Raw genomic sequence first — 119,738 nt, 5'->3', positions numbered from 1 at the left:
AACCTAAGAATTTCATGTAGTTTATGACAAAATTCCCTCTTTCTAGCAGTTTTTTTTAATAAGAGTTTGTTATATTTAACCTCAAATATGTAACATCACTGTGTAGGATAACATACTTAGTGCATTTCTTTGTCTGTGAATGACTTCGTGGCAAACAAAAGGGACATATAATAGTTCATTTGAAGCCCTTATAACATATAAAACATGTAATATCTCCCAGTTTGGTGCAATAACACTGCTTAATGATTATTTCTTTATTTTGTCACCTTCATCAAATAAGCCTGACATGATTGTGGCAAATGAGGGGGTTACCGCTTCAGTATGTTTCTGCAGATTCATTTCAGATGTGGGAAGAAAAAATATCAATTCAAGTCATTTTTTTTTTTTTTTTTAAAGTTGATTTTTCATTGTTTTCCACATAGAGCAGTGGGACCCCAAATAATGATGAAGCACAATGAGGGTCAAAAAAGCACAAATGCACAAATGTCATTGTTTTTACCTTCTTAGACACTAAAACCATCCTCAGCCAGATGTCAACCTCGCTTTCAAAAGACTTTAACGATGGACCTCTGGAAAAATAACCTAACCTAAAAAAACAATGACTTCAGTGATATGGACAATTTGTGCGTCATTGGTAGTTTTCTTATGTGTTGGTACATTTTGTCTCAAACAGTGGAAGAGGTAAATTGATGATTAACAGGTCTGTTAATCATCCAGCCATAAGAAACATCTCAAAACAATCATTTGATGCAACACACACACTTCACTGTATCCACCTGAGTCGCTTCATTGCTAAATTGTAAGCTTCTCCGCAAAGGTTCACCTACAGCAGGAGCCTGTACTGTAGCTCAGCGATGTCCAGTGAACAGATTTTTTTTGCTGAATGTGAGAGAATGTGATGCTAATCCTGACTGTTGTGTGTTTCATTCACAGTGATTAGCCTGTAGCCTCTAGGCTCAGGCTGTATGTAGACATGTCCGCAATGAACTTGCTGTTGCAGCAAATTTGAGGCAGCACAGATTGACAGTAACCTATGACGGGCCTCACTCTGAGCTGCGAGAAAGACAAGCCTCCAACAAACTATAAAATGCTCCATATTTGCATCACAGCAAATAATTAAGCGCGCAGTGGCGGTTTATAACGAGTGTAGGAAATCTGATGGTAATGAGAAATATTGTTAGTTATTTGCACAGTGTGAAATTCTGAAGAAGATGATGATCATTGCTTTCAATTCCATGAATTAGACTTTTTAGAGCTAATTAGACTGTTTATGTGTTGCCAGAGGACCTTTTTCCTCAGTGTCTCAAATCTGCACAGAGAAGTCAACTGACAGTGGACTCAGCAGGGGCGGAAAGTAACTAAATACATTTACTCAAGAACAATTTTGAGCCACTTGTACTTTAATTATATATTACCATGTAAGGTAAATTTATACTTCATAACTTTTTGGAGTCAAATATTGCACTTTTTACTCCACTGTATTAAGGTGGCAGGTGTTATTATACACTGCAAACTAAAGACTCTGCACATGCACAGGGGTGTTTTCAGTCAGTCTGGCTGATTTAACCTCTAGTCAGGTGTAATTTAGCTGTTGCATGGTGTCACTAAACGTTATGTACTAATAAGAGCGATAACAAGGCACTATGGGCTGTCTCAGTGACCTTTGTCACGCTGTCAGGGCTCACTGGGGCATGGCTGTATGGAAAGAAGGAACAATTACAGCAACCAGTAAAGCTTTTAATGTGTGCATGGGCGTGGAAGTTTTATTCAAGAGTGGCAGACTTGAATAAATGTGAATCTGTCCTTTAAGGGGCGCGATCATACCCACCGTTTCCACAGGAAGGCACTGTTGCATCAAGGTAAAGTTCCCAGAGATGAAAAACAGGTGCACTTCCTTTGAGGGTCTTTGCTGCTCTGATGGAAAGATTAACTAGGATAGTGCCACCTCAAAAGCACGAGTTAATGATTAATGAATAAAATCCAAAAAAAACAAGCCTTCATCTGCATTAATGAGTGTCAGCCTAAGACATGAAGTGACAAAGTGAAACCTATCGAACAAATTCTTGCTCTGATTTTATGTTGCTGCTGTGGATAAAATGACAAAATGAGTCATGTTTTCATTTTCTAGATTTGTTTTAGTAGATTATTGATTAATCTGTAGCAGACAAAGAGAGAGAATTAAATAATCTTTTAGTGTTGGTAATAAATCTAGACAATAAACCTTGCCCTTGTGGCTGATTTCTTATCAGTATATAGGGTTTAACAGTGCGTGACTTGCATTTTATCTGCTTCTAGGAAATACACCTCCATCAGATAAGGAGGTTGGAGGCTCATCTAAGGCTATTGTTTCCTGTTTCATTGACATTTTTCGCCCCAAAGGGTCATGTTTGTTTAACAGATGACACTTGGAGTAAAGCAGTAGAAAGTGCACATAAGCAAAAAACTTTTTTTTTTTTTGTGCCCAGATTAGGTTTCAGTTCTTCTTTGAATAACAATGATAGTAAGGGCTTGATTCATGTTGAACTTTTCCAAAGTAAGGAACAAAAAGTAAATCATTTCCAAAACATTAAAGATTAAATTAGATAAAGTAATTAAAAACAACCACAACAAATTCTAGTGGCTGAGAAAAAAAGATTAAAATGAGATAGAAATGAGTTTTAAGAAGAGATTTAAAGAAGATTCGAACCGAAAAACCTGTTTTTCTTCCACATTTTGCTCATCGTTTAATGTTTTTAATGTACTTCAAGGTGTAATGTTTGTACGCTGGTCATCCTGCTCTCACTAACAACAGCAGGCTCTTGATTTTGTGCCAAAAGACTTATGTCTTATTATGTCGACAGACTGCACTTATTCACTGACTCAACACGAATCTTGCCAACTGTATGTTGGTATGTGCTGTATGATGTGTCTATTTTGTGACTGATAATGTACCAGATTGTAACAGAGACGTCCCCTTACTGTCTGAAACGTCCTATCTGTAAATGAAAACTCGGATACACCCTCGGTTATGACTCTGCTGTCCAAAGGCCAAGGCAGCGAAGGTTATTGAAACTGTATAACAAAGCACAGCATCCGTCCTTCTCTGAGTTAGTTTGTGTGTGTGGATGGAGCTGAAGCAGCCGAGATGTCAGCTAGGATTTTTGTAGCGTTGCTGGTTGTGTGCTGCACTGTTTCTGCGCAGACAGAGACGGAGAAGGTGGAGGATTTCCTGCAGAATTTTGAAGAGGAGGTCACTCCGCGTATATACAACTACTCACTGGCATCATGGGCCTACAATACCAACATCACAAAGGAGAACTCAGACAAACTGGTAAGCGTTCGGAGACCTTTAAAATACAGATCATGTGCTCACAAAAACAGATGTGATGTGGGTTACTGATTTCCATAACTTGATGTGTCTGTGTCATTCTACCCAGTCAACAGAGGGGCAACTTTGGAGCAGTTTCTACACCACCATGTCAGAACAGTCCCAGGTATTCGACATCAACAAAATCACAGATCCAAAAATCAAATTACAGCTCATCTCCCTGCAAGACAAAGGCTCCGGTGCCCTGCCCGCGGATAAAGCTGCACATGTAAGACTTCTGCTGATGATTGTTTGGATGTCTCTTAAAATAAGCTGTGTTCACATTTGTAAGTTTCATCCTCTGAGCTGTGCAGCTACGGTGGTTTTGAGTTCATTCTGCCACATTAACATTGTGTTCTTGCGTTTGTCTTTTAAACCCACTTGCAGCTGAGTAACGTCTTGAGTCAGATGAGTACAATCTACAGCACAGCGACTGTGTGTCTCATCGACGACCCCCTCAACTGCCAGACTTTGGAGCCAGGTACACTCTGTTAATAAGGGCCAGTTATGGCGACGTGGCTGCCTGCTACTGTTGGCCAGAGTCAGATAAAGCAGTTTATAATTAACTGAGGGGAGGAAATTGTCTTTTATTAAAGTTTTTGAACTGAGGTTATCTAATCCTTTGAGGGAATGATGTTATGAACATAGCTATGAACAAAAAACAGGTTTGAATACCAACATGTTTTCACTGGCAGAAGGTAACTAAATACATTAACTGAAGTACAATTTTGAGGCACTTTACTTGATTTTATGCTACATTATACTTCTACTCCACCACAGTTTAGAATGAGATATTGTACTTTTCACTCCTCTGCATTTATCTGACAACTATGGTTACAAGTTACTTCTCAGATTAAGACTTTACATTAACCACTGTGTGATGATCTTATAAACGCATCTTAGAGTTTTAGTCACCTTTATTGAAACTTTTTGGTGCGTGGCCCCTGACAAAAAACAACAAGAAAACACAATATATTAAAATCAAATAATAAAACCAGTGTCTGTTGGGGCCTGGGTCTACGAGAAAGAGACAGTTCTCTTTAAAACTTCTCAGTTTTTCTTTCTTTTAAATATGTGTTCAAGGCCAAAGAGGTAAAGTGATCTCATTTTCAACAAAACAGCAAAAAATACAGAAAAGTCCCAAAAAAACAAAAAATAAAAACACATTTAAACACTTTTCAAACTTCATATATTGTACTATTATCAGGTACGGCCCATTTTTCTGCAGAATAAATGTATAGATACTTTTACTTTGATACTAAATTCTTTTGTATGATGTTTTTAGAACGTCATGTAGGTACTTTTACACACATCTAGCATACAGTTGTAGAAAGAAGTACTGAGTATTTTTCACAACAATACCACCATCTGAAAATACTCAGTTAGGGGTAAAAGTCCTGCATTCAGAATCTAACTAAGTAAAAGTACAGAGGTATTGGTAGCAAAACATACTTTAAGTAAAAGTACTATTAATTCATAATCGCTCCTTTCATGAGTATATTATCACTGATGTGTGTGTGTGTATATATAAGAGCATTTTAATATCAGATACATTGAAGTGAAGCTCATTTCAACGGTATAAACTCCTCGATGTGTAACATTTTATAAACTACTGATCACATATTTCAAATATAAAATCTTAAAGTAACTACTAACTATAGCTGTGTGATAAATGTGGTGGAGTAAAAAGTACAATATTTCCCTCTGAAATGTGGTGGAATAGAAGTAATCAATTACTCTAACACAGTAAATGTGTGTAGTTACGGTCCACTGCTTTATCACATTTGTTTCAGTGCAAACTTTCTCCTCTCAGTTTGTCTTTTGGCAGATTTGATGAAAAGACTTTTCTCTGAGATGAATGAATGCGCTCTGTTGCTGACTTGCGTGCTCCTCCATTCACAGGCCTGGAAAACATAATGGCCAACAGCCGAAACTACACTGAGCGCCTGCATGTGTGGGAGGGCTGGAGGAGACAGGTGGGGAAGAGGATGAGGCCTCTGTACGAAGACTACGTGAAACTGAAGAACGAAGCTTCCACGCTAAACGGTGATACATCTCAAAGAAAATACACCAGCATTTTAATATGTGAATGACAGAGAAGCTGCAGTATGACCGTGGTGCTGGTGCTTTTGTTGATTCTGTATGAAAACCTATTGTAGCTCAGGTAATTACTGCGCATCCTTATCATCCAGTGGAAATACTAAGACTTAAAGTTTATCAACGAACTGTATGGATGTAAGGTAATACTCTAGATTGTGGATGTGTGAAGATAATGTCTGATAAGACAAACACACAGAGCTGATAGTGTAACCTTAACCCTCTGTGACACACACACACACACACACACTTACAGGTTTTGAAGACTATGGAGCTTACTGGAGATATAACTATGAGACCATAGAGGAAGAGGCTCAGTACAAGTACACCAGAAATCAGCTGATGGAGGACGTTCGTTCTATATACAATGAGGTACAGCTACTTTCCGTCCGTGCCAGTGGATTTTATGTCTCATGTTTCAGAGCGGTCGTAATTGAAGGCAGTAATTTATTGTTTTTCACAGATCCTGCCTTTGTACAAGGAGCTGCATGCCTACGTGAGAGCGAAGCTTATGGAAACCTACAAAGGAGACATTGAACCAGACGGACCTCTGCCAGCCCACCTGCTGGGTACGTTCAGGAGTTTGGTCAGGACTGATAATGAGACCAGGGACGTCATTACAAATGTCAGCCCTGCTCACATCACCGTCCCATTTACTTCATTTCTTTTTCCTTTTCCTTCTGCTGCAACAGAAATTCATTATAGCTGAGAAGCAAACGTCACGTAGTCATCAGGATCATGAGATTCATTGCCATTAAAGATTGAAGATTCTAAGCTTTATTGTCATATACAGACAAACGTACAATGAAATTCTTTGCTCATCCATAGAATATAAATAAAAGTCTAAAAGAGGAAGTTAGAAAACAAGAACACAAGAAGAATGGGGCAACGTAAATCCCTTTGCTAAATATAAAAATAGATATTATTATTATTATTATTATTATTATTATTATTATTATTATTATTATTATTATTTATTGGGAATACTTTATTTATTCGAGAGTAGTTGTTATGAATTATATTTGGCCTTTCTCTATATTGAACTCTTTATATAATATTGCATAGAGTTTTATTACTATTAAGCATTTAAAGATAAAATTTCAAAGCAAAAATGACAATTGTGTAATCAGTAATAAAGTGATTACGTGTAATAAATCAGAGCAGTAAGATTTGACAATTATGTAAGTTTGAAGCCCCAGTCCAGGACCTGTGTTTGGCTCCCTCTGTTGTCCAGGTCTACCACTGCCACTCTGTTGAGTGACAGACTGAGAAGTGAGAGTTCGGTTTATGTGGATCATGTAAATATGCCAAATCACCTTTAAATGGATTGCTACTCTGACTGTAGGAAGAACATGTCAGTGAGTACTTAGTGAACAGAGAGTGAAAAATGTAAATTCATTGAGCTCTTTTTGATCATTCAGGTGACATGTGGGGAAGATTCTGGACCAACCTGTACCCTCTTACAGTCCCCTACTCTAATAAACCCAATATCGATGTCACCAACACTATGGTGGAAGAGGTACATTATGATTTATTTGATTCTGTTATTGTGCTTGTATATTAAACACAATAAATGAAATACAACAAAAATATGCATGCAATGAACTAACAAGACATTTAAACCCACCGTTGGAGCTGAAACCGTTTACAAAAGGTCACCTTGAATTTCAGGGCTGGACTGAACTTCGGCTTTTCAAAGAAGCAGAGAAGTTCTTCATGTCTGTGGGCCTTTACGAAATGTTCCCAAACTTCTGGAATAACTCCATGCTGGTGAAGCCTGACGACGGCCGCGACGTGGTCTGTCACCCCACAGCCTGGGACATGGGAAACAGAGAGGACTTTAGGTAGGATAAATCCACAGTCATCACACACACACACGTCACACACACACATATGGCTCTATCTATGTATGTAGTCGTGCTGACACAAGTCAAGAAAAGAGCAAAATCGAGCCAACTCTCTGATACTGAAGTTGCTGACTCTAAAATAAACTTAGAGATTGATTAAGAGCATAAACCGTATTGTCATTCTTAAAAAGCCTCCACATGTGAGAATATTTATATGGTTTTTTTGTGCTGTGTTGAGAAGAGTAACTTATCTATAGATCAGTACATTAGTGCCATAAATATGCTGGAACAATGATATTGTTCAATCTGAGTCATTCTTTCCTGCTGATAAAGATAACAAAGTCAAATATTAATCCATACGATTGCCCAGCACTCGCTGTTTTGAGTGTTTGCCCAAATGCAAAATATAACTCACTTTACAGAAGTGGTTGGAAGTGAGTCAGTTTGGGTTAAAACGACTGAATAAAACATGCTGTATGGAGAGAGCAGCCAGAACATGCTGATGTTCAATCGAGCAATCCTAGAGAGCATCATTAGATACAGAACTACAGCGTGATTTGACGACCTAACAGTGCAGGTGAAAAGCAGGATTGCCAGCATGTACAAAAACAGCGATGACAATAACAGGAATAAAGCAACATGAGCCCACACAGAGCCTTCATGAAACAAGCAACAAAAATCATTGTGGACTCTCAACATCTCCTTTGCTCTGAATACAAACCTCTGCCACCAGGAAGTGGACTCTGGGGCCAAAGTGCAAATCAAACCGCTTGAAGCTATGATTTGTTCCGGCCTTCATCAAGCCGCCGAGCTTCAATGCTAAATTTTAGTGCGATAGAGCAACGTGCAGTAAATACACAGGCACTGCAGTTCTTAAGAGGGTTTTTATGTGAAGCATTGTGTCATGTATGTTTTTACCAGTTTCCTTAGACAAGAACTTGATTCATTTTATTGAACTTGGGTTTTAGTGTTTGTTACATCTGACTCATCAGAAACATGTTATTGAGCTGACTTTTTTATTGGTACAGTATATCTGATATGGCATCAGGGCACGCCTGGGTCACACATTGTAACTGCTGACAACCACACTTCTCCCGCCATGTCCTCAGGATCAAAATGTGTACCGAGGTCAACATGGACAACTTCCTCACAGTGCACCATGAGATGGGTCACAACCAGTACCAGATGGCCTACCGTAACCTGTCCTACCTCCTGAGGGACGGAGCCAACGAGGGTTTCCACGAGGCTGTCGGAGAAATCATGTCCCTCTCTGCTGCGGTGCCCTCACACCTGCAGAGCCTGGGTCTCCTGCCATCCGACTTCACTGTCGATAACGGTACTATTGTTGTAGATATCCCTGACAATTATCAAACCCAAGAAATATTGATTCTCCAGAACATTAAAACTGCTATAATCAATAGTTTTTTAATTACAACGGATGAAATGACTCTGGCCCTTTTATACCTACTTTTTCAGGTGTCTCACTTGTTTTCCTGGGCTGAATGAAAATCAGTCCAGAAGCTGTTTGCTAACTATGAATAATGCCAGAATAAGAATAATTAATGCACTTTCGCAATTTAGCTACAATAACAGCTAGCACTAGCTAACAGCTATCCATGACCTAACACAAAGACATGAATGAATCAGATTTACGAACCATGAGCTCATTCACACTCTGTCACCCACACAGATAATTCAGCGGCTGAGCAGCAGCTCAGTGTTCCTTGTGCAGTATGTATAGAAATCACAGCAGCTGTTTGTCCTCGTGGCCTTAATGAGACAGAATTTCAGTAGAATTTTAGTGTAACTTTAGCTGCAGTTATCGCGAGGACAGAGGACACAGACCATGGATCTGTTAGCAAAGTCAATTACACTGTGGGTGGAGAATAGTTTCGTCTTGGAGAGACAGATGTGATTGCACATTTTGAACATCTGGCTAGAAAGCATCTCAAACCACCTGCAGAGGCTCAATGGTTTGAGCAATGAAATTTCTTGGATGCATTTACACTTTTTTTTTTTGAGCTCGGATAGCCGTCTGATTCGTGGCTAAAGAGCCAGGTGTTTCCCAAAACAGGGCTAAAAGAAGAGAGAATATTGGACTTTTCATCATGTTGCCAGAGGCTAAACTTCACTGTATTCTGTCTGCCGTCTGCTAGCAAGTAAGTTCAGCACAGTTTTTTGTGTTTTTTTGTCCTACAGATACAAATATCAACTTCCTGCTGAAACAGGCGCTCACCATCGTGGCCACACTGCCGTTCACCTACATGCTGGAGGAATGGAGGTGGCAGGTGTTTGCAGGGACCATCCCCGAGGATGAGTGGATGAAGCGCTGGTGGGAGATGAAGTAAGACCTATATGAAGCATCTGCGAACAATCCAGTCAGCATGCAGACAAGGGTTGTGGTTTTCCATGTTGTGTCACCTCAGCGGCTGCTTCGCTGCAGGACTGTGATCACAGCATCAGTGCTGACTCTCTGTTGTCATGACAGGAGGGAGCTGGTCGGGGTGGTGGAGGCAGTGCCAAGAGATGAGGAGTACTGTGACCCGCCTGCTCTGTTCCATGTATCTGGTGACTATTCCTTCATCAGGTAACACTCGATTTCTCAAAATCAGCTTTGTTAGATTAACATATTTCAGTAAAAGTTGGTGGAAGGTTAAGCCAAGGAACAAGAAACATTGGTTTTGGTGCAGAATCATTTCTTAACTTTTCTGAAAGCATTTTTGGAGGTTTTTGCTATATGTGTGTGTGTGATGCAGGTTCACTTGTTTTGTCAATATTAACTCATTTTGCTCTCTTATTTTCCATTATACTGTTCAATCCCAATGAAATGAACAATCACACAACTAGTACTCAGCTTTAGTGGGTGACTACTAAAACATAGACTCAATAAGTGTTTGTCTGTGTGTGTGTGTGTGTGTGTGTGTGTGTGTGTGTGTGTGTGTGTGTGGTTGTGAATGCAGGTACTTCACAAGAACCATCTACCAGTTCCAGTTTCAAAAAGCGCTCTGCGATTTGAAAAACCATACAGGTCCCTTGTTTTTATGTGACATCACTAACTCTACAGACGCAGGAGGAAGGCTGAGGTAAGAACGTCTTCCCGCTCATCTCTGGAGGCTGTCACTTAATCAAATGCAGTCGTTTGGTTATTCTTGTGATAAACCTTTACATTTTTGATTTGGATAGTCCAACTTTCCATTTTCTCATTTCTGTTTTGCTGTAGGACATCATTTTACACGACTTCGATACACATTCCAAATAGTAATTTATCATCCTGATTAATGTTTTCTGTTAGGAGTATGTTAGAGCTGGGACGGTCCGAGTCCTGGACCAGGGCTTTGGAAGGGATCTCTGGTGACGTTAAGATGAACGCCAAACCCCTGATGGAGTATTTTCAATACCTTCATGACTGGCTGAAGGACGACAACAAGAAACACAAGAGGACGGTCGGCTGGAAGTCAGACATGAAGCCATGTGAGTGTGAAAGTTACTCTTGAAGATTATTACCAGTTAAATCACTTTTCTGACAGGAACATTTCGGCATGTTGGTTAATATGCTCATTTGCTCTCTTGCTTCTTGCTTGTTTACTTTCTTACTGTAGTCAAGCGTCACATCGGGTCACGTCACAACCAAAAAACCCCACAATGTGTCGCTTTTACATTTTGCTTTTTGTACAGATCGAAGAGAAGAGATATAATGTCTTAATGAGCGAGTTTGAGTTGCTGGCGGGTGGAATTTGTTACCTTTGGACAGAACCAGGCCAGCTGTTTCCCCCTGTTTCCAGTCTTGTCGCTAAGCTAAGCTAACCACCTCATGGCTGGAGCTTTAAATTCACTGTGCAGACATTAGAGTTGTGTTGATCTTCTAATTCTTGGTTACAAAAAAAAAAAAAAAAAAAAAGCAAACACGTGTCTGTTCACCTTTGTTTCATGCACAGCAAATTTATAAAGGTTGAGTGTTTTCATGTACTTCCAAATCACCAAAAGCAGTCAATTGAACACTTTTGTACAGGTTTGAAAAGTTGCCCCAGAGGCATTTAAACTCTCTGAGTGGACAAACAACTCTCTGGTCATTACGCAACAACTGGGACTAAAAAAACTTGAATGATGAAACAGTTGCTGTGACACTGAAGTGAAAAAAATCCCTGAAGACATTTTTAAGGAAGAGGAAAAAACACAGACTTATGTCACTGGTGTTTTCATGGCAAATATCTGCATGAACAAACCACACTCATTTCCTAGAAAGTTTTTCCTCTGTACTCCAAGTTTCATGGCTTGAATGACCAGTGTATAAAATTTAGCGCAGTCTATTGCCAGAAATAAGAGAAAATAAGAATCACTGTTACCTAAGAATGAACTCGTTATATCTACACAGTGAGCAGATCCTCTTCCGCAGAGTCCGCCATGTTGCACCACCATTTTTCTGCAGTAGCCCAGAACAGACAAGCCAAACACTGGCTCTGGAGAGCACCTTTCGCACTTTTTGCAAGTTTCGCAGCCACTGTAGGTTCTTCTCAACACTTAAAAAGGGAGGGTGAGCAAGTGTGTTCAGGCGGTAGCAAACGGCAGGCTCAACACGACATGACATAAAATCCGGCTCCTTTCAAGGCCCAAACAAAACGTGCTTTGTAACTGGCCACGTAGTGGCGCTGCTGGTAATGTATTTCACTGTCAGGCAATTGAATTCATGATTTTTTATGTTTTTCACAGATGCAAAACATTCCATCAAAGCCAGACTAAGTTTGAAGGCTTCCATGGGCGATAGCGCTGTGAGTATTAATCATTACCAGAAGTGTTATTACTTCGCATTGCAGTCTGTTTGATACCAAGGCAAATATTAATCAACTAAAATCTGTTTCAGTATGTCTGGAACAAAAACGAGATGTTCCTGTTCAAGGCCAACATTGCGTATGCTTTGAGGCAGTACTACGCCCAAAGGAACCAGGACCTTCCCTTCACGTCAGTATCAACCGCCACGCCACAACTACCACCACACTTTTTGCTTTGTTTTCCTCCGACTGTCTTTTGTCGCCACATTTACTTTAGAGCTTTTCTTCGTTTGCACCTGCAGATCAGAGAACGTTATCTTGTATGACGAGACTGAGAGAGTCTCCTTCAACATCAGTGTCACTCATCCAACATCTCCCGCCATATTTATCCCAAAGAATGAGGTGGACGCTGCCATACGGTGAGACAGCAGCTTCATTCAACACACAGATGTGTTTTGATTACATACAGTATCTTCCAAAGCACTGAGCGCAATATACTTGTTTTGTTTCCTAAACAGCTGTAGTTTCCAAGCTAATTGAATTCATTTTGCAGGATTTTTAGTCACGCCAGCTCAAAAGTTGCCCGTGAAGCTGTTCTGGCAGTCGACTCTTACTCTGTCCTTTATTTAACTTCTAACACGAGGAGTCATGTTCAGTTCCTTCCTAATAAAATTCATATCATCTGTGTGAGCAATAATAAACCATTTCAATACTGATCCCAGGTTATATCGAGGCCGAATCAACGATGCTTTCCAACTGGATGACGGCACGCTGGAGTTTGAGGGGATCCTACCAACACTGGCCCCTCCCGTGGAGCAGCCGGTGGTGGTCTGGCTGGTGGTATATGGGGTGGTCATGGGAATCGTGGTGTTAGCAGGCATCTACCTCATCGTCTCCGGCATCAGAGAACGCAGAAAGTGAGTTAGCTCTCCAGCCCGAGCACATTTCTGCCATATTAGACTAATTACCTGCATGACTATGAGACGTGTCATGTTTTTTGTGTGTTTGTAGGAAATCCACAGCGGCCAACATGGAGAATCCATATGATGAAGACAGTAAAGAAAAAGATAACAAAGCCTTTGAGGACAGTGACGATGAACAAACCGGATTCTGAACGTCATCAGCATAACAGCTAAATGTGTGTATGTGTGACAAGTTTGACTCTTAGTCAGTTGTACAGTGAATACTCTTGTGTAGTTAATTGTAAAAATAGTACACTTAACTGTAAGTATACCAAGTACTTGAAATATACTTCACTTCTCTGAAATTCACTTGACTTTGTTATTTGGAGACATCATTAGGTGTCAGTGTATTAAGTATACTTTCTGTAATAAGATGAACATTTACCTCTTACTTTGTGTATACTTCAGTTATATTAAGTATTTTTGACATATTAATATACCTTAAATAAACTGCAAATAGTTGTTTTATACACAAAATGTAAGCATCATACCTGAAGTTGTACTTTAGGTTAATTCATGTTCTGTTTCAAGTAAGTCTATTTCAAAAAGTATATTTAAATGATCATAACTTAGTGTCTCAGAATAGCACAGTCAGGTGCACCTGTGCAAGTGTAGGCAGTAGTATTTTAAGCTGTACTCTGTATATTTCATTAAAACACACAATACACATTCAGTATGTCAGACATGGCACAGTTAAAGTACACAAATCTTAGTACACGTTTGAGTACAATCAAAACATATTTAGAATGTTTTAATAACACCCGCCAATGTGATTTAATTGTATTAGTTTCAAGCTTTATTAAGTGTCATGCTGCTCAAATTCAGGACAATCAAGAGAACGGGAATTGTATTTGTTTGTATTGTTAATATTTAATATTCTGTGTAATATTTGATGGTCAGACATTTTTGTAACACTGTTTGATACTTTCACTTGTTTTAAAATATCAAATTAAATGTTGCTAATTCATAACAGGGAGACAGATGCATAAGAAAATGGACTAATGCAAAAGAAAGTATTAACTTGTTCATACCAACACACCAGTCATTAAGAACTTCATGCTTACACTCGACCTATGTTTATAGTTTATACCATATGTAATTTTACTCACGTAATCTCTTAATAGTGTACTGTACATTAGAAAGTGTTAAATAAATAAAGTTATTATCACATCACCTTCCTTTATATGCTGTGTTTTTAATAAGACTCACATCTTGAACACAAAATATTAATGTTTGTATGAATGTGTCAATCTGTATGTATCAGATTGAAAGGTCACTTTAAAAACAAAAAAACTGATTACCAACAATGACACCACATATCAAAGCGTGGTCCACACAGACCCACAAAACATTTTTTGAACTATATTTATAGTTGTATGATACATATCTACGCACTTCTGCAATGGCAGAATTTGACGCGGTGACACTGTTTCTGTCAGTGGACCAGGCGGCTCAAACAAACGAGCTCCTCTCATGTTTTTCTTTTGTTTAACATCATCTTCAAGCCCCAAATAAAATTCATGGGAGAATTTTAAACGGACTTGACTGAGAACTGCGAGTACGTCTGAGGAAAGCGATTCTCCATCACTTCTGAATGATGATGAAGAACGACTGCTCTTCCCTGCCTCCATCCAAAGTCCCCATTTCCACCAAGTCTCTGTTGACGATTTGGATGAACCAGCCAAGATGCAGCGCCGACTCAAACTTCCGCTGTTTCGACCGGTCAGACTTCATGTAGAAGACGAAAGAGAGGGCGGTCTCATCGCCCTTGGAGATCTGCTTCAGCCTGTTCTTTTCGCAAGTCTACAACAACAAACGTGTGGAGAGCACAGGTTACATGATTTCTTTGCATTCAAGTATCACAGTCATAATAATCATCTTGTTGAACTGACACATGAACAAATATTCTATTAAGTATTCTGTACATGGTTCCCAGGTAATGAGCTATGGTTGTGGCCCTGGAACACGTTAGCTCTACCTAATTAGCATGCAAAAGATTGTAATGAGATCGGTGCTGAACTCGGTAGATTCATATTTCATTTTCTTTGGGAGTCACAGGATATTAAGGAATGGTGGAAGAGAGAAAGAAATCATGGTTTGGTTAAATTTGAAACAAACCTCCTACTTATCGTCCCATATGTAAACGCTATTCTTACCATGTTGTCAGCACCAGACATACCTGCAGATCATGCATGACTTTTGCTCTACCGCCATCATCAGGTCAAAAACTGAACTTGGCGTATCACCAAATACCTGCTGTGCTTTCTCTTTAGTGCCAATTAGCCCATTTAGCATGCTAACATGCTAAGCTAACGTTCTACTTCTAAACAGCAGCATGCTAGCATTGTCACTCTGAGCATGTTAGCATGCTGAGGTTAGCGTTTTAGAGCAAATCACATTAGAGCAAGCCATTTTATTTATTATTTATCTTTTAAAAATCAGAAGTGCTGCGGCCTACACCTTCAGCCTGTGTCTGTGTCCTCTCTCTCAGTTACAGTTATTACCTCCACTTGCAGGAACACCTTCTCTCCTTCCTTGCAGCACCTGAGGAAGCAGTTGGACCCGGTCAAGTTTAGGACCACTGGCATTCCTCTGAAGATCCTGTCCACAGTGTTCGACTTGTATGAGTAGATGGTGATCTTCTCTGAATGCACAAGAATCAAAAGAAAATTAGTACATAATAACGAGCAGACGAAGAGAGTGTCTGAGATTAAAAAGTCACCTGTGATTACAGCAGTTTGTATGATTAACGTGGTGACTACGTGTATGCTGCCATGGATGACAAACCTGGATTGGGTGAAGCATAGAGGGTCCTTTGGGAACAGAGACCTCTGAGGTATTGGTGAGTGACCACATGTTCAATTGAAACGTTGGACAGCTTCTCCTGCCTGAAAATTCCACTTCCTCGAGGAACTTAAAGTGACACAAGGAACGAAAACCAGGGGGTGATTTCGCATCAGATGGTTTCATTTAAATAACAGGTCAGGTCATTAATTTATTAAAAAAAAAAATCAGATTTATCTTGTGACCCTTAGGAGCGAGCCTGAACCTTACGTTGGAACCACTGAACTAAACTAAACTGAAAATATTTCAACCAACTATAACAATAAATAATAACTGACGAATTGACTATGTGATGAAGATTATTAGCTGTAGGATAACAGAGACTAAAACTCACTCAGTGTCACTGTGCTGGAATCTGCCACCACCACCACATCATTCAAGGTGCATCCTGTCCCATGACACCCCTGACAGGGGCATGCATCCTCGCAGCCCCTCCCTCTCACCACGGAGATGCTGGTTTTCGTCATTGAAACAATGAGCAGATCCCCCCCCTCCCCGTTCTCCTCATTTTCAGCTTCGCAAACATCCTCCTCGTCACCCACATCCTCCTTTCCCTCACCCTCCTGGCCATCCTCCTCATCCTCCCTCTTCATCTCCATGCTGAAACTGAGCACTGTGGACTCCTTGGAGACAGGATGTAAGGTGTCCTCTGGTGGGCAGGACTGATCAGTGTGCCATTTCATCCTGCTGGCCTTATGCAACGTCTGAGGACCAGAAGGAGGGGTAAATATATAGTTTTACAAAGTGTGTTCTTCACCACACATTATGCCGTCTTGTGTAATGTTGACTTCTATCCAGTGCAGTATAACATAAAATACTGTTAGTGTAACATAAACATCAACAGTTAATGTTCACCCAAACTTTTATTTTCATTCAACCTGACGACGAACAGATTAAAAACAGGCGCAGCTCTCAACATGAGGTAAGTTCAAACAACCACACCTGCATATTCAGCCTGGGGAAAGTTTTCTCTGAAAATAATGAGGAATACTTCTATGCAGCAGTGTGTTCTGGAGATGCTGTGAAGCCCATGAACTCACCAGCATTGGATTACCCTCAGCTAACATTTCCGCCACCTCCTCAGGTGTGAGATCCTGCAGGTCTATGTCGTTCACCTGCATCAGTTTGTCTCCTCTCCTGAAGAAACAGAAAACATATGCAGCATATGCTTAAGTAAGGGTTTTTATTGATAACTCATAGCAATAATAATGTTCGAAGTCATATAGAAAAAAACTCTTGTTTGCCATTTGGCTGGTGTATCTCCACCTGCAGTGTAACAGACTCTGGAGTGCTGTAAGACATGTTTTCTTTGGAAAATAAAGAAACTGCTGTTATTTTTCTCTTAAAACTTGTTTCACTTGTTTGAACAAACCGGATTCTGAACGTCATCAGCATAACAGCTAAATGTGTGTATGTGTGACAAGTTTGACTCTTAGTCAGTTGTACAGTGAATACTCTTGTGTAGTTAATTGTAAAAATAGTACACTTAACTGTAAGTATACCAAGTACTTGAAATATACTTCACTTCTCTGAAATTCACTTGACTTTGTTATTTGGAGACATCATTAGGTGTCAGTGTATTAAGTATACTTTCTGTAATAAGATGAACATTTACCTCTTACTTTGTGTATACTTCAGTTATATTAAGTATTTTTGACATATTAATATACCTTAAATAAACTGCAAATAGTTGTTTTATACACAAAATGTAAGCATCATACCTGAAGTTGTACTTTAGGTTAATTCATGTTCTGTTTCAAGTAAGTCTATTTCAAAAAGTATATTTAAATGATCATAACTTAGTGTCTCAGAATAGCACAGTCAGGTGCACCTGTGCAAGTGTAGGCAGTAGTATTTTAAGCTGTACTCTGTATATTTCATTAAAACACACAATACACATTCAGTATGTCAGACATGGCACAGTTAAAGTACACAAATCTTAGTACACGTTTGAGTACAATCAAAACATATTTAGAATGTTTTAATAACACCCGCCAATGTGATTTAATTGTATTAGTTTCAAGCTTTATTAAGTGTCATGCTGCTCAAATTCAGGACAATCAAGAGAACGGGAATTGTATTTGTTTGTATTGTTAATATTTAATATTCTGTGTAATATTTGATGGTCAGACATTTTTGTAACACTGTTTGATACTTTCACTTGTTTTAAAATATCAAATTAAATGTTGCTAATTCATAACAGGGAGACAGATGCATAAGAAAATGGACTAATGCAAAAGAAAGTATTAACTTGTTCATACCAACACACCAGTCATTAAGAACTTCATGCTTACACTCAGCCTTGGAAATATAAAAAAAAATATGAAGTAAATTCCCACAAGCAGAGGTAGTATCTTCACAATCTTTCTTTTTTAATAGTCAAAATCAAAAAATATTAAATTTGCTATCATGTATGAGAGAGAAAAGCAGGAATCACATTTGAGAATCTGAAACCGGCAAATGTTTGGGATTTTTGAATGATAAATAACATTATTGATTGATTATCAAAATAGCAAATCATGCATTACTATTTATGAGTGCTATCATAAAATACAATGGAGAGTGGAAGAATATCGGAGTAGCAGCCATTCTTCAGTTTTGTCCTGCTGGAACCGTCTTAGCTTCCAAATCATGAATTAAAACACTTATTTTTTTTACTCACCTTCGTTTTCTCGTTAATAATCTCTTTTATCTTTTTGTTTGTGCCTTAATTGACAATGATGAAATTCAACAGTTGTTATAAACTTTACTTTTTGCATGTTTTTTTTGCCATGTCATTTGTTTTAATGTCTTTTCTGTGTCCTGTGTTACGTTTTTAATTCCTTTAATTATGTGGTTTTTTACATTTAATTTCACCTGTACTGGGAAGCGCTGCTTGAAAAGTGCTGTACAAATAAAATGTTTCTTCACTGTGTTCTTGTAATAGTATGACACAATAAATGCGAGTGTCTTATACCTGGCAAAGGCTTTTGCTCCACTCGCCTTTTTGTACTTCACCACATTTTTCACTTCATACTGATGCTTTCCTTCATAGATCTGGTGGACGATCAGTACGCCTCCCTCAACCAGAGAATCCTGACATTTAGGAAGAAATGAACAAACTTAATATCAACCAATACACACAATGACATCATTTTAAATGTATCTCACATGTAGAGGTGTTCAGATTTGAGATTTTGTCACCCACCTTCAGATCCATGGTGCCAGCTGTGATCGCTGTTGATAGTGCCAAAGACTGAAGTGGACAGCGGTGACAGCGGCGCTCTCTTTTAAGGCTCTCGCTGTGTTTGAGCTTCTGCTTTGGACGAACAGAAAGGGAAGTGGGAATGGGGGTTCATGGATACAGTCATGAATGGGGAACTGATGTCAGAAGAGGAAGTCAGTGAAGATTAGTAAATCTTAAATAAGAACGGGGACACAGCGTACATCTGATTTGTTAGAAAAGCAGAACTAGAGACAAAGACAAGGCCAGAATTCATCAGTTAAAGCATTTTATGTAGATTTTCTTACATGTGAGCAGCAGAGGTCTGACAGTAACAACACTGTTACTGTCAAAAACAGCATAAAGACACAAATTCCTGAGCAGAGAGAAGAGGAAATGACAGCTGTCCGGTTTACAGTATGTCACATTAAACATGGGAACTACTAGAAGAATCTTACTTCCTCTATCACAGTAAATAACTCTGTAGCAGAGAGTCAACAGTATCATTTTATAGTAAGCATGTGTCTGTAATTGACTGTCTCACGAGAAACGGAAGCCACAACTAACGGTTCTTCACAAACTGTGACGTGTTATTGTATATTATAAAACCACTAATGGTATTTTTATTAAAAGGTAAACACGGTAAAGAATAACTGCTTTTAGAGCTTATGTGTCTGACTTTTTACTTTTACGAGATTGAGGTGATCTGCTGTTTATGAGTCCACCCGTCCAGTATCTAAAAAGCAGGTGTGGTTTTGTACAGGGTTGAGAGTTATCAGGGGATGTGAGCAGATGTATTCAGTGGTTTAGGTGGAAAACCCTGCCTGGGCTTGTTCCTCCACACCAGTGTACACATATGCATAAACAAAAGTCTATAAAGAAGAGTTTGAAAGCATTTGGGGGAAAAAAAAAAAAACAAGAAAGTGGAGCTTGTCATAAGATGTTTTTGGTGGAAAAATCCCCCACTGGACTTTTCTAGTACATAAACAAAGCTATGTTTAGCTCGATTGTTCCTCGTCAGCACACATTGGTCATATCCTTGAGGTCTAATAAACATATTGAGGGCATTTCCCTCCTTGCAGAGAAGATTTTGTTGTAAGATTTGGAATTGTAGCAGTCTTCTTCTTCACGTTGTTGGAGATCAGCAGAATAGCCTGGATCCTTGCGTTCCTGCATAATGTACAAAACAGGGACCGACAGTCTCCCAAAGCTTTGTATGTCATGGACAGATATGACAGCGTTGTGCAGCTTCTCATCCGACTCCTGTAACTGGATGTCTGGATGACGGTGTTTTTATTGGTGTAACAGTATTTCAATCTCAATGAGACTTAAGGAAAAGAAAAGAAAGAAAAGGCGTTCATGTTACAGTCGTTTGTGCGCACATGACTGCAAACTGCAGTGTTTTGATACTGCAATGGGTTGTGTTACTAAATTTATACACACACACACACACTGAAGCTATTTCCAGCCAGCTAAATCTGTAGAAGCTGAGGTGGATTGAGTTACATGAGGGGCTCACACTACTGTCGCAAAACATCGGGTCGACTGGGGCACACTGCTGTAGGTCCAGAGCTGAGATACCGACCACGTTTCACCATCAGCTCGGAGGCCGACGATCCAAACTCAACCAGGTACTGAACATGAGATTCTGCATGATGTGTGTGTGTGTGTGACCGCTGAGGTTTTAACTTCTTCTCCAGAGTTACAGGAACAGCTCATTCACAGTTCAGAAGAAAAATATGATAAAACAAAAGAAATATCTTCATATTTTATAGCGTTTATGGATCGTTGTGGTGTTCCCTGTGGAGTGCCGTCGGTGTGTTTGTGCCTCTCAGTTTGAATTTGAAATGAATGCTGTACTGAACACCAGTAAAGTAAACCACCACCGAGTGAAAGTCACATGCTGCAGTTTAAGGAAGTAACTCTGGGTTCTATGAGGTTTTGAAAGTGCTACAACTCGCCTTCCCACACTTGTTTTCATGTCACATAACCTTTCCTCTGCTGTCTGTGTGGGTGTTTCAGATAGTGATGCTCGATGTGTTAATAATAGGGGGTGGCCCTCATGCTCTGACCCTGGCTAGCTTGCTATCGAACCCTGACCCTGATCCAAACTCCGACCCTGGACACGACTTACCCATCTCCCCCTCCTGCTCGGACCCTCCAAGGCCGCAGCCAAACCTGGAAACATCCAATATGAAACGCTGCAGTGGCAAGAAGAGGAGGCGGCGAACAGCTGGTAAACTACACTCAATGGTTCAGCTTAAGAATTTGTTGAAACTCGCAGGAGCTTTTTATTGGCCAAATTCATTGGGAAAATATTTGGCAGATTATGAAAATAATGGTCAGTTGCAGCCCCATTTGCAAATCAACATCTCATTTAAAATAACCATAATTTAAAGTCACTGTCTCACAGTCATGGTGTTGATTTAGTCAGGCATAATTTAAATTATGATTAAAAAAAAAAAGCCTTACTGAGTCAGTGAAACATTTAATTATTATCTCATATTTTGTGTAATTTTTCTATTAGTTGCTCAAAAATCTAACTTTAAATGGGCTCAAATCATCATTTTGACATCATAATCTAAAAAAACTGAGCACAAAATTTCTGATTCACGAAGAATTTCTTATTATTTGAACTGAAAGTCGTCATTTTGACTACCAAGAATGTATCATATAATGAAACAGATTTAGATGTTGACTTAGTGTTTCATAATGTGGCTTACTCTTTCACTTTGTAGGTTAGTCTTTCCAAACAGTTTGGCCATATTGTTTAATGAATTTCTTTCATTTATTCTATTTGAATCGCTCAACAAATCAGACATTTGGGTGGCGATTCAGAGGTCTGGAACCAGGATATGTCAGTTTGCTTTCAAAATAAAACACTAAATCAATAAATGTTCATCACTGTTATTGTTTGTGAACATAATCAAATAAACCTTTGCTTCCTCTGTGGCCTCGTAATTCACATCATATGTGGTTTGTGATTGGTCTCTGCAGGCGTGACACTGGAGGAGCAACTAGCTAAGTCAACCATATCAGAGAGGGTCGTTTGCCCCCAGCTGAGTCTCCGAGTGGTAGATTCCTATGGAGAGTGGGCCTCGCTGTGGGAGGGCCAGTTCACAGCTCTGAACATCCCTCATCTGCGTTCACACACACTGGTGCACACAGATCCTCTCAACAAGGTACAAACACAAACAAATTCTCCCGAGGTAGAGACGAGGAGGGTGGCTTGGTAGGGTTAACAGAATGAATGTGTATGTTTTCCTTCACAGAAAGCACTGCAAGAGTTTGTTTTAAAATATAATCGTTCTGCGGAGCTTCACAGTCTTCCAGACCAGGTTTATATTCTGGATGAAAATGCATTTTTCAATGACATGAGGCTCGGCAAGAAGGAGAGGAAACGGCTAAACATCACGTCAGCACTCAAGAAGAGTTTATCCTTCAGTCTGCCAGGACCCAAACTAAGTGTGGATTTCTTTAAAGATCAGGTGTGTGTACATGTGTGTGTTCTGCATGGTATGTTACCATGTTAGTCTGCACTTAAATGGCATGAATGTCTTTAAAAACACTGTATTAATTACTCATGTCGTCACAGTATTTCTAAATAAAAGAAACAAAAAGCATGCAACGCTGCATCTCAATAACCATTGTTGTGGTTTGAATTGTGCTTGATGCTTGTTTGGACTCATTTCTTAATTATATTTGAGGTCAAATATTTAAAACTAAAGGACAGAAAACATTACATTACCTCTGAAATTACAAGATTGATGTCTTCAATAGGAATGAAGGGGGAATTGTTGGTTTTGGTCTTCATTTAGATGAAAAATATGGAATAATGCAAACATTATCCTTTAAGCAGCATGTGCGCCTTCATCTGAGCATTGCTGTTACCTGAGTTGTTCAGTTGGTGACTGTGAACACACAGGTGAAAAGATACAACCTGGACAAAGTGCTGGTAAAGGGAACAGTGGAGCACATCACCCCTGTGATTGAGCACGAGGAAGAGATGGAAGAAGGGAAAGACCGGACAAATGTGAGAGACAGTGAGGCCACGAGAGCGCCTGAAAGGAAAAGAGTGAAATATTTTCAAGTCCAACTTCAAGAAGGCATCGTCCTAAAAGCCCGCCAGGTCATTATGGCAACAGGTCCAACCCGTGCCCAGATGGCAAACATCCCTTCATGGGTGGAGAGCATTGGAGAGAGCTACCCAGAGGACCGTTTGCAACACACAGTGCACCTTATGCACCAGCTGCCGACTGCCCGGCAAAAACTTCAAGACGCAGATTGTAGAGAGAGAATGAAAGAGACCTTCCCCGATCGAGGTGAGTCAGATTCCTCCAGCAGGTCACGTAACATCACAGAAACACAGAAAAGCTTTGCAGGGAACCCATGTGTCAGAACCTTCAGAATATACAATAATACTGTGCTTTCACCTGAGATGTGCGTGCTTCTGCGGACTTCAGTGGCTTTTTGATCCTCGCTGCAACACTTTCCTTTACAACCACTGTATGTGTGTCTAGAACTGTGTGTAGTGTGTGAGGCAGGGCAGAGGGTAATGGTAGTTGGTGGAGGTCTGACCAGCGCTCATGTCGTCTCAATTGCCCTGCAGCAGGGTGCCAGCCATGTGACATGGGTGATGAGGAAGCACCTGCAGGTCTAGTGACAGTGTGAAACTGCATGTAGACCAACCATAAAGAATGGATACACCCGTCTGCCTGCGACACATGTGTCAGTCTTCACTGTTTCTTCTGCAGTTAAAACAGTTTGACGTGGGTGATGTGGAGAGCCTGGTGGGTCGTTACTCCCACATGGAGCACGGCATCAAGATGGACGGCCAAGCCTACCTGCGACAGTTCTACAATGAGCGGAGCCTCCACAGACGGCTGGCTATGATTCGCCAGGCAAGGAAAGGAGGGGCCGTCACCCCCGAGGCCTACATCCACCTGCAGCCATTCATCCTGAGTGGACGCGTGGACGTGAAGACATACTGTCAGGTACATGTGCATCACACAGGGTGTAAAGTTGAAGGTAGTGAGTGAGTTAGGATAAAGTCAGATCACGTGAGGTAAGATGATCTCAGGTAACATGTGAGGTTTTTGCCTGATTCTCATGCAACTGTCCAGGTGAGTGAAGCCAGCTGGTGCTACAGGAGCCAGGCCTGGAGTCTTTCCCTCAGCTCTGGGGACCACTGGACGGGAGATATGATCTGGCTCGCCACCGGCTGCAAACTGGATGTCAAACAAGACCCGTTGCTTTCTGAAGTGATGAAGGAGTTCCCCATTCAGGTGGGTTTGACACAGAACAGCCTGCATTAAAATGGCTCAAAGGATGGCGAGATAACAGCAATGTGTTCATTATTCACACCAGCTGTATGCGCTCTATTTTCATGATGCAACAAGAAAATACCGACAGCTTCATGAAATGTGTTTGCTTGTCCCCCCATGAAGGTGATCGATGGTTGGCCGTGCATATCAGAAAGCTTACAGTGGGCAGAGGCGTGCCCGCTCTACCTGATGGGGCAGTACACCGCTCTTCAGGCAGGTGTTCTGTACAGTGTTCTGCTCTCAACAACAAGCGGTACAATTATTTCACCTTTAGCCTCTTTTTCCACACACAGGTTGGGCCTCATGCTGTGAACCTGGCTGGCGGACAGGCCGCCAGCATGCGGATCGCCAAGGACATCATGCGCCGTCAGCAGCAGGACGATGAACTGAGTGGGGAGAAATCTAAAACTGAAGAATATATTCAACAGATGCGAGGCTTATTATGGCTTTAGCCTGAAGAATTCACATGTGTGCGAGCAGTCGTCTGTTCTTTGCTCGTGTGGACTTTAAATAAATGTTGTTGTTGTTGTTGTTGTTGTTGATTTCTAAGCATGAATTACAAGTATGTTAAGAAAAGTATAATGACATGATGGCATCACCTAATCTGTTTTACATCAGTATGACTGACCAGGAAACAAATATTTTACTCCCTTCACAAGAGAGTTCCTCCGTATCTGAATCAAGGGTTTGGACGAGTTTGGATATTATTCATATTATTCAAATCATCTGTGATTCTGCTGCATTGGTGACTTGACTCTTCAGTCACATTTGGATCACTGATTGTCACCTGTGGTGTTTTGTAAAAGCTATCCGTATTTGTCTTTACGCTCGCGTCTTTCCAGCTGACCTGCGATCTCGCGTCATCTGGTGATCTCGCGAACCCAGCCGTCTCTCAAGGTAAATTTCCAGCTGCTTATCTGTGACGCTGTGGAGGCGCCTTCAGCCCCACCTCCCGCCTGACTTCCGGGTTTTAATCCTACCTGAGGCTGTGAAGAGCGCGTCAGGTGCAACAATAAACTGACGGTCACACAAATGTCGCCATAGAACAAGCTGACTTGTATTTCAGGCAGGTGGGTGCCTTTTACAATTATTTTTACAATGTAATTCAGTGTTGGCAGTAATGTTAAAACATCGATGAAAATGCTCATCCAGTACGTTCACTAAATAACACGCCACGCTTCTATTATGCATAATAAAGATCTCATATAACATGCAGCTAATGAGGAAAACGGGAACTAATAACGACCATCAACAGATCTGAGATCTGCTCCAACAAGCATGGGTTCCTTCTCCGGAAAGCGAGGCCATCCAGGACTGATGTGATGTAATTACATTTCAGGGAAAGTTTCTCTGAAATGATTGTAGCTGAAGCTCAAGACCAAACCGTCAGCAGCAGCAGCAGCAGCAGCGCTGAGATCAGCTGACGAGCAGCTGATCCGCTCAGCTGACTGCTCAGCTGACACACGCCCAGCTGATCGCTGCTCTCAGATCGGTTTGGTCTGTTTCAGACGTAGGGGCAAGCTGGCAGCTTGTGGGCCGCCAAATTACCAAGAAAATCATCTTGAAAACCGGAAAAACCCTCTGATTGCGTGACCTTTCCTGTTATTTAGCCATATCATGTTACTTTGCAGTATTTCATGTCGGTGTAGTCCTCTAACAGGTTTTTGTTTACGTCCCTTTCTGATTTTTACACAACACTTTTATACCCAAACAAGTAAAAACACAGATACAGATGTTAAGAAGACTAGAAAGGTACCTTAAGAAATAATTTCCAAAAACTCCAACAAGTTTTATGTAAATGGAAACATCTGAATTGGAAACTCTAATTGTTTGGCCTTTCACCCAGTGCATGTTGGGAAAGGCAGCTGAATCAATAAATTCAGTATTGCTGTTTATGACACACAGTGGAACACAGTATAATTCTGCTCTGCATCACAAACTCAGCTGCAGTAATATCAAACTATATGACATGACGTTTGTTTTACTGGCATTTTCTGTAGCGACGAGTGAAACCTTTCCCAGCGCGATGAATGTGAGGAGGGTGGAAAGGATGGTCCTGAGCGTGGAACAGTCAGAGGGAGTCGGGGCTCGTGTCCGCAGGAGCATCGGTAGACAGGAGGTGAGCTCCTCACCATGTTACCGTGGCTTGATTGTCAGCCCTTTTAACATGTCATTGTAGCTGATGCAAGCCTTTGATGCAACCTTTGTAATGTTTGCTGGCTGTAACGACTACATTTCTGGCTGTAACGACTAAATTTCCCCATTGTGGAATCAATAAAGTCTTATCTTATCTTAAAACTGTACATTCCTTATTTCCAGCTGAGGAACCTGGATCCTTTCCTGATGCTGGATGAGTTTAGAGTAAGCAAGCCGGCAGGTTTTCCAGACCACCCTCACAGAGGATTTGAGACGGTGAGTCTTTGACTATAATTTTAGGAATTTCAAACTAGCAGATATTCAGATAAGCTGTGAAGCTGAAAGGTTTGAGTCTGCAGCCTGTCCGACATGCATACAGTGGCTGTTAAATCAGATCTTTTGTCCTTCTATCAAATGCTCCTCTCCTCTCCAGGACACCATCTTTTATTAGGCTTTGCGTAACAGAGAAAGGAAATGGATAGTGAAAGTACAACACCCTTAACATATCAAAACAATATAACAGTGTTGAACTGATAAAACTCCTTTAACCAAAGAGCTGAAAAAGCAGCAAACATCAGAAGCGGCAGACCAGCAGGGATCACAGAGGGGTGATGTTCAGAGTTTGATCACTAGATGGCGACACCAGGACAGGGTCTAGAAAGCAGCCAAGGCACCAATTTGCCTTCCACAAATGATGATTTCGGTTTATAGATTTCAAAAATCAGAAGCCAGACATGTCAGAGAGATAATATCTGCTTGTGCTCTTCAGTTTGCTTAATGTCACCTTGAGTCCAGAAAGCTAAAGATGAGATGATGACAGCTCACAAGAGAAGAAAGTCCCCTATTTCAAAAGAGAGGAATTGTCCCAGCTTCTGTCGTGTTTTCAGTGAACCACCCTTGTTTTTTTGTTTTTGTCCTTGCAGGCATTTAAAGCTAATGTATTGTGTCTCCACCAAAGAGAGTCTTCCTCTGCCATTGTTATTGACATACTGGCATGTCTTCCGCTTTATGGAAACTGAGAGATCAAACACACATGCAAGAGACCTAAACATGTGATCGCATTGCTGCGGTCGCCTCTTTTACTTACACATATTGAAAGTTAACCTCTGCATTTTTGATTCTCTCGCCATAAGTCAACACAAAGTCTCCTCTCTCATGATGAAGGTCCGCTTCTGAGGCCTTTTTAAACAGTATATAACTATTATCTCCACCTCTTTGACATCGTCTCAGTGTTAACTCATGGATTTAAAACCTTCTTTAGCACAGAACCGTCAGCTTTCATTTTGTCTTATTTCCCACCTTCCTCTCCCTGCATTTTGTCCTTTATTTAGTCTTTATTTCATAGTCGTGTTGAGAATGAGTCATTTCGTTGACAGAGAAGTAACTGATGAAGAGGCTGATCATTTAAATCACTTTTTCTTGTGTAAAAATGTCAAATTTTTGCTGGTTATATCTAAATGTGTTTTTTGTTATTCTAAATTTCAACACATTTGGGTTTAAGACATAATTTTGGGCTTCTGTGTGAGGGGAATGTCCCATCACAGACTCATTGGCTAATTGTTCAGATACATTAGCTGCAGCTAGGAGTTATACTGATCAATATTTTTACTAACAATGAATCCAATGACTGTAAACCTGCAGAGAAATATCACCCAAGTCTTCAGTTTTCTTCATCTCTTCACAGCATTTCGCATCTTTTCTGTTTGATTCCATCTCACACCTCCATTCAGCTGATTTTCCAACAGCAGGAAGTGCTCTGATGAGTGCGACCTCCCAGCTCAAAGCAGCCAGCAGACAAAATTAGCGACTAGCTGAGCAGCATTTAGCTTCTTAAGAGCCAGATATTGGTAAATACGGGACAGAAGCACTACTTCAAAGGAGCACTAATGTCGCTCCATGTTTGCTCAGTGTGTTAATAGGCAGCTGTTTTCTAGCATGTGAGCCATAATGACTTTATAAGGTGATAATATGTCGGTGCTCTTTTTACAGTTTGCTCCGTTTCCCATTATTCTGGCTCCCACTCTTTGAGCCACTTAGTGATACGCTTGTTTTTGAAAATTTCTTCTTTTTTGAGCTTAATGCTGTGCTTTAAATTTACCACAAGTCTGTGACATGTTTTTTAAATTATGGCTGAACTCGGTCTTGCGCTGTTAGCGGTCCCACATGAATGAATGGAAGCAATGCGGCAGGTTGGGCTTGTATCTTGAAAACTGGATTCAAGCATCCCAAATATTGTCCGTCCATTGCCAGAAGTGTATTTGATTTGGCAGATGCAACTTAAATCTCCCAGTGTGGGTTGACAGGACTCGACTTCACTCCCAGCATGCCTTTCAGCAGGTGTGTTTGCCCACAGTCACGTGACTTTTGAAATCACACAGCTGTGGGGACATATCACATGCAGCTCGTTGCAGGGGCCCGAGCTTTCCTCCTTTAGACAGATGTTCTCCTTTGAACCCATGTCCCCACAATCAACACTTCTCTTCCTGTCTAGCCTGACCACAGGGGTGAAACGGGCTCACATGTGCGTTCAGTGTCAAAGTAGCACTTGTTTGAAAGCTCATGGCCTGAGTTTAAGCAACCTGCAACATTATAAGCCTGTTCCTTCACATTTGTTCCAAAATATAACAAATTGTTCACTTGTCTGTATGAGGCAATCATGCACACTTTTGCAGAAGCTGCTTGTACTAAATTTGGATGTCTTTCCTCAAACAGGTAACATATGTTTTAGAGGGGATCTCTGCCCACGAAGACTTCTGTGGCCATTCAGGACAACTGAAACCTGGAGATCTGCAAGTACTGCATAACTGCTTATAGTGTAAATTTTTACAGTTTTCTTTAAAGGAATGGTTCAACATTTTAGGAATGACTTCTTGCCAAGAGGTAGATGAAAATACCACTCTTGTGTTTGTCTCAGGTAGATATGATACCGCAGACAGTTAGCTTAGCTTAGCACAAAGAGTGGAAACAGGGGTAACAGCTAGCACTGATCAGTGTTTGGAGTCATGTGTTACTGTACCTCTGCTACTAAAAATGTAACTAATTTCTTACTCATTACTTTTGTCTTACGTGAAAATAAAACCTCAGTTCGTTCCCCAGATTTTCCGGTTTATGATCTGACATTACCCAACCTAAAGGAGACAGGGCAGGCAATGTGAGTTTGGTTTTTATCACCGTTATTATAATATTCCTAATATAAATTGAAGAAACTTGTGTTAATCACCTATAATATCCAGCATTGTTTGGGTCTCCCACCAAATCCCACTGCCTAACCAAAACAACACAAGTGTAGTTTACAGGTAGGAAGTCGTTGCTGCCCTCTGGTCATTGGGAGTCTTAATAACTGCCATCACTACAGTGACGATTGATTCCATGATGGATAAAAAATGTCTTGTCTCACGTTGTGCCAATGAAGTGCTAAAATGATTTACCTATATGTGCATTAATAAAATAATTGAAGCAGACATTTAAGAGTAATGCGAAAGTTACTCTATATGTTACTCTAATTGCACCATTCACCATTTTACATGTGTTTGTGCACCGAGCTAGCCTGACAGAGCCTGGCTAGCTGTTTCCCCATGTTTTCAACCCTAATGCTAAGCTAAGCTAACCATCTGCTGTCTGTTTCACAGACAGGAGAGCAGGGCATTGATTGTAGAGCTGCTGGCTAGCTGAGGACGGCTAGCTGTTTCCCATCTTCTTGCTAAATTAATCAAACAGCTGTTGAGCGTAGCTTCATATATACGGTACAAGTGTAAGAGTGGTATCCATCTTCCCATCTAATTTTCAACAAGAAAGCTAATAAGTGCATATCCCAAAATGCTGAACTGTTTCTGTAACTTTGCCAGTAACAAATTGCCAAATGGTGATATTTTCCGTTCTCTCAGGTATTAAACGTTATGTAACAGTGTGATCATTGTTGTCTACATGCATCATTCTAATCCTCTAATCGTGATGTGGTAGGTTTCAAGCAAATCATTAACATGAATCAGAAGCATTCAGTCCACTTGTTATTAACGTAAATGAAAGAGCAGAACAAGACTTAAGCCCATTGGCATACAAATCCCCCCAAAACTCATTACATATGCATTAAAATGTTGTGCACTCACACTAATTGGATATCATGCCCTGTGGGTTGTTTCCTGTGTTTTTAAAGTAGGAAAGTTGCATTCACACACACACACACACACACACACACACACACACACACACACACACACACACACACACACACACTGGCTGCTGACTCAGCTTCAATCTGCAACAGATGTTCAGTCAGTTCATCTGAATTTCCTCTAACCCGCCATGTGCACCCTGTGTAGGCTCGGATATCATGTCGGTCCCTTAGGGAGAGCTCAAACACTGTCTCAGATTAAAGCAGAGCTTCATTGAAGGAAGTGAGAAGACAAGCTGAGAGAGAAACTGTTCAAGAATCGTCTCAGTTAATGTTTGACTTCATTCCACATCTCTCTATATACATTTTAGTAAGACAAAAAAAAACCTTCCTACATTTTTTATGTCAGTATTTCCAAATCAAAGAAACAATTATTAGCATTAGTTTATCATCTTTATCTACTAAGACTAGCATCTTATTTCCAAGTTAGACTGCATCTATTATAAGATGTTAAAAATGTGATGAATTTACTTTCAAACATCACACAGATCTGTGCTGACTCTCTTCTCTGGGTTTCTAATTACTAAGCTCTGCATGTTTTAGCATACAATAGATCTCTGGCTGTAAAAACTCACAAATAAAAGAAACCCACACTCACAGAGGAATTGTCAGTGGCTCGCTGAGCTAAAGCTGGAGAGTGGAAATTTACAGCTGGCCTACAGGAGAAGCAGGAGCTGTTAAAGTACACTTTGTTTCATCCAGTGTTTTCAATCATTACCTGAATCCAACTGTGAGGTTGTATTTAAGCCACATCAGCATGCTAACATTTTCACAGTGTCAGCCTAGTGATGTTTAGCAGGTATGACGTTGATCATGTTCACCATTTTAGTTTAGCATGGTAGCATGCTAACAGTGATTACTGAAGGTACTAGAATTCAACCTGAGGGATCCATCCAGCAGAGATGTAAACTCAGGATACATTAAATAGCAACTTTGATATGTTGAACACAATTTTGTGTCCATCTATCTTGTTCATGTCAAGACACTTTAAGTAAAAACTGACCTACTGGTGGCACTAGGCGAAACATCAGGAGATCATCAAAGTTACAAGAACACACCCACTGAAGAACACTTGCTGTGTGTCTGTACAACATTTCATCACAATTCCTCAAAGAGTTATTTCTGCCTGGAAGCGGTGGACCAGCCACATGATCAGCAATGCCGTTTGTAGTGCCACGACACGAGCAGGGCAAATAAAAACCTTCTCACCTCCGGATATTTTCAGCCAGTGGTACAAATCTGTGAACACTCTCAGCGTACAACTCCAGCTCCAAAGAACTTGGGGGTGTTCCTGAGCCTGTGCAGTAATATCCTTTGTACAATCATGTGATCATACCCAATCAGGATACTATCACCTGTTACCAGTGAACCTGTTTACCAGTGCAATATTCCAAACAGGTGTTTTTGGAGCATTTGACAACTTTTCCAATCTTTCATATATTTGAATATATATATGTCTCCTTGTGCACCAGTGGATGACTGCAGGGAAGGGGGTGGTCCATGCTGAGATGCCTGTGTCAGAGGAGCCAGTGGTGGGCTTACAGCTGTGGGTGAACCTGCCAAGACGAGACAAGATGGTGGAACCAGCGTACCAGGAGCTGAAAGGCTCAGACATCCCCAAACGCAGCCAGGGAGGAGTTACAGTCGCTGTGATATCTGGAGAGGCTTTAGGAGCAAAGGTGTGTTTGCTTGTGTGTGAAAGTATCTTAGTGATTCAGGCTGGTGATGTCACTGCAGCATCTGAAAGCAAACATGATGTTTACTTTCCCGGTAGCTGTTGATCTCATGGTGATTGCTCATTTGCCGGAGGCTCGAGGCAAACAGGAAAAACAGACAAACAATGACATAAACATGCATGCATTTCTGTGTGTGTCTGTTTGTGTGTGTGGGGGGAGTGTAAAAGGTTACTGTAGGGCATGAGACACAGCGAGTCATGGTCTGGCATTAAAACTGCTCAGTTTAATGCAGGTCATTGAACTCCTTCTCTAAAACGCAAACATCCATTTCTCTTCATATATTGTATTCATACTGTGTATCATAGGAGCAGATTGGTTTACATTTTACCACCATTGTATGCTCAAACTACTTCAGATATTTCCTACAGCAGGAAGACACTCTTAACTGCCGTTTACAGTAGATGAAGATCTCTTGTATGTATTTATTGTATTTTAACAGGTGACACACTTTCCCAGTGTGCAGTAAGCTCTGTGCAGTGAATGTCTCACTCACAGTAAAAAATGCAGAGTGAAAAGTGTTAGTTAAGACCCACCAATGAAATACTCAGACTTTGTTTCTCTGAAAAATCATGTAATTACTCGTAGGGTGTCCTGCCGAACAACAAGATTACTGCGACAAAGCAATGCAGCTTTAGCTTACTGTTCAGAGCCCATTTTCAGGGAGCACAAGTGCAGATGGCTCTGAAGTTGTAAACAAATGAGCATGATAGTCACTGGCGCCAGTATGCCAAAGTTTGCATGACTGTGTTTTCCGTTTTCTACAAAATATGTAAAACTCGTGTTTGTGTGTGTGTGTGTGTGTGTGTTAGAGAAGTAAGCAGATTTTCTGACTGTCCTTTTTTCCGTTCAGTCTAAGGTCTTCACGAGGACACCGACTTTGTACCTAGACTTCAGGCTGCAGACAGGGGCCCTGCATGTGCAGCCCGTCCCCTCAGGTGGGAGAATAACACTGGTAAATAAAGTGTAGTCTGTCTGTAAATGGTCCAGTGTTCTTGTAAACCAGTGGTGAGTGGCTGTTGCTTGAAACTTCAATCAAAACGCCCCTTTAGGGTTCAAAAATAGTTGCAGAATGGGGGATGGTCCCTGATCAGGGTTAGGGTTAGGAACAGCTGGACGTCCTTTCCGGGCGTTCTAGACGAGCCTATTCAGCTATTCTGCTAAGGTTTATGCAAAAATTGTGCATTCAGCAGCTTTATGCAGCCCAAAAATGATAATAATGATGATTTTCTAAGCATAAAAATAATAACTCGGTGTTGACTTTAGGTCTCACATGAGATGCAAACTCTCTTGGATGTTTGATCCATCCTTCCACCACATCCTCCTCCCTGGCAAACCATGTGCGATCAAAGACAGCTTAGATAAAGACTTTTGGGTCTTACAAACACTGCAGGCTTATAACAATGAGACAGGAAGATAATTTACATGTAGAGATACAAATCTGCTCATGGAGTGGACAGCCACAATGTGGATGTCTGATCACAACCACATACACTCAAAAAAAAATGTCATGCAAAAAACAAAACCAAAGACACATGAATTTTCTTTTTTTCATGGCAATAATACGACCAGTATTTCCTGTTTTGTGAAAGAGGGTCTGCTGGGAACATTACCGGACGTGGAAACAGCATCACACTCTGGCCGCCTGCCTCATAACCAGTTTTTGAAGTCCGACTGTAACCATCGCCACAGTCCAACCAGTGTTTGATGGTGAATTTCAGTTTGGTTTACAAGCGTTGTTATGTACCAAAACACAGTGTGTATCCATGAGGACTGAAGGCATTTCCAACATTTGCAGTGCTGTTTTTTTTTTTTTTTTTTTGAGACCTGCATGTTTTCTTGCTAACAGTTTTCTTCCTCCGTGCCTTTGTTGTCATATTAATGAGTTTCTTTCCACGCTACTTGGAGATCAGTGGATTAGTGTGAAACATTGCTCCATAGTGATACTAGTGGTCAAAATCACCATAAGGTCCCTTTAAAGTTCCTCTCCAGGCATTGATAAAACCCCTAAAAACTCATCTCTGTTCATCAAAATTACATATTTAGAGCTTTAACATTATCCAAGCGCATTTGTCCTTGCAGCTCATCCATGACATGTCAACTGCTACATGTGTTGCATTCAGGGTCCACTTATATCAGTGTGCCAGTCTACTATTTTACACTATTCTCTTTTATCACTGAAAAAAAGTAATGGCTTTTTGGTATTTATAAATTGGCCCCCAGGCTGGATCAAATGGTTTCACGGGTTGTGCACGGTTTAGAGGTCTAACAGACTCCATTCAGATCTGGATCAGTACACACAAGGTTCACACTAGGTTTTTGATCAAAGACTCCACTGTTACTGTGTATGACAAATGCAGATAAAATGTTAGCGGCAGACATTTACAGTTCCAACAGAAACACTTCAGGGCTCATAAAGCTTGTGAAACTTGGTGGAGGACACGACAGCTCAGCATTTTTACGGTAACAGAGAGCGAGAGAGTGAGCGACATGGAGAGAGAGAGCTTTACAACACAGGTAACAGGAGAAACTACACACAGTATGTAAATGTTGTTTTTATTGCAGGTTCACCAGCTTTATCACAAATGCACTTACAGATAATATTTCTGTGTTTGACAGGATGGACTGCATTCATCTACACGCTGTCAGGATCCATTCATGTCGGTGAGTTTTGTCGGGTTAATGATCTCTTAAAAGAGGCGCCCACTGCACATTGTTTTTATCTGAACTTTGCACCAAGAGATTATGAATACGTGCAGAACACGACCTGTCTCATGTTGTCCAGCACTTCAGATTCACATAAAGAGAAGAGGAAATCACTAATAGCTAAGGTGATGCGAACATTCTTTAGCTGCATACGTGCACTCTTTTCACTGCATTTAATCACTCTCTCACTTCCCTCTCTGTCTACGTTACGAACACTTGTGATCTCAGTCCAGTTGCGACTTCCCTTCCAGATTCAGCCAAAACCACCACATGTTCCACTCTGAACCTTGTTGGATTCATACTGACTCTCACCTATGACCTCTTCAGACCAGTCCAGGTCAATGTAAAATTTACCTTCGCTGGAAAACTGACTGTGCTACTGTCTATAAAGTACGACCATCTCAGAGTTTACCCACATATTCAAACTACGCCCTGTTTGTATCAGTGTGGCTGTTTGACAGGTTATGAAATACAGCATTTCCTGCATATTGGTCGACTTTGTGTGATCAGGGAATTCCCCTCGCATGAGAACAAACTCTTTGAGACGGTGGACTCATTTTCAGAGGCTTGCTTGGTTTGTTGAAACCTGTTGTTTTCAGTCAGAATTCCCCTTTTATTATTCTTTCATAAAATTTCATTCTGATTTGATTACTTTCCATCGTTACACTGCAGGATCTCTCAGACTGCTTGTAATTGCTGGCAGATGTTTTGATGACACGAGAGGATGAAAATGGCTGCTAAGATTAAAGACGTTATTTGAATCCGAAGTCTCCGACTCTACATGTAGTCTGGCCAAATCAGGACCAGCTGGCTATGATGAATGCATCGACCACAAGTGGAAGTGTCTGGCTTTCTCAGCGTTTGGTGTCAGCGCTGTGGAAGGAAGTGTTGCAGCGTGCAGACAGAGTGTTAAACCAGGTCAAAGTGTCTGAAACACACAGGTGCCTTTATTTCTGTTGAACTTTCAGTGAAATGATTCGTGAAGCAAATTAAATTATTACTGCTAATTCGCACGTCCGCTCAAAAGGAGCAAGTAAGCTAGCTTTTGATGAAAAATGTGTTGCTAATATCAATGTCTGAAGAGGTGATTTTCTCTAAGACTTAGCCCTTTTTTGAGGAGTTTTCCCCCAGTCAGAAGCTCCTGCTCTCAGAGGATTCATAGATTCCCATTTTCAGAAAGAGCTGCGAGACCGCAAACTTCAATCAATCATCTTAAGTAACGTGTTTATTCTGTGGTTTGTTTCCTAACATAACATAACAGCCCCATTTTGTCAGAAGTGTCATAGCTCGATGTGCCATGTCACTGTCTGAAGAATTAACAGTTATAATGTGCCGTAATTATGAGGCAGGGTACGTTTGACTTGTTTTCAGCATGTTTCTGAAAATAATGGGAGTGGTGGGTTTGCACTGTCTGCATTTGAATTGATGCCACTCTGAGGAGAAGATAAAAAGGCGAGGAATTCAAATCTTGGTATTGTCACATTAAATTGTATTACAGTCCCGTCAAAATGTAAGCAATGCAGAAATGTGAGGCTGAGGGTGGATCCAGTCCGTTGAAATCATTTTGAAGTAGGTTCAGATTTCAGATGAAATTGGAAAAAGCCAAAAAGTGTTTAAAATGAAGAGTTCCAGCGTGACTTAACGACGAAACTGCCGACTTTTCTTGTTCTCCAGGCCCGGATCAGGAGCAGCAGAAGGTAGAGCCCCATCACACTGTGGTGTTTGGAGACGGAGACTGTGTCAAAGTTCAGAACAAGGTGAGCGACTGAAGTCCTCCGCTGTGCTTCCCATTGGAAGCAGAAGGTATTTCACATTGTTTGTTTGATGGCTTACCGACTAAATCCTCTTTGTCCTAAGGCCACAGTGAGCTTCCTAAATTGTTTCCTGTTGGTGGTAACATGTTGTGCCCCCCCTCCCCTCGTCTTGTCCCTTCACACTTCTGCAGCCTGTCATTTTTAATCTGCCTGGTTTTCTTTTGCATCTCTGCACTTCCTTTGGTATACCGAAGCTAAATCCTTCAGAATCATACAACAGGATGGACTTCAGGATAAATAGATGGACATTTTCTTTTGGGCTTGGACTCTGGGTTTTACCCTTTTTTGTGCTATGAGTAAAATTGAGTGACTCTGTTAGTGGTTGTCTTGTTGTAAGGAGTTCAATCAAACAGGGATTTTTCCTTCTCAGATAGTTTAATATGAGTGTTTTTAGGGGGCATAAAGGTGAAAAAATTTAGAATAACTACTTAATCTCGATTTTCTTTCTTTAATCACCTTGTAACCCCACAGATTTATTCTGGGATCTACTGGCGAAGTCAGAAACCGCTGATTTAAAAGATGTCAAATGAAAGGCTGATGAAAGATGATGCACACATCTTATTTCCTCCTCAGGACTCCGAAGCTTCCCATTTTGTGCTGATCGCTGGAGAACCAATCAAAGAGCCTGTGGTACAACATGGTACGTCATTTGTGCGATTCTCGACATGCTGGCGACAAGTCACTGAACAAAGGAGTGCTTTGTGTGTACCTGTCATGTAATACTTCCCTATGCTGTGTGTGTGCCCTTCAGGTCCATTTGTAATGACCACAGAGGAGGAGATCAGACAGGCGATCAGGGACTACCAGTGTGGCAGAAACGGCTTTGAAAGGGCCGTAAACTGGAGGTCCAAGATCAGAGACTCTTTCTGAGCACCACGTGTCGCACTGAAAAACTTTGCTTTGTGTGTTTGCTCCTATTTATTTGTTTTGTGACAATTGTGTAAAAATGGTGATGTTTGAAAAGGCAGGTATTTACCTGTGTGCATTTCTGAAGCGTTTAGTGCTTTCCAGCATCCGTTTGAACTCGCTGCTTGTTTCACGTGCTTCGTGTGGGAGTGGACGACAGGCTCCATTGTTAGCAGTGTAGTAGTTCACCCTGTCTTCCTTGTAAAATATAGATTTTTAGGGAAAATGTGCCGCTAACTGCTCTCCACTCCCCTTGTTAAATTTAAGCTTTATTACATTTTCCTTCTGCTGTTTAAAACGTAGCAGAGCTGTTACAAAATTTTGAGAGCGGGTTGGTTTCACACGCTGTTATGAAGATGATTTAACATTATTTAATTAAGTCGAAGAATGACGGTTTTCCACATGTTTTGATGTTTTACCCGAGAATTTGCTAAAGGAACATTACCAGCTGCTGTAATATAAAAAATGTTGAGGAAAAAAAAAAGTTTTTGCATGTTTCATAATTTTTATAAGCAGACAACAGAAAAGATGCTCAAGATGCTGTTCCTCATTTGCATACAAATTAGGAATATTGTTCTTCCTGTGTCCTCCATTATGTTATTTCCTGGCAGATTCCATCCTGAGTCAAATGGGCCTGTATGGGTGAGTGGGTGGGGTGTCGGTGGGACAGGGGTGGTGCTGGCATCTTATTTCCCCTCACACGTTACGGAGGTCTGGATCACATTTAAAACACATGTTACTGCTCTTTGGCTGTGTGCGGTTTGGCAGCTCCAGAGGAAAAGACACTGATACGGGATTTAAGAGGCAGGGGATTTGATCACTTGACAAACAGACATTAAAAAGGGAAGACGGGAACACACAAGCAAATAAAAAGGCGAGCTTTGAGGCGGCCGGACCAGCGGCAGTGGGAGTGACATCAGGGTAGACATCCAGACAGACAGCTTCTCATAGCTTTTTCAGACTTAGCCTTCGTCTTAGAGGAAGGAATTGTGCGGCTACTCTTGCACCTCAGGGGCTTTTTACATGGACTAACCACAGTTGGATCTGGATGACTGAAGACTGATGCAGGGAAAGATTAACATACAGATTTTGTAACCACTGACATTAGCAGTTAAGGGAAGCCCGAAGTCAGCAGCCAGTCAGGAGGTGGTTTTGAAAAGATTTTGAACCCTGAGGAATTTGTTATAATAGTCTAGCTACAGCCCCCTGGAACATCTCACAGGCCTTCAACCCATTTGGACAAAGGGGAGTGTGCTGATAAGAAGTTTAAAGGGAATCTTGACTTCTTTTCTGTTTTTTTTTGTTTTTTTTAAGTAATTTTCAGCTCCTAGTAGCCTCATTATTGAGCTGGACACCTCAGGTTCTGCATCAAAGCCTCTGCAGTAAGAGGTGCATGCTTTAAAGCCTCTTTAGCCTCCTCCATTTGGCTCGTGGGTGTCTGGGTTGCTGTGACAGGTTACGTGTGGCTCACACACACACACGCACACACTCTCCGCTGTGCAGCTGAGAGATCAACAGTCTGGGCTGCACATACCTGCGCTTAGAGGACTGAGTGTGTGTGGTCTGAGGGACTCAGCTGCTCTGGGAAACTGAGTCAGTGCTTTCTGCCAGCAGCGAAAGGAGACAAGCCCATACTACTGAGCACTCCTCAGAGAGAGCAGAGCAGAGCCGAGGGATGATGATGAAGATGAAACGGACTCTGTGCAGAATCTCCTGCTTGGTGACTCTGGTGGTGGAGCTGAGCTGGATCAACATGGGCCACAGCATGCACAGAGATGGAGGAAGTAGGGTAAGTGTGGCGTAAAGCTTTAAGTGTATGTAAAACGTATCAAAGCGGTCTTGCAAATGCTTTTTGCAGCTGATGTATAAGAGACTTTGCTCCCCTCTGTGCTAAAAAAAAAAAAACCTAAAACGTATTATCCAGCATCCAACCAGAGAGCAGAAATTAAAGCGCTACATGGCTCTTATATTCTTGATGCATTCAGGGCTTGATTTCATTTGTTTTTGCAGTGTTTTGTCGCTTCTTTTCACTCATTATCTCATAAACCAGTAGCTGCCAGTGCAGCACACTCACATGTGTTCACCGTCCTCTGTGCACTGAAAAAGGAATTGACAGCAATGTGTGTGCTTGCAAGTGGTAAAAAGCGGAAATGCACTTCGACATTGGATCTGCATCAGGGGGATTACTGAACCATTGAACTCTTATACTTCAATAGATTTCCTTTCTCTTCCTCTCATTCATCTCCATTATTTCTGTCTCTCCCCACTTTCTCTCGCTATAACCCCTGCACGCCTCCATCCTTATATCCCTCACTCAGGCGCTCTCGCTCTCTGTTTCTCATTAGTGGGTCTATCCCCTGGTAGAAATTGCAAAGGGGAAACCTCCCTATTTTCTGTTGTTTCTCTGATTTAAGTGGAAGCGGTTAGCCAGCCAACCTGCCCCACCCTCTGTTCCACAACACACTGAACACATCAGAGCACATCAGAGGGCTCAGATCATTACAGTTGTCCAAAGGAAATAAAGCAAACATTGTGCAGACAAGTGCAATATTCCATGACTGTCTTCTCTGATGTGCCTCCATCCCAGCTGTAGAGCTACCATCCGGTATCAGGCTTTGGCTTTCCCACCTCAAGAATGAGCCTGAGAAGTCCTGAATTTGAACTCCTCTCCTGCTCACATCCTTGGCTTTTCAACGTCTATTAAAATTTCAGCAAGATGAAACTAAAACAAAACAGTACAAATCATTCACGCAGGACATCATGTTAGATTTAGTGCATGAGATTACTCTGCATTCCATCACATGTCCAAACCATACAAATCTAATCGTTCCATTTTGCTCTGGTTTATGTCTTCATGGGAACTTGCCCATCTGGGGTAGCACAACAGGTGGTTTTCTGATTTTCTCCCACTCCTGAATCACAGTGCTTCTCTCTATACAGAGGTGGCAAGGATCATTTTATACTTTAAACAGTCTGCATGTGCATACATACGGCACATGTGCTTTAAAGTGCACGACACTGCAGCCTTCTCTCAACATGCATGGTGGTGGTTTGGTTTTCAGATGTCTTGGGTATAAACCTGGCTGCATGTCATCCCTCTAGCGTATAGAAATGCATGCTCTTTGACAGCAGGGTCATGGGACGTCAGAATGAGCAGGGTTCAGGGAGGTATATGACAGACCCGAGCGGACACACAAATCCGCGGCTGCAGCTGTTGATAATCACACTCTGACTAATGGGCGAGACATGAGGCCAAGTGCTCCAAGTCACTCCACACGACAGCAACTGTCATGTCAACTCAGCTTCAGTGTAAAGCACGTGGTAGCAGCAAATAATACGCATAATGTAGCTGCACATGCATTTCACTTTCATTTCAGTTTTTTATTATATTTTGCTTGTTTTTGCTTGAATGTTTTCTAATAAGACTCTACAGCTGCATTAGAAGCTCTGTGAGTTTTGAGCTAAATGCAAACATCAGAATGCTAACACACTACTGATGCTACTAAGTACATTTACCCTCTTCTATTTTAGTTTGTGAAATTTATCCACAACATGGTTCCTTCAAAAATTCCCCAGTGCAACAAAAATATTACTGCTGTGCGACTACAGCTGTCACTACGAAAGTTAGTCATCGAAATTGATCCTTTGTCCTTGTCGACAATCCATCCAATGGTTATCGAGGCATTTCACTCTAAACCAGACTTGTTAACCTCATGCTTGCATGAGAGTTGAAGTCAGGAGATCACCAAAGTCATTCAACAACATGCCCATCCAATAGCTGTTGAGAGAGTTCACTCTGAGCCACATGTGTCCGCCTAATGTTGGTGCTACAGTTAAAGTCAGGATCACCAAAGTCAGTAGAAGTAATCTTTTCAGGATCTTGAATATCTGTAATAATTTGCAAGTCAGTCCATTGAATATTCTCCAAAATATTCTCTCTGAACTACAAATGTTAACCTCATGTTGCCACTAGAGAAAAATTCATCAGCAAAGTCTGGAGCATTCATCCGCTGAGGACCACGAATGTCTGAACTACATGTCATGACAATCCATCTAGTTTTTAAGATATTTCCCCGGGCAAAAAATAAATAAATAAAAAAAAAAAACTTAAATGATACTTTTTGAAGAACGTACTCAGTACACTTTGTGCTATTTTTGTCATCTTCAAGTATACTTAAGTGAACTCAAGTAGTCCTTTGTTACCACTTGAGTAATACTTGAGTATACTTGGCGTGTAAATATTTGCTAAATTGGCACAACTTTTTCCAAACTTTAAGTGTACTGAAGTACACCATTGAATTCATAACACACTTGCAGTACAATTGTATTATATCACTTAAAATGAAGTGTAAAAGTGTACTTGCAATGACTTTTTTTAATACTTAAATTATATTTCTTTATATTTCTAATAGGCTAAATGATACTACTTTTTGTCCAGGGTCAGTGTGGATCAAAGCGGTGGACAGTCAGACATGACCATCCTCAGAGCTGTGCATGAGCATATTTTTCAGTACAGTGATCTTAATGTGAAACATTACATGATGCTTGACTGTGGTGCCTGCAGGTGATGAAGCTGTGGGAAGAGCAGAGGGAGAGGAAGGTGCGCTCAGCCTCCAGCCTGGATGAGCTGCTGAGGCTTGCAAACTTTCCTGACTGGAAGTTGTGGAAGTGTCGCCTGAGACTGCAGCAGCCAGAGACCCTCTCATCTCCACCCTCAGTGGGCTCGCACCGCTCTACACGCTACGCTGCCGAATCCTACAGCCTGGAGATACTCAAAGGTTGGATTAACGACATGTTAGGTGCAGGTCTGTGCATGTGTGTCGATGTGGTTACAAACATTGTGTGTCTCCCATTTAGCCATAGATGAAGAGTGGCAGCGGACTCAGTGCATGCCAAGGGAAACGTGTGTCGACGTGGCCAAGGAGCTCGGCACCGACCCCTCAATTTTCTTCAAACCGCCTTGTGTGTCCGTCCACAGGTTGGTTCAACATGAAAACAGAGCTTTAACATCATCAAACTTCATGCTGTGGCATCCAACTGGTATCTCATTTCAGAAAGGGAGTCATCATGTTTCCAGAAATGTCAAGCTATTCCTTTTTCTTCTGTATGTGTATCCACATAGATTAAATTTACCTTTGACCCAATATGATTTGAAATTTGCTCTACATTTTTGTTTTTTTTTGCCATGTGCATCACTTTACCCAGATGTGACTTTGTTTTCCCACTGACAGGTGCAGTGGCTGCTGCAATCAAGAGGGCCTCACCTGCAGAAACACAACTACTGTATATGTGAATAAAACTGTGAGCATCTTAGATAATCTCCTTTTGACCCTTTTTGACCTTTTCTGACCCATTTAGCCTTTTTTTCTGAGGATTTGAGTATTGAAACCACTGCACTAGTTTTCACTGTGTTTTTATGTGTGTGTGTGTGTGTGTGTCGGTGTATCTCAGGTCCTGAGTGTCATTCCATTCAAGTCTGTACCCGAACCAGTCCTGATAAAAGTAGCTAATCATACAGAGTGCAGTTGCATGGAGCCCGCTATAATACGACGTAATGCTCAGCCAAGGAGCAGTGGGTGAGTCCAGAAGCTCAGTCCTCAAGCTTATTTCTCAAATCATTTTTTTTTTTTTTTTGTTACTGTTCTAATCCATGTGGTTCATTGGCAGTTGTTCTCCGATGGGACAGCTGTCAGAGGCAGAGGACTCCAGGAGGCTTTGTGCCAGTGGGCTGATTTGGGATTGTTCAAGTGACAGATGCATACCTTACCCTTCCAGCGCACCAGGTGTGTGTGTGTGTGTGAGTGTGTGTGAGTGTGTGCACAAACATATATAAAGGCCTTTGGGATGTGTGCAACAGCTTTTAAAAACAGTGGACAGAGCATCATTGTTTCAGTTTTATATAAACAACTGTACTTAAAACATGTGGTCCAGGAAGTCAACATAGTGACACTTTGGCAGTGATGGAGTGTAAATACATTTTAGTACATTTACTCTAGTGCTGTACTTGTACTTCCACTCCACTCCAGGGAGAAATATTGTACTTTTTACTCCACTATATATTCTTGATAGCTATCATTACTAGTTGCATTCATGAAGATGTCATTTTCATTTAAAATGACTATGCCGTGTAAACATATGTGTGTGTGTGTGTGTGTGTGTGTGTGTGTGTGTGTGTGTGCGTGCGTGCGTGTGTGTGTGTGTGTGTGTGTGTGTGTATGTGTGTGTGTGTGTGTGTGTGTGATTATCACTGGTCATTTTTCATCCAAATTGGCCAAATATTTCATGGTTTCAGCTTCTCAGATGTGACATTTTAGTTCTTTCCCTTGCCATGAATCACAATAACCTCAATAATTTTGAGGTTTGGACTGTTGATCAGACACAACAAGCAGGGGCGGGGCTTGCGGACAGGCAAGCCAGGCAGTTGCTTGGAGCCCCCAGCCACTAGGGGGACCCCAGCCACTTATTTACAACAACGATTATTGATAGGCCTGGGCTTTCAGGGACCTCTGTTGGTCCCTGGACCTCACTTTGAGAACCACTAATCTATTTTTTCAGTATTCATCTCAAATGTCCCGGAAAACGTACATTTATGTGTGCCAAAACCAAATTTTTGCAGCATGCACAGGTGGGTTGGGGGCCCCAGGGATTTCTTGCTTGGAGTCCCAAGAGACCCGAGCATTGCCACTGACAACAAGACATCTGAAGGTGTCACTTTGAGCTCTGGATAACTGTGACCACATTTCTTACTTTTCTTGCGTTTTATAAACCAAACAATCAATGAATTAACCAAGAAATAATCAGCAGATTAATCCACAATGAAATTAATCTGCAGCTGTTTAAAGTCTGATAGATTGACTCAAGTGATGTCACTCAAGTCAGAATCGGGTGGGGCTGTACACTTGTAGACTAAGTTTGAAAATGAAAACTTTTTACTGATGCATTACAGTGAACTGAAGATACAGTAAGTTCATTATCAAAGTATGTCCAAACTGCTGTACTGTATGTTATCATATGGAGATTCAGATCACAAGATGTCTTTTCTTCTACTTATACTGTCTTTGAGACTTAAATGCACCATTATTACCTCCTGCTTAGACTTTCCTCTCAGTTCATGGATGCCCGACTGTGAGATAGACGTGGAGCGCTGTGATTGTCTTCCTCTACCTGCGCCGACTCTCCAGCCAACACCGATCCATCGCTGCCAACTCAACTCCTCCATCTGTGCCCATAAGCGTCAACATTTCGATCAAGCCTCCTGCAGGTAGGCCAGTATGGAAGCCCATAGGGGACTTTATTACAATGACTTGCTAACTTGAAATGAAGATGCAATTCCACAATAGCATAATAATTTTCCATTTGGGTTTGTGTTAATTGGATCAAAATGAAAATGAAAATGGCTGTTCAATGACCATTAAAGTGAAAATGGAAAAGCTGTTTGATTTTAAAGTGGACAATTTTCATTTTGTCCATTTTAGAGGAGGAGGTTTGAAATGAAATGTCAAACAACTTTTCCATTTTCACTTTAATATGGTCACTGAACATCCAGGAGTATATGAAATTGCTAACTGGATTGTTGCATTTTGATTTTGATTTTGACCCAAATAAGACCCACATAAATGGAAAATTGGCAAGGATGGAGTGAGGTTCACCGCATTGTGAACACATGATTGCATGAAGGATACGAAATGGACTCAGGAACACTTTTTGAACCTGTTGCTGGTAAACACAGTTTGTTTGCAGATGAATACATTTTGTTTTATTTTCAATTTCACACAGTGTCCCAACTTCTTTGGAGTCGGGGTTGTATTTGTATTTCCAGCAGCTTCTGAGACATGCACGATGAACTCAATAAAATAAAGTGGTCAGTTTGTCCTGGATGAAGGCTGCCTGAGTGGTTCTGCTCTCTCCTGTGTGTGAATTCATGCATATTTTATACTCATAATGATCCTTCTTTTATTCGCAGTTGCAAATGGCCCAAGTAGACGTCCAGTGGGGAAATAAATCACGACAACCTGCTCGCCAAAGATGTTTGGAGGCAGAGAAAGAAGGCTCATAATTTATTTACAGTCCTATTTATGCTGATCACTTTAACTAATTAAGATATTAACTCACATGACCATGTTAATTGATTTTTTTAACATGCTTACATTATGTTTCAATCAATGTTTAAAGTTTATGTTTATGATTTGTACATTTGTTCTTTGTGCACTGAATATGTAGTTTATATTAAAAGATTATTTTTATAATTTTAAGCTGCCTCGAATTTGTGAGTTACTGCTGAACCTCTGATGGACATTTCACTGTAGTTATTCAAAATTATTGAGTACAGAAATCATCTGTATGCTGAGCTTTCCTTGAGAGGGTGGGGCTGCTGAATTCTGTCACAATACTCAAAAAGGTAAGTCTTGTTATCTCGGAAAGAGTTTTATAACCTCATAATCTCGTTCCTTGATTTAATCTTCATTTAGAGTTTATAAAAATCATTAATTTCGTCATATTTTATTGTTCAGCAGAAATGAATCACAGGGCACTTAATGTGGTTTTAATGTGACTCTGCTCCCAAAGAAAAATATCATTTACTGTCAAAGTAAAAGACATTTCTACAGGATTTAATATTCAACTACTTAACAGGACACAAAATCATCAGTGGTGCAGCCAGTTTGTTTTAAAAGTCACATGATTAGTGAAATGGAGATCAGCTGAGATTTGCCAAGGAGTGTCAGGTTGCTCACAGTATAAATACACCTGAATCTGGAGGGCTTGCGAGGGCAGAGGGTCACATAAATGCACCAATACACAGAGAAAAATCTAGAGGAAAACCTCCAGGCTACAAGAAACCCACAACTTAAGGCAAGATTTGTTTTCCAGCAAAGGAATGAGCCCAAGTATCGAGACGAAGTGAGACAGGAATGTTTTAAAAACAACAGCATCATTGTCCTTGAGCGGCTGCTGAGTCCAGGTCTCTGAGAATATGTGGCCGGACTTGAAGTTCACTCATGATCCTCATGCAACCTGACAAAGCCTCGAGCAGCTTTACAGAGAGAACAGGGGAAAATTGCAGCGTCCTGATGTGCAAAGCTTACAGATCTATTCGCAGACTCAAGGCTGTAATATCGTCTAAGTACTGACTTGAAAACTGCTGCAAACTAGTACTTTCTACTTGTCATTAATTTCAATTACTTCATAGAGATCTGTCTTCACTTTGACACTGCTGTGCTTTCTTCCTGTTGATCAGTAACAAAAAGCCACATTAAAGCCACTTTGACTCAATGTTGTAAAATAATAAAACATACTTTTACATATTTTTTTATAGATATTGTACAAGCAGCCGTTTTGCTGACATGAGACTTGCTACCGTGGTGGTCATTGAGTATCTGGTATTTTTTTGTTTTGTTTTGTTTTGTTTACCAGGTGGTGGAAGAGAAGGTTCAAACCTATTCCTCCATGTTTTGTATTTGATATATGTGAAGTATTTGAGTTTCCTGGTGAAAGCCCATCTCCTCTAATAACACTTAGAGACCGGCAGCAGAACAATGCAGCTTTTTTTGGAAGACAGAGTGGACTGTAAACACAGCCTCTCATAAAACAGGTGCAGCATTAGGAAATGTGCTTCACTTCTGTTGTTGCTTGGTGAAAGCATTGATTTTCAATCTGCCATTTCAGTTTTTTTCCACAGTAGTGCTGCTGATTAACAGAATGCACACATTAAAGGGTAAAGTATATGTCCTCCCTCCTTTCTGCTGGCCTCAGAATGGATGTTGCACCATCATAAAATGACAAGCTATCATAGTTTAGTTCGTAAAGGTGTTTGTGACTGAGGTGAGTGCTCCCGTGGGAGCTCGCTCTCATAGAAACATTAACACCCTTCCTTTGGGAGCCATTCCGGTTGTTACCAAGGTCAGAATAAAAAGTGTCAGTGGCTCAGATGTGGGCAGACATCACAGGCAGAACTGCTGCTACCTTTCAGTCCTCACATGGGATCAAGCTTTTAAATCCTCAGCTGATCCTGTCCCAGTGGTAACAGAACAAAAATGGATTTTTGCCATTAGTATTTGAGAACTGCATATTCCAGATTATATGATGATACGAAATACTAACAGGCCTGACGTTACAGTTATGTTATGGAGTTTTGTCTCCCCCTTCCTGCACTTTCTGTGTACTCCTGTTTTCTCACTGCTCCTCACTCAACCTCATTACAAAAAACAGTTTATTTACACTGCTGCCAAAAGAAAAAAGATGTATATCCACTCCTGCATCTACATTAAAATCTCTGTTTTATGTGTTAAACTCATGTAGTGAAAAAACAGCTGTTCATTAAAACTGTCAAAGTAAACCGACTTACTGCTGAAGAAAACACACTGACAAAGTGACACTGAATTAGCACCGATCATGTGATCAAGTCACAAACCCACAGCATTTTCGGACCATGATAGAAGCAAAGACAATTTATTGTAGACATTTGAGGACATGGAGAACTGATAATATTAAAGAGTAACTTAACACCACTTAGAAATCTTCCTGGACGCCTATACTATTACAATTCTGTTTGTGCACAGATTAAACAAACGAGATATGATATGTGACTTAGCAACAGAAGAACCTGTAAAATTTACTGTTTAAAACTTTTGTAATTTACACATAAATGACGTTTAAAAACCACTAAACCCAACAGCCCTTTTCTGCTGGAATAGCACGACCAAGCTGCTCTCAAACTAATTATTTGCAGGCATTTACATGCAGCTGTCGCTTATTGTACACTGAAAACCCATTTAATTACCATTGCATAATAGCAAAGGCTATGATTGCATGCACCTGACCGCCATCGTCAGGCAAACTGTCACAAAGACACTGGATGCCATCAGGTTCTCTTCAAAGTCTCCACGGTGCACAAATGGCCAAAAATAGCCACATCACTCAGTTTTTGCTGCCAGGAACACGCAATTGCAAATTATAGGACATCAAATTACATCAAATTTTCTGCAATTTTAGCCCTATGCAGCACAATAGGAAAGGAAAGGAAAATGATGCTTCTTTGTGAAACAGTTTTCTTTATGGAAGTCAGAAAACACATTAAAGAAAGTGCTAGAAAAGACTAATAACACTGACTATAAAAGCAAACACTTCACTTAACAGCAGCAACAAACCCATGAAGGTCAGCAGATTACAAGACTGTCGAAAAGATGACTAACATGTGGTCCTTAATTGAACTATCTCATCTTTGCCACTATTAGTATTACAGAGTACAACATTTTCTTATACTGCATAATAAAAAAAGAAGTCAAGGTACCTCAAAAAAAAAAAAAAAAAAACCTCAAACAGTCTATCCTGTTTATTTCTCGGTCTTTATGGAGGGTAGTAAGCAGCAGTTTGAACATACTCACATTCAAACTAAACTGAAATAAAGGTTGTTTGGCTGATTTAACATGACTAAGTGAGAAATGGATCTGGAAAAACTGGAAATTATGGAGATCTGAAACACGCAGCTTCAAGAAAAAGCAGAAATAAGACTCACTTTGTTATTGTTGTGTTCGGCGATAAGTGATGCTGTAAAGACGGCCCCATGACACCTATTGTGAACTCTGTCTAAATTTCCCATAAAGCCACTTTGGCGTCAGCTGTGGAATAAACACGATGGCATTTCAGTCCCCTGATGTCCTTTGATGGTTCTGACACCTTGCATTAGGTTGCTTCTGCTCAGCAAACACGTACATATATCAGTGACCTTTAGAGTTACTTTGTGAGGGCTGGAAGTGCTTTTGCTTTTAATTTCTCTCTTCCTGTTCAGACAGTCAGATAAGACTGAAATATCTAATGGAGAACCGACATCACATCTTATCCAGTAGACTTCAATAAGAGTGAATCCCTCCTTCCTGTTTCCTACCATTTTAACAAGTTCTTCAAAGCTGAGAGATGATTTTTGTCATTTATATTCTAATGTTATCCCTCCTCCCTCACAGGCAAATAAACAAAAACTTGAAGAGGACAGATTTTGTGTGTGTGTGTGTGTGTGTGTGTGTGTGTGTGTGTGTGTGTGTGTGTGTGTGCGTGTGTGTGACATGAAACAAAGACAAATGAAAATGAACAAACCGATGCAGGGCTATGAAGAACATTTAATCTGTACATTGTTTTATGATTCATAGACCAGTATGCAACTTACATAAGTGTGATGTAAAAAACTTGAAACACTCTGAGACTGGACTTTCCAGAGAAGTAAAAGATTTGAAAATGAAGTTCAATTAAAATTTTTAATTTTAAGTCTTTTTAACTGGATAATTTAACATTTTTTAACATAAAAACACACTTAACACAAATTATTATTTAAAGCAAAGCAGTTTTATATATATCCTAGTTTTTTAAACATGTCTAGAGGGAAACTTCAAAAGATTAATGACCTTGAGTGATTCCAGAAATCACCATTCCTGATGTCATTTTTGGCCTTTGTCATCCTGCAGGTTCACATATAAAAGGCGGCCATGCAGAATTATTAAAGCACAACCTGTGCAGGAAAAAAATCCTCCTGAATTCCTGCAGGAAGCCAAGAAATCTCACAGGACCTAAAAAGGAAATGTGCGGAATTAGAGGACGGGTGAGTCATGCTAGAGAAAGATTATTATTATTATTATTATTATTATTAGTAGTAGTAGTAGTAGTAGTAGTAGTAGTAGTAGCATTACACATTTCTTCTAAATGTCCATTCTGTCAAGTCAATCAGCAACAGGTGGCATTCGTGCTCTGTAGAGCACAAGAGGAAGAGGAGGGGAGATGGAGGGGTGAACAACATTGACAATCTTTCTCCAGGATGACTCACATTTAATCTTCCTGCAGGATTTATGCAGAATTCACGCTGAATTCCTTTGAAATTACTGCAGATCTCTTCCATAGTCATGCAGAAGCCTTCAGGACTTTTTAAGGACTGTGAAGCTTTTATTAGTCTTGATTCGTGTGTCTTTCATTCCTTAAATCCAAAAGATCATACCTCATCCTTATTTACATTCCAGACTTCCCACAGAATGAGCCTGACCGTAAAGATGACACGTTAAGTAGATGGTTGAGACCATGCAGGATAGAAATTTGGCAAGGCGCTACACACCACAATTAAACAAACAGTATCCAGACTGAATTATACAGCCACTCAACACAACCTGAGCATGATCCTCTCCCTCTGTGAAGCACCAAATTAGGACATTGCAGTTTGATGTAGTGACTTTAAATCTAGCATGTGAGAGTGCAGAATAATCATGTCGAGTGGTCGCGTATGCACAGTCAACAGGACTAACACTCTTAACAGAGCCAAAGAACAAAAGCGCTCTTGAGCCTCCACTTTAACTTTTCAATAAAATGACAAAGTGATATAGTTCACAGTAGTTTGAATACCGTTTTCAGCGATGTTATATTATATTTCTTCTATTGGAAAAAAAAAATGTGTGGTATAATGCGCTTAAGCTAAACACTGACTTAGTGTCTGTTTAATTTCCATGAAACTGAATGTAAATCGCATTAACACACAAGACCACAAAAAATCTGAACACACACATTGCAAATGTGTTTTCTAAGACATGCATTTCCAATGACAATCCATTTTTCACACTGTGCACAACACAGCTCAATAAACATTCTGCAACCCGAGGACAACTAACATTTAAAATACACCTTTGAAGGTTATCACCACAGCATCAGACATTTAAAAACATTACACGCATACAGCAACAGGGTGCAGCAGAATATTATACATCAATATTCATCAGAATCTCCACTGATATAAACAGATACCACATATTAAAGCACATGGCAACTTTTATCTTTTAGCAACATCAAAGCAAAAGCATTTACACTTATCATTTTTAAAAGGTTATTTGACTGGTGACCTGCTTTATTCTGCCATTTCTGAAGACTAATACTGGTTTCTATCAAAATGTCTTCTGTCTATTCACTATATTGAAGATGATTAGTCTAAGTTGTCCTGAGGAGTACATCTCAGCCTGAGAAAACAGCTGAATGATGTCTTCTGGGGCTCTGAATATCCCTGATGATGTCTCCAGGTTTATCTCAGCATTAGTGTGGAGACAACATTCATAACAGCCTGCGAGAAACTGGAGGTGTGGAGATTGAACGATGCGCTCATTCAGGTACAGAGGATATAGCCAAGAGATCCTGTCGTGTTGCATTATGGGAATTGTCTCCCCCTGTCTTCTAGTAGTTTTATCTACAGTATATACTGTTAATTTCCAAGTATAGGTACTTCGTAAAAGAAAAATAATGATGCATGCGTTGCACTGCTAATTAGCAAGATTTCACATGCTAATATGCTAAACTAGGACACTAGTATTGCCAATATTAGCATTTAGCTTAAGTGCAGCCTCACAGAGACACTATGGGTGTCGGCTCTTCATAAATATCCGCTCATGGCAACTAAAGCATGATTAATTTATGGCTGTTAGGCTCAGTGAAGGTTAGAGAAAGAGCGTGGTCTGTGGTCTAAGCGCGTTTTAACACACTTCAGTGACTTCAAGCACGTGACATGACTGGTTGTTGACATTTAATCGAATTCATCATCTCTCTCTAACCTTAACCTTTTGCTGCCACAGTCTACACGCGTGCGGCATTCAGGATGCAGCTTATCAAAGTCATGCCTTCAGACAACCATGTGGTATAAAAACACTACATCAAATTCACAGGAAACCATGTTGCCTGTGAACATAACCAGTCACCAACAAGATGTAATGTATTTCATAGGAGGCAGGGTTAGAAAATGTAGGATCCAATGTCTTTAGAGTTGCAAAACAGTCAAAGTTACTATAGTTATACATGGGCCTTGGTTGACTTGATCCTGATCACTCTTCTATTGCATTAATATCTCTTTCTCAAGTCCCAAAACTGAATGGAAGTGGACTACTTAAATGCTGGAGTACACCTTTGATTGCAATAATTCAACTATTCATCTTCATGTAAGGATCCTGTTCATTTGCATTATGTCGGGATGTAGTTAGCAAGACCACTGACTTAAGAGCAAAAAATGGTTGCTTTGAGATTTCTTTTTAAATAATGCTGCCACAACCAAGCAGTAAGCTTGTAGAAAAACAAGTGACATATTTCAAAAGGTATTTGACAAACTGCTACGACTACAAATTAAATAAGACTACTATACTGGTACATCACCAAAAGAGCAATGGGTTGAATGAGCATGTCTCAATTTAAGTGAAAGCATTACCAACTTGTTGTATTATGAGGGGAACTGAGGTGAAACATGTGGAAAGCACAGGTGAACACATGAACATGCTGTACAACTTTCTCTCTCTTTTTTTCTCTCTCTCTCTCTCTCACACACACACACAACCACACTTCCCTTACGCACAATCCCCCTGACAGAGCCGTCTGCCATTGAACATGCTCAGACTCGCCATGGAGTTAAAGTGTGCTGCGGACAGAGGGCACATGTGTGTTATAATGTGTCGGGCTCAGTGGGGTACGCTTGAAGATCATACGACAGCAACAGCAAAGCTCCTGGTTGAACTGCTTCTGGAAGGTCTTGCTCAGCAGGTAAAGGGCAAAGGGGTTGAGGCAGGAGTTAGTGAAGGCCAGGATACGAGCTACCACGCTGCACACAAAGTGAGCCAGGGACGTGTCCACCTGGCGGGGCCAAAGACAGGGTGGAGGGTTGAGAGAAAATGGTTCAGACAAAATGGAGGGAAATAGAGGCATTCGTTTACTGTAAGCAAGTACAAATACATCATTCGAATATGAATGTGTAAGTAATATTTGTCTGGATGCTTTATTTTAATCTGAACTGCCTCGTATTGCATGCACAAACTTCTATTTTTCCCAGTGAGCTGTCTCATTTTTATCAAACCCTCCAGATCAACCTTAAATGCATTTAGACCTTTTCACATACACAACCTCCAGTTTCTAAAGAAAGTGCCCGCTATATGGCCCAGTGAGTCTCCACTGACCATTAACACTTACGCAGCCAATAAATAAGTACTTAATTTAGCAACTTGGTTAAAATATACATGAGGAATGCATGACAGTAGAAAGCAATTAAAAACAGTAAATTAAGCTGCATTGATGATTTCTGAAAGCTATAAAGCTGAATACAGATACAAATACACTTATTTATGTGACATAAACTAATACAAATACATAGAGTAACTGTGAGTTACACTTCCAGTATACAGTACAAACAGATGTTAGAAATAAAGTTTTTTTTGTCTACCTGGGAGTAGTGATAGGAGCGGTATAAGTAGATGATGTGATTGGGCAGCCAGCAAACTGCAAAGAGACCAACGAACACCAGCACGGTCTTCGCCAAGCGCTTTCTCGATTCAACCTGTTGAACGACAGAGCAAAAATGTTAAATAACATGAAGTAAAATTAATGCTTAATTGTATTCCTGTCGGCGATGGAGGAAGTATTCAGAGATTTTACTGAAGTAGTAATAAAACAATGTGAAAGTAATTTATCACAAAGTCCTACATTCAAAATTCTACCCAAGTAAAAGCAAAATGTGCTGAAAGTACCAAAAGTAAAAGTGCTCATCGTGAAGCAGAATGACCCATTTCAGTGTTAGTTTTTTTTATATATTACACATTGTACACTTAGACATGGATTTTAATACATTTATACATGATTATTGGATTATCATTACTGATGCATTACTTTATAAACTGCATTTGTATGTTGTTATTAACTACAGTCCTGCAGTAAATGTTCTTATTGGCTTTCCACCACCGATTTGTGCAATATTGTAGCTACCGTTAAAGTCATTCATTCATTCATTCATCTTCTTTACCCGCACATCCCATTTCGGGGTTGCGGGGGGCTGGAGCCTATCCCAGCTAGCAATGGGCGAGAGGCGGGGTACACCCTGAACCAGTCGCCAGCCGATCGCAGACCATTAAAGTCACTGCGGTTATATCATCTGTAATTTTTCTGCGACTTGGTGGATTTAATCTTGTGGAATTCCATCTTAAATTTTGTAAAACTATGAAGAGATAGAGGGCATCTAATGGGCAGCTTCTAGTATTTTAAGACTATAATATAAGACTATATAACAACACTGGCCTGTTGTCTTGCGTGCATGTTGCCCTCCACAGGCAGGTTGGAGGCGCTCCTCATCAGGCTGTGGGCGATGAAGCTGTAGTACATGGATATGACCAGCAGGGGAATGACGTAGAAAATGAGGAAGGAGGCCATGGAGTGGATCTTAGGGTGCAGTTCCCCCGCATTGGGATAAGGGGCGCAGGTGACGAAGCTCTCATTGGTGGAGGTGACGTTGAAGGTGTCGAGGTCTGAGAAGACGGCCTCGGGGATCGCCAGGACCAGAGACAAGACCCAGATGAGCGCCGCCCGCAGGACAATGCTGGTAGTGGTGCTTGGTGTTTGGATGTCAAGGGGCTTCACGATGGCCCTATACCTGAGATAGATAGATAGATAGATAGATAGATAGATAGATAGATAGATAGATAAACATTAAGAAATAAATATTTATTTGTCCTGTACATGATGTGTCTTACTATGACCTTACCGTAAAGAGTGGTCCCCCTTTAACACTTTGTGCCCTTTAAAATGAAGTTGTAACTTATTTCATCACTTGCTCAACAGTTAAATCTGCAATAACTTATTTTTTTGGCCACATATTATATTTTCAGTTGATATGGTTAACTTCCTCATAAACATTTCCCATGGAGCAACATCAATGTTAATTCTGAGATGTCTCTGGCACCGAGTGAATGTAAGTTTAATATTCACTCTAATTTCAGTTCTGTTTTTGGTTCCTGGCCCCGGGAAAGCACCCTGCTCTTTAATGTTCCACTGTGTTTACTGGCTGCTTGCTGCTGGCCTGTGTACATCTTTTTAAAAACAGAGCAGTGACACAGAACCAAAACAGTAGACAGTATTAATGAAGAAGATTAATATTACATTTTGAATAAGAAGATATGCTGTCAAATGGTCCATTGGAGGGGTCGTCCTGCATCAAGCAAGTGTAAAGCAAGAGGAGAATGAACACCAGCCTTATACAGTTTCCCAATCAGCTGTCATCAGTTGTTCTTGATAATGTCTTAAATTGATCTGTTAGGCATTAGGGGTAAAAGCATCGGCACTGTCGACCTTGAGGAAGTAATATAGAAAATGAGAGGAAATGAAAGCCCATCTTAAAGATAACACCAACCTGCGTGGTGTTGTGAATATCTGAAGGGAGTAACGATTATTAAACCTGGTTTAAACCTGCTGAAACAAACAGGCAGCTCATACAGAAGGCAGTACTTTTGTACTTCGCCCACTTCACCTCCACAGTCTATTTAATTTCATCTTGTTTTAATTCGTCCTCCATTTATTCCATGAATCCATGTCTAAGGCATTAAACTATTGAAAAGCACAGAGTGAAAAATGCATGTCAGCAGCCTTGATTGTCACTCAGATCTATGCAAACCATAACCGCACAGTCTTGATGAAGCTGATTAGCTCAGTTTTTACTCCAATAAATATTAACATACCAATGGTTTTATTCTGAATTTTACCTTTGATTGCTGGTTGTGTAGTTAAACGAGGCCTATTTTGTCTGGCTCCTATCTGAAATGACCTACCCAAAATAAATAGAGTATATCTTCACAACTACGAGGACTGTATGAATAATCTTGGTCTCAAAAGAAAGCTAAGATCTGTCAGATTACTGCAGAAGTGTCAGAATCAAATATGTGTTACTGTGTTAGAGTAAATTTATCTTGAACACGGTTGAAATTTTCAGTTTTATCTCCGCCTAAAAAAAAATAAAAAAATAGTGAAAACCACCTTTAAATCATGGGATAGTAGCCAAATTCAGCTGGGAATTAGTAAAGTAATATCTGATGAGTAACTGCAGTTTTCCAGATGTTTTAACACAGGTATGTCCGGGCGCTCATCTGGGTGCATCTGAGCAGAGTACCAGTACCAGTATCTCGTCCAGGCATATGGAGAAACTCCTGTGTTGAAAACCCTTTTTCAGCCTTTTATCTGCTTGTTATTGTTCCTGTCTCTCATAAAATGACCAAATGCAAGTTAAAACGGCTCAGCAGTTTCCTCTGTGTGCATGAGAAGGAGCGATGAAACTAACTTACACTGGTCAATATCTCAGCAACCCAGTGTTCAATTTTGATGATCGACACCTCTATCGAGCAGTCAAACTAACACAGAGTCACAGGAGGAGACATCAGCAGCATTTTTTCTTGCTAGAATATAACTTTTGACCACAAAACAGCAAAGGTAAGACATACTTCATGATTTAGCAAAGTTTTTTGCTGCTGCTCTTTGGCTGCTGGCTCGCTGAGTTTTCGTTGCACAGTGAGGAGGCGGACATCTTTGTGATCATATCAGACTCTCTGCTTTCATATGATACCAGGTTTGTGTGGTTTGCGGGACGTGGTGAGCTCAGCAGACGCTCTAAAGTGCACATATGCTATTTCCGTGTTTTCGTTTCATGCCCATATAATTTATTAGGGTATGAATTATGTTTCGTTTTGGTGGCAATGCCTGGTAGAGGCTTTTAGCTGAGTTTCTCCCTGTCATTCTGGTATGCTACAAGTTAGGATTGGTGCTTCCTAGCGTGAGCATCGATCATCTGAACTGTTAACTTTTGGAACTACGCTGCTTTGGGGGGACGTAAAGAGGAAGTTGATTGTTGTCACGGATCCTGTGAGTGATGCTGTGAACCTGCAGGCGGAGCTCCATTTCTTTAAACCTGTATTTGTTGACTTTTTGGGAAAAAAGTCTGCCAAACTGGTATGAGGCTTTTTTTCTATTTTTATTCAAGAGCGTGGTCTTTCAATTGCAGAAGCAGAACAAATGTAAGTTCAAGCAGGGGCTATTTGAGAAGAAGAAAGCATTACAAAATCTGAATGTGAAATCAGTGAGTCATGCTCGTGATCAAAGGTAGGAAAAAAGGTCCATGCGACTGACAGAAATTGTCGAAGATAATGATGCTGTGATCCATGTGATATTTCTGTGAAGCACCAAAAGAACAAGCCCCATCAAATGTCTAAGAATTTGTCTGAGTTGGTTTGTTGCATACATGTGGTTGCAGTTGACGATGCATTCAAGAGTCAAAAAGCAAAACCCTTGATTTGGGCTTGTTAGGAGGGGTTATTTCAGTTAATTGGGAAGTTAATTACATATGTTGAAATAAATGGAAGAAGGTTCTTTAAGTTGTTATCAGGATTGACTTATTTGTGTGTTTGGCTTGTTGTTTCCAACATCGGGCTGTATTACTGTGTATTTCTAGTTATTTATTTCCAGTAAGACATGTTTGACTGTGATTAAATATAGATTTACTTTCTTTCTTTTCTTTTATTCTTTATTTGGATCCACATTAACTTTTACAAAGTGGTTGCTTGGGGCCCACTTAAAAAATGGTCTCGTTTCCATGCACTTTACGACAACACTGACCCATCTTCCTTTTATAGTGGGAGTGGGTAAAATAAAAGCCAAGAAACAGCTTTTTCAGAAAAACTTGGTGCATTTTAATGTGAGTTTTAACAGGCGGGCAGAATGAGTTTACATAAAGACATTTAAAGTATAAAATGCCTGGAATATTCATTAATTACATTATGCCATAATCCCACAAGTCAATGGTAAAATGATGCAGTCTACAATACACATTTCCACAAAAACAAATGATTCAGCTGTGTTTGAGGAATAGGCAGCAGCAAGCCAAGCCATCTTCAGCACCAGTCTGAAGCTTCAGGAGAGGTCCTGCTCAGCCTGCTGCCAAATGACAAAGCAGAATGAAGACACTGAATGAAACTAGAATTAAAATTAGTAAGTGAGGTGAATGTTGGGCGCATGTGTAACACTGACAGAGACACAGGTTTAATGAAGCGTGAAATGTCAGTCAAGACTCATTAACACTCACCTCTCCGGCAGCCATTTCATATCTGGAGCATCACCTCTCACCCACGTCGAGCACCTTCCTGTCACTGCAGCACGTAATTAAAATGATTGATCGCCAATAATGCACAGAGAAGCTTGCCCAGCTGAGTAAACTTCGACCGCAGAGCCCTGTGGGTCATTTGTTCAATGGTGACTCCCATTATTTCACAATGTGGAGAGATGTCTGACACAAAGATATTGCAAAGATGCTGTACATCCAAATATTGCACAGATGCCCTACACCAGTACAAAATAGGCGCTTGTGGTTTATTCATAGTTCAAAATTTCAACTTTAAAATGAGCCCCCTCTGTAACCTCAGCACTCTGCATGGCATAGTGTTATTTTATTTTATTTTATTTTTAAATAATGCAAACCAAAAGTCGGGGAATGCAGTCAGGCTGAAGCTGTGCTATTTTAAATGCAAATCACATTTCTTTGCATTTTGCATTGTCAGGAGAAAGTTTAGTATTGCCCAACATCACATGCCTCAAAGAGCTGTGCATGTAATTACAGCAGCAATGAGCAACATTAGTAAAACACACAAAAACTATGGAAGTGTATCATACAGTACATGAGCAGGCGCACACAGACTGAGTTTACGTTGGATAGCCGTAGTTTAGTATTTAGAGCAGCATTTTAGAGCTTGCCTCTCAGATTTGGGTAGGAAGACGACTCCAAAGAAGACGGACTCGGTAAGAGAAGGCCTGACCACCGACTGATGCTAAGTTTATTTTCGGAACAGTCAGGAGACCAGCGCTGTAAGATCATAGATATGAGGAGAGACCAGAGGTGATAAGAAGGATGGTGCAAGTCTGTGCAATTCTTTATAAGTTGAAAGTTGAATCTTGAAGTCAGATCTAACATGTATAGGCAGCCAATGTAATGAAATAAGAACAGTTGAATATGATCTTTATTGTAAGCCACCCTGGCATTACAAATTTGTCATCTATAGCTTTGGGACCTGACAATAAATATGATGGAAATGCACACATTATTCAGAGAGCTGAATACTGCAATTACCATACCATAACATTAGCATGAATGACCATGGTTATCTGCTGACATGACAACAACAACCGAGCAAACACACCAGGAAATATGTTTGTACTTGGTGAGATTTAGATGAAAAGGATAAATATATTTCCCAAAATGTCAAAATTTTCCTTTAAACAGCTTCTGCGGGAGGAAACAGTCTCAAATGTGATCACAGTGTGTTCACAGATTACAGGCGGCCTTCTGTGACGTGTTTGCAGGTTGTGCTGCAAACCTGAAGCATAATGCAACTAAGTAGTTTTCTCATAAGAATATTGGCAATAGTACTTTTTATGGCATTTAGTATTTTTATATTCTGTACATAATGTAGAAATACATAGTTGTTTTTCTTTTCTGTATCCTGTACACTTTTTTATCTTGATCCTTTTATGCCACTGTGTTTGCTTTTTGTAATATTTGCTGGCTGGAATAAATGAATTTCCCCAGTGTGGGATCACACATCTTATCTTATCTTATCTTATCTTATCTTATCTTTATGCAAGATGAATTGAATAATCTTGAAGCTCAACGAAGATGCCATCAATGTAATGGGACTCCAGGAATGCCTGTGAATTAAACATTAGCCTTGTCATTATGATGATGATTATTATACAAAGCTCGAGGGATGATCCTGTTCTCCACATTATTCTCATTACCTGCGCTCAAAAGGTCATGTGACGCAGGTTAGTCAGGAGTCCGTGCTACTTTAGGCGAGAAAAAAATAAACCAAGTGGCACAAAGATGGGAGATGAAAGAGGAAGAACCAACACATGCACGCTTGGACATTCACTCACGCACGCTCACATCACACACACTTGCGACTAAAACATAATTTTCCCGCAAGGATTTCTTGTCCTTTTAGATAGATGATCCAGAGTCTTTTCTATTAGATTTTAAAGGGATACTTATCACATTTATATTAAAGCATCCTGAAACATCTCATAAACACATTTTAAGTTTTCCTCTGGCAGCCGAGGCTGTAAAACATTTTGATATGAAGCGTGTCCTCCTGACTGTGACAGTGATTTTCGTCTGCCACCCAAAAAGTCATCTGAAATTGCCATCAAAAGTTTGAAATCCTTCGCTGACATCAATTAACTGACAGCTGATTCTGAAGCACCTGACTGCCTTTGTCTCTGCGCACGTGTCAACAGCCTCCACCGCTCTCTCGTGCGTAACGGGTCTTCTGATCAATACACAATAAAATATTTACCCTCCATTCTAATGATTAAACATCAGTTGTGTACATATATTTTAATTAGGACAAAAACAACATGAGATTTGGATCATTTGGCTGCCACACAGGTCCTTTGTGAATTGATAGTGAGTGATAGCCCAGTGACTATAAGGTCAGTAAGAAGACCAGAACAACAGAAACTGGAGCCTACCTGTCAGCAGAGAGAGCTGTGAGAGTGAACACAGACACCCCAACCGAAGTGAGTTGAATGAAGGGGATGACTTTACAGCCCACTCTCCCGAACAGCCACTCCTCTGACAGGAAGCGGCTGGCGTCCACCGGGGCGCTGGTCAGCAGCAGTAAAACGTCCCCCAGCGCGAGACTCGACATGAAGAGATTCGGCACATTGCGGATGGATTTGGCTGAGCAAAACGTCTTGATGAGCGTGATGTTGCCGATCAGCCCCAACACGCTGATTACACCGTAAACAGAAGCGATGGCCACCCCTGTTGTGAACCACATCGTCCGTGCAGAGCTTTGGGCAGCAGTGACGCTGCGCGACGCGTTTGGTTACAGATGCTCCATCTCTCCCACCGTTAAACCAACTGACTACCTACGAGATATTCTTTTTTTTTTTTTTTAAATACAAGTTCAAACTCAGAGAAATACGGACAGATCCTTTGAGTTTACAGACAGAAGGCAAAACTAGAGTGCTGTCAATTTTGTTTCCAACTTTAGGGTTGCGTTCAGGTCTTCCTCAGTTTGAGCGGGCTGCCACCCAGTGCGCTCAACGTGCGCCAATAAAGAGCAGTCAGTGAGTGTGTCAGTGAGAGATAAAGAGTAAAATGATTACAAATATGATAGAAAAGGCTCAATCTGATCGTTACATTGTTTAAAGGGGGATACAACTCACCGTAGAAAGAAAAAAAAATCCTTAGTCTGTTGTGTTTGTCATTGTCCCGTTTCTCTTTACTGATTTTGGATCAGTATTTTTAAAAAAAGTCATAAAGAGTGGTACATATGCTAACATACAAACTGCATTTGACGATCAAATATCATGGGGTGTGAATACAGAGATGGTCGTGAAGCATAGGAGCAGGTCCGCCTCTGAAACTTAATTGCAGTGCAGTTGGTTTTTTAATCCATTTAGTAATCTGCAATGAAGTCTTTTCACCTTTTACTGCAAGATTCACAGCAATGTCTCTGAAAGACAAGCCGCGTAAGAAAGTGCTCTAAAGATCTCTGGAGCCAAAGAGAAACTCGACTTCTTTTGCTTCACTTTCTACCAAACAAGATCTAGAGGAAATTAACGGGCGTCCATCAAATGACACGTCAAGGGAATCAGAGCTTTGTTGTCCTTCACCTGCTTTTGTTTACTCTGCTTTTGTTCAGCATAGCTTCTTTAATATGTCACACTCAGTGTAGGTGAAAGTCCATGTGGTTTTTTAACTGTCTTGTTTTGCTTTGTCCTCCTGTCTGTGTTGTCTGTGTTATTGTGAGCTGCCAGCAGAAATGACCTTGATAGAGACAAATATGTTTTAAATTCAAAATAACTGAACCGAACAGACTTGCTGAGAGTGTATCTTTGCCTCATCCAGTGTGTGCATGCTCACGAAATGATAATGATAATGTGCTGATGTTTAGCAGGTGTAATGTTTGTATTTACCACCTTAGTTTAGCAAGACAGGATGCTAAGATTTTCTAAATAGCACTAGCAGAGGCTGATGGGAATATCATTTGTTTTGCAGGTATTTGTTTTGGACAATTTTGACAAGAAGAAGGCGCTAAATGACGCGTTACGGGATCAGCAAAGTTCTAATAAGTGATCCTGAGGCGACCATGAATGTGTGTTTCATGACAGTCCCTCCAATAGTTAGATAGAGATCTCATTCAGCCTCACGGTGGTGCTAGAGGAAAGTCAAGGGTCAGAGTCATTAGGTTTCATTTTAAGAGCAGATCTTACATCTTTCAAAACTGCATGCTGAGAATCTGAGCTCAGTTCAGATCCAGTCACTTGAAACTGTGTCCAAAAACGGCCGTGATGCATTAATAACCACAGAGTGAGTCATGTTATGCTCCTGTGAGGCCTATGAGATGTGGTGTTTTCGCGGACTGACCGGTCGAATTTACCTGATCTCCTGGTAGCTCCACACCCTGCACTAACCCTGGGGGTACCTGTAGAAAGTCATGTCTCTATGGACCTTCAAGTGCCTCGAGATAATGGAACATCACAGGTACCAGAGATGAAAACGGGCTCGCAGGCCATCAGCAGGCACTCAAGTAGAGAAATGATCCATGAGGGACCCCTCACAGGTGGTACATTGAAATGTTTCTTTAACACAGACGTCACAGATACGAACGCAGAAACAATGATGACCTGTGAACCAGCAGGGTGTAATATGCCACGGAGAAAGAACATCTCTAATCCTTGTTTATCTCTGCGGTTTGTCAAGGGCTGCCAGGCAATTTTGCGTGCTTTAATCGTATGAGATAACAAACGAAAGGTGCTGTGGGGTCCGGAGTCATTATGTGGAGGCGAGATAAGACTGCCAGGAGTGCAAGAGATGAAATTGGTTATAGTGTTAAGCAGAGGAGAAGGAGGACATGAGAACAGGGGGTGAGAAGATGGCCTGGATAAAAAACAAAGTGTATATTCTCATTCACATACATACAAATATGCATACGCCTGCCTATGGGTGGAAAAAGCACAAATGTATGCATACAAACAAATATCCTTGGATTACTTTCATCCCTTATAAAAGGGTTCCTGGCTTTGTGAAAACACAATAAAGGAAATTAATGATTTAAGCAAGGAAAAGGTTACTCTTGTAGCTCAAAATGTCATGTAAATATCAAGCAAAAGATGACGCTCTCACGATGAGCAGGCACTTGCTGCCTAATTTAACAGTGGAAATACACCGTTCAATTATCTTCCGCTGCGGTTCCCTGCCTGTGATGTGCTACTCTACGCCACAAAATGCCAGACTGAAGCTCTTGTGAACTTACACACAGTTACACAAAATGCTGCGGGATGTACAAGAATTGAACAGACAGTTGAGGCAGCAGGTTTGAGCCACTGGAAATCTTCTAAGTGGAGAACAAAAAGGTGGCTGATAGGACAAATCTTCACAGCCTCCAGCCTTGACTAGTTATGATTAAGGCACAGTGTTTCATTTTTCCTTTGCGGCCACCACTCAGTGATGACACACATGCTGAAAGTGTCATTGTGAGACACTTGGAGGAGTTACAAAGAAGGCTGATTTGAAGGTTACACCTATGCAATGTTGTGCTCTCTTGTGTGTCATGAATGATGATCCTTGTAATGTACTGACACCAACACCATCTTTAATTCCCACAATTAATTGGTGCATGACTGTGTGAAAATCTTTTAACGTGCAATCGACTCATTGTGGCTGCTCGTATGCAGAAACAGTTTCAGGAAGTCAAACCTTGAACTTTGACCACATCCTTTGGCAGAGCATCGTGAAAACAGCATCAGCAATACCAACTCTCTCACACCACACAGTTAAATACACCAATAGACATATGATATCTTCAATTCAAAGTCGTTTGTTGTCTTTCTGGGAGTTTATTCTTACGCCTGCAGACGGACTCCTCCTTGCCGCCCGGAGTGAGATGGCAAGAAGTGATAGGATGTTAATAGGATGAAATTACCATCAGAAGAATATTAGCATAATAGGCACATAATGTGTTGTTCTATCAGGACAATGGTCAATCAGCAGCTTTGATCATGCAGGATGTTCCCTTAATCAGTAGATGAGTACATACATGGTGTCATGGTCAGCAGATTAACACATACATACACCTAATCAAATGACACAGTTAATCATTTGGCTTTAAGGTAGTGAATGCTTACGACTGAGTAAAGAGAAGATGAAATCGTTTGGTTCACGACTGAGGGACAGAGAAGATGAATAATAAGAAATCCCATTACACTTTCCATATAGATGATACAGTAGCAGTGACAGTGGATGTAATCAAAGTAGTTGCAGTGGATGTCAGGCAGGGCCATGGCATGAGACATGCTGCAGTATTCTCGAGAAACTGGAGAATATTCAGCAACGAATTTGAGCAGCGTGATAGTAAGGAATTGCAATAATCCAACGTGGAAGTTACGAATGCATCGACTAATTTTTCTGCATCATTTTGAGACAGGATGAGCCTGATTTTTGCCATGTCACGTAGATGAAAAACGGCAGTCCTTGAAATTTGTTTTACTTTATTCATGTATTCGGGCCAGTCTGCCTGCTCTTTGAATCAGTGTACTGCTTGTGTTTGTCTGCATTGTTCAGCCTCTCTGCAGCATCACTGACCACAACCTGTATGTTTATCTGTGAGTGGATTATGATGACAGCAATGATGATCATGGGCATTATTATTTAAGCTTAAGGGCATGGACAAACAGTGTATATTGTCATTTGATATGGAGGACTTGCTGGAGAAACACAGGTGTTAAAAAGAGCTCTAACGATGGCTCTGTTCTATTCAAGTGTCCCGGTAAGGCAGGACAGTGTGGACCCTGAAACCGAAGCGGCTCCTCTTCGGAGGATCTTCACAGAATTAACTGTTGTCTCCTCCAGCACGAAGGAAAAACAGCGTCTCACAGCAAACAGATGCAGTGTTTCGTGTTTCATGTATGAGAAATATCTGCAAAGGTCGTATTTCTCCATGCAATTCTTTTGAAATGTTAGCACTGCACAAATTAGGCCTTTTTTTTTTTTTTTTTTTGAAAGTGGTTGCCAGTGTTTACAGCGATGTCTGAACGATGAATGTTTGTAAAGTTTTCCACAGTTCAGAAACACTGTGTCATTTATTCAGTTGTCAAAGCAGGTGCACATTCAGTCATTCGTGGCCTTGTTCCATCTGTGTCCAGCAGGATGGACGTTTGGATATTTCTCCAGTCACATCCACAGAGCGGTGCCATAATGAAACACAGCAACACAGTACAGCTCAAGCCTGCAAAGAGAAGGAGGCTCAGAGCTACAGCAGTGTGTGTATGTCACTGATGTGTGGTCAGATTTGCGTGAAGGGAGGCTCTTAGGACTCTGACGTGTTTCCTGTGCGTACTTTTTTGAAATGATGTCTGTGTCTTCTTTTCTTTTGAAATTCTTTCTTTTTGTGTGAGGAATCTGGTGTTTTAGGCAATGTAATGTGCTTGCCATGACCCTTTAAGGACAGTAGATGGCAACGCTGGGCTGTGGTTTTGTTGGAACAGTCGTCAGGGGCGCATGTTCGGCTGGTTTCCCTCACAGCTGCGGAGAATCCAGCAAAGACATCATTAGAACAATAATAATAACAAAAATAAAATAACAAGTGAAAAAAAATGCTTGTTATATCTCTTTATGGGTGCTACAGCCCGGTTCTCAAACATTTAGTCAAGTCTAATCAAATACTTTGACCTCAATCAGAGCTATGATATGCTTGAAATGAATTGAAACGTAAATCCCGGAAACATTGTTGCTCTGTTTTTACTTCTTTCTCGTTCGTTGTGTGTGTGTGTGTGTGTGTGTGTGTGTGTGTGTGTGTGTGTGCCTCCAGGTGATTAAATCCTCGTCAAACCTGTCGGACAGGACCAAACGCTTCTCCTGCTCCAACCGCTCACATCACTGTTTCACTGCACCACCCACACACTGCCAAGGAGCAGTTTAACGCCCATTATGTGTCTCTCTCGTGCAACATAAAGCTGATTATTAAAAAATAAAGAAAATCATACTACAGACGTGATCTGTTAATATCGTGGGCTGCTGACACCATAAACTCCAGCTGGAGCTCAACATGTCTGACTCTGATGTGTTTGCTCAGGTTTGGGAACAAGCCTGACAAATCCACAGTACAAGTGCTGGATCACAGGACAAGCCGAAACACGCCAGGTGTGCGGATCAAGAATGTTAACCTGAGCCGCACGAGCCACAGTGATTGGCGGAGAGCGCTGTCAGTCCTCTGAGGGCGACAGGCACACCCATCGGGCGCATCGTTGCAAGGACGCAGTCAGGTTTCGATGCAAATAGGAACCGGGCGGCTCCGGATCTCTGTTTTATCGTGTGGAGCGCGGCCACACCGAAGATTTAGTGACGGTTAGTTTGAGAAACGTCTTGGCGATGGAGGAGAGGATTTCTGCCTTGACTCTGCTGTGTCTGGGTGAGTATTCCCGTCAGAAATGACATTTGCTTCTTTTTCTTTGCGCCTTACCGAGCTGCCACACCTGTTTGCGCACCTTCAGAGGAGGCCCGAGTAACCTGTTCATGCAGGTGACTTGTGTCCTTGTTTTATTCACAAAATAATATATACAAACAAACTAGAAGTTAGAAATGATGCCAGCTCTTGAAATCAGTATGATCGAATGTTAATTGTGGTTTTGAGCCGACTTGTTTTCATTCGTGTAGACGCGACCTTATGGGGTGGTTTTTAGGATGGTTTTTAGTTTTTGAAAAAGGCAGATTGGACATGTTTTGAGAGATAAACAAACTCAATCGGGGTTACAACTAACTATTATTTTCACTATCGATTACTATCAATTAATTTCTTGATAAGTGGGTACAGCATTTGGTCAAGGCCTGTAAATTGCTCATCAGAAGTCCTCAGAGCGCGCGGTGAGGTTAAAAATGTCTTGCTTTATTCGACAAAGGTACAAAATCCAAAAATATTTATTTTAATAACGCAGACGATTAAGAAGAGCAGACAACATCCAAGACGCTGGAACTTGATTTTTGTTTGTTTGTTTGTTTGTTGTTTGTTTGCTTAAAAACAATAGGCCACATAAAAATTGTTGGTTTCTTTTTATTGACTAGTTATTTCAGTTGGAAACAGCAGATTTGAAACAAAGTAAGTTGTCTGTGTGGTGGGTGTATGTGGGTGGGCAAGGCCTCAGAAGTTATTTTCACAGACCTCAGGTCTGGCTGCTGAATCATTCTGTGTAAAGGTCCCTTTTACCCACAGGCTGTGATGCTTTCAGACTACCATAACTTCATCGATGTAAACACACTTTATTGTTTGTATTAGTGAGAGGCAATTGCAGCCAAATTGTAATCAATGTTCTCTTTTTTCTTCTAAATCTGTGACAGTGTTGTCAGGTGTCGGTGCCATCCAGGTGAATATCCCAGAGGAGGTATACGAGCATGCCAGGGGTGACAACGTCACACTGCCCTGCACCTTTCAACCCAAATCCACCCCCAGTCTAGTTATCATCTCATGGTCTGTTGAGGCTCCACAAGCTAATGCTGAAGAGGTCAGACTACTACGTCTATATATATACATACTGTATGTGCATGTGTGCATGATTCTCCATTAACTGTCTACTATCTATCATCAATGTAATTTTAATGCTATCCCATAAATAAGAACAATAAGAAGACAAGATAACTTTGATTTCATCCTCTTTTAATGTTCCTCTGATGCTGTCGTTGTCAAACAGATGCTGATCCTGACTTATTATTCTACTGGTGCAGTTACTGACGTCAAGAAGGTGTATGAAGGTCGGGTGTCCCTGGACGTAGACCTTAAAACGGGAAAGGCCAACCTGAAACTGTCCTCCATCACTCTAGCAGACAACAAGGTGTTCGAGTGTCGTGTCCAGATCCCGGGTGACGATGAGGGCAAGCCGGCCGACACAGCACGTTTGGTGGTTCTCGGTAACGTTTCATATGTTTTCAAGGAAATTTTATGCTTTTAAGTCTTCAGAAGTGGGTGCCCTTTTTTCTGTTTAGTATAACATCAGATATCACTTAAAGTATTTGAGATGTTTAAGCTCGGTCAGTATCATGTTTTGCGTTTAATTGTTCTAATATGTAAGCTGTTGTAACAATGAAGTGAAAAAAAGCAGTCTGTAACATGAGGAAGTAGATCATCAAAAGGACAATTTATTGCGTTGCTAGTTGGCATCTTTATGTTGCACCGTTCTTGCTAAATGATGCTAAAAATGTGAGGTTATTCTTTATTTATATTTCCTAATTTCTTTTTTTTTTGGTAGTTGCTCCATCTACACCCATTTGTAAGATTCAGGGAAAAGCAGAGTACGGCCAGAACATCAATCTGACCTGTGTGTCTGAGGAAGGCTCCCCAGCACCCACTTACAAGTGGCAAAGTCGAGATGTCAAGAACATACCTCGGGTTCCAGCTCCCAGAACAACCGACAGTAAGTATCAGTGAGACGGTTGCTGGCAGGACTGTCCATCCTGGAAAAATATAAGCCCGCTGGCTACTTACCTCTGCTAAAGGACCATCATGGTCACAGTGAGGGTGAGGATCACGTCGCTCTCTGCTCCACTTGATGTACAAGACTACAAGTTGTGGCCTGTTACTGAAAAACCTGAGACCGATACTATGATATACACTGCATTTGTTTTGTTTTTGTTTGTTTTTTTGATGAAGAGCTGTACTTTTTCACTGTTCTGCATCATTACGCCTTTGTATTACCAAAATGTACAATAAAACCTTCAGAAGGAGCAATAAATAGCATCCATCGACTGAACATCCTTGGGATTTTTATGAGCTGAAACACTGTAGAATTGATAATAAAATATATAAGAATATATAATATAAGAACTGACCATCTCTCTTTCTTTCAGAGGGAGGCATCCTGTCTCTATACAATATCTCCAAAGATACATCCGGATTCTACATTTGCACTTCAAGTAACAAGATCCGCTCTGCTACCTGTAACATCACCCTCGCAGTCATGCCACGTGAGTTCCGCCTTATAAAACACCTTTTTGTTAACATTATGGGAGCCTAGTACTCCTACTCAATACATCTCTGCAGCGATGCATTGTAATGTGGATCCTTCTCCTCTTCTTCTTCCAACTGGTCTTCCTTCTTTCCTGCAGCTTCCATGAACATTGGCTCCACTGCAGGAATCATTGGTGGAGTGGTCGCCGCGTTGATCGTACTCGTTATCGTCGTCTACTGCTGCTGCTGCAGGAAGAAGAAGAAAGAGGAGGAATATGCCATGGGGTAATGTTTTTTCCTTTTATACAGCATGTTCAGGGCGGGAGTGTTGTACCGTTACTCCACGTCAATGTTCTGTAAAAAACATATGAACATAGAATGGGGGCATGGTTATGTGGGTTAGCCGGAGCCATTAGCCACCGGTGCTGTTGTGTTGCATGTCACACCTGTCAGGCCTATTTCCCTTCCAGCTTACTATGTAAAATCACAGACTGGGGCAGAAATGTGCAGGAGCTTTTTAGTTCAGTGTAAAACAAAAAGCAAAGTCAACATAATGGTGGTACCTCTTTATGGCCGTATTGCAAGAACTCTGTCTGCAAAGGGTTCCTCAGAAACCAAAACTTTTATTTATGGAGCACATTTTATTCACAAGGGTAAAGTGTTTTTCATGAATGTAAAAAGAAAAGAAAAACTATTGGTGCAGTAAAATTAAAAACAAAGTCAAATACAGCTCACGGGGAGAGTCTGTTCAGGTGTTCAGCTGCTTTTGAAAGAAGTGAAAGAAGTTTGAGCAAGAGAAGCAAAAAAGTCCAAAATAATTTGAACAGCTGTCTAAATGTGGCACCCAGTTTAACTTCCTCTTCATGTGACTAAATGAAGGCAGACTTCCAAAAATCCTTTATTCCAGCTGACAGTGTGATCAAAAAACATGAACACACCTCAGATATTTCCCCTTTGTTCCTTTTGCACATCCGCATTCGCTCCACTTGATCAAATGACTGTTTGTCCTCTGTCTATCTGTGAGCGTGTGATACTGCCTGTATGTTTCATGTCTCTACTGTATAAATCCAAGGATGGATTTTTGAACCTCCGTATCAAAAACACAAAAGCTCGCTTTCTTCACTCAAGCAGCATGAGCGTTTGTGATGTGAACACAGACCACGATGGCTCAAATTGACAGGATTACATGCACTGGTGTAGTACAGAATGTATGAATATCACAGCTCAGTCTGCCAGATATTCCGGCTTTAGATAAACCTCACGGCTGCCAGATGTCTGTGGTCTGATTTATGAAGGGTGCCTCAAAACATTTCAAGACGTTGCCAGAGAAATATGACAGAATACAAACCCTTTACATGCAAACATCCACCTTTCGTGTTCATTTAACAGAGTTCATGAGGAGGAGTACCAAGACAAAGAGCTGGCTAGAAACGGTGAGAGTCGCCGTGCCGATGGACAAGAGGACACACAAGGTTACGATGAGTCCAGTTTGAGGAGCCCTACCGGACGCAGCGATCGCTACGAGGACCGGAATGAGCGCGACTACGACGACCGCCGTAGTGACTACTCCGACCGCCGAGACAGGTACAGTGACCGCCATGAGCGCTATGATGACGACCGCCGCTACGATGACGACCGCCGCTACGACGATGACCGCCGCTACGACGATGACCGCCGCTACGACGATGACCGCAGAGACCGTCGTTATGATGATGATGACCGCTACAATGAGCCCTATGATGATCGTGAACCTGTGCCTGCCAATAAACCCCGGAGGAGGGACTACGACGACTAAGGCCTCCAACCTGTATCAACCACTATCCTCTGTGTTCCGTTTTACCTTCAACGACTTCAGTCCAATTGCCCAGTTTTGTCCCTATGTAACATGTAGAGGAGTTGTTTGTGGGAGGATTGATTGAGGAAGGGCAGGGAAGCCAAAATGGCGCCCTCAATGGATCATCTGATCCATTTTAAACAGGAAGTTGGTAGGTGGGTGGAGTGTAAATTTGCAAACTCTGTGGCTCAGGTATAAACGCTGCCCGGGGCATTGTGTACCTTTGTTGTTTACCAAAAGCCACGTCATACAAATAATAGAAACCGGACAAACATTTTACAGATTACCCAGTGAACAAAACACCAGGGAAAAAGGTTTTAGAGAGCTTTGAAATCCAGAAAGTAGTTGGTATTTTAGATTTAATCTCAGTATGTTGGCATAGTTACAGAACAGTGCAAGGCCTTTGTGCGTGTGTGTCTTGATTATTCTGCTCTTGGGTGTAACTGGTGGTAGTTTTTTTTTCTTTAGGGAAGTTACCTCCACAGTAAAGAAAAGGGCTTCAGTTTTATGTAATTCTTCTTGTTTTATAGAATTGTTTGTTGATGTGTGCTTGATGTCCTTGTATACACTGCACCAGTTTTAATGTCCTCTCCACTGAGTGCCTTCAGTGCTTATCATCATAATTTTGTAGAAACCAGTACTGCAACTTCCTCTGATTGTTGACATTGATAATGTCACTGCAGAACTCTCAGGGTTTCTTCTCATGTTAAATGGAAAGTCTGATTTTAATACATCTAAACTTCATAGTAAACATTCCCCTTTTACCATGCCACTTTCAAATGTTTTTTTATTACGTTGAATTGTTTTATAGAGATTTCTGTTGAAATGCAATGAAATATGACAATGTACATATGATTTTATGTCAGCAGTTGTAATGTTGTCAATTTTATATTGGGATTTATCAAAAAATTATGTATTGTGAAACAATTTCAGATGCATAACCTGCAAGAAATATGCTGTAAAAATTCTGAAGATTAAATAAAATGAACAAAACAGCTTCTTGCAACTGTATGAATCTTGAACGCTAGATGGCAACGTTACATGCAGCTCAACTCTCATATGTTCGCATGAGAGACACGTGGGGTGAAAATACAAGTATATTATTAGTTTCATTATTATTAATAGTAGTAGCAGTGTTAAATATTTTTAATTCATTCACGTCTGAAACTTTTTTCTTTATATTTAAAAATGTCACCATGTTTCAGACTTCACCCTCCCGTTTCCCTCCATCACCACCACCATCCATTGTCTTTGGACAATGCGTGAAGTTTCACAACTAGACAACCAGTACCGGATATGGGGTCATTTGGACTTCAAAATAAAATTATACCTTGTCGTGACTATTCAATGATGGCGAATTCTGGAGACATTTTACATTTTAGTTTAGAATGCTCCACGGTCAAGTAAATATATTTGAATGTAATATATGTATAATAGTCTATAAAATAGAGCAGCATAGCAATAAAACCACCAGATTTTTCAAAAATATTTTCAGTTTTTTCCATTTTTTTTAAGGGTTTGTCACTGTTCACAGTAAATAGGGATGTTAATCACAATAAACTACATTAATTTCCATGAATGTTGTATGTATTGCACACAAATAGTACTTTTAGCCATGAGATTAAAGTAAATTAGAATAAGAAGTAATTTGCAATGATTTATTTTGGTGCACATTCAGACTTGAAAAACTTCGCTTTTATTTTTTCAGACTTCTCATATCCAATGCCGGAAGTTTCATTTTGACAAACTTGACGCTGGTCCCACTGCCGGAGCGCCGTCCCGTTATCTGCCCCGTTCAACTGTGTGCGCGAGCTGGAAACATCGTCCAGGGATGAGACGAAGGAGAAAAGAAGACGACGTTCATCCGAAAACTTTGATGAAATTCACCTGCGGGCTTTGGAAAATGCCGAAGTGGTGGATTTTTATCGTTTGTCTGACAGGTAAGAGGAGATGAACAGAGAAAAAGGTGAAATCCGCTGTGTAAAGTGGCGGAACGTTAACAGGTTGTTTAACTCAGATTTAAGTTTGGAGTAACGGTAAGCTAACGTCACTATAACTGAGCTAACTTATACAAGCTCGTTCATATTTACAGACGAATTAAATCGATTTAAACTTTCCCCACATACTAATGATTATGTTTTATTAGTCGAGCGTCAATAATTCTCTCTTAGCAACTCAATGTACTTCAGTGTACTCTGTTAACACTGCAGTATTTTACACTGTGAAGTATCAGTCATAGTACTAGCTTGGTGCTCTCTGGTCCGTTATGCTCGCAGCGCTGCAGCCGACTGTTATTTAGTCATGTGTGAATGATCCGAGCAGCAGCTTTGGGGGCTGGGGAATAGGAGGTTTAACTTCTGACCTCTTCATCTAGTAGAGACAAAATGACTTATATAGTCTATGAAAAATTATGAAACACATAGTAGACTCATGAAGCAGTAGATATATACAAACAAATAATTAAAACAGCCACAATATACAGTGTGTTACCTCAGACCCGTGTGCATACATGAAGTATATGTGCAAGACAAATAGTGTAGTTTCTTGATATTCAAAAAATAAAGCCAACAATGAATCTGCAACTATTCTGATGAATCATTAATCATTTAAGTATTTTTTATGCAAAAATGGCCAATAATTACTGGCTTCAGCTTCTCAAATCTGAATATATTCAGATTTTGTTAGACTTACATGATAGTAACCTGAATATCTTTTGTCAATTGGGCAAAACAAGACATTTTAAGACATCACGGTGGACTCTGGGAGCTTGGAATGGCTATATATACATATAAAAAGTTGCATTTACCTAATTAGTTTCTTGTGGCTGCATCATTTTTAATGAAATGAAAATGCACATTGAATGCACATAATGTGTGCTAGATGTAGCAAGAAATCAGCGAAACAGCATGTTTACATATATTTATCTGTGAAAAGTTTTAAGAAATTATTTTCTCCACATGAAATCAGGTAAAACAAGAAAGTAAAACAATTACACTCTGCTCAAATATTCTCAGCAAGGCTCCTCAGTCCCATATTACAACAGTAACTCTCTTTCCCCTCTTCCTCCTCCTCCTCCTCCTCCTCCTCTCTTTCCTGCTTTCATTTTCTCCTCTGGAGGTGGCTTCCACCGAAAACTAATAAAGCCTGGATCGCCCCACAGCCTGTGATCCCAGGAAGACCAGCCTCCTGGCTTTATTGTTGCAGTTCCTAGAAGTCGCAGACTAATGTTCTCTCCAGAGGAATTTATGTTTTAGTCAGCTTGATTCCTCTCGCTCTGAATTCAGACCATGCCTCTTTCTTCCCCAAATCCACATTAAATATATACCTAAAGAATACCATTAGTCACTGGGGGAAAAAATAAAAGCACAAAACTATCATGCACAGTATAAACAATAGCAGCCAGAGGCTTTTTAAGAACAATATCAGTGTATTTTTCAACAGCGTGCATTAGCAGGTCTGTAAACTGTAAATTATGTGCAAGTAAAATAATACTAAAAAACATACTTTTACAGTATCAAAATTTGCATAAAAACTGTAATTTGACCTTCTTCCCTTTAAAATGTGACTGCTGATTGTTGTGCTTGATGTAGCTTGTTGTCTTTTTTGATTAAATCTATCAGTTCTCTGACAGCAGGTGAGGCTGTTTAGTTAGATTCACTCTTAGTAACACAAAGAAAACAAAACTCTTTCAACAGGCCTGATCTGGATTAAGTGAAGCGGTCTCCCTCTCATCCCTCACCTCATCCCTGTCCACTGATCCAGTTCCGCCACACCTCCCGCAGCTTAGTCTGAGAAACGCACACACACAGCAGCGCCATACACAGATGTTTCAGGGTGTGTGTGTGTGGGTGTGTTTTTCTCTAACGGTCATCTCTCTAGTGTGTGTTGCTGTTGAACTGCAGAGCTCGAGCTCCTGGTCACCACGTGACCCAGAGTCCTGCGGCTTCAGAAGCTCCAAAACAACGTCAGGTCAACTCAGCTCTCAGTTAGATTTCGCTGAGGAGAAGCCTCTCAGTTTCAACACAGCTTTGTTTTTGTACACTAATCTTGCCAAACTCCACAATGATTCATTACATTCCAGCTAAAAGGAAAATAGAAATGTGTAAATATTTCTGGTTTGTGTTCACCCTGGCATATTTCTGCTTTGCTGAATGTCTTTTGGGAAAGGGAGGCTATTTCACTCAATTTCATAAAAGGTATGCAGTGAGCAGAGCATGTGATTTGTCAGTGAGCAAACAGAAACAGGTGTCTCCTGAAACCTTGACTCAGCATCTGAATCACTGTGTGTTTCTGTCTGCTGCAGTAATCCTTAAAACCCTCTAATTACACATTTCCAGTTATTACCTGTTTTGGCTGTTAGATCCGTGGTGTGTTTGACCAAGGTTTTCAAACTCTGAAACTGTAGGCTGCATCTGAGTAATTGAAGAAAACTGTACCCCCCAACAACAAACTGGCAACATTAAAACTTTGCCGAATGAGCTATTGGCAGTTCCTGTTTGCCATGCACCCATAAATGTACAGACAACCGTGTCTGGATTGGTTTGTTACTAAAGAAAGCTTAAAAACATAATGATTCTCAGGCAAGTTCGGGAGTTATAAGCAGCATCTTTTTTTCTGCGATTTGTGTGCAGACATACATGCACTAATATGTTTTATATCCTCGGAAAGTCACACAGAATCTAAAAACATCATCAGATCATATCTGCGTGTTCAGATTTGCCTAAGCTATGACTGTTTGAATTAGCATGATTTTTTTTCTGGCACTTAGGGTTTAAAGTGTAAAGCCTTGATTTTCTAGACTTACCTGTTTTTTTAACCCTTCCTTCTTTCACACTTTACTGATCCCTCCTCATTATCTCCTTCTCCTCCCACAGATGTCCTCCCTCCCCGGTGCTCGGGGGTTCATGTGTTTGTGAGAGATGAGAAGAGGTATGCTGTGCTGTTCCAGTCAGTGGTCCTGCCGTGCCAGTACAACAGTGTGTCCACACAGACCCCCGTGGTGCAGTGGGTCTACAAGTCGTACTGTCGCGACCGCACGCGTGATTCCTTCAACTTTCCAGACAGCCTGAGCGGAGGAGGCGGGATGACGGGTGGAACCGGAGGAGTCGGCGGAGGGTACGACACGGGGATGACTGCGAGCTACCTCGACTGCGCTGACAGCAGCCGGACAGTCCGAACTGTGGCCTCCATCTCTGGTTCCTCTGTCACACTGTCAGAGTACTATAAGAACAGGGACATCTCCATCATCAACAGTAAGAGTTCTGCAGTCAGAACTGCATGATGTCCATGCTGAAAATCATCTCCAGTCTATTCTTTTTAAATCACACAGCAGCTGTGTAGTCAGGCCAACACATTTCTTTTAGTATTATAGGCTCCAGCTGTGGAGTGATGGAATTTCAGTTCACCTGCTTGTTATTGGCAAAATGTGCTGGAGCATTGTTCAATCCAAATGCTGTAGACATCTGACCCAATAGACACAATGGTGATAAACAACAAAAGAACGACATAATTCAATGAAGAAATAACAAATAACATAAAGATAAACCCCCAGAGCAGCGTTATGAAATTTTCTGAGTTTTGGTGTGAAACATTCGAGTTTTGGGGCTTCCACTTCACTTGGTGCACAGCAGAAAAAGCAGCTTCTGTGGTTCTTTTGTAACATATTGATCCAAACTAATGTTCTTATTTGTTCTGCAGCCAAGCTTGGCAAGTTCCATGAAAGCCATAAATTGGAGCGTTGCCCCTCTTCCCACAGATTCCTGGTTAAGCGCCCAAAGTGAAGTGAGACAGGGGAGGCTTTACTGAAAACTGTTAGAGCTTTCAGAACAGTCACATTATGTAACTCAACAGTTATTTGCCAGTTCTACAGTCTATCAGATGAGATGAAAAGAGTGTGATGTTAGAGAAGGAGAGGTTGAAGGTCTCAAATCCCAAATCCGTCACGTCAGAAATCGCTAGTAGAAAAAACGAAATACTGCAGGAAAGACTGCAGGCATGTGTAAAAACACACAATTGCTGTTTACCGTATTTTAGAAACAGTGTCTCACATTTTAAGAAGTCCAGCATATCATTATCAGATTATTTAAAACTCGACCATCAGTTTCAGTATCGGCCTCAAAAATGTAGTATTGGTCTGGCTTTAAAAATCATTGTCGCAGCACTGTGTCAGATGCCTGGATGTTTAATCTCTGCTTTTCCTGTTTTAGAGGGGGGAGGGGTGCTCTCCCCCATGATCATAGTAATAAGTATTGCTATAATGTATTGATCAAAACTTACTGCTTTCTTTAATCAAGATATCGTTAATATTACAGTTGTATCAATGTTGTTCTCAATGTTATCTGTTTACTATCAGGTGTTCCTTGTTGTTTAACATGCTCCATGTAGAGGAGTCAGACTATTTGCCCAAAGTAACTAAATCAAATCTCTTATGCTAACAAAGGCAGTAGTATAACAAAATATTACAGCAGTATCCAACAGATTAGCCTCAGGAATTCGTGCTATTGCTGTCCCTCTGTCCTCAGTATACGTTTCCCTACTGTCCATCATGTCATTTAAGGATCATCTAAGGGACACTACTGTGCATACATGCATGTTTCTTGTGGTTGCATATGTGTGTGTGCTCGTTGAAGACAGAGCGGTAGCCTTGTTTGCAGGCCTCAGATTTATGGAGCACTAACTCTGGCTGAAGAATCGACCTTCTCTTCACCAGCCAGGAACACAGACAAAAGAAACGGTTTTCACGCTGTCCTCTCATTCATCCTGACCTCTCACTCTTTCCCTCTGATGTACTTCAATGTCCCGCTTTTATTTTGACTCTCTAGATCTCTCCACATCCCACCATGCACGCACTCATCCCTCTCAGTGTAAGGCTTTTCTTTCACTTCTTCTTTTCTCTTTTTCTGTCCCGCTCCACCTCCTGTCCTGAAACAGGTCAGTGCAGCTATGTTGCAAATGGACAAAAAAGTTAAAGCTGTAACTGTTCCTTTTAGAGATGCCCAGTCGTCCGTTCCCATGTAATCCTATTTAGGGCCACAGGCAGGCTGGAATGTGTTCCAGCATGCACTGGGCGGGGGGCGTGTTCTGTTAATCACGTGTCTGATTTTACCATGTGGTTTGTTTAAATGAAAATAGTGTTGACAGTGTTAGAATATGAAATTGTTTGCAGAATGAGTGGAGTTGTCACGTTGTTTTAGGAGAAGCTGGTCACAGTGGTGCAGTACAGTCAGCCACTCTCTCCTCCCCCTTCCTTGGCTAACAGGAAGAGGAAGTGAATTATACAACCTATTTCCTGTCTGCTGTATTTACATGTCTGACCCCCGTACAATGGAGGCAGCAGCCCAGTATTGTCCCGTGTGTTGGATTTTTGGGCCAAGCTCTATGTCAGTAGCTTTTTATGGTGTTTCAGTCTCATGAAATGGCATTTTGTTGGAATCTTTGCTTCCATAATTAGAATAATGTGAAAATGATTAATTGAATGGAACCTTATGCATTATCCTCAGCTATCACAAATACACCATGTGGCCAAATGCATGTGGTCACCATTGTCCAGATATGTTCGTGTAGTTTCTGTCTGAGGCTGTTTTTCATAGCGTGGGCTAGTCTGGTTTTCAGAGTTAGGTGTGGAAGAACTTGACTGGGCCACACAGATCCCTGACCTCAACAGCATCCAACGCCTTTGAGTGCTGGATGGAGACTGTGAACCCAGCATCAGTGTTAGACCTCGCTGACACTTTGGTGCCTAAGTGGGAGCAAATCCCTGCTGCCAGGTTGCAAAATCTTGGACCGTATATATGCTTTGGAAGTTGCACATGGAAAGACGATAAAGATGCAGTTTTATATCTTAAACACCTTCATTTCCTGTTTTCTTTTATGATTTCACCAACAGCAGCTTGAAACAGTGAAGTTTGGGCTCCATGTTTACATTTATTATTAGGGGCTCTGAAATGTAAAAATTTAGGGAACCAACTAAAATTAAAGGGCAAAAACTCAAAAGATCCAGTTAGGTTGAGAAGACAGAAACAGTGCTGAGTGGGATAACTTGGAGCTAAAGGTAGAATTCGTCCTTACAGAAAAATGTTTGTGCCAAAGATTTTCCCCCTCCAGTAAAAGTAAATATACACGAAGCAAAAGATGATATCAAGCATTGATTTTGCTTGTCATTTTTAAGCTCTTTCTTTTTTCTCTTTCAGAAGCAGACCTGCGCATAGGTGAGGTCCAGTGGGGAGACAGTGGAGTTTACATGTGTAAAGTGGTTATATCTGACGATTTGGAGGGACAGAACGAAGCGTCTGTGGAGCTGCTGGTTCTTGGTAAGTTGCCACTATTTTCCCAACATGCCTATTGTAAAGGATTTTAGCTTTGAAATGTAAAAAAGCAGAAGAGCTCAGACACACTCGCACCAATCTCTGTGAATATCTCCATTGTGTCTCATTGACATCCATTAAACAACTTGAAGGATTTGAGGATTCAGTTATGTGGTCCCAGCTCTGGTGCGACCTTTTGCCAGCTCTGGCACATTCATCATCATTGAACTTTGACCTGTAAATCTACATGGTTCATCAACTGGAACATAATCACCTACAATATTGGACAGGCAGATTATACACTGCAGTATGTCTTTCATAGATATCCTACCACCAATTTTATCTACCATTTCCTATTTTAGTGCTGAGTGTGGCACTGAAGGTAAGTCTGAGCAGTTCTTTCTGTATAATTAATCATAGGTCCAAAAACACACATCATTTACTGTCAATTAAATTATTTTCCTACAAGCTGCTGTTACGTAACAAAGCCTTTATAAACTGACCTATTTATCACCGACGGCACAATACAGCCTCTTTAATGAGCTGATTTATAACAAGTGCATTCACTCATACTGTATGTTACCGAGGTTAGCCACGGTGTTGACACTTAACTACTGCAGGATGTTACCGTTTGTTTTAATCTTTGACATTCACACCAATACGCCACTTAAGCCTACAGCCCATATGCGTTTGTGAGTGAGTGTATGTGTGTGTGTGTGCCTGTGCAGATTGCGTGTCCCATGTTAACGTATCTGGAGCTCGTCGTGTCCTTACAGTGTGCTTAATGCCACCATGGCAGTGGCCAAGAGGCTGTGTGGCTTTTGGTGCTCTTATTCACTCTGAGGCTGAACTTTTGTTTGGCAGGCACTCAGAGACTTATGTGTATGCACAAAAGACACACACACACCACACTCACACACACACACACACACAAGCACTGGGCAATAAGCTTTTACAGTTTGCAAAGACTTGAGTGCATTCTGAATCAGTTTAATGTCGGGTACGGCCTCGGTGTGATAACACATTATAGGTGATGACTGGATGAGGTTATGCTACCTGAGTTGCTCTTTGCAGTCTTTATCGTGGCATAAGAGATCCACAGTGTACCACAGTGCCAACCTGTTGTGTTTTCCGGTCTTGGCGTGGCTCATAAGTCATGTGAGGCACTTGTTGTGTTTCCATAACAACAGCTGGGGCCACCGCAAATGTCTCGGGGGGTCTTTTGTCTTTGAGCAAACGGCTTCAGGGGAAGGAGACAGGGATGATTTAATGATGTGGAGGAGGGACAGCAGAGCGTAGCGATACAAAAGATGGAGGGTGACACCGTGTGAGATACTCGACTGATGTGGACCTCTGAGGACTTGGTCCAGTTCCACAGCAAGGACTCCAAATGCCATAAGACAAATGGTACAGCAGTGAAGTCACATGTTACCTGCAGAGACTTTCTCTGTGTGTGTGTGTGTGTGTGTGTGTGTGTGTGTGTGTGTGTGTGTGTTTTAATTAAAATCTGAATTGAATTTGTGCCTTAAACACCCTTCTCTGCAGAGCTCTGCCAACATACAGCCTCTCCTTTCCTTTACATTTGATCTCTACAAGAGTATATGTCACAGTATACAAACAACTCCCACCCCCCACCCCCTGGATGACCCTATAGGCAAAAACAATTGAACCTGAAATATTTGAAAGTAATCCTCAGTAAATCACAGACCTACAGACAAATTCATGAGTGAGTGGGAACTCCACAGGAGAGAAACCTTCAACTGTTGAAGCATGATATAGGCAGAAGACAAAACAACAGATAAATGCAAAAATAGAGGTGCCTTAAATGTACACATGCACATAATGCAAGTTGCAGCACTTAACTGTTTGACTTCATATGGTGATTTAGCTGCTTCTCAACAAAACTCTCTGTTTTCTAATCCAGCGAAGAACACGTTTAGCCTTCCAGAAAGATACTAAAGTGAGGTATGTGCACTGTCAGCCAGAGTCAGGCCAAGATAGTCCAGCCTGCTCTCTGTTTCTCCAGTGCTTCTTTCTCATGCTTGGCACCCCTCTCCTCCTCTCTGTTATAATCACACTATCAGCAGTAAAACTCCAGTATCAGCTCACATCACAGTCACCTCTTGGCTTCTTCACTTTTCACAACAACTATGCACCCAAACAAAACACACTCAAGCACATTTTTGTACCAGCTTGTAACACACTGCCCTTTATTTGTCATGTCAATGTTTCATCCAGACATCTGCTGACCTTGTGTGGAGTCCCTTAAAGCTGAAACAGAAAATGAGACAAAACACTAGTAAGATACCAGGAACAACAATGAACAGACGGTGATGGTTTTTAAGGACTTTTCTCGCATTGGTGTTTCTCCTTTCTTTTCCCGCGTTGATAAGTGGGATGAATTGAACAACAGTAAAAAGATTATTGAGCGAAGTAATGGGCTTTTGGTGCTCTGGGTCTCATTCAGGAGCCGCTTCTCTCTTCACTGGCTAGACAGACAGAGGCAAAGAAATAGTAGCAAGAAGAAAATGTTTCTCTGCAGTCTTTTTTCTGGCTCTGCACATGTGGAATGTTCCCACCTGTGATTTTTACAGCTCTGCATGTAACATTACTCACAGCTCCTGCCTATTTGTCATGTTATCTTCATGAGAGTTCCAGTCTGTCTTCTCACCAGACAGATAACCATACAGCCTGTAATGTCAGAAATCAGATGATCAATCTGCTTATCAGCTGCTCTGATTTGGAGACTTTCTGGAACAAGGACCAGAATGTCCTCTGTGGTGCATGCTGCTGTTGACCTACCAACTTTCATTATCTGTTTATCTTTTTTTTCCTCTGTTTTTGTCTTCTTCTCTCTTCATGCATGCTGCTGAGGCAATAACTTTCTTTGAACCAATCATTCAAGTTTTTATCAACCCCATTTCCTCTCCTCTCTTCTCCTCTCCTCTCCTGTGCTCTGTCTTCCTCCAGGTTTCTCAGGTGTGCCTGAAGATCTCCTGCCAGACTTTGATTTGAAGATTATGCCAGGTAGGGGCATAATGGATTCTCCCCCTCACCTGGTTCCTTCCATTCATACTAACCCTACTTACTGCTCTAACCATGGGTGTAGGAACCATTTGAATGGTGGTGGTGGGGTATTTCCTGGGATGGATTTTTGGATACAACCTAAGAAATTTAAAAGTGGACATTTAAGAGAAGAGTGGTCTCTGGCATTTGGCACTTGGTCTGATAAAGAGAGGCGAGTAAAATGTTGTTTATTTTCCACCGTGTTTAATGGTTCCTATGCTAACGGCCCTGATGCAGCCTAACCTATTCTGCTGCTGTGATTCAGCTGTGATGAGGCTTTGACAGAGCTGCGTTCAGAGCTGTTTTTAACCCAACGGTCTGCTCCACACCCGTCAGTTAATGAGCTCCACTAAGACGAGCTGTGAAGGAAAACAGCCATTATGGTCATTTTAGTTATTTACGGTCGCGGTTAGCATGTCATCCCACATCGTTTGGACACTAGCCAGTAAAAAACGCAGTGATCAAGAAGGGAGGTTTGTTTAGGTCACATCAGATTCCTGTCATACATATTTAATTATCACAGAGATTGTGGGAAGTGATAGATGGATGGATGAATTGTGTGGAAGGAGCTCCCAAAATGACTCCCGAAACGTATGATTCACTCAGCCAGAATGGTCACGCTATCTCAAGTATTAGTGTTACATTAGTACATGTTGATGTCCACATCAACTCCCACAGTGCTCTGAAATATCCAACTGTCCTGTGTTAGTTACAACCCTGCAATCCTGATGTGTGCGTGTGTGTGTGTATGTGTGTGTAGGGGTCATAATGGTTGAAAATGATATCACATTACAACCTAATTTGTTGTCACAGCCAAATCTTCTGTATCTTACAGAGCAGCGTAAACTGTCCTTTTCCTTCCTGTAGCAAAATCAGTTTTCCTGTATGTGTGTGTGTGTGTGTGTGTGTGTGTGTGTGTACATGCGTGAGTGTGTGTGTCCTTGGTTTTACATTGTTAAAGATTTCCTTGTTGGCCTTCTCCTTCCCTTTCCTTTGTTTTGTTCCTACAGACAGATACATGTAGTTTGTCTGTTGTACTTGCTGTATCATTCACTTTAGCACTCTAATGCTCCAACACTGTGTGTAAAAGCATCTTATTTTTTATTTTAACTCATATTCTGGTTAAAATTTCATTTGTTCCTATTTGTTTCGTCTCTAGAGAAACATTTATGTCTTAGAAAACAGGATAAGTAAATAAAAACAAATTTTTCAACAATCCAGCCCTCCCTCATTAGGTGAGTGAGGGCACAATGGATTCCTCATTGTGTTGTGTCCCATCCCAACATCCTGTTTCTACAGAAAATACATTCCATTAAGGAAGAAATGACACAATTTCAATGGACCTTCAAGCAGCTGACATGCATTCAGGAAAAAAATATCTTGATATCTTGGTTAGTGTCTTGGTTATCTTTTCTGGTTATTACAGTAATTCACTAAATTGCTCAAGCTGTCAGCCTATCAGGGATCTTTCTCTTGTTATACAAACACACGTTAGGACATCTGTAGCTCCCATGTTAAATAGTGAAGCTTGAGAAAATATATAAAGGTTGATTTAGAAGAAATAATGTTGCTGTTGAGTTTTCACAACATAATGAAAATCTGAATGACATTTTTACTTACTAATTACTAATTATTGCTTACTACAAGTTCACTGCTCTCCCTAGTTTACTAACCGTTTACTACTACTGCTACCTCTGTGGCAATGTTTCTAGTTATTAATTGCTCCTTCATTTCTTTTCTATAATGTATTTTGAGACTGTTGTGTTCAACGGGGCACTCAAAAATCAAACAGTTTTGGTATGCATTTTGGTATTTTTCAGTATACTTTCATTATTTTCCAGTCTATTTACAGTCAGGGTAAACTCGGGGAAATACTGTACAGGGAAAAATACTGCAAAAATAAAGACACATATAAGAAACTCCATTAATTGTGCACTATATAAAGATGCTGGGGATTCCTCCTGCACATGTGGAAAATGGTTTTTAAAGCCTTTTGTGCCTCCAGAGAATCCCTTTTTTTAAATGTCTAGGGTGAGTCTGAGAGTGTTGTGCTAAATGCTAAATGGTAAATATAAGCAGTAACCAGCAGTACAGTCATCTGAAATCCAACAAATCCTTCCTCTTCCTGTGAGTGTGTATATATTTGTCCTACTGTACGTGTTGATGCTTACTGATATGCAGGACTGTCTGTGTACTTCCAGAGTGGGTGTTTGTGACGGCGGTGGCACTTGGCAGTGTCCTGTTCCTGCTGTTGGTTGGGGTGTGTTGGTGTCAGTGTTGTCCTCACTCCTGCTGCTGCTACGTCAGCTGCTGGTGCTGCCCCGACACGTGCTGCTGCCCTAGACACTGTGAGTATTAACACACAGAAATGCAAAGTTAGCGTTCAGAATAGTGATGTTAATATGAAAGAAGTACGCTTTTCCAGTCTGAGTGGGAATGTGTGTGGCTTTTGTAGTATATGAGGCAGGTAAAGGAATAAAGACGGGCACCTCCACCCCTCAAACACCCGCCTACCCTCCATACTTTGTCACTGGTGTCCCCACAATGGTACCCATCGCCCCACCCTCCCTGGTGGACAAGATGTCTTCTGTCCCCCCGTCAGATGGCAGCGTACTCACAGCAGGTGAGGTCTTACTCTTTATTAGCGAGTGACTCTGTGTTTTTAGAATTATTGTAAAACCATTTTAGAGTTTTTTATTGTTCAGCCCATTAAAATCAGTTTATGTTACAAGTTTATTCTAAATTTGAATATCTGCTTTTTAATCTTGCATTTGCTCGGCTGGGAAATATACAAGATAAACTTAATTTGAAAATTCTGCCTTAGTGTCAGGCATTCAAACACGTGTTGTGTGTGTATGTGTGTGTGTGTGCTCTTGTGTTACTGCCTATACAACAATTTTATTGCACAATTTTGGCCAGAAACAATAGTAATACAATAAAATTGTGAAATAGAAAACAAGCAAAACCACCAGTATGCTCCTCAGTCCATAATTACCACACACACAAAGACAAAAGCAAGTTCTCCACGCTGATGGCTGAAGTGTGTATCTGCAGTGCCGATGCATGCTGTAGGGGTTCCCTACCGTGTGCCTTCACCTCAGGATCAGGACTCTCTCAGGGTGCTTCAGTATGTAGAGAAACAACTGGCTCACTTCAACCCTGCCAGGTCCACCAGCCACCAGTGTAAGCTTCATAAACCCATCCTGTGGGTTTGCTCTCTGGATCTTCTGTATGCACTCAATAGACATGCATGCTGCACTATCTGTACTGTGTGTAGTGTCTTTTTGGCTTTTCATGCTCTTGAGCCTGTTTTGGCCTCTTTGCACAAACATTCTAAATATTGCATTTCCTGTAGTTCAGATGTGCGTAGTAGCAGGTGTGCATGCCTACTCACCTGAAAGAAGGTGTTTTAATAATTCTTGCTGCAACATTTACTATGATCTCTTGCAGACCTTGACTCTGATTTTCTTCCTCTGCAGTGTCTTTATTTTTTCCATGCTTCTTTAAAGAGGGATTTTCTGTTCGTTCATTCCTCTGTTCACTCGTTCTTCATTTATCATTCCTTCATTTTGACTCGTCCAGCCTGCAGTCTGTCCGAGTTGAGCTCCCTCCACGAGGGGGACACCGGCTTCCGTCAAACATTCCGAAACGTCCAGAAGAAAGCACTGCCCGCCATCCCAGACCACGACCCTCAGCCCGAACCCCAACGCTACCGGGACGTCCGCAGCCCAGAACCGCAGCGTTACCGTGACAAGCCCCCTTCACCGCAACGATATTGTGATGACCCCGACTCAGAGCCACGCCGCTGCCAGGATGAGCCCCTTCCTCCGCGGCGGTACAGCGACGACCCTCCGTCCTCCTCACAGTCGCGCAGGCCTGGCCGAAATCAACGGCAACAGAATCACAGCGAGGAGGAAAACCACAGCAGGTGCACAGACTCGCAGAGAGAGAGCAGACTGGCAGCGCATGAGACAACATTACAAATGTGTCTGAATTTTCTAAATATTCAAATGTTCAGCATTGAATACAAACTGTTTCAGACTCCTAGAGTCTAGTTTTTAACAGGTTCAGTTTAAATCGGACTAGGTGGAGTTATTTTGAAGTCCTTGTCCTCCATAAAAGGAAGCATAAATCTGTTACAGTACATGACATTTAAGCAAACAGATTGCAGGAAACAGTGTAACCCACTTACTTAAACGCATATGAACACAGAGGCTTTTGAATACAAACACATATTCCGTATATCTGCACACACGATACACTCAATATCACAACACAGATACAACATTCATCTTATTGACCTTCTCTTGCTTCCTGTCTTGGCTTTATGTTTTGCAGGTGGAACCCGCGGTCAGAACATCTCCACAGAAAGACGTACCGTGCTGCAGGAAGAACCGGCTCACTGGATGAGCTGGAAGAGTTTGCTGCCTCTTACAAGCAGAGAGGAAGCAGAGGGGCAGAGAAAAGGGAAGAAGACAGGGGAGACTATGAGATGGAGCTTCTGGAGTACAGTCGATACCCTTCCTACCGGGACGGTCCACCGCAGCATTATCACAATGATGAAGACGAGCTTGGAGACAGCAGCGACCGTGAAGATCATCCCAGACGAAACAAGAAAAACGGACATTTCATAAGTCCACTTCATTCACCAAAAAAGAGGAGGGGCACTTGGGACAGCGAGCGCCCTGTCCCACCTCCTCCCAGAGTGAGCCCACCGTCAACGTCTTCTCAAGAGAAGGACTACGATGGCACGTTCCTGAACAGCCTGCTGGAGCGTAAGGCTAAGTTGCGAGGGGTCGGCGTGGGGAAGAGTGGGGCCCGGGGTGAGGAAGATTCAGACACACCCTCGAAGAGCAGCTCGAAGAAGAGCAGCGGGGAATCGAGTCGGCACTGCAGCCGCTCGCCTAGTAACAGGCCAGAGGCAGGTTCTCTGTCGCCTTACTCAGAGACAGAGCGCAGCAGAACTGACAGGCCATCTCCACGGCCGCCTCCAGCAAACACTCGCCCCTCTCACCCTTCTGGCCATCCCCTGCCCGGACGCAGAGAGGAACCCAGAGACAAGACCCGGAAGGTGGTGAGTCACATTTAAAACTAAAGATTATTACTAAACTTTAATTTAGTTTTTAAGTTCAATTCTGACAGAGTAGTTCCGGGTAGCAACACCAGTGCCAACACCATAGGTAGAGCTTAATGATTTAAGAACTATTGGGGCGAAGCGTGCAGGGCGAAACAATGCTGACTGGTCAAAGACAGACCCAGCAGCTGGTTCAACCACTTGATTCACAAAATGAGGTGCTGGGTGACTTTAGTATCACAATTTGGAAAAGAGAGACATTTCTTGTAATGTTTAATAACATTGAAATATTGTAATAATGTAATATTGTCAGCTTCAAGAGAGCGAGCACAACCTGGCTGAGAGCAGGGGGAACAAGAGAGGGAGAGAGAGGGAGGAGTGATGTGAGAACAAACAAGTAAACAACAGATACAAAACTTGATTTGCTGATAGCTTCGTCACGGCTTAAAGCAGAAATAAACATAATAAGACACTCGCTCAAGCAGGTCGTCAGGATGCAGTTGTCTCCTTTTCATTCATTTCTTTATATCCGACTCAAATATCAGAGTCACACAACAGTAAAGACCAACAGGATGGTTTGTTGTTGTCTAAAAACTGAGTTTCAGAATCAGTTGTCTTTGAATGGATCTAATTTGCTTGATCTTCATGGTTATTCAGATGTTGGAATTGCATCTAGTCTAGTTCCAGAGTTCAGGTCATCTGGTTCCAAAGTTCCTCGTACTGTTTGGCCAAAACTAATAGTAATAACAAGAAACTTTATTTACACAGCAGTGGAGACGTCCTCCGCGTCCTGTAGACATCCATGACGTTAGCCTGAGGAGGCTTACGTTAATTAAATGCATACAGAGATCAAAGAAAAGCATCCACTGTCTGAGAAATAGTAGCATTGTCTACAATCCAAACCACTGCTTGAAGCTGAAGGTATATTTGTGTATACGTACTGTAAATGGGAAGTTTAACTAGGTTTATTTCATCTGTATCTTCTGTCAGTGTTGTAAATATCTGCAGATGTTTAGATGGACGTATGATCCAAGATTACGCTCCATCTAATCCTCTTTTTAAGATGGTGCAAAGGAATTTAACGTGGTTATTTAAGATATTTCTGAAAAAAAGCTGAGCCGATCTGTAATGTGTTGTGGTCAGTGTCGACGCCGTTTGAACTGCCGTACAGTTTCTCAACCTTTCCAGGCCTATGACCTCATTTGAACCTCATGTGAATTGGATGATGTATTTCAAACCTGAGCTCTAAGGTTGAGAAACTGTGACACAGTATAAAAAAAGCTTTTTAGGCCCACAGTAAGTACTTGTTGTTGTTGTACTTTTGACAGGTCAGGTTCAGATCCTACCACACTGAAAACTAGGTAGAATACTCTGTTCTGTATCCAACTACTCTCTGTAACAATCATAACTGGTTGCCCCCTCCCTGACAAACCTGGGTCAAAAAAGTATTCAACAAAGATTTCCAGTAAAAGATCGGTTAATTCACCAGAACCGGCTTTCAATCCGATCTTCAAAATAATCTGGAAAAGAAGTTGAAATGCAGTTTGTCCCAGGTTCTGCTCCACCATAATAACCCTGTTTGGCTAATGTTTACTATCTCTTCACTCTCTCATTCTACTGAAAACATCAGATGTTCATATTTTGGTGTAAACTCTGTTGTTTTATGACTGACACTTCTCTTCACCCTCACCAGAGCACTCTTCTCAGCCGGGATTCCCTCATCGTCTGAGAGCCGCTCAGACTGAGCACCTCGACCACACTGGAACTGCATGTCAGCTGCTGAAAGACGCGACTCCGAGTGTGGACACATGCCGAGCACAACCGACCATGAAGGAAAGCTGAATGAAGAAATGCACAACAGACACGCTGTTACCGAGTTTCTGCCTGTGACGTCGGTGAATGATGAAGTCATCACTGTGCGGTTTCGGTCTCCGGCTGCCTCATATGAATCTAACACTGAACTAATGTGGGCTGGCTGTATGACCTGGACCGTCCCTCCCGGCAGGACACTGTTCGTCTCCCTTCGTCCCTTTAGAAAAGGCTCTGAAACGGAGAGACTGGCTTTACATTTCCAGCACAATGAGCGCATTCATTTCCATTTGGTGAGATATCTGCATTAAAAGAGCACAGTTGTAGAGAAGAAGTATATGACAACACCATTATTGTAAAGCACATGTAGCTTCAGCTGTTTGACAATACAAACATTGTGTCATTCAGTAACATTCAGGGACTAAAGCGCCTAATTCAGACGGCTTTGCAAGGAGATTTTAATATTAACTAAAGCTGGGAATAGTAACCAACATTACCAAATGCTGACAGCAGGGGTGGACAAAATAATTAAGACTCTGACCCAATTGGACCCAGATTTGTTGCAGCATTTGCAGCGGTCACGTTCTTCTTCATGAAGCAGTAACATTTTTCTGTCTCCATCCTGTATGTCCGAGGAGATTTCCATCTTCTATTAAAACATGTTAGTTTGCACAAAGTAACCCGCTTGCCTCTGAACGATTTTTGTACGACAGCATGAAGACCTTTTTGTATGTGATCTGGACCTATTTATGTGCGTGCCGTGATGCGATCGTTGTAATTTGTAAATGATTATGTTTGTCGAAGCTTTGCAGTGTGGCTGTGCATCTTTGATTTGATTACTGTTATTCAGCCTTTTCTTAATCACTGCTGAGTCAACAGCTAAACCAACACCTTCACCTGTTATCATCAGTCACACACACGCACACACACACAACGCACACATTAGCCTACTGATTTTCGATCAGCTGTAGTATGCCGTGTTTCAACATTCCTGCCTCCACGTTTTGTCGGCTCATCTTGGGAAACGTGTGATGCTTGTGTTTAGTTTTCTTCCATCGTGTTTTCTGCTGTCTGGTACTGACATCTGTGTGTGTGTGTGTGTGTGTGTGTGTGCGAGCGAGAGAGAGAGATGACTCTTGACTTTTCTGTAAAGGAGACAATGTGTAATGGAGTATGACTCATGTCTTTGTTCATTGTTGAAACCACAGACCGCCTGCCTGTCTCTACTGCACAGCTGTGTCAAAACTCACATATCAGCTCTGCCCGCTCGCCGCACATATCTGTTTTGTCATCCACATAAATCATTTGTTACAACATTTCTGTCCTTAAAGTATCTGTTTATTAAACTGGGGAAATCCAGTTTGGCAGAGCACAAACATGAAGAGCAGAAGTGTTTCTTTCTTCGTCTTCTCAGCAAATAAGCTGAGCAGAAATAATGAAACAGGTTTTATTTCTGGTTCGAGGAGTTATGTGTCACAGCTGGCAGTGTAATTCAAGTATTCAACGTCTGTGCTAAAGTACAGTTCTGGTACAGCTGTTCTTGAGTATTCAGTATTTTACTCCACTTTATATTTCTGTTTCAGTATTGTTTTTTTTTTTCTTCATTCCACTACATTTATTTGAGTTAAAGTACTGTAGATAAAAATCATTGTACGTTGTTTTAAATGTAATTACACAACAGTATGAGAAAGTCGTGAAAATCAACTCCATCATCATTTTCATCATCTTTAATTTTCAAATCTTTAATTTCAACTCCAAATAGTTTTTACTGCAGGGTAAATTTTGCAGATCATACTTCAGTGCTTCTGCTTGAGACAGAACTTGAATGCTCGAGTACTTTTACTTTACGGTGTCACTTCTTTAACCCAAGTTAAAAATGTTAATATTTCTTCCTCCACTACAGGAGCGATTAAATAATGAAACACAGCGAGAGGAGCTCGTTTTGTAACGCTGACAGAGGGGAAGGGGCTCACTCATTTGGGCCCTGTTTTCTGTGTTGTCTCACGTGTGTTTGCCACAGGTTGTGTGTGCGTCTGAGCACATGTGCTGTCTGTTTGCGATGGGAGGGATCGGTTCAGACAGTGACCGCTCGCAGATCAAGAGCATGTCAGGAATGTTGTTGTGCAACTCCCTCCTGAGCTGTACGGAGGCATCAGCAGGGAAATATGACATCACCAGAGAGTAAGACTTCATGTGTCCCCCCTCCTGGTTTGACGTGAACAGGTTCAAATGTGATGCCCACCAATCAGCTCTTAGCAACATTTGAATAAAAAGCTGTTGGTGGGTTGTTGGTCACTGTCAATCAAATCTGATTAGAACACACCCACACAGTCCTGATGAAGTTTTTAAGTGTCAGATTCTTAATAAATATCACCCAATTATGTTATTTATTAAGTCAGAAATACTTAATGTTATAGAGACGTATATAAGAAAACATGATTTAAATACAGTGCTGGAATAAAGTACTATAAATAAAAGTTTCCTGATGCAGAATGACCCATTTAAGGATGTATGCATGCATGTAGATTTATTGTATATAGTGACAGTGGCGTGTGTTGATGTTTTAGTTTTCAGAGTCCTGATCTGCCTCTCAGCTGTTACAGTAGCTGCAGTATGTGTTGATCTAAATGAACCTCCATCATAGACTTAATCCAAGTCTACATTTGTGCTTCATAAAATCAAATACAGACCAATGAGTGACGTCGAGTTTCGCTTTGAGGCCTCAGTGGAAGGACAGGATATGAGGGAGAACTAGTAGGAAACTCAGAGTGGATCTTGGCAGGAGTTTCCAGGAAAAATAAGAAAAGCTCTGAAGGGCTGCAGGTGCAGACTGGGTGTGTTCAGAGGGGAAACAAGCTTTGACCATTTGAAGGACTGGGAAAGCACTTCAGCACAACACACAGAAGTAGTCCCATTCATGTGCAGATGGACCCAGACGTTAATGACGGAGGAGATGCTTGAAAGGCGTCTCTCCTTCGGTGAGGTTAACTGAAGAGAATTTAACAGTCAAGCCCGGACAGAAATCACACAATAAGCTCTGGTACAAAAAAAAGTTTAGGCTGACATCTAGTGGTTTCAGTCAGAGTTACATGAACGTGTTGATGACTGAGGAAATACAGACTTACTGTCTTGTGCCTATCAACAGAGGAGGATAGTCTAAAAGGTATTTTCCTATGCCATCATATCAATAAACTGCATGCTAACACTTTCTTTTATTAATTTATCACTTTAGGTGCAGAGTTTAGGTCGCCATGCTTTATTATGACTGTTAGAATCATGACTTATGTCACTGGAGTTTGGCGAATTGCCTGCTTTGGTTTTGGTTTTTAATCATCACCAATTTGCAAAGCACTTTGGGCTGCATGTCTGCATGAGAGGTGTCAAACAAATATATCAAAGAAATACAGAAACACACAGATAGAGTTTGGTTTGTGAGCACATAGACAAAGGTGACATGTGAAGCGGTGGCGGGTGTCAGCAGGGGCCCAACGTGTTCATCCTGCCATAAAACTGCACTAGCATCTTCATCAGCCGATGCCAACAGGTCAGCCAGAAGTCGTGTCACTGGCTCCTTTTACTTCCATTCATTCAAGCCTGAAGACAGAAGTCATGAAACAGATGTCACCAAATACCTGACAAGAAGTTTACCTGAATGAACCTGTTACCTGTTGATATTTGTATGCAAATGAAGTGAAAGCTAATTGGACTGGAATTTGAATATAGCCTAAATATAGCCTCAAGACAACAAACACACTGAGGCACAGATGTTTGAAGTATAAATACCTCTCAAAAGTAACATGTTTGTTATGTCGTTATTTAAGCAATGCTAAATTAGCATTAGCAGGCCTTTCTGACCTCCGCTCCTGTCTCGTGGGGGCTTTCTGTGCACCTGGCTACGTCACAGGTTAGGACGAACTCACCTGGGTGTGGCCAGAGATGACTGCAGTCTCAGACATTTACCAAACACTGTCCGGCCACACGCGCAGGTCGAAGCGATGAACGGTGGCGTTTAAGTTCAGCTCGGACTCTTCTTTTATTGTTTTGGAGGACTTTTATCTCCCACTGGTTTTTCTCTCTTTATTCGGAGGTTTTTGTAACCGCAGCCTTCTGTCATCATGCGGGGATCACCTGCCGCCATCGTCCTGCTGTCGCTTCTACAAGGTAATCTCCATTTCTGTACATATTGGCCTCATGTTGTCTTAAAAGAAGTTGAGCTAATTTGATTTTGGGTTAAAAATTAAAAAACAAAAAACAAAAAAAAAGTCGACTGAAACCACCCAAGCTGAAAGTATCGGTCACATGACTTACCGTGATGATACTGCTCATACATACTGGACGTACGTGAAGTGGATGGATGTCTGCTTTTTTTGCAGTCTATAAGAATATGTTTTTATTTTCTTATTAATATTTTCTCTTGATTTGGAGGCTCTTCCTTATACTTCCAGTCTGGGAGCCCAGAAGGTGACCCAGCTATGTTTCCAAACTGCCATTTTTTCTAATCTTCCACCTTATTTTTAAGCCTCAGTGTGGCCTGTCTACGTTAAGGTGCAGGTTGATTCGACAGGTTTCATTCCAGCTGAAATGTTTGCCTGGTAGTTTCACAGTAAGCTGTTTCCTGTGTCTTTGTCTGTGTCACCTGTTTTTCTGGTTCTGCCACTTTCAAATGAGCTCAGCAGTCGAGAGAAACCCTGACCCACATTGTTTCAGCCTTACACACTTTACTTCCCCTGCATTTGCCGAAACGCAGGCTGCTGCTTCTGTGAACTGGCAGCATCTTTGCGGCGCTGCGACACACAAATACACAAAGTCCTGTTTGTAACCGTCTGCTTGCCGTCCCTCCACAGTGTCCCTGTGCATTCAGGTGATTGTGCCTCAGCAGGAGCGCAGCACAGCTCTGTTTGCCTCAGTGATCCTCCGCTGTGACTACTCCACCTCCGCAAACCTCCAAGATGTCCTGGTCACCTGGAGGTACAAGTCCTTCTGCAAGGACCCTGTGCTGGAGTACTACTCCACAGGTTAGACACAAGACACCCACACCAGAAGAGCATAATGGGGAGAAATGTGATGGGATATTTGCGTTGGCAGGCTTCTCTCTGAACTGCACTTCTGATGTTAAACAGAATACCTTCATGCTCTCTGAAGAAATATGAAGGTGTTTTAGCTGTAGACTCCAACTGCCCTCTTCCCAATTCTAAACACTTGGTAATAAATGAAGAATTTATGTCCTCTTTAATCAGCCACATGTCCACCACAGAGAGAAACCATCAGGATGGTGAACTCTGACCTCTGTATATCATTTTCTAACACATTGTCTTCTGTTGTTAAACCTGCGACTTGTCAGACTTTGTCGGGGTTACAGCAGTGGAGTTCTGGACTCGCGGGAAACACTGTCATGTGTTGTTTTCATGAAATCTTTGTCTCCGGTTTTTGCAGCGTACCAGTCTGCACTGCAGTTAGGCCAGGACCCGTCCAATGACTGTCCAGATCGCCAGCGGACGGTGCGCACGGTGATCCAGAAGAGGGGGAGCAGCGAGCCGACGCTGGGGTCAGATTACCGCGAGCGCAGGATCACCATCCAAAACAGTGAGTTCATGCAGACGTCACACAGTCCCATCCAGCACGGTTTGTGCTCAACGCAGCTGTGAAGAGAATAAGATGAAAACTCGGGTCTTGACACACTTTATCATCCATTTTGTACATTTTTTGCCTTACCTATTATGTGGCTTATTTATACGGATAACCGCTTAATAATTAAAGTTTTTATCCTTTAAAAGCCAAAATAATCACTGGCTGTGGCTACTGTTTTTCCAATATTTTATTTAAGGTAAGACACTGCAGGTGGATTAGATAAAAATATTAACTAGCAGCCATGAAACTCCTCCAGTTCATTATTACTACATTACATTACTTTTTTGTATTACCAGTTTTCTGAAATGGTCTATTTATCTACATATTTAAATATACAAATAGTGCTTTATCTAATTAAATCTGCTTAATTTGTATACATTTCCAGATCAGAGAGCTGAGCATTAGATAAAGCTGGTTTGACAGTTCTGTTTCATGTTGTTGACATTAGAGCCAAAGGTTTATCCAAAAGAAACGTGGACCTCTTGTTTATATCCCTCCATAAAGCAGAAAATACTGTCAGCAGTCACAAAACAATACATTTTGCCTGGTTTTTGGGAATAAAATGAAACATAAATCAGGCTCTGAACAATATGAAGAAACACTTGTCTTTAAAACCTTCAGTGTGTAGATGGGAATGAAACTGGAAATTGAAGTGATGCTGAGGTGGAGATTTCTCCCTTAAGTGGTTGTATGTTTGTGTTATGTTGTTGTTGTTGTTTCCTGTGTTGGTCAGAGACATTTAGTCATTTTTACGGAAGGAGACAGCTGGGTTGTTTAAAATTTGTGTGTGTGTGTGTCTTTATACAGAGGCAGACCTGGTGATCAATGAGATCATGTGGTGGGACAACGGGGTCTACTTCTGCTCGGTCGATGCTGCTGGAGACACCTCTGGAGACTCTGACAAGGAAGTCAAACTCATCGTTTACCGTAAGAAACAAAAAGAAAACATATGTTCAGACACGCTCTCTGCAGCTCATACTGCTGATGTTATTAGATATAAATGTGTGTGACTTTATATTTCCCTGATGGGAGCTCCAACAGAATCAGGGACAGAGTCACAAATCACCCTTTTCTTTGGACACACCACAATTAGCCTGTCTCTTCCTCTCGTCTCTCAGACTGGTTGACAGTGTTGTTCATCATCATCGGAGCCCTCCTCCTCATCATCCTCTTCTGCATCTGCTGCTGCCAGTGCTGCCCTCAGAGATGCTGCTGCTATGTTCGCTGTCCCTGCTGCCCGCAGCAGTGCTGCTGTCCTGAAAAAGGTAGAGAGCGGGCGCCTTTTAGAAGGCTGTCTCCGTCGGTGCTCCGACATCCACAACAATGGGCTGCTTGTCAATGTGCTGTCAGAAATACACAGAAGACAAATAATACGGCAGTTAGGGAGTAAAAACAAAACATATTGTAAACTTTTTTTTGTGGTTTAAAGGAGAAGTTCACATTTTATTAAGTCAGTCTTAAAACATCAGTCACATGACCACACAGACACTGAGAGACTTATTTATAGCTGTAAACATTCCTCAATCAAGGATCATAGGATCCCTTCCTAACTTGATTTAAGTGTTAAGTGATGGGGGATAAAATCAGTCCTTGTTCTGTGTAAATGTGCGTTTTGAAGTTTAGCTGAAGCTAATATGAGGCTTCAAAAGTCTGAATTAATCAAATTAAATCCTCCTAAGTTACTGTGTCTGTGTGTTACTATTCCTCCACCGGAGCTCAGCAGAGAAACACTGCCTGAGGAAATGGGGGAACTCTGCACTAGAAAGACTAATTTTAGAGGATAGACGATTGCTTCGACTATCTCTGAAGGATGATTAGCTTCAGCTGAACTTCAGAAGGTATTTTTACACAGAACGCCGACCACAGAGATCTCTTATGTTGAGGTAGCGACTTCTTAACGGCCAATACAGAGAGGAGAAACGATTACAGCGACAAATAAGCGTACACAATGGCCGTATGAGACAGACTTGAAAAAGTATCCTTTAAAGAGTAGCTGTTGTTTCAACAAGGACTGGAAAACACGAACAGTTTCTGCTTCCAACTGTAATCCAGAGTAATGTTAACCTACCTCAGGACAGAAAAGTAAATGACGATGCACGTCATAGGTTACCTTTCTCAAAGCAAAATCAGTGTTACCTGGCAGGTAGAAAGCTTGTTGCATACTTTGGAAAACTCTCCCTCTAAAGTCATGTTAGCCACTGTGCAGCACGTAGTCTGTGTACTCAGAGAAGACCTTCCCGTGTTTATGAGTATGAAAGAATGTGCTGTCCTCGTCTTTCAGCGGTGATGCAGCATCGTATGATGAAGGAGGCTCAGAGGGCCATGGTTCCCTGGTTAGGAGGACAGCCAGTGTATGGACCAATAAGCCAGGGCTCCTCTCAGATGAACCCGATGCTCTACCCCGGTACACACACACACACACACACACACACACACGCCGTCTGTTGGTTTTCATTCACCTGTCACCTAACTTTATTTTGTGAATGTTTCTGTCTCTCCAGGATCTGTTTCAGGTAAAAGCATCCCTTTGAAGCCCATGCCGCTCCCTCCTCCTCAGTCCTCAGCTTACAGCATGCCCCCTCCCGGTGGTCATGGTAATCACACCCCTGCCAACACCAATCAGATGCTTGATTACCTGGAGAGCCAGGTGAGGGGGATGGACATGACCAGTCCTCTGCTACAGGTATGTAACCACCCATGTTCTCTGATGGAGCATCTGTTCTGGTGGCTGGTAGAAGTCATGGTACGGTTAGGGTCCATTTATGTTCGATCGGAGCTGATTTGTAAGATGCGCTGTCAGAAAGAGAGAAAAGCCGGAGAGAGGCTTCCAGAGCTATGCCACCATCCGGCCAGCAGCTCTGACGGAGCAATGCTCGACTCAGTTGGTATTGTAACTATTGATGGAGGGCTTCCGAAAGGATGCTTAGCTGAGACGGTAAACCACCCAGACCCTGACACGTTTGTCTCATCATCAGTGTAGTTAATCGATGGCAGCCTAAACATCAGCCACAGCTATTACATATATGCCATTTTTGTTGTGAAGGTAATGTTTTATTTCATAAGCTAAGGGCTGTACGCCTCCACTGTACAATAACACAAAATCTTTGGAGACCAATTTTGCTTTTGCTGTTATTCCCAAAGTTGAAATTGGCAGCAGTGTTGGATGTGTGTGTGTTTGATTGACACCTGTCAGGGCGCTGGTTGTGTCATTTCCTGTTGGTACAAAATGGCAAAGTGCAGCATTTCTTGTCATACTGTACCTGTGAATTTCACTGAAATGTACAAGTGGTGCTTTTCGTTTGTGTTTACTTCTCTATTTCTTCTTCTTCCTCCTCCCATCAGTCCCAGCCACCTCCACCTCAGCACATGCAGCAAGTGCCACCTCCTCCCCAGCACATGCGCACCACCGTCCCATTTTCCCCCGGCCCTCCCAGCATGATCTCCGCCCTTGATGATGGCCCGACAGAGCGTCGCATTATCACACTTCCACCACTAAGGGAACAGCAGGGCAGAATCCCACCCCCGGCGCCCAAGACTCGCCCCCCGAGCTCCAGCGAGAGCAGCCGCAGCGGCTTCGGCCGCCGTGACGAGCGAGGACCAGGGGGCAGGCGTTACCCCTCACCCACCCGGTCTAGAGGCATCCCCAGGAGCTACAGCGAGGATTCATTGGACGGGCGGAGTCGCAGCGGGGCACGAGGAGGCATGGACCGCCCCCGCTCCCGTTCCAGGGATGACCTGTTTGACAGCAGGTCCAGAGGAAACTACTCCCCCCCAGCATCACGGCGCCCGAGAGGAGGGTCCTGGAGCTCGGACGATGAGGCCAGCAGCAGGAGAGGAGGAGGCGGAGGGAGGAGAGGAGGCGGAGGCTGGGCTGAGAAACCTCCCAGCTACACCGAGTACGAACCTGGACACAAACCTGGAGCGCGGAGGAATGACCGCTACTCCGTAAGAAACACGCTCCTTTAGCTGGTAGACGCACATTCGTACTACACCAACGCACTTTCATCAAGGCAAACGCACACACGCTCAAACACACAGTCGTTATGAAAGCAGCCTGAGTTACACCGATTGTCAGTGAAGTGAATCTAAAGTTAGTGTGTCTCTCTCAGGACAAGAGTTCTCGCAGTGGCACCAGCATCATCATCTGAACCCTGCAGCTGTGAAACGCCCTGCGACCTCTGGTTCAGAGAACATGCACACCTCACTAGAACTGGGAGCCTTGTTGTCTCTGGCTACTGGTAAACGTTAAAATGCCGCCATTTTTATATTTTTAATAGAGTCCAACTCTTTGATTACCTGTTTGATGAGTGAGCAGCGGGCAGAACGATTCATAAAATGTGAAACAGAGATTCAGACACTGGGAATAATCTTCTTCCTTAGAGTGTGCAGGTGGGAAAAGCAAATGTTTGATGTCAGAAAGGAAACTTATTTGGTAGCCTGTAATTTTTTTTTTTTTTAAGATATTGCTTTTAGAAAACCGAGCAAATCTTGACTGTGACAACTGAGCAGAATTCTGGGATATTCCCCTCTGCTAGTTCATCAGTGTAAAGCAAATATTCTGAGGAGATTTGGATTAAAAGCCTCCTGTTACGTGACTCGTACACAGTGTGTGGCTTTGATAATTTCTCCTCCTAAGACAGTTTGTTTGGCAGTGACACAGCTGATTCTTGTCTTTTGATAATAATCATGAAGTGCAGAACGGATGACTCTCAGGGCCAGTAAATTAACAAAATTGTTGTGACATTAGCCAAGTACTATTTAAACCCATATAAATATGAATAGACTCTTGTGAATGCTGAAATTTGTTTTTATAGCTTTTTATAATTTTTGTAAATAGTTACTTCTCATATAATCTGGATGTGTTAATGTACTTATTTGACCCTTGTTTTGAAGTAAAAGAGGTACATTAACACTGTATCAATAAAATTCCAGTGTGAAGGATTTAAGGGATCAATTGTGTTTTCATTAGTTTATTATCACCTGAACATGAGGATTGTTTGGATTGAAGGATTGTTTCGCTGCCTTAGCATGAGCTCTATATCTACAGAGGGTGTGAGTCCTCTTCCACAGAGTCTGCTTTGTTTCTACAGTAGCCCAGAAGAGACAAACCAAACTCTGGTTCTGGAGAGGGAATTCCATATTTTTAGTGGACACCGTAGGTGAGGTGAGGGGAGCTCAGTTGGTTGCAGTCTGAAAACTCGCCACTAGATGTTGCTAAATCCTTCACACTGGATCTTAAACATCATCCTCCATATAGATAATGATAAAGTGGTGTTCGAACTTTTGTAAGGTGAATTTAAGTATTTACACTTAGTGCTTATAAATAACTGTAAACTAATGTTCATGGTGTTAATGTAGGAAATTAAGTCATGTCAACAATGTTGCTGGTCCAAAATGTTTTTTTTTTTCTTTTTAAGTTATGGTTGTCAGCACAATATGAAAATGTAATGCTATGTTGTCAGTGTACAGTTCAGGAAACTTAAACACTTTCTTTTCTACCCTCTTACTTGTATCTTTCAGAAATACACATTGAACATTGAATCACTTACACATGGAAAGTTGTTGAGTTGTTGGACGGTCCATTGATGTTTTTAGGTTTCTCTCTTTTTTTGTTTTTACATTGTTTGTGTTACTAATTTCATTGATAATAAACATTTTACCTTTTGGGTAGAACACAGCTGTTTATTGCTCTTATTTATTATTTATCCTGTGTTGGTATCTCCATGACAAAGTTCACAGTGTAGAGAACATCATCATTGCACTGCAGCTCAAAGACAGGCTTGCTGTATTTTCTGAGGCTTTAAGAAAAACACTGCAGGCTACAGTGAATTCATTAAAATAATGAAAAAGATGGTGAACATTTGCACAATCTACACTATTTGGAATGTTTTGTCAGAATCAACAACTTAAGGAATTTTGCATGTTTGTCATTCAAATTTCACCTCTTTTTAAAGAAGAATATGGAGCAATCACATTAGGAGTTGATAGCCGATCATAACAATCTTACCAAAATTTTCTGAAAAATTCATGTTGAAAAACAACTGTTCAGTTTACAATTCTTTAGTCATCACATGCAGCTAAAGAGTCTTTCACAAGATTAACCACAGCAGATTGCCCTCACAACAGAAACGAACTGTCTGAAAGCCGAAGTCATATTTCTGATTAGAGCTGAAAGGATTAGCTGAATAATTGATTAGTAAATGAACAGAAAGTTAAACAGTTTAAATAATTGATTGATTGTGTTAGTCCTTTTTCAGATGCCATTCCCTTGTTTCCGGCCTCTCAAATGTGAGATTCTATGTGCTTTTGCTTGCTTTTGTTATTTTTCCTGCGTACACTGTAAAGTACTTTGGGTGCGCTACAAATGCGATACATGCTTTTTCTCTGTCTTTTATTATAATAAACTGAATTTCTTAGGGGTTTGGACTGTTGATCAACATTTTTCACTATTATTCACTTTTGTGTTTGTGTTTATGCTTAGAAATGAAACAGACAGTTGCCAGATTATTAGGTACAACTTGAAAAATCTAATGCAGCCTCAGCCTTCAGCCCTGCAGTACAGTAAATCCCACCTTCATGAAGGTTAAAATGCTCAGTTTGAAACTCTCTCAGCGAGTCGTTAATTAAACTTTATGCTAATTTTGGATGTTGTTGAATTGTAATGCATTATACTGACAAGTGTATCTAATATTTTGTCCATCCATTTATATCAGTGAGGTGAGACTTAATATTAGAAACTCCTCTTTGCATGACACATCATAATTCAACAGCACTACGGAATCAGACATCTGATTACATCTTTTGAAAAAAAGCTTTTATCAATGTTGACAGACCGTTTGACTTCCAACATATCTTATCTGTTATCTGTTATCTGACTTTATTCTTGGGTTATAGTAATTTTCTGATTTTATTTTATTGTAGTCCTATTTATAATAATAATAATCATAATTATCATTATTATTGTTATTGTTAGTGGTAGTGGTAGTACTGACAGTACAGCCTCCAAAATGCTAAGTAGAAAAGTTAAAAGACATTATCTAAATCCATGAATAATTACTGATTAATCATTAATAAAAGTCTAAAAGACGACAGCCAAACTGACTCCAGACCAGCCGTTTGTTATGTCGAACTGCGGCTGCGCAGTGAAGCCTTGTTTAAGTCGCGCTCTGATGACGTTGCAGCGAGAGGAGGTATAGGTTTGCCACGTCGGTCTCTGTGCAACGCGACACTGTTGCTCCTGAAGCCCAGCTCCAACTTTTAAAACCGTTTTATGCTTTGAACCGGGCAGAAAGCGGCCCCGCAGCATTGCCGGTGTCGTCGTGTCTCGTCGCCGCAGCACTGCAGTCGGCTACACTGAAGCTGGAAGGCGGAGAAATGCTCGGTGCTGTCCGGACTCGTCAGGCTGGAAGCCACACAAGTGACTGATGCATCCTCGTTCAGCTCACCCCCCCATATGTTGTCGATGTTGTGTGAGTAACTGAGGCTTTACGGAGCTTTTTCAAACCATCTAGCTTTGGTCCCGCACGCGAACAGCTAGCTGCTAGCTTACATTACTGTATTTTTAACGTCTTTGTCTGAGTGAGCGAAGTTTCCGCCGTGGACCAAACGACAGCGCTGCCTGATATCATGATTCAGACAGGCAGCTTTAGAGCAAGTCTTAGCAAGTCTGCCCCAGAAAACAATACCTCCTGTCAAAGTGTACCCCTCAGAAAAGTCAGCACAGTCCGGCAAACACACCAGCTCCATCTCTCCCGCTTCTTTCAACCCTCTTTAAAGGACTTACGGTGTGGCGAAAGCTTGCAACGTGTTGCACTTCCACAAAATGACAAAATAACGCCCCGCAATCCCTCAACTGCAGCCGATTTCTCTCTCACACACAGTTCCTGTTTTCACTTTTGACTTTCAACCGTAATTCTGGTCCCTGGTGTGCGTTTTTGTGTGTGTTAATGTCTGTTTCCTGTTGAAGATTTAATGATGTTTAACGTTGGAGCTGCACGCTGGCGGCAGAGCAGCTGCAGTGATACTCTCACTCATGTTTCATGAAGCCTTATCGGCATAAAGGAAATGCTGATATACAAAGAGGTTGGATGTTATCTGCCACAGGTTTGTGTTTCACTTTTGCAGCCTATTACTGGCTGATGATGTGAGGCGGGACTACTTTTTTTTTTTTTTTTTGTAACCCACTGAGCAGTGATGATAAGATAAATTCAACAATATATTGTGGAGTCCAGTTACAGCTTCACCAGCCAAGAGGGGACTTCATTGAATGGCATCATAGTTCAGGTGGCAGCTTACAATAGTTTGTTTTGTCCAAAATCTGAAAATATCTGCTTCACCGTCACATGAGATCAATAACAGGAGCAAATCCTCACATTGCAGAAGCTGGAGGCCGAACGTTTGGTCCAGTTGTGCTTGAAAATTATTAATCGATTACTTAGATCGTCGCAAGTTAGTTTTCTGTCAATTGATCGATTCGGCTCTGCTTTGTAGACAACAAGTTCAAAGTCTGGATGGCTGCTGTATTGTATTTAAAACATCTCACTGTGTAACAAATCAGCCTGTCAGGATTTCACTTTTGATTGACTTCCACTTAAAATGAATCCTTTTTGTAGTGCGTTAAAAATAATTGGGTTGCAGGTGATAAATAGTTTCATTATTAATCAGAAATATCAGTCAGATGACATGTTGAGTTTGCATGTTTTGTTGGACTAATAGTCCAAAACCCAATCATATTCAGCTTACGACTTAAATCAGACAAAATATACACATTTTGTACATTTTCTTGGATTTAAATGGGTAATCTGTTATTAAAGTTGTGACCACGTAACGGCGGTGTTCCCATTTCAGATCTGCCTGAACAGCTCTGTTGCCCCGCCCACAGTTCCTCTCTTCTACGTGCTCTCAATTCAATCCTAAAATGCCCCCCCCCCCTCCAAAAAAAAATAATAAAAAAAATCATCTAATCATGTGATTGCGCAGTAAAACAGGCTGTGTGTTGCCTCCACAGTGGCCTGCAACACGGGTCTCCTCAGGCCAACTGTCTCTCATTAAGATAAGATAAGACTTTATTGATCCCAGAAATTTAGTTGTTACAGCCAGCAAGTATTAAAGACACAAAAACACACTAATACAAAGGAATTACAGCTGCTGTGACAAGCTGCCGCTCGCACGACGCCATCTTGATTATTAACATCCAAATCATTAACAAGGTTCTGGACATTTAATTATTTACTGTCAACGCTGAAACAGCCAAATCTGATTCTTCCAAACAGCCGAACATCTGCAGGAACTACACGCGACACTGATAGAAAACTGAATTTAAAAAGCAGATTTGTTTGGACCACAAACCACATCTTGACAGCTAGTTTTTGCGTGAGTATCTGTCATATGTAGAGCTGATTGGTTGTTGGTACAACAGCTGGTTTGACATGTTGAAGCAGGAGAAGCTCAGGTATAGTCAATAACAATATAATTAATATCTGCATTCCATGTAGGTGCGTCAGTGTTGTCTTTGTTGCCTCGCTGAAATACCCGAAGAGCCACCGTGGATGTCGTTATTTCCTGCTATGATGAGCTGAAATATGTGAAGAAAGCCTGTTATCAGCATTTACAAATAGTACCCACACGTTCGAAGTTGTAATGTTGGAGTTGAGAAGAGTTTTGGGTGTCTTATTCAGATAGTGTTTCGGCTGACGGGGTGTTAGTGTCAGCATCTGATTCTGTATGAAGTGTCTGCTGACGGCTCCAGCACTGAAAGATGTGTTAGCTGCTGAGTGGATGAGTGACGGTAAACTCCTCGTCAGTCGTTTCATGTAGACACACACACACTGAGTTCATCATTGCCTCTTTAAACACGTCCAGCAGATTGTTTCCCAGTGTGACCTTAAGCAGGCGCACACACAGGTCTGATACTGTGGGTAGTTGTAGATTTTTGACAGCTCTGTTTGCTTTGTTACGCAATAGTTTGAGAGTAGCCAGGAGTGTTGCCACCGGGAAGACTTGGATGTTTCTCTGATCTGGTTGCATTAGCGGATCTGTTTGTATGAAGTGAAACAAGATAATTAAGTCAGCCTCTGTACGCTCCGTTGACAGTTTATTAGATGTGCCTAAATAAACCGAATGCAGTCTAATTCAACAGTCCGGCAATAAATCCTCCCGTCATGGAGGTTATAATGCTCGTTTTATATTGAGAGGACGCGTTGATTCAACTGTACGATCACTTTAGAGGCTGTGGTTTGTGGTGGAGTTGTATTGCATTATATTGAAAAAGTTACACATGCCTCAAATATTGGAGACACCTCTCAGTGTAATGCTCATCAATTCAGCAGCGCTACAAACTGCACCCTTAAAATGACCATGAGGTTTACACCTCGCTAATGCATTTATGGCGTTAGCTATTCCTAACGCCATAAATGAATCTACTTGAAGAGCAGAGGCTGTCTCAGCCGACCCGTGCCATATATTTACTGTGTGAGTGTGTCTGTTGTTTTTAGGCTGTTGTCTTGTAGACGGCTTACCACTGCTGCTAAATTGTTTCCTGGGGAAAACCCTGTCAGCTTTGAACCGCTGACATGGTTAAATGTCGTGATAACATGTCAAATCTTTTCATCCAAAATGGGTTTGATGAGGACTCATGAAAGCGGTGCCAAACTCAAGTCCTCCTTCTTTCCGCCTCCGTGGATGAACATGAGCGTGTTTGTATGTTTCAAACTGCAGCAGATCTTCAGATTTCACACCAAACTACTTTGACCGAGTGAGGTTATTTCACAGGCGTTGCAGCGTTTTTCAAGGAAATCATGCAAATCATGCAACAGGACTAAACATCGGGTGGCCTTGTCTTTCATTAACGACAGTGACAGATGTTTGACCTAAATCTCAGGAGCACCACTAAGCTCAGCATTACTAATTTTCCTGCTTCAGATAGCGAACAAGCCAGTTTGGCATAATGCTGATTCACAAGTGATGGGGACAGTAAATAAAGTTAAAAAAAAATTAAGTAACGTCCAAAAAGGGAAAAACAGAAGTGAGAACCAGCTGAGTGAAAGACGCCGCGCTCTGTTCATTAACATCGCTGCTGTTTACAGTGTGTGTCATGTGAAGCAACTGCCTCGAAACAGAACTGTATTTGACTGAGCTGAACGTTTGTAAATGTTGATTAAGCCTCAGGTTTGTTAGTTTTTAGTTGTCAGGTTTTTTTGTTAGACTTTTATTTTTTTATATTTATATTCACCTGACTTCTCTTGTTCTGACTCGTCTTTCCGTTTCCTTCGCAGTGGCCTGGCTGTACATGGTGGCTCACTGAGGAGAACCAGAGGAGTCCCGGCGGCTGTTGGTTGGTGGGCGGCGTCCGTGGTTGCCACGGTAACTGGCGACCATGCCAGGAGGTCGCAGGGGTCCCAGCAGACAGCAGCTAAGTCGCTCTGCTCTGCCGTCCCTGCAGACTCTGGTTGGAGGCAACCTCGGCAATGGCACAGGCTTCAGGAACAGGTGCGAGCGCGAATGAATTTCAGTGCTTTTACACTTTAAACCTCGGTGTGTATGAACGCTTTGTAACCTGATCTCTGTTTCACACTTTAAATCTTGTGACAGAAAGGCTTTAATGTAACTGTATTCAGACATACTTCAGAAATCACAATTTTTTGACATTTAAATTACAAAATGATTAACGAAGCCAAACCTGTGAGAGAGTTCAGGTGGCCGTCTTGAGTCTGCAGCCACACTCAAATGGCATTCGTCCCTCACTGCACGTGTCCCCCACGTCCTGTTAATCATGGAAACACACTTAAGCCGTCAGTGGCCACTCCACCCCAGCATCCACCTGTAGCTTCTGAGTCTACGTCCCCAAGGGGAGATCTTAGTCTTGTCCATCCCTGCAGAGCTGAGCTCTGGTCGGAGCTTAGACACCAAACACAAACTAAACATGTTCAACGTTCACACATTAATACATTCCAGCTGGTCCAATGTCACAACATTGTAAGATAAAAAATGGCATAACAAGTCCCTGAAGCCCAAAGCGATGTCTTCACAAAAAAGACAAAAGATACTAAGATAAGATAGTAAGTAAGTACTAAGTAAGATAGATAGATAGATAGTAAGATAAGATAAAGATAAGATAATTTTTTATCATGCGAAACCAAGAAATCAGAAAATCCTCACAGCTGCGATATTTGTAGTTTTGAATTAATGAAAAGTTATTCAGAATTAACTGTTTGTGAAAGTAGAAAATAGATTAATTTTCTATTGATTGGCTGTTTAGATTATTTGCTCAGTGTCTCTTAAAACTGGCAGGATTCCTTTGAAGGTTTGAGGAGTAGAAAGCTTTCCTGTGTAAATGCTTCTGTAATTTTTACTCCACACTGCATCACAGGTGTCTCTCTCTGAGAGTTTGCGTTAATTGTCTTCTCCCAGGAGCAGTAACTCGGTGGGTCTGTCTGCGCCCCCTCTCTCGGCCCTCATTACTCCGGAGCCGGTCCGTCACTCGAGGATCCCCGAGCTGCCGTTGGACAGCAGCCTGCTCTTTGAGTTCCTGCTCTTTCTTTACTTGCTGGTGGCCTTGTTTGTCCAGTACATAAACATCTACAGGACGGTGTGGTGGTACCCGTACAGCCACCCTGCTGCCTCTACCTCGCTCGTAAGAACATACATACTTCACACACACACACACGCTGCTTCTGCTTTCTTACGTTTACCAGTGAAAAACCCAAAGTCAAAACCTACACTCACCCTAAACTTTAACACTTGACATCCCAAAACAAAGAGCTTGTTTTGTTTTTACGTGTACCCTGAATTAGGTGATAGCTTGTGCAGGTCACTGCGAACAGCATCACTGATCTGTCCATTTAGAGCTCATGGCAGAGTTTTATGGGGCAGGTTCGGGTCTAACTTTAGCATGTAAGATTTCACAATGTTTTTGTGGAAAACTGATGACGAATGAGTGAAAGAATGTGTTATCCTCCCACAGAACTTTCATCTAATGGACTACCACCTGGCTATCTTCATCACAGTCATGTTGGCCAGGAGACTTGTTTGGACAATAGTTTCAGAGGTGAGTGCACAGATCTGTTTATACAAGCAGCCAACATGCTTGAATGCTCATAGTCCCTGTGGGAGTCAAACCCCGCTGAGGGCAGTGCGGCCGTTCTGAGCTGATTGTGTCGTCTGTCTGGTCCAGGTGTCTCAGAGCAGCGGCGGATCACTGCTGCGCTATGTGGTTCTGATAGCAGCTCGGCTCAGCCTGCTGACCATGTGTGGATGGGTGCTCTGCTGGACGCTGGTCAACCTGTGCAAGAACCACTCTGTGCTCAACCTGCTCTTCCTGGGATACCCGTGAGTCTTTGACCCCCCTCACCCCCACCCCCGCCGTCTAAAGGCCACGATTAGCTCATAGAAGCTGTCATCTGACCGTGTTTCAAAGCAAAAGTGTTTACACCTGTTCTGAAAGGCTGCAGTTAAAGGAGGGACAGAAGGTCTGAGGAGTGAGAAATGTACAAATGGGGATAACAGCACACACTTTCTCTCCTCATTCATGGTCACTCACACACAAATTGAAGTTGATGTGTCGAGCTCAAACTGTGCTTACTGTGTGAAGGTCAAACGTTACGGAAAGAGTCGGATGCAGCCCCTGATTCTGACGACCTAAAGACGTGGGCTGTAGTTGCTTGTTTGAAAAATAGTGACTCACCTGCATGCACAAACACACACCCGCACACATCTGGACCGGAGCCAGAAGCTCGGTATCCATCCAAATGTATCGCAAATTGTAATCAGCAAAATAAATAGTGAATGAATGCTTCCATCCGCTACCATGATGCGATAATTAGCAGTTCATTTATCAAGATGAGCATTAGGTGGCACCAGTTCTCCAGTGTGGTGAAATATGTCATGGCAGAAGAAATAAGCAGCTGTCAATGTGGGGAAAAATGCTGGCCGTATTGCCTTTGTCCTTGTTTCAGGTATAACTCTGATGAACTTTAGAGCCTTTTCGTCGCTCCACACTCAAGTGATGTTTTAGTGGAGCAACAGCTTCAGTGGATGTTTAAGTCACGTGCTCCATGTACGCCGTGATTTATTCGCTGTTTCCGCTTGACGTAGTTTTTTTTTTTTATGGATACACCAACTTTTTCCCCTCAGCCAAACGTCAGAACTTTTATGCAATATTTCTTTTTTTCCACTCAAGTTTTTTTTTTAATGCAAAAATTTAAAGTGGATTAATGGAAATGCATCTAAAATGGTGGCCGGTCGAAATCTAACTTGCCACCCGTGCGTAAAATCTTCTTGATGCACGAGAACCACAATACTCTGATCCCACATCTGTCATCTTAACACCTGACCCAGGTTCAGTTATGTGTCACCAGTTTTTCTAGTTACTGTGGCGTCTTTGTCTCTTTATTCTGTGTATGTGCCTAAAAGGTGAAGGAGTGAATCATATATAAAACATTTTCATACACAAACATGAAATTGCTGCTGGTGGAAGAAAAACCTAAACTTATGAACATGAAAAAGAAACACAAATGAGTCAATCCTGATTTTCAGAACAAATGGTTCACGTAGCTGTAAAGCTACAATGCAGTAATACTCTGACAGTGAGCGTGATGCTTGTGTTTTCTGTGTGTGCAAATGGAAATGGAAGTTGTGGACCCAGCCTCTCTTAATATGTCTCACCCTTTTAAATATGCATGATGTTTTCACATCATACATCTCCTTCTCATCTTGCCGTCATTGGAAACTAAAACCCGCTGCTCTGTTCTTTTGTCCTCGTTCACTCACCGCCCTCCTTCCATGCCAGATTTGGTGTGTACGTCCCGCTTTGCTGTTTCCATCAGGAAGGTGGGAAAAGCCAAACGGCTCCGGCCGACTGCGATTACCCAGCCGACCACCAGCAGGCCGAACTCACGGAGACCCCGTTCTTTCGCCCACGTGACTTCCTCTTCCTGTTACGGGAGAACCTCAGAGAGCAGTTCTCCAGCCCGCCGCACATGCCGATTCACACCTGCCCACCACACACACACTCGCACACACCGGAGTTGATTCGAGCAGAGGTGGAGGAGCTGAAGAGCGACTTCAACCGGCGAATCAAGGAAGTGCTGTTCAACTCCCTGTTCAGTGCTTACTACGTAGCCTTCCTGCCTCTCTGCTTCGTCAAGGTTGGTATCACTTTTCCCCTCTGAGATTTTTTTGTTGATGTTCAGGCATGTCCAGAGCACTCATGCTCCACCGTCCCTTCAGTACCTCTCCAGCTGCATACACTCTTGAGCTTATCCTTCTCTAACACTGTTCTTTATGTCCATAGAGCACCCAGTACTATGACATGCGCTGGTCATGTGAGCATCTGATCATGGTGTGGATCAATGCGTTCGTGATGCTGATGAGTCAGCTGCTGCCCCCCAGCTACTGCGACCTGCTGCATCGCTCGGCGGCTCACCTGGGCCGCTGGCAGAAGCTGGAGCACGGCTCGTACAGCAACACGCCTCAGCATGTGTGAGTGGCTCTTTTGTGTGCACACGTTTTTACACACACAGAGGTTTAAAAAGATGTCTGTATGTCTAACTGTGGTGCCGATCTGTTCTGCAGGTGGTCAGAAAGTACCATTTGGCCTCAGGGGGTGTTGGTACGACACAGTCGATGTCTGTATAAGGCAGTCGGACCCTATAACGTCGCTCTGCCCTCTGATGTGTCCCATGCAAGGTTTTATGTGAGTATCTGTCAGTTGATGTAACCTGCACATTATTCACTTAGATGCTTGAGGGCTGGACAAAATAGTAAGAACACCATTACAATATAATACAATGCAGCACCACCAAGTACACAGCCATGGAGTTGGTTCCCTTCAGGGTATTATATTGGGAAAAATAGCATGAAATAAGCTGCCTTACATGGTGAAATATTTGTATCACTCAGCCACATATTTGATGTGTTAAGGTGGATTCCTACCTCTGCGTTAAGGGGTCAATATCACTGAACGAAACAATAGAAATAATTAAAAGTAATAGAAATTTCAGCCAATAGTCAGTAATGGAAAAAAATTCGGTAATGAAACAAACTGAACATCCTCGTTACCCCCTCAGTGTAAATTAAGCTTTAGGCAGTTATTAATGACATCATCTAGTGGCTTGATAATGCAGTGAGGAACATTAGGATCTGTCTGGTTCTGCTCACCGGACGACATATTGATCACGTTCACTTCACAGTAATCAATCGAAGCAATGCGTCACAGTGCGGGGGAGGAGGAAAAAGCGCAGAGTTTTTACAGGCTGTGGAAAGGAAAAACAAACAGCTCAGTCAGTGATATTCTGTTGGGGGTTGTGTGAGGACAAACTCAGAGCACCAGCAGAGAACGAGCAGCACTGCAGGTCAAACATCAGCCTGAGGACAGTCTGACAGTCACCAAGTGAACACACGCTTTACCCAATATGGTCTGCGTCAAATTGGTGTTAATTAATCAGTTATTAGTGACAAAATTAATCTTATAAAATGGTTAAAATGTCTATCCCAGTTTCCCAGACATCAACGTGATGGCATCCAGCACTCAAGGAAATTCAGTTTACAAGGCTACAAAAGAGAGAACAGACAAGCATCTTCATAATTAGAGAAACTGACCCCAGAGAATGATTGATGTTTTGTTTAAGATATTACTTAAACAGTGATTTCCTCTACATTTTGGCCTTTGTAAACTGTTTATCCATACATGCCTGTAAAATGGTGCATTTTTATGAAACCATAACATCATCACTGCAATGTGCGCATACCTACTGGCCCGGCATGCTTGTTTGGGAATATTTTGTAAAACGAAGATCTTATTTATTTTATTTGTTTTTAAGGAGGGGAAAATATCTGTTTTTAGTACACCCTTGTAAATGTATACAAGAGCTCATTCCACCTTCTTCACACAGACTGAAACAGTGACTGCCTGTATCAGCTTCTATTACACCCTTCAGGTGTTCATTTTATTGTGTCCACCCCCTGCGTATCAAATATTTGCCTACTCGGCTATATACCTTCAATATGCTCTGTAATATTATCTCTTCTGATCTGGTCTTCCTGTGTGTTGGTCTTGCAGTTCCTGTTCCACAAGCCATTGCGGATCCTGAACCTGCTGATCTGGATCGAGTCCAGTGTGGTTTTGTACCAGTTATACTCTCTGCTGCGCTCCGAGCGCTGGAACCACACTTTGTCTCTGGGCCTTATTCTCTGCTGCAACTACTATGTCCTCTTTAAACTGCTCCGAGACCGCATTGTGCTGGGCAAAGCCTACTCCTACCCTCTGTCCTCCAACAGCTTGGGGCTCAAGTCTCAGTAAAGGCTCTTCGCAGCGAGACCTCACCTTCGAACTCTGGACACAGAGGGGAGACGGGTGGAGGTCCGGTTAAGACCAGAGAGTTGATTTAGCGCTCACGCTTGGAGGTTAAGGGACAGACTGTGAACTCATAATCGTGTTTTGATACGGTTCTATTTTTAATGCAATGTTTATATATACCTATTTAAAAGAATATTTTTATTTTGTATACTATTTCGAGTTACGCCGGGCATTACCACGCTGACGACATTAGCATGTTGTGTTATGTTGTTGCTAGGCGACAGGGAAGTCAGGGAATGCCAGGAGGTGACTTTCACCAAAGATATTTTAAGTGCAGGTGGCCAATCACAAAGCGGGAATGGCTTCTGACAGTCAGTTCAACCAGACGGGCGATTCAGAGCAGTGGAAGGAGCAGTGCCTGAGATCCTGAATCCTGATTGGGCTGTTCTGCTTCAACCCTGAGGCTCCAGAACCTGTGAAGACTCTTTGGGGTAACGTTAGCACTACACAAACACGCAGTGCTCTCAGCGTGTTTTCACTGGTGATTTCAAAGCAAAAGTTCAACGTTTTGGGAAAAGATTTGGTTTCTAGTGAAGAATTCAATTAGAAGATGGACATGCATCCAATAAGAAGCCATAGCCTGCAGACAGTTAGCTTAAAATTAGCAGAAAGACTGGAAATGGATAGCCTCGTTAAGTCCAGTGATAAGATGATCTGCCTACCTCTGAAACTCACAAATGATGAACATATTATGTCTTCTTTGATTAATTTGATAAAAAAAAAACCTCATTTAAAATGACAATTTGCCATTTTACTGCCGGTTATGTGCCGGACTATTTCTTGTTTCTTGGCCTTGAGCCGTTGTCAGACAATCACGGAGACTCCACTAAGTTCCTGTGCCACTGGATGTGGTCTGGCATATTACCCCCCTCGTAAAACAGCAGTTGTCATTGTTACACATCGATTTGGAGATAAAACATGCTAATTACTGAGCTATGGAGGTGATGATAGGCCGATTTTATGACCTTTGGACAGAGCATTGTTTTTAGTTTACCTTTGTACCAGATAAGCTAACCGGCTGTCTGCGTTAGCTTTGTATTTAATAGGCAGATATGAAAGTCTAACTCACCATGAAAAATGGAAATGTCTATTTCCCAAGATGTGGAGCTGTTTCTTTAAGCAGAGCCTCAGCGTTGATTTGGACCACCAAGCTGACTTGAGATCAGCCTGTAGGGAAAAAAAAAACACCGTAGGTACTCTCATCCACTGCCTCTGCAGAGATTGCTGTATTCCTCCTCAATCACTTTGTTACTGTGTGTTTACAATCAGTATGTGCTTGTTTCTCATCATTGGCTATCTGGAGGGCAGTTACAGCAGCAGTCTTTACAAATCAACACCCGGGTGTCAACAAGTGAGATGGGATTGAGATGCTGTTGGCATCCTTAAACTCAGTCTTGTCCTACAGCCCCACCTGCCGTGGTGAGGGTTACTTCAGAGTGTAAAGCTTGAAGGTCTGCTGCTGTAACCAGGCGATTAATTTTTAAAAATCATACCGATGTCAAACCACACTCTGACATGCTGAAATCTTCTGTGATTCATTTGTGCTCTTAAAGGTCACCCAGTTGCTCTTTATTTTATTCAATTTTGGTGCCTGAATGCTTAAACCGTAATGGGATTGAGGACCATATCCCATCATGTCGATCTCTTTGTGCATTGGATGTAGATAACAGAATGAATGTGGCTGATAATAAAGATTTCTATTGGTACGTCCCAGGACCTAACCCTTCTCCCACTGCAAGCATGTCATCGTTTGACAGGAGAGGATTTTTAATAGTGACATTTCCACGGGCGGTGAAGACAGCTGGAGAGGAAAGACGATGTATGTCACCTCATCACTGGTTCATGTATTCCCAGTTACCAGAATGGTGTTACAAACAGGCTGCCTCGCATGCCGTTGCCTTTCTGTTTAGTCACACTTGTTGAACATCCTCTTCCTCTTGAAGGTTCCTCTCGAGCCTCCCCTCCTTCACCGGCACTAACCTGCAGTCAGTGCATAATTTGGGGCAGGATTTAGGATGCGTGCCGACCCGAGACCCCCTTCATCAGGGGTAGAAAACCTGAGAGTCGGTTTTTCCTGTGCTGTCGTGACTGCTTCAGGCTGGTTTCAGGTTGAGTGTAAACGAGGTGGGATGAACCAGTGCGTTCTGGATCACCGGTGCTGTTTTGTGAGAGCTAGCTTTGATTACATGCAAACGCCATACATGTGCCCATTATTCTGCTTTGTCAGCTCCTTGGTGCTAAAGTTTTGTTTGCGGTCATTTTCCACTTGAATGTAGCAAATATTTCAACTGAATGTTGCTGTTGAGTAGAATCTGCCTGTTTTTTTTTTTCGTAGTTGGTAGCATCACCGAGCTACCAATTGAGCCTCACCACTGAAGTTTCAGTTTTTAATGGATGTGCCGTTATGTTCCCTTAAACACAGAAAGGAGACATCTCAACGTTTGCTTTAAATTCCTGCTTCTGTGTCAGTTCTTACTTGAATGATAAGTCTTTGCTCAAATAACACACACTGTCTGCGTTCTTGAAAACCCGTAAGATTACAGCTGAAAAAGAGAAATATGGAACAAGATTTGGAAAGATTTTAGAGTCTGTCGCCTCTCGACCACATTGCCCAGAAGTGTACTTGATCTCCCTCTAGTCTACAAGAAATTTGAAGATAGGTTTTTAATTCAAATTGCTGCCGATGATGTCGATCTGGGTCCCTGTAATTATAAAACTTGCTAAAATTAGTCATTTGTTTTCCATGTGCCATATGCCAGGATGCAGTTGCAGACTGTTGGTTGAACCTGTTGATGAACGTGTCAGTGCTGGAGAAGTCATAGGAGCTGGTCCTCATATTTCGGCTTTTTTACAGTGTTCAGTTTCCCCGCAGCATTTCTCAAAATGCTTTTTGACAACTGAAATAAAACATGGTGTTTAAACAGAGATTGTGTTGTGGATGTGATATGTTGTATGAGCAGGCCGAGAAGAAATATGGGACACAGTTGCTTATTTCAAAGCATATATTTCACAAATGTTAAACGAGGAGAAGGTAAAAAGTGCTTATGTAGGCCTATGCTAAGTCTGCATAATGTTTACTGCAAGCACCTGCAATGTTTTATCTTGGCCACCAGAGGGAACTAAGTATCAAAGTACAACATTCAACAGCATGTGCTTCATATGACAAGTAATCCGAGTCCTCTGCAACCTTTTAATATGCTGTGTAACAAGTTGAGTGTTCTTCCAAAACACTGTTCATTTACACTATGCTTGTAGATAACTAGTGTGTCCACTGAGAGTAGATACATGATAGTTTGGAGAGAAACTGTTGGCACCTTTGGTAGCTGACTTGTACATTCATCCACAAAAATCATCAGTTTCAGTAGAAAAAATTTTGACAGTGCAATCTTTAGTATTAGCACAGTAAAAAGGCTATGATTCATAGTGAAACAGTTTGCCCAGTCCTGCTCCTTGTAATCTGAGAGCCTGTTGTTCCAAAACTTCTATTTGCATCAGTCCATGTTCCAGATCAGATGATCCTCCAGATAACTTTATTATCCAGATAAATGTTCCAAGAAGCAGATAAACCTGCTTCTGTTCAGCAAAACCACATGACACGTTTCCCCAGTTGACCCCAATGTCACTTTTTCGTAGTTTAGAAATGTGAGCGCAGATGCGGAATGAAGCATAAATGAAACGAACATGTCCTGTTAACAGAATTTAGTGTCATCTCTGGATACTGATACTCGTGTGGGAGCAAAAAACAACACATTGATATTTATATTGTTACGTCAGTGCTACAAGTAATGGGGTGAAAAGTGTAGATTCTTGTGGCCCCATTATTGCAGTGTGATGTATGAGGATGTAGTGGGCGTATGCATTCTTGGGCTACACTCATGTCACCCTCAGTCGACCCTTTCCTCACCCCTCTCGGCAGTCCACAAAGTTTCCTTTTATCCAGTAGCAGATCTGAGCATATTTTAGAGGTGTGATTCTCACCGCTACATTAAATTCCTGAGACGCCCCTTGTCGCTCCACCCACTGATGCCCAGAAAACACACCTATCACTTTCCTCTCCCAGCGCCGGCGCCGCCCATCCCACATCCGGGCGTAGACTCCTGACCCACTGGCACCGGGCTGTGCATCACAGTGCTGGTACAGCAGGTCCGGCGTCTCTTCACCGGCCCGACAGAAACGATACACCAGTTGGCCTGGACGGTCATTATCAAATCCCGAGAAGTGGACTCGTCGACCAGGCAGCCTCTGAGCCGGGGGGCTGACTCCTAACTTCATGTGGCGGCGTTTGTGGGGTTTCTTGAGTTCAAGCAAAGCGTAGTCATAGTCCATCCCAATGTCATTAGCATTCCCCTTAATCCATCCTTTGGGGACATGGGTGCGCTTGGCTCTGATCCACTGGAACTTCATTTTGTCGTTGGTTGGTGGGGCGTAGGGAGCAGGGCCACCTTCAACATGGTTGGTGAAGTTGGAGGGAGGGTAAAAAGACGATGGCTGGGTGTCTCGTTGCTTGGGTTTTAGAAACCCAACGCGGAGCTTTTGGGCTCCTTTCACATAGTTTTTACCATCATGAACACAATGAGCGGCTGTGAGCACATGACGGTCCCCAACCAACGTACCAGAGCACCCAGTAGACAGTTTGACAGACACTGAGAACGGATACTTAAGCAGGAAGTTCTGCCCGGCAATGCTGAAACGCCCATCGTGGCCGAAGATCTGTCGCTTTCTCCTGACACGTGACCGCTCTGCCTTCCCAGACGACCCCGAGGAGTAGGCCGGACTGGTGTTTGAACTGGGGTTGTAACCATAGATCCCAATGGCGGTCTCAGTCAGTTGACCATTGGAGTGGAGGGTCTCATAGGCCAGAAGACGCCGCAGGTCCCAGTAGCTTGGGCGAGGGGCTCTCTTGTGGCATTCTGGGTCACAGGGGGAGCCAACATCCAAGCGGGCTTGAGACAGGAAGTGAGGGGGTGGTCGGGCCTCCGTCTGCTGTGGGAGGACCACAGGGACACGCTGGAGAACCCACTGGGGGCGGGCGGAGGAGGAAGAGGAGAAAACAGGGGGAAGGAAGAGGAGAAATAGGAGGGAGGTAAACCTGTGGATGTACAGGAGGACAGATCAGGTTAACATCTGTGCTTGACTCATTCACTGTCAGACCAAACATTTCTGCAGAGCTCAAGTGGTTCTGTTAAACGTGACCGGATGTCTGAGCCCCTTTTACTGTCTGCATGACACGCAACATTCCTAAAAGCAGCATCATGGATTTACCATAACAAGCATGGGAGTTGGGGGAGAGCGTTTCAACTTGAAGAATTTTTATCTGCGCTGGAATTTGGCAGCAGTGAACTATGACTGTTTTTAATGCTGCAAAATTGACAGACAGGGCAAAGATCAGGCCCTGCTAGGCTCTGATGGAAAATTCCTAAAGTGGGCCGAGGGAATGGCCTCAAGTCTGCAAGAGTGGCTGAATAACATTTTGTTGCACTGAATATCAACTTTTTTTTTTTTTTTTGTAAATGGGTTAAGAGTGATCTAAGCCATAGTTTGTTATGTTTAACACACTCTCTGTTCCTCATATGGTGCTACAATACACACGACTGTCATTTGGAGTCAGAGGAAAATGATGCAGATATATAATAAAAGTATGTTAATTAATAAATCTTAAGAATGACATATCTGCATCTTGCAACTAATGACATACAGTAAGAAAAAGGCCATTTGGCTCCAAGCATTTTGATTCTATTGATTATCTATCGTTTTTATCATGACATTATGATAACAGTGCAGTTAACATGAATTTCTTAATTTTGATAACTTCGTCCTGTACACGTTTCCCCTGTTTGACTGACTCTTCTACCTTCTGTAAATGCCTGAATGTAACCGCACAGACACACCTGACGTAGAGGTGACTTACCGCGGCGGCGCAGCCCGGGAGCGCATGGTTTGGCTTCTGCAGGTGAGCCGGTGGTTGAACACTGAGGGGAAACCCCTCTCAAACCAGGACAGGCGGAGCCCGCGATGGGACGTAAACCTGTGCACACTCCTGCTGCAAAACACAAGACACTTCACGGCTCTTTTCTCAGGACCAGGCGGCTTTAATGAATCCGCGACCGTCTGGAATCGTCCGCAAACTGATCGAAAGCTGGATCATCGTGCGCTGCTGGAGGAGGTGCTCTCCCGTCTGTCTCAGCTCGCAGGGTCACATCTGCCGACGCGCATATACAAAGTGAGTATGTCCGACCCCAGCACGGTCATGTGACTCATCACATCACTGCTGCTGGTTACCGATTTACTGCTGTTCATCGTGTTCATTTCAGGCGACTCCTCTCACTGCGGCTCAGCACGAAGGTTCATGATTGGATCAAATGCGCGCCTGTGTGTGTTTTACTTTGAATTGTTTGGTAAACAAGTATTTTCACTTGGTGACAGTTTTCAGCACACTTTTGACACTCAGATTTAAGAGGGCTGTATCTAATGATTACTTTCATGATCGATTAATCTACTTTGATCAAGTGCTAGTTTTGTTTGTAGAATTTCAGAAAATAAAGGGTCTATAGTTTATAACCAATGGCTTTATTGATGTTCAGTAGCCCATTTACTAATGTTTTATGTCAGTTACAAGCCAATAATTCCATTTTTGAGGTTGCCAGGTTGAGAAACATCTCTCTGTTTGTTTGGTAGTAACATTACAAATATTCAATGAAATGAATGCCTATGGGTTTTTATCACTTCTAAGATGTCGATTCTGCAGTTGTGCTTGGAAAACGGTTGTTAATAAATGGATTTTGCTCCAGAAGATTCATTAGAGGGACTTCCTGATGAATTAAAGAGCTGTTAAGAAAAGTGTCCTGATGGAGGATTGTCACCTTCCAAAGGAATTTTTCACAACTTGGCATCCCAAAAATTCTTCTTAATGTCTTAACGAATAAGTAAATGATGCCTTAACCATCAGACTTACCTTTACTGTAAGTCCACTTAGGATGTGGCACTGCAATTGTATATTTGTATAGAAACACAGTTATGCTGGGTA

The 119,738-nt window shown here is 41.7% G+C and overlaps 11 protein-coding genes across 16 annotated transcripts; 8 read left to right on the top strand and 3 right to left on the bottom strand.

Moving 5' to 3' along the window:
- Nucleotides 1-3,124: 3,124 nt before the first annotated feature.
- On the top strand, nt 3,125-13,170 carry ace2 (angiotensin I converting enzyme 2). Its single transcript, XM_076738482.1, has 18 exons — nt 3,125-3,310; nt 3,417-3,575; nt 3,734-3,827; nt 5,249-5,392; nt 5,700-5,815; nt 5,907-6,012; nt 6,865-6,962; nt 7,115-7,287; nt 8,400-8,626; nt 9,490-9,634; nt 9,779-9,877; nt 10,251-10,373; nt 10,583-10,761; nt 11,998-12,056; nt 12,149-12,246; nt 12,359-12,475; nt 12,779-12,973; nt 13,068-13,170. Exons 1-18 carry the CDS (start codon nt 3,125-3,127, stop codon nt 13,168-13,170), a joined length of 2,421 nt encoding a protein of 806 aa, XP_076594597.1.
- A 676-nt stretch (nt 13,171-13,846) lies between these two features.
- On the bottom strand, nt 13,847-19,143 carry LOC143325253 (uncharacterized). The gene is made up of 7 exons (XM_076738212.1): nt 19,050-19,143; nt 18,819-18,937; nt 16,903-16,999; nt 16,197-16,566; nt 15,806-15,931; nt 15,523-15,662; nt 13,847-14,821 (listed from the first exon to the last, which is right to left on the bottom strand). Exons 1-7 carry the CDS (start codon nt 19,059-19,061, stop codon nt 14,603-14,605), a joined length of 1,083 nt encoding a protein of 360 aa, XP_076594327.1. The 5' UTR covers nt 19,062-19,143; the 3' UTR covers nt 13,847-14,602.
- A 1,474-nt stretch (nt 19,144-20,617) lies between these two features.
- On the top strand, nt 20,618-24,840 carry LOC143332469 (uncharacterized). The gene is made up of 10 exons (XM_076754058.1): nt 20,618-20,695; nt 21,087-21,300; nt 22,062-22,246; nt 22,337-22,552; nt 22,990-23,413; nt 23,597-23,718; nt 23,819-24,058; nt 24,188-24,349; nt 24,512-24,601; nt 24,682-24,840. Exons 2-10 carry the CDS (start codon nt 21,093-21,095, stop codon nt 24,838-24,840), a joined length of 1,806 nt encoding a protein of 601 aa, XP_076610173.1. The 5' UTR covers nt 20,618-20,695; nt 21,087-21,092.
- A 417-nt stretch (nt 24,841-25,257) lies between these two features.
- pir (pirin) lies at nt 25,258-38,328 on the top strand. 3 transcript variants are annotated; one of them, XM_076731221.1, is made up of 10 exons: nt 25,258-25,458; nt 26,389-26,507; nt 26,708-26,800; nt 29,237-29,317; nt 32,168-32,374; nt 33,282-33,366; nt 35,048-35,092; nt 36,809-36,891; nt 37,522-37,588; nt 37,700-38,328. In XM_076731221.1, exons 2-10 carry the CDS (start codon nt 26,415-26,417, stop codon nt 37,816-37,818), a joined length of 873 nt encoding a protein of 290 aa, XP_076587336.1. In that variant the 5' UTR covers nt 25,258-25,458; nt 26,389-26,414; the 3' UTR covers nt 37,819-38,328. The 3 variants fall into 3 exon arrangements, with proteins under 3 accessions (XP_076587336.1, XP_076587353.1, XP_076587345.1); XM_076731230.1 differs by having other exon boundaries at nt 25,377-25,454; XM_076731238.1 differs by lacking the exons at nt 37,522-37,588; nt 37,700-38,328 and adding an exon at nt 37,420-37,511 and having other exon boundaries at nt 25,307-25,458.
- A 241-nt stretch (nt 38,329-38,569) lies between these two features.
- vegfd (vascular endothelial growth factor D) lies at nt 38,570-46,106 on the top strand. Its single transcript, XM_076731209.1, has 8 exons — nt 38,570-39,643; nt 42,419-42,632; nt 42,712-42,832; nt 43,086-43,155; nt 43,306-43,430; nt 43,522-43,637; nt 44,950-45,115; nt 45,818-46,106. The coding sequence occupies exons 1-8, from the start codon at nt 39,530-39,532 to the stop codon at nt 45,834-45,836; spliced, it is 945 nt and encodes a 314-aa protein (XP_076587324.1). The 5' UTR covers nt 38,570-39,529; the 3' UTR covers nt 45,837-46,106.
- Nucleotides 46,107-53,259: 7,153 nt separating this feature from the next.
- grpr (gastrin-releasing peptide receptor) lies at nt 53,260-61,484 on the bottom strand. Its single transcript, XM_076738910.1, has 4 exons — nt 61,174-61,484; nt 54,913-55,264; nt 54,065-54,178; nt 53,260-53,481 (listed from the first exon to the last, which is right to left on the bottom strand). Exons 1-4 carry the CDS (start codon nt 61,482-61,484, stop codon nt 53,260-53,262), a joined length of 999 nt encoding a protein of 332 aa, XP_076595025.1.
- A 5,487-nt stretch (nt 61,485-66,971) lies between these two features.
- Nucleotides 66,972-72,246, top strand: gpa33a (glycoprotein A33 (transmembrane), paralog a). Its single transcript, XM_076738201.1, has 7 exons — nt 66,972-67,121; nt 68,045-68,208; nt 68,395-68,611; nt 68,950-69,114; nt 69,548-69,664; nt 69,806-69,932; nt 71,037-72,246. Exons 1-7 carry the CDS (start codon nt 67,082-67,084, stop codon nt 71,440-71,442), a joined length of 1,236 nt encoding a protein of 411 aa, XP_076594316.1. The 5' UTR covers nt 66,972-67,081; the 3' UTR covers nt 71,443-72,246.
- Nucleotides 72,247-73,290: 1,044 nt separating this feature from the next.
- LOC143321056 (immunoglobulin-like domain-containing receptor 2) lies at nt 73,291-91,605 on the top strand. 4 transcript variants are annotated; one of them, XM_076731183.1, is made up of 10 exons: nt 73,291-73,421; nt 76,356-76,733; nt 79,671-79,790; nt 82,755-82,811; nt 85,052-85,198; nt 85,306-85,473; nt 85,905-86,033; nt 86,433-86,778; nt 87,189-87,921; nt 89,618-91,605. In XM_076731183.1, exons 1-10 carry the CDS (start codon nt 73,313-73,315, stop codon nt 89,651-89,653), a joined length of 2,223 nt encoding a protein of 740 aa, XP_076587298.1. In that variant the 5' UTR covers nt 73,291-73,312; the 3' UTR covers nt 89,654-91,605. The 4 variants fall into 4 exon arrangements, with proteins under 4 accessions (XP_076587298.1, XP_076587290.1, XP_076587306.1 ...); XM_076731175.1 differs by having other exon boundaries at nt 87,189-87,924; nt 89,618-91,604; XM_076731191.1 differs by lacking the exon at nt 82,755-82,811 and having other exon boundaries at nt 87,189-87,924; nt 89,618-91,604.
- Nucleotides 91,606-93,715: 2,110 nt separating this feature from the next.
- ildr1a (immunoglobulin-like domain containing receptor 1a) lies at nt 93,716-101,032 on the top strand. The gene is made up of 9 exons (XM_076738190.1): nt 93,716-93,894; nt 94,578-94,748; nt 95,167-95,316; nt 96,169-96,288; nt 96,480-96,626; nt 97,643-97,765; nt 97,863-98,044; nt 98,704-99,306; nt 99,471-101,032. The coding sequence occupies exons 1-9, from the start codon at nt 93,849-93,851 to the stop codon at nt 99,507-99,509; spliced, it is 1,581 nt and encodes a 526-aa protein (XP_076594305.1). The 5' UTR covers nt 93,716-93,848; the 3' UTR covers nt 99,510-101,032.
- Nucleotides 101,033-102,578: 1,546 nt separating this feature from the next.
- On the top strand, nt 102,579-115,640 carry tmem39a (transmembrane protein 39A). The gene is made up of 9 exons (XM_076731162.1): nt 102,579-102,830; nt 106,635-106,848; nt 107,770-107,992; nt 108,323-108,406; nt 108,533-108,687; nt 110,147-110,504; nt 110,651-110,838; nt 110,932-111,052; nt 112,418-115,640. The coding sequence occupies exons 2-9, from the start codon at nt 106,736-106,738 to the stop codon at nt 112,655-112,657; spliced, it is 1,482 nt and encodes a 493-aa protein (XP_076587277.1). The 5' UTR covers nt 102,579-102,830; nt 106,635-106,735; the 3' UTR covers nt 112,658-115,640.
- Nucleotides 115,641-115,708: 68 nt separating this feature from the next.
- LOC143321043 (serine protease 23-like) lies at nt 115,709-118,915 on the bottom strand. The gene is made up of 2 exons (XM_076731148.1): nt 118,623-118,915; nt 115,709-117,803 (listed from the first exon to the last, which is right to left on the bottom strand). Exons 1-2 carry the CDS (start codon nt 118,646-118,648, stop codon nt 116,615-116,617), a joined length of 1,215 nt encoding a protein of 404 aa, XP_076587263.1. The 5' UTR covers nt 118,649-118,915; the 3' UTR covers nt 115,709-116,614.
- Between the last annotated feature and the right edge of the window lie 823 nt (nt 118,916-119,738).

This window comes from Chaetodon auriga, chromosome 1, assembly GCF_051107435.1.
Source record: "Chaetodon auriga isolate fChaAug3 chromosome 1, fChaAug3.hap1, whole genome shotgun sequence".
Classification (NCBI taxonomy): Eukaryota; Metazoa; Chordata; class Actinopteri; order Chaetodontiformes; family Chaetodontidae; genus Chaetodon; species Chaetodon auriga.
The sequence above is the reverse complement of the archived record's forward strand: the minus strand, read 5'-3'. Positions and strand labels throughout refer to the sequence as shown.

Excerpts from the sequence above, each read along its gene's own strand:
- ace2 (XM_076738482.1), top strand. The coding sequence starts at position 3,125 with ATGTCAGCTAGGATTTTTGTAGCGTTGCTGGTTGTGTGCTGCACTGTT. Across the intron at positions 3,311-3,416 it reads AGGAGAACTCAGACAAACTG|TCAACAGAGGGGCAACTTTG; the intron begins GTAAGCGTTCGG and ends CATTCTACCCAG. Across the intron at positions 6,963-7,114 it reads CCAACACTATGGTGGAAGAG|GGCTGGACTGAACTTCGGCT; the intron begins GTACATTATGAT and ends CTTGAATTTCAG.
- LOC143325253 (XM_076738212.1), bottom strand. Across the intron at positions 16,567-16,902 it reads CTGAGGGTAATCCAATGCTG|ACGTTGCATAAGGCCAGCAG; the intron begins GTGAGTTCATGG and ends TCTGGTCCTCAG. Across the intron at positions 14,822-15,522 it reads AGGTGTTCCTGCAAGTGGAG|ACTTGCGAAAAGAACAGGCT; the intron begins GTAATAACTGTA and ends TTGTTGTTGTAG.
- LOC143332469 (XM_076754058.1), top strand. The coding sequence starts at position 21,093 with ATGCTCGATGTGTTAATAATAGGGGGTGGCCCTCATGCTCTGACCCTG. Across the intron at positions 22,247-22,336 it reads ACACAGATCCTCTCAACAAG|AAAGCACTGCAAGAGTTTGT; the intron begins GTACAAACACAA and ends TTTCCTTCACAG. Across the intron at positions 22,553-22,989 it reads TGGATTTCTTTAAAGATCAG|GTGAAAAGATACAACCTGGA; the intron begins GTGTGTGTACAT and ends GTGAACACACAG.
- pir (XM_076731221.1), top strand. The coding sequence starts at position 26,415 with ATGAATGTGAGGAGGGTGGAAAGGATGGTCCTGAGCGTGGAACAGTCA. Across the intron at positions 33,367-35,047 it reads TGTGCAGCCCGTCCCCTCAG|GATGGACTGCATTCATCTAC; the intron begins GTGGGAGAATAA and ends TGTGTTTGACAG. Across the intron at positions 37,589-37,699 it reads AGAGCCTGTGGTACAACATG|GTCCATTTGTAATGACCACA; the intron begins GTACGTCATTTG and ends TGTGCCCTTCAG.
- vegfd (XM_076731209.1), top strand. The coding sequence starts at position 39,530 with ATGATGATGAAGATGAAACGGACTCTGTGCAGAATCTCCTGCTTGGTG. Across the intron at positions 42,633-42,711 it reads CAGCCTGGAGATACTCAAAG|CCATAGATGAAGAGTGGCAG; the intron begins GTTGGATTAACG and ends TCTCCCATTTAG. Across the intron at positions 43,431-43,521 it reads GCTCAGCCAAGGAGCAGTGG|TTGTTCTCCGATGGGACAGC; the intron begins GTGAGTCCAGAA and ends GTTCATTGGCAG.
- grpr (XM_076738910.1), bottom strand. The coding sequence starts at position 61,484 with ATGTGGTTCACAACAGGGGTGGCCATCGCTTCTGTTTACGGTGTAATC. Across the intron at positions 55,265-61,173 it reads ACAGCTCTCTCTGCTGACAG|GTATAGGGCCATCGTGAAGC; the intron begins GTAGGCTCCAGT and ends TATCTATCTCAG. Across the intron at positions 53,482-54,064 it reads GCTCCTATCACTACTCCCAG|GTGGACACGTCCCTGGCTCA; the intron begins GTAGACAAAAAA and ends TGGCCCCGCCAG.
- gpa33a (XM_076738201.1), top strand. The coding sequence starts at position 67,082 with ATGGAGGAGAGGATTTCTGCCTTGACTCTGCTGTGTCTGG. Across the intron at positions 67,122-68,044 it reads CTTGACTCTGCTGTGTCTGG|TGTTGTCAGGTGTCGGTGCC; the intron begins GTGAGTATTCCC and ends AATCTGTGACAG. Across the intron at positions 68,209-68,394 it reads CACAAGCTAATGCTGAAGAG|ATGCTGATCCTGACTTATTA; the intron begins GTCAGACTACTA and ends GTTGTCAAACAG.
- LOC143321056 (XM_076731175.1), top strand. The coding sequence starts at position 73,313 with ATGAGACGAAGGAGAAAAGAAGACGACGTTCATCCGAAAACTTTGATG. Across the intron at positions 85,199-85,305 it reads GTGCTGCTGCCCTAGACACT|TATATGAGGCAGGTAAAGGA; the intron begins GTGAGTATTAAC and ends TGGCTTTTGTAG. Across the intron at positions 87,925-89,617 it reads GAGACAAGACCCGGAAGGTG|AGCACTCTTCTCAGCCGGGA; the intron begins GTGAGTCACATT and ends CACCCTCACCAG.
- ildr1a (XM_076738190.1), top strand. The coding sequence starts at position 93,849 with ATGCGGGGATCACCTGCCGCCATCGTCCTGCTGTCGCTTCTACAAG. Across the intron at positions 95,317-96,168 it reads CAGGATCACCATCCAAAACA|AGGCAGACCTGGTGATCAAT; the intron begins GTGAGTTCATGC and ends GTCTTTATACAG. Across the intron at positions 96,627-97,642 it reads GTGCTGCTGTCCTGAAAAAG|CGGTGATGCAGCATCGTATG; the intron begins GTAGAGAGCGGG and ends CTCGTCTTTCAG.
- tmem39a (XM_076731162.1), top strand. The coding sequence starts at position 106,736 with ATGCCAGGAGGTCGCAGGGGTCCCAGCAGACAGCAGCTAAGTCGCTCT. Across the intron at positions 107,993-108,322 it reads CTGCTGCCTCTACCTCGCTC|AACTTTCATCTAATGGACTA; the intron begins GTAAGAACATAC and ends ATCCTCCCACAG. Across the intron at positions 110,505-110,650 it reads TGCCTCTCTGCTTCGTCAAG|AGCACCCAGTACTATGACAT; the intron begins GTTGGTATCACT and ends TTATGTCCATAG.
- LOC143321043 (XM_076731148.1), bottom strand. The coding sequence starts at position 118,648 with ATGCGCTCCCGGGCTGCGCCGCCGCG. Across the intron at positions 117,804-118,622 it reads TCCCGGGCTGCGCCGCCGCG|GTTTACCTCCCTCCTATTTC; the intron begins GTAAGTCACCTC and ends GTACATCCACAG.